This window comes from Ceratotherium simum, chromosome X (genome assembly GCF_057802395.1).
Source record: "Ceratotherium simum simum isolate JZ-2026a chromosome X, ASM5780239v1, whole genome shotgun sequence".
Classification (NCBI taxonomy): domain Eukaryota; kingdom Metazoa; phylum Chordata; class Mammalia; order Perissodactyla; family Rhinocerotidae; genus Ceratotherium; species Ceratotherium simum.
This window is the reverse complement of record NC_141940.1, coordinates 103,807,627-103,951,568: the sequence shown is the minus strand read 5'-3', so window position 1 is coordinate 103,951,568 and position 143,942 is coordinate 103,807,627. Positions and strand designations below refer to the sequence as shown.

General features: G+C 38.4%; 1 protein-coding gene across 5 annotated transcripts; it reads left to right on the top strand.

Moving 5' to 3' along the window:
* The first annotated feature begins 40,423 nt into the window (after positions 1 to 40,423).
* On the top strand, positions 40,424 to 115,568 carry GK (glycerol kinase). 5 transcript variants are annotated; one of them, XM_004435065.3, is made up of 21 exons: positions 40,424 to 40,652; positions 57,966 to 58,039; positions 60,147 to 60,253; positions 67,354 to 67,431; positions 79,799 to 79,875; positions 81,919 to 82,056; positions 83,925 to 84,034; positions 84,520 to 84,586; positions 85,965 to 85,982; positions 87,959 to 87,994; positions 88,391 to 88,458; positions 94,803 to 94,845; positions 95,323 to 95,403; positions 105,185 to 105,263; positions 106,075 to 106,171; positions 106,726 to 106,810; positions 107,324 to 107,444; positions 107,555 to 107,698; positions 110,059 to 110,139; positions 112,678 to 112,764; positions 114,585 to 115,568. In XM_004435065.3, the coding sequence occupies exons 1-21, from the start codon at positions 40,575 to 40,577 to the stop codon at positions 114,593 to 114,595; spliced, it is 1,680 nt and encodes a 559-aa protein (XP_004435122.1). In that variant the 5' UTR covers positions 40,424 to 40,574; the 3' UTR covers positions 114,596 to 115,568. The 5 variants fall into 5 exon arrangements, with proteins under 5 accessions (XP_004435122.1, XP_087282723.1, XP_004435123.1 ...); XM_087426598.1 differs by lacking the exon at positions 40,424 to 40,652 and adding an exon at positions 44,761 to 44,871; XM_087426597.1 differs by lacking the exon at positions 81,919 to 82,056.
* Positions 115,569 to 143,942: the final 28,374 nt, after the last annotated feature.

Genomic DNA, 143,942 nt, shown 5'->3' with positions numbered 1-143,942 from the left:
CTTTATGTGTACTGATAGAAAACAATCTTCAAGATGTATTGTTAAGTGAAAAAAGGACTTGCCTAATGTATGTGCAATATGCTTCTCTCTCTCTCTCCCTCTCTCTCTCTCTCTCTCTCTCTCTGTGTGTGTGTGTGTGTGTGTGTGTGTGTGTGTGTGTGTATTTTAAATGCTAGAACATCTCTGGAAGAATTCACATGAAACTGGTAATTTTTGTTACCTCCAGAGAAAGGAATTGGGTGCCTAGGGAACATTTTATCATTTTGTACTATGTGTCTATATTATCTACTCCCCAAAAAACTTAATTTTGAAAGTTGTTGCAGGCTTCTTCCAAATACTGCTTTTCAAGAGATGGCCCTTGACCTTTTCCCCATGGCAAGAACTGCCCGAAGAGCAAGAGTGACAATTATACCTAAGATTAAGCAAGCTAAAATCCAAATTTCCCCTGCAAAAGAGATTCCACTTGGGAGGTATTACAGTAATTAGGAACATGTACAGGCAAGTAAAACACATAGATAGACCCAGGAGGGACGCCAAAGAATGAGATAGTCCAGAGAATAAGAGATTTAGTGTGATGAGTGCATAATCAGTTTTAGGGATGGCATAGTGGCACAGTGAGGAATACATGTTAGTGAGGAATGATGAAGATATTTATGTAGCAGAAACCAATGGGGCTAACAGAAGAGCAGTTGGAAATGGTGTGTGTTAGGGAGGATTTGGGTCTAGGTAGACAGAGGTAATCAAAGCCCTACAACAAAAGGAGTTTGAGGATGCCACAGAGACAATGAGGGAAAACTCTTCCAAATGTTGATAATTATGTATGTGGAATACATCATATAAGAGAAGAGTTTTTTGTTTTGTTTTGTTTTTTAAGTAGTTTCTTCATAACAAAGAGAAGTGATAAGAACAGTCCTGAAACATAGACTACCATTTGGGTCAAGGATGAGAGATACTCCGCTAGCAAGTGAATTCCTAATGCTAAGGTCCAGCTACACAGATAGAGGTGGAGAAGGCATACCTCTTGGTATGCAACTTTGACAGGACCTCCAAAACCCCCTAAAATCCTGATGGTGGGCATCAGGGCATGAGCACCTAGTATAGCAATTCTCCATTCTACTTGATCCAATAACCAGATGAAATACCCCAATCCTGAATGGAATTTTGCAAAGATGCATTTCGAATTTTGTTTGAAGCACTTGAAAATGGAATAATCTCTCTTACAAGCTGCAAAGTCTGTTCTTTTTAGCAGTGTAATAACTTGTTCTACCTGACAGTTGATAAATAACTTGTTTTGGATGTCAAAAATAACAGTCTCTCATATCTATTGAGTACATTACAATTTTTAAAAGTACTTTCATAAATGCCTTTATTTGTTTTGCAAACAAACACAACTGTTTTCTTCTCAAGACAGTTCTGTGATAAATGTGGAGTATTATTACCTAATTATACCTAGTTTTGGAGGTATAAAGTGGCTTGCCCAAAAGTCAGCCTATTGGCTCATAGCTGGTTTCTGCAAGATTTGGTGGTCTTTAAATTTTCCATCACCCTGTAAAACTAGAATATACTGAACTGAAATAAATTGGAAACTGAATTAATTGGTGCATTAGTCTGGGTTCTCCAGAGAAACAGAACATACATATACATAAATAAATAAATATATACATACATACATACAGAGAGAGAGAGAGAGAGAGTGAGATTTTAAGGAATTTCCTCATATGATTGCAGGGGCTGGGAAGTCCTAAATCTACAGGGCAGGGTTACAGGCTGGAAATTCCAGCAAGAAGTTGATGTCTTGAGTCCAAAGGCAATCTGGAAGCAGAATTCCTTCCTCTTGGGTGGACCTCAGTTTTTTCTCTTAAAGACTTCAACTGATTGAATGAGTCCCACTCACATTATGGAGAGTAATCTGCTTTACTCAAAACATACTTATTTAAATGTTAATCACATCTAAAAAATACCTTCACAGCAACGTCTAGACTGATATTTGACTAAACAACTGGACACCACAGCCTAGCCAAATTGACACATAAAATTAACCATCACTGTTAGGATTTTGAATGACTGTGTGTGACCCCTATCCTAAATTAACAATAGGTTAAGCAAGATAGCTTTCAAGTAAGCGGTAAAAAGCAGCAGTCCGGGGCTGGTATAGTGACTCGACAATCAATAAGAGTCAAGGCCCATTGCAGTTTGTTGCTCCACTATCCTCAACACATATCTTCTGCCTCATGTCCCAAGATGACTGCTTCAGTCTCGACTATCACAACCTCATTCAAGTTTGCAGGAAGGGAGGAAAAGAGCATCTGCATCACTTTAAAGACACTTCCTGGAAGTTTCACATGTCTTACACACATGGTCTGGAATTTAGTTATATAGTCAAAATTAGTTACAATGGAGGCTGAGAAATATTGTCTTTATTTTGGTGGACATTTGCCTGGCTAACATTCAGGGAATCTGAACTTTAAAATTCAAGAAAGAGAAAAGAATGGATAGATACTGGGAAGAGGCCTACCATGTATAGATTACTACGCTGAAGGACTGAAGGGATGCTATTTCTGTCACGATCTACATCATAAATTATTCAGGACTACTTATACGTGAATGTGAATTAGTGAGTGCCACATATCAAGGAGCACCAATCACATCATGGTGTCTGCCATGGATTTTTCTTAATTCCTAGTATGCTCAGTGTGAAGGTAAATGATGACCACATGAAAGGAGACTTACTCCACATGTGGTTGGATGCACTGCACAGCTGAAGCGAGGCCATTCTTATTCTACTCTATTCCACAGATATTTCTAGACTCCCCATATGCTCAATATGGAGATGAGATGGCCACATAAAGAAGACTTATTCCATGTTCACTTGTGAGCACTGCACACTCAGAGGATGCCATTCACATCACAGTCTATGCCACGTTTTTTTCTGGACTACTACTATGTTCAAAATGGAAGTAAGTACCTCATAGATGCACTGCACAACTCATTTGTGTCATTTACATCACAATATATACAATTAACTTCCTGGAGTCCTCATATGGTCAATGTGGAGTTAGTGATGATCTCATATAAATAAATTTAGTCCACGTACAGGTGGGAGCATTCCACAACGTAAGAGATTCTATTCGTATGACAGTCTATGCCATGAATCTTTCTAAGTTCTCAGACTGACATAAGCAACTATCATGTGTATAAGGTGCTGCATTAATTAATGTGCTCCAGTAGCTGAGATTCCATTCTATTCAAAGGAGATGAAATTTAAGATTTAAAAAAAAAAATCATGGGGCCGGCCCCGTGGCTGAGTGGTTAAGTGTGCGCGCTCCGTTACTGGCGGCCCGGGTTCGAATCTGGGCGCGCACTGACACGCCGCTTCTCCGGCCATGCTGAGGCCGCGTCCCACATACAGCAACTAGAAGGATGTGCAACTGTGACATACAACTATCTATTGGGGCTTTGGGGAAAAAAAGGAGGAGGATTGGCAATAGATGTTAGCTCAGAGCCGGTCTTCCTTGGCCTAAAGAGGAGGATTAGCATGGATGTTAGCTCAGGGCTGATCTTCCTCACAAAAAATAAATAAATAAATAAATAAATAAAATTAAAAAAAATCATGATTGTAACCTACACTTGGATCTGTGCCTAATAAAGCAGTCAAGCGCAACTAAAGCAAAAAGAGTTTACATACCTCTGTCAGAGGGAGCTCAATTCATATCGTGAAAAGCGTATTGTTACAGAGATGAAAAGAGATGTGTCTAGAGGAAGCCACTGTAATAGGTTTGAGTTCCTGCTAGACCTGGGCCTGATATACTGAGACAGTATATCAAAACTTTTCTAAAAACACCATTATGTGAATTAACAAATAAGTCATTAAAAAGTAAAGTTAACTAAATTAAAATCTCTAGGAAAAGAAAATGAATACTCTAGAACAATGGCTCCATAGCTAAATTAGTCCAACATAATTCTTTAAGTCCTAGCTTTTAGGCCACACCAATTTGTCTATCAATGCAGTATTGAATTGCTGACAAATTAGGGAGACATGGTCTTTACCCACAAGCTTCTGTTTACAAACACCAGATGTTTCCGGAACCACTATTTTGCTAGGGAGGTTTAATTTTGCCTTGCAATTTAATAAGAAATAAGAATTGCAATAGTTGGAATGTATTCTCAAAGCTGAAGTATTCCTGAACTTATGAGACAACCAGTAACAAGTATACTTATCTTAAAAGTTGAAGTTTTCTGGATGAGCAAGTCTATAAATATTGAATGTTTTTTTTTAACCTATAAGAAGATACCACCCTTGATTGATTCTTTCAGAGGGCCTAGGTTCAATTTTAAAAATTGCAGCGTGAGGTACACCAATTGATATAAAGGTTTGGTTTTTTTTTACATTTTACTTTCACTGTGTTTCCCCATTCCTCTGTGTGTGCATGTGTATATACACACTCACCAACATCTTCTCTTAGAATAGAAATATGACTAATACCAATAAAAGAAGAGCTATTTCTGCTTTCCTTATAAAATATAATTCATTGTTCAAATAAAAGAGTAAGCAACACTATCAAAGTTTGACTTCCCCAAACCTGAAGATGTCTCCTGAGGCTTGAATTTCCATTTCCATTTCCTCTGTTCCTGAGTCTATGATATGACTACTTAGTATGAAAACATACACCTCATATTGGCTTGTAATCTGAGACAGTTTTTTATCACAATTCCTCCAGAGTTCATGTTAATAATGCAACACTTGGACTTGTTCTTCTAGCCAAGATGTGACAGTGTCCTAATTTACAGGGACAAACTTATGAAACAACAGTTTTCAAAACATTGGACATCAGGCAATGAAGCACAATAATCCTTGAGAGACAGGAAACATACTAGGTAAGCCCTATGATTGTCCCAGAAAATTCAATCCAACAATATATAAAAAGGATAATACATAATGATCAAGTGGAGTTCACCCGGGAATGCAAGGTTAGTTTAGCATTCAAAAGTGAATCAATAAAAACTCTCAACAAACTAGAAATAGAAGGGAATATCCACAATCTAATAAAAGGCATCTATGAAAAACCTACATTTAAATTCATACTTAATGGTGAATGGGTGAATGCTTTCTCTCTAAGATCAGGAACAAGGCAAGGATATCCACTCTCACCAATTATGTTCAAAATTGTATTGGAGGTTGTAGCCACTGCAAGAGGGAAAGAAAAAGAAATGAAAGGCATCTACATTGGAAGGGAAGAATAAAACTGTCTTTACTCACAAATGAAATGCTTTTTTATGTAAAAAATCCTATAGAATCACAGGAAAGGTACTAAAACTAATAAGTTTAGCAAGTTGCAGGATATAAGATCACCATACAAAAATCAATTGTATTTCTGTATACTAGCAATTACAAATTGGAAATTGAAATTATAAAAATAAAATTATTTACAGTGGCATGAAAAATATCAAATACGAATGAATCTGACAAAAGATGTGTGATACCTGTACCCTGAAAACTAACACTGCTGAGAGAAATTAAATATGACCTAAATAAAAGGAGAAATATACCATATTCATGGCTTGGAAGACTCAATATTGTAAAAATGTCAATTCAAAACAACTCAGTTGAAATCCCAGCATGATCATTTGTAAAAGTTAACAAGTTGATTCTAAAATTCATATGGAAATGCAAAGAAACTAGATACCCAAAACAACTTTCAAAAACAGAAGAAAAGTTGGAGAACTTATATTACTTGACTTCAAGACATTATAAAGTTGCAGTTGGTATTGGTGTAAAGATTCATAAATAGATCAATTGATCACAATAGGGAATCCATAAATACACCCATATCTATATAGTCAATTGATTTTTGACAAAGGTGCAATGGCAATTCAGCACAGAAAGTCTAGTTAATAAACTAGAACAACAAATTGTGCTGAAACAGTTGGATACCCATGTGCAAAAAAGCAAATGTCAATTCATACCTCACACCATATACAAAAAGTAACTAAAAATGAATCAGAGACCCAAAGGTAAAACCTGTAACTATAAAACTTCTAGCAAAACATGAAAGAAAATCTCTGTAACATTGGGTTAGGCAATGATTTCTTAGATATGACACTAAAACCATGATACATAAAAGAAATGATAAATTGGACTTCAATCAAATTAAGAGCTTCTGCTCTTCAGAAAAATACTATTAAGAGCATAAAAAGCCAAGAAACAGATTGAGAGAAAATATATGAAAATTACATATCTGATAAATAACTAGTATCCAGAATATATAAAGAACTCTCAAATCTCAATAATATGAAAACAAACAACCCAATTTTAAAAGGGGCAAAAAAAATGAATAGACACTTCACCAAAGAAGATAAATAGATGTCAAATAAGCACATAAATAGATGTTCAACATCATTAGTTCAGGGAAATGCAAATTAAAATCATAATGAGCTACTACTACACACCTATTAGAATGTTAATTCAACTAAACGACTGGCCATACCAAGTTTTGGTGAGGATGTGGGGCAACTGAAACTTTCATACATTTCTGGTAGAAATGTAAAATGGTACAATCACTTCAGAAAACAGTTTTATAGTTTATCAAATAGTTAAATATATAACAACCATATGATTCAACTATTCCACTTCTAGATATTTGCCCAATGAAAGAGGAATAAAAGCATATATCCATGCAAAGACTTGTATATAAATGTTCATAGCGGCTTTACTTGTGGTAAATATATAAATGTTCATAGCAGCTTTACTTGTGATAAACAAATCTAGAAATATCCCAAATGTCCATCAACAAGTGAATGAATTAAAAAATAGTGATGTACCATGCAATGAAATATTACTAAACAATAAAAAGAAATGGACTAGTGGTACATATAACAACATAGATGAATCTCAAAATAATTTTTTCTGTATTAAAGCCAAACAGAAATGAGTACATACTGTATGATTCCATTTATATAAAACTCTAAAATTTACAAACTAATCAATAGCAACAGAAACTACATCAGGTGTTGCCTGGGGAAATGGGATGGAGGGTGCAAGAGAGAAGGATTACAAAGGGGTATGAAGAAGCTTTGGGGAGTGAAATGTTCATTATCTTGATTGTGGTGATGATTTCATGAGTGTGTACATATGTTAAAACTCATCAAATTGTATGCTTTAAATATGGGAAGTTCATTGTATGTCAATTATAGCTCAATAAAGCTATTAGAAACAATATAAAATTTTTCTTCTGCAGTAAATTAGCTTGTTGTATTCTAAAAAGATAGATGTTCACTGTTACATTTGGTGCTTTGACATAAGTGCAAAAGGCTCAAAAGTAATAAACAGAATGAGGGACATGGTCAAAGAGCATGGGTTAAAAGAATGTAAAAATAACTTCAACCAACTGAAAAGTTAGTACAGAAAGGGGAAGCAATTTTAGAAATAAATGCTAAGCATTCCCCATTTCATAAATTATTTCTAAATATATTTTGCTAGTAACTTGTTTTATTCCTTGAAGTGTTTTTTAATTTAAAAGATACATAAACACACACATTTCAATGAGGAAGAAGATTGCGATCATTGTGGCCAGTTATTATCAGATAATGTGGCATGTTTTGTAACATAAATTAGGGCTGAAAGAAGGCAAATGTTCTCTTAAGGCAATAAAATCAGGTTGTTACTTCTCAACAAATAAAAGTCAAATACGTATTAGAGGAGAAAAATGGATTTCTCTTATAGACCTTTGTTTTTTGTCTCTTATAGACAGAGTTTTGGAAGAAAATTAATTTTTGTGAAGGCAGGAGGTGTTTGACTTTAAATTCTCTATAAGATCAGCCAGAGCCCGTTGCTCTTCATATCACTCTTCCCTATGACCCCTTTCCCGCAATAGAGATCACCAGAGTCTGAGCCTGTCTGCCTTGGGATAGTGGTAATTAGAAGGAGGAGAAAAGCGTATTGAGATTAGGAGTACCTGAAGCTACAAAATCTGCAAAGCTCCAAAAGAGACTGATGGGTGATGTGACAATTATTTCTACTGGGGAATTTGGCAAATACTTAGGGAAAGGCCTCATCTCCTGCCCCCCTCTCTATACCAAAGAGGGAAGAGAATAAAGAAATAAAAGTGATTTGGGAAGCATATCAGTCCAGGTCCAATCAGGAAAGAATAGCCACACAGAGAAAGTTTGATATAAAGAAGTATTAATGTGAAGTGACATGAGCAAGATGGCAGAATAGGAGATCCCAGCTCTCACACCAATACGTGCATCCTGGAAGTCCGAGAATGAGAAGAGAAAGAGAAAGGGGAAGAAAGCTTATTTAAAAAAAAATAATGGGTTGGCCCAGTGGTGTAGCGGTTAAGTTCGCACACTCTGCTTCGGCAGCCTAGGGTTCACAGGTTCGGATCCTGGGCATGGACTGATGCACTGCTTGTCAAGCCATGCTGTGACAGCATCTCATATAAAGTAGAGGAAGATGGGCACACAGATGTTAGCCCAGGGCCAATCTTACTCAGCAAAAAGAGGAGGATTGGCATGGATGTTAGCTCAGGGCTAATCTTCCTCACTAAATGAATGAATGAATGAATGAATGAATGAATATATAAATGCTAAAAACTTCCCAAATCTGAAGAAGAAAATGGACATCCAGATTCATGAAGCCCAAAAGATTCAAATAGGATGAACCTAAAAGGCCTACACTGATATACATTATAATTAAATTGTCAAAAGTTGAAGATAAAGAGAGAATTTTGAAAACAGCAAGAGAAAAGTGACTCCTTACATACAAGGAACCCCCATAAAACTATCAGCAGATTTCTCAGCAAAAACCTTGCAGTCCAGGAAAGAGTGGGATAATATAGTCAAAGGGCTGAAAGAAAAAAAACTGTGAACCAAGAGCACTATACCCAGAAAAACTGGCCTTTAAAAATCAAGGAGAGGGGCCAGCCTGGTGGCATAGCAGTTAAGTACATGTACTCCGCTGCTGGCGCCCCGTGTTCGGATCCCGGGCACGCACCGACACACCACTTGTCTGGCCATGCTGAGGCAGCGTCCCACATACAGCAACTAGAAGGATGTGCAACTATGACATACAATTATCTACTGGGGCTTTTGGGGGAAAAAGGGAAAAAAAGGAGGAGAATTGGCAATAGATGTTATCTCAGGGCCGGTCTTCCTCAGCAAAAAGAGGAGGATTGGCATGGATGTTAGCTCAGGGCTAATCTTCCTCACAAAAAGAAAAAAAAGGAAAAAAGAAAAGAATATATCTCAATAGAAAAAAAAAACAAAAACAGAACATACCAAAACTTATGGGATGCAACAAAAGCAGTACTAAGAGGGACGCTTACAACAATAAATGCCTACATTAAAAAACATCTCAAATAAACAATCTAACTTTACACCTCAAGGAACTAGAAAAAGAATAACAAACTAAGCCCAAAGTCAGCAGAAGAAAGGAAACAGCAAAGATCAGAGCACAGGGGCCAGCCCCATGGGGTAGGGGTTAAGTGCACATGCTCTGCTGCTGGCGGCCCGGGTTCGGATCCCGGGCATGCACCAATGAACCTCCTGTCAGGCCATGCTGTGGTGACGTCCCACATGAAGTGGAGGAAGATGGGCACGGATGTTAGCTCAGGGCCAGTCTTCCTCAGCAAAAAGAGGAGGAGTGGCAACAGATGTTAGATCAGGGCTGATCTTCCTCACAAAAAAAATTTAAAAAAAAAGAGCAGAGCAGAAATAAGTGAAAAAGAGACTAGAAAGACAATAGAAAAGATCAATGAAACTAAGGCCTGGTTTTTTAACAAGGTAAAAGCGACAAACTTTTAGCTAGACTCACTAAGAAAAATAGAAAGAACACAAATAAATAAAATCAGAAAGAAAGAGGAGACATTACAAATGATAACACAGAAATACTAAGGATCATATCAAACTACCATGAAAAATTATATGCCAACAAATTAGATAACTTAGAAGAATTGGATAAATTCCTAGAAACATACAACCTACAAAAACTGAATCATGAAAAAATAGAAAATATAAATAGACTAATTACTAGTAAGGAGATTGAATCAATAATCAAAAACCTTCCAACAAAGAAAATCCTAGGACCAAGTGGCTTCACAGGTGAATTCTACAAAATATTTAAAGAAGAACTAATACCAATCTTTCTTATACTCTTCCAAAAAAGAAAAGAAGAGGGAACACTTCCAAACTCATTTTATGAGGCCATCATTCTGATACCAAAGCCAGACAAAGACACAAAAACAGAAAACTACAAGCCAATTTCCCTGATAAACATAGATGCAAAAATCTTCAACAAAATATTAGCAAACTGAATTCAATAGCACATTAAAAGGATCATACACCATGACCAAGTGGGATGCAAGGATGGTTCAACATATGCAAATCAATCAATGTGATACACCACATGAACAGAATAAAGGATAAAAATCACATGATCATTTCAACAGATGTTGGAAAAGCATTTGACAAAATTCAACACCCTTTCATGATTAAAAAAACTCTCTCAACAAATTAGAAATAAAAGGAATTTACCTCAAAATAATAAAGGTCACGTATGAAAAGCCCACAGCTAACATCATACTCAATGGTGAAAAACTGAGAGCCTTTCCTCTAAGATCAGGAACAAGACAAGGATGCCCACTCTCACCACTTCTATTCAACATAGTAGTGGAAGTCCTAGGAAGAGCAATTAGGCAAGAAAAAGAAATAAAAGGCATCCAAATAGGAGAAAATAAGAAATAAAATTGTCTCTGTTTGCAGATGACATGATCTTATATGTAGAAAACACTAAAGACTCCACAAAAAACCTGTTAGAACTAACAAATGAATTCAGTAAAGTTGCAGGATACAAAATCAATGTACATAAATAGCTTACATTTCTATACACCAACAACAAACTATCCAAAAAGGAAATTAAGAAAACAGTCCTATTTACAATAGCATCAAAAAAACTAAAATACTTAGGGGTAAACTAAACCACGGAGGTGAAAGACTTGTACACTGAAAACCATAAAACACTCATGAAAGAAATTAAAGTAGACACAAATAAATGGAAAGTCATTTTATGTTCATGGGTTGGAAGAATAATTTTGTTAAAACATCCATAATACACAAAGTGATCTACAGAATCAATGCAATCTCTATCAAAATCCCAATGGCATTCTTAATAGAAATAGAAAAAACAATCCTAAAATTCGTATGGAACCACACAAGACCCCGAATAGCCAAAGCAATTTTGAGCAAGAAGATCAAAGCTAAAGGCATCACACTTACTGATTTCAAAATATATTACACAGCTACATTAATGAAAACAGTATGGTCATGGCATAAAAACAGACATATACATCTCACTCACATGTGGAATATAAACAAACACATGGACAGAGAAAACTGTATTGTGGTTACCAGGGGCTATGGGGGAAGGGGGTGGGCACAAAGGGTGAAGGGAGACATATATATGGTGATGGACAAACAAAAATGTACAACCCAAAATTTCACAATGTTATAAACTATTAAAACATCAATTAAAAAAAAAACAGACTTAGAGACCAATGGAACAGAATAAAGAGCCCAGAAGTAAACCTACACATATATGGTCAACTGATCTTTGACAAGGGTGCCAAGAATACACAATGGGGAAAAGATAGCCTGTTCAATAAATGGTGTTGAAAAAACTGGATATCCACCTGCAAAAGAATGAAATTGGACCCTTATCTTACACCATATCCAAAAATTAACTCAAAATGGATTAAAGACTTAAAAGTAAGACCTGAAACAGTAAGACTCCTAGAAGAAAACAAAGGGGAAAAGCTTATTGACATTGGTCTTGGCAATGACTTATTTGATATGACACCAAAAGCTCAAGCAACAAAGGCAAAAATAGACACATGGGACTACATCAAACTAAAAAGCTTCTACACAGCAAAGGAAACATTCAACAAAATGAAGAGTTAATCTATAAAATGGGAGAAAATATTTGCAAACCATATATCTGATAAAGGGTTAATATATAAAATATATAAGGAATTCCTGTAACTCAACAGCAAAAAAACCAAATAACCTGATTAAAAAATTGGCAAAGAACTGAATACACATTTCTACAAAGAAGACATACAAGTAGCCAACAAGTACGTGAAAATGTGTTCAACATCACTAATCATCAGGGAAATGAAAATCAAAACCTCAATGAGATATTACCTCATACTTGTTAGGATGGCTATTATCAAAAAAAACCCATCAAGAGATAACAAGTGTTGGTGAGGGTGTGAAGAAAAGGGAATTTAAATTGGTGCAGCCACTATGGAAAACAGAATGAAGCTTCCTCAAAAAATAAAAAATAGAATCACTGTATGATCCAGCAGTGCCGCTTCTGGGTATTTATCCAAAAAAATTAAAATCAGTATCTTGAAGAGATATCTGCACTCCCACGTACCTTGCAGGATTATTCACAACAGCCAAGATGTGAAAGTAACCTAAATGTCCATTAACGGATGAATGGATAAAAAAAAGATGTGGTATACAAACACAATGGAATATTATTCAGCCTTAAAAAGGAGGAAATATGCCATTTGCGACCACATGGATGAACCTGCAGGACATTATGTTAAGTGAAATAAGCCAGACACAGACGGACAAACACTACATGATACCACTTATATGATGAATGTAAAATAATAAACTCATAGAAGTAGAGAGTAGAATGGAGGTTGCCAAAGGCTGGGGGGAGGGGAAATGGAGAAGTATGAGTCAAAGGTTACAAAGTTTTAGTTATGCAAGATAAATCCTAGACATCTACTCTACAGCATAGTGCCTATAGTTAACAATACTGTATTGTACCTTAAGATTTGCAAAGAGGATAGATCTTATGTTAAGTGGTCTTATCACAAAATAATGATAATAATATTAAAGAGGGCAGGAGAAAACTTTTGAAGGTGATGGATTTGTTTATGGCATAGATTGTGGTGATGGTTTCATGGATGTATACTTATCTCCAGACTCATCCAGTTGTATATATTAAATATGTACAGGTTTTTGTATGTCAATCCTACCTCAATAAAGTGGTTTTTTAAAAAACGAGCAAAGGGGCCAGCACCGTGGCGTAGTGGTTAATTGCTTGCACTCTGCTACTACGCCTGGGTTCGCATCCCAGGCGTGCACCGACGCACGGCTTGTCAGGCCATGCTGTGGTGGCATCCCACATAAAGTGGAGGAAGATGGGCATGGATGTGAGCTCAGGGCCAGTCTTCCTCAGCAAAAAGAGGAGGATTGGCATGGATGTTAGCTCAGGGCTGATCTTCCTCACACACACAAAAAAAATGAGCAAAGAATAAAAATAGGCAATTCACAGAGAAAGAAATAAAAATACCTAACTAAATTTTTTAAAGAATCATTAAGTATCACAGGAAGTTGGAGTAATGAGGGATTGCTTAGTAAAAAGTAAAGAGAACTCTACAGAGTATAGGAATAGAAGATATAGAAGCAGCTGCCACCTCTAGATGCAAAATAGAGTGCCCAAGGAAGATACTCCTCCCCCAAAGACTGAGATCCAGACCTTGTTGGCAAGTCATGGTCATGACTCACAGAATGACAGAGAAGTCATGTGGTGTCATACCAGCAGAACTTGCTGGAAACCCACTCTCTTGCTGGGAAAAATCTATTCTCTAGGATTCCTCAGCAGATGTTCATAGGGAAGTGTCTCATGAGAGGCATCCTGCTATAAAACCACTCAAGATGGGTGCCAGGGGAAGCTTCTGGACATTAGATGCTGCTGGCTTCTGTGCACTGTGGAGCTGGGTACTGGAGAAGCTGCCTGCACTGGGGAATCCTAGCATCCTGAAGGAGTCTACTGAGCAAGCACATCAGACCATAATAAAAAATCACTTTCCTTTGCAGTGTCTTTCCAGCACTTTCTACTGACAAAGCTTAACGTTGTGCAGTTGGCAAAGGAAAAAGATATAAAGGGTCCATACCCATTTTCCCAAAGCAGGCAAAAAGGGTGAATTTGGACCTAAGAGTCAATGACTCAATAACTGGCACAGGAAGTGAGAAAGGAGAGGAGTCAGTGAGCAAGGTGATGAAGGCCCAGGAAATGTCCACATAGGACACCTCCCACATACCCACAAGGTTCTGAGGAACAAAGGAGCTGAGTGTACTCTTCCTCCTCAGCCCTCCACCCATAAGGTTCTTAATCAGCTACTTGCTCTTTGCAGATAAGAACGGTTCAATATTGGCTCTGGGTCCTGTGTGCATTCCCCTCAGAAAACAATAGTGTCTCAGGCAAAAAGAAGTATCCCCATCCTCCAGGGTCTTCAACTTACAATGGCTGTATTTATAAGGTGGTTTACTAGGGACCAAGGAGCATTTTCCGAAAGATGATGGCTTGAAAAGACTAACAGTACAGTCATTTCCCCGGCTTATCCTTCCCCAGCAGGCAACCAAAAAGAAAAGGAAGAGTAATGTAGGAAACATTTATTAAGTGTTCTTTACCACATACTATAGTAGGCAATTTTATATACATGTATATGTATATATTTTATATATATACATTTTACAGAAGAGGCATCTGAAAATTAGTAACTTGCCTAAATAGCAGAGCTGTGACTTCAACTCATAACTTCTAACTCCAGTTCCAGAGTTCAGTCCACTAATCCATGTGGAATACTGGCTTCCCATAAATATCACCAAGATGACTTGTTGATAAGACAAAGCTGAGTTTATTCTTACTGCAGTAAAAGAGAGCGACCTTGACAGAATCTTGGGTGGGGAGGGGGAAGTCAGGATATTTATGAGATTTTGAAGTCTAGGTTAAGGAAGGCCTTTCAATGAGGAGTCTTGGTTAGGATCAGGTAAGGATCGTGATGTAATAGTTCCGGATTGGTGGACATAGCAAGGTGAGGATTTTTAAGGCAAAGAATTCAAAGAGTCAATGGGGATAATGTGTCTTTCAGGAAATTCCCAGAATGAGCAATAAAGTTATTGGCAACTATTATCTTCTTGGGCAAAATTCTTCTGAGATAGTAAATTATGGTGATGAAGACAGTAGAGTATGGAGTAATAAAGTCACATAATGACTGTACACACTAAGCTCTGTGGATGTAGATGGTTTTGGTTGTCATCCATAAGGGGTTTTTTTTTCCTTCTTTATGATCAAACAAATTAAAGCATGATATGTGGCAAATTATTCTGTTAATGGATTGATCATTAATCAATTTCAATATTAAGACCACTTTTAGCATAATAACTAACTCTTACTTGGTACTATGTGCTCTTCATATTCTAATTCATTTAATTGTCATAACAACTTTATGAGGTAGGAGCTATTTTCAAATAATCCACATTTTATAGATGGTGAAGTGATACACAGAGAGGTTAAGTAACTTACTCCAAGTCACAATGCAGTAGGCAACTGAGCTGGGATTTGAATCCAGGCAGTCTCACTCCAGGGTCCTTTCTCAGGACCTAATTAGTATACTAATTATTCCATGTCAGGGTTTTACAGCTACCATTCCCTTAATTCATGTGCAATTCATCTAATTCGTATCAGAGAGGTGATTTGGATCAAGTCATCGCCCAAGGACATTCAGTTAATAAGTTATGGCCTTAAAACTAAGTTTTCAGACTTCCTCACCTGAGTAATTCTTTTTCCTACCCCATTTGGTCTTCTATAACTATCTCTTAATTTCCAAAGACAATTAACAAATTCATCAAGTATTGCCCAACAAAGACAAAATATACAAAAAAATCTAGTTCTTTATTAAGTTAGGGGTCTCATAAGTTAGAGCATTGACTGAACTTTGATTCCTGCTATAAAACAGAATAAGAAAAAGAAACAGAGTTTTCATGTTCTCATAGTTTTGAAGTGGCTTCACTAAATGACTTTCATTAAAAGAGGTGACTAAAAGTAATAATCTTTCTGTTTTTAAACAATGCGGTACCGTTTTTTTTTTTCCTTTCCAAAGCCCCAGTACATAGTTGTATGTATATATTCTAGTTGTAGGTCCCTCTAGTTCTTCTATGTGAGCTGCCGCCATAGCATGGCTACTGACAGACGAGTGGTGTGGTTCCACGACCAGGAACTGAACCCGGGCCGCTGAAGTGGAGCATGCCAAACTTTAACCACTAGGCCATCAGGGCTGGCTCTAAAAGTAATAATCTTTTACTTAAAACAAATATTTAATTCATAATAGAAATGTAATCAGAGCAATGATTTGTGATTTCTCATGATATTTTTCCTCGCTGAAGGCCATTTAACTGGTTTTGATCTATAGTCAGGGTAAACATAGTACAAACTTAAAATTTCCAACAATAAGGACACACAGACAAGAAAGATAAGTCATGACATAAACATTATTTGGAAAAGAGAAAATAAAGCATAGCACCATTAAATTTCTAATGCTAAAGATTTTTTCCCCATAACTCAGGAAATGAAGCTTTATAAAAGTCACTAGTGTTGACCTTTGGATTTTAACAGAGTAAAAATTCTTCTGTTTTTCAGTTGATGTGCTCTTTCTTCTGGATTCCAAAGTTGATGGGCAAGATGATATACAGTCACTCTTTGAGTGAAACGGAAAAAAAGATAGGTATGCAACTCACAGACAATTGCCAATGAAGACACCACCTTTCTTTGTTGTGCATTTCACAAGCAGATTATATAATCTTTTCAGGATATAGCAGCAGCAGCAGCAGCAACATATTTAAATAACATATGCTAACTACACAAGAGCACTTGGCTTACAGTTTGAAGTGGGCTTTGCTGCTTCCCATCTTTCTTCTTGGTGGGTAGAGAGTGAGAGGAGATGGGAGAGAGAGGCAGGGGTGACAGGAATGTGCTTGTAGGCCTGCTTGGAGAAAGGCATGTGTGTGCCCCCTAAGCATCCCCCCAACCCAACACTCTCACCTACATTGTATAAGGAGCTCCATGCAGATCAAAGAAGCTCTTTTTAGTGCCGTGAAAATGACACAGTGATTGTGTGTCTCTCAGCTGCCTTTCTCTGGATTTACAAGCCCAAAGCCATGCATAATTTCCACTCCTTATCCCACCTCAACCCGTTCTCACCCCGCACTCTCCTGACATCATTTCCTTGTGAACCAACCACTGTGGAAGCTGTCACCTGGTTTCTAATATTTTTCACCTTTAAACTTGGTTAAAAAGAATATTACACTGGAGAAGAAACCATGTCAAGCATCAAGTAAATATTTGCTGAGAGCCTGCTATGGGCCCACACCTTTACCTAATACCGGGTAGATCAAATACAGGAAGTGCCATCCCAAACAGGAAACTGTAACCCTGCCCTTTGCCAACACTGACGGATTCTCCTATTTGCGCAGCCACCTCAGCCTTGAAGTTTTGCCCATCTCTGTGAAATGCAACAAACTAGCATTTTGTTTCTACTTTAAAGAGCAAAACTTCTGGAACTGGAAGTCCAAAGACTTGCACTTAAGTTCTGGCTTAGTTCCCTCATAATCCACATCACCTCTCTAGGTAGGTCACTCTTGTCCACGATTAATCTCCTCCACTTTGATTCATATTAGCTCCGTTTCAGATGGTGATTTTTTTGTCTGACCTCATTTTCAAATTCTGAGTTGGATACTACTAATGCCACGAAATCAGAGGGGAAGATTAAGCTTGGGGGGAAATTATATAATTGTGCATGAAAATGTACACATGAGACCTTAGAAGAGAATTGATATTCCTAAACAGTATGATTTTGTTTAATTATAGAAGCAATTTCTCTTATTATCCCTAAATTAACTTTTACTCCTGAATTTTGCATGGGGTTTCTATTTCAAGTCAAATTGTATTCCCCTTTTCTTTTCCTACCCAAACCTCCAGAGTAAATTTTGTGTATGTGTGTCTGTGTGTGTGTCACATATATACCTCAAATAAGTGTTGCTAATTTATACCTTTTCTAAATGAAGAGCGATAATGATAGGTGTGTTTCAGCAGGGGCTCTGGTGGGTGGTAGAACTTTCTCAGGATGTGTGCCAAGGACAGAGTACTGTGGTGGCATATTTTCACACTAAAAATGAGATTGTGTTGACAGATGAAGGACTCCACAAAAGGGCAAAAGCACTGATGCAGATGTAGGGCCAGCAAATACATCTTAAAATAAAAAAAGAGGAGGAAAATGATAAAGGAATTAAGCAATCAGGAGTCCTATTTTCTTCCCAGGTTCAACTCAGGTACAAAACTAGCATAACATGTTTTCCTTCAGGCTACACTAGATGGAGGTACTGTCAGCGTGAGATTATAAAGTAACATTCAGCCTCTCCAGATAAATTGCTAGCATTCTGGCTCACGTTGGGGGCATCCCTGTATAGTCCCAGAAGTGGCCATTGTCCTCACATCCTGTGGTAGGCAAAATAATGCCCCCCCAAATGTCCATGTCCTAATCCTTGGAGCCTTTGAATATGTATCTTCACATGACAAAGGGGAATTAAGGTTGCGGGTTGCGGGTTGCTAATCAGCTGACCTTATAATAGGGAAATTTTCCTGGATTATTTGGTGGACCCAATGTAATCACAAAGCTCCTTAAAAATGGAAGAAGGAAAAAGTGTCGGAGTTATGCGACGTGAGAAAGACTGGACTGGCTGTTGCTGACTTTGAAGATGGCCTAAGTCAAGGGATGCGAGCAGCCTCTAAAAGCTGGAAAAAGCAAGAAAACAGATTCTCCTCTGGAGCCTCCAGAAGGGCAGCCATGACAGCACCTTGACTTAAGCCCAGTAAGATCCATTTTGGACTTCTGACCTCAGAACTGTAAGATAATAAACATGTGTTGCTTTAAGCCACTAAGTTTGGATAATTTGTTACAGCAGCAATGGAAACTAACACAGGCCCTATATGGTTTCTTAGTGATATTTTTAATGTGATTTTTTTACTTTACTAGATTTTTATTTTAAAAAAAGGGGTTTTCTGTTCTTCCTCACCAATCCTGCCCATCTAAGGTTATAAGGTAATAGTTATCCTCCAGATTTTTTTAATGAAAAATTTCACTTTGCGACTTGCTTTTTTCACATAAAATTTCATGGACATTTTTTCAGGTCAGTTCACATGGATATAACTCAATATAAAAGTTAAAATTTTTATTCTTTGTATCAGAGAAATATAAAGAAAATATACAAAAAAAGTATAAACTTGAAACAGAAAACATAAAGAAAAAAAATATTGACCCATGACTCCACAACCTACATAAATTCTGTCGACAATTTAAAAATATTAGTAATAGATGTAAATGGGTAGAAAATCCATATTGTACAGATTGCTACAAGACATTAAGTGAAAGCTTTCCTCTTTCCCTTCCTTCATATCCCTCTCTCCAAAGGCAACTACTATTTGAAGTTTCTTGTGTTTTCTTCTAGAATTCATACATATATATGTGTGTATATGTATGTCCCATACACCAGGGACAATTCATGATTGTGTACCTTGCTTTTTTTCTCTTAATAATTTATCGTATAGACCTTTCCCAATTTGACATACACAATCTCATTTTTAGTAGTTGTATGGTATTCCATCTAAAGAATATTCCCAATTTATTTAACCAGTTTCCAATTAACCGTTGCCTTAGTGATTTCTTTTTTTTCCTATACAATAATATTGTAATGAATATCCTTTTGAACACAGTTTGAAGAACTTTTGCAGGTATATCTCTAGGGTAAATTCCAAGCAGTGGCATTTCTGGATGAAAAGTGCATTTAAATGATTGGTAGCTATTGCCAAATTGCCCTCCAGAAGTCACTGCATCAATTGACACTCCCTCCAACACAATATGGCAATGTCTATTTCCCCAAATTCTCACCATCACTAGATATCATATTTTTAATTTATTCCTAATCTTATAAGTGATACATAGCATTTTATTATTTTGATTTTCATTTCTTTAATTATGAGCAAGGTTGAGGTAATAATATTTTTGACATTAAGTTTCTCTGTTTGATGAATCACATGCTCATTTGGAGGTATGACAAATCTATTTATAATAAAATAAGTAATGCCTGTATATAGTCTAAAAATTAATTTGCAATTGACAAGTTCTGTGACTTTGAGCAGTCCCTTAATCTCTCTGAGCTTCAATTCCTTCGTTCTCAAAATGAGAAGGTTGGACTAGATAATCTCTAAGAATAAATCTAGTTCCAAGTCTACAAGCTGAGCTGATAAAAGAAAAAAGTGTCAAAGGGTATCAGAATTATAGATAGTAAATGTCATAGTCCATTTCCGTTTGGGCTACTATAACAAAATACCGTAGACTGGGTGGCTTAGAAACAGCAAACATTTATTTCTCACAGTTCTGGAGGCTGGGAAGTCCAAGATCAAAGCGCCAGCAGATTGGCGCTGCCAATATTTTAAATATTAAAATATTTAAATGAGGGAGGAAAACTTCATTTAAAAATTATTTGTGGGCCGGCCCGTGGCTTAGCGGTTAAGTGCGTGCGCTCCGCTGCTGGCGGCCCGGGTTCGGATCCCAGGCGTGCACCGACGCACCGCTTCTCCGGCCATGCTGAGGCCGCATCCCACATACAGCAACTAGAAGGATGTGCAGCTGTGACATACAACTATCTACTGGGGCTTTGGGGGAAAAAAATAAATTAAAAAATAAAAATTATTTGTTATTTAGCAACAGGGTCCCTTCCAACCCTACCTTGTACTACAAATTTTACAAGGCTCCTAGCAACGTACGTACATTGTTTATTTGTTTTACTTAACATTATTTTATATATTCTTTCCACATATTTATATGGTCCTAACATTTGTCATTTCTAATGGAAATATTAATCCATTGCCCAAACATTTCCACGGTTTGCCTAGCAATTTCTCCACAGCAGTATTTCAGATACTTTCCAGTTTTGACTGGACTATGATATGCAATTGTGTCTTTGTACAAGCAGGTCTTTTTCTTTTCTTTTGAAGTATTTCCTTGATAAAGATTGCCCACATTCTATCAGCAGTGTATAGGAATATTTTTTTTTCCCCACAATCCTGTCAACAATGACCTATTCAAATTGATTTATTTTTACTAATTAAATATAATTAAGATGACACCCCATAGTTGCTCCAATTCACAAAATTTAAAATTTTTCTGGGGGCTGGCCCCGTGGTGTAGCGGTTAAGTGCACGTGCTCCACTGCTTGCGGCCCGGGGTTCAGATCCCGGGTGCACACTGACGCACCACTTGTCAAGCTATGCTGTGGCGGCGTCCCATATAAAGTGGAGGAAGATGGGCACGGATGTTAGCCCAGGGCCAGTCTTCCTCAGCAAAAAGAGGAGGATTGGCAGATGTTAGCTCAGGGCTGATCTTCCTCACACAAAAAAAAAATTCTTCTGGAAGCTTAACTTTTGAATAACATTTGGTTATTCCATATATTTCTTCTTATATAATGGTACATTCATATTCTTTGACCATGCTTCCATTAGAAAGTAGTTATTGCCTCTATAAGCCAGTATCTCTTTTGCTTACATATTTTGGGGCTAAAATTTCTGTTCCTACATGTCAATTACAAATATCTTCCTCACTCAGTTGTTTTCATTTTATTACTCATTGTTGTGGGGGAACATTTCATTTCCTTTTTTTTTTTTCCCCCAAAGCCCCAGTAGATAGTTGTATGTCATAGCTGCACATCCTTCTAGTTGCTGTATGTGGGATACGGCCTCAGCATGGCCAGAGAAGCAGTTCTTCGGTGCGCGCCCGGGATCCGAACCCGGGCCGCCAGCAGCGGAGCGCGCGCCCTTAACCGCTAAGCCACGGGGCCGGCCCTCATTTCTTATTATATCCATTTTACCACAGATATTTTTTATTACTTTAATCATCAAGAAATTATCTCTCTTCCACAACCAATTTAAGATCTATGATTCCATTTTCTTCCAGCTTTGTTTGTTGGTGGCTCTTTAATATTTAACTCTTTAACTAATTTGAAATATATTTTGGATGTGATACAAGATATTGCTGTAAATTTATTTTTCTCCATGTTCATATCCATTTTTTAACACATTTATTAATGATTTATTTTTATTACTTTATGTCATCTGATTTGCCGTATATTGACATCTTAAAATGTTATTAGTGTACTTTTCATATCTATTCTACTTCATCATTCTGTTTTCTCTACTTGAGATAGTACCAGAAAATTGTGACAATCGTTTAAAAGTTTGGCAGAGTAAATCCCATGCTGTTATCTTTTTTTTCCCAAAAATATTGCTTGGTGGCATGTTTTACCATAAAAAGTTTACTGCAGATACTTAAATTCTCTTAAGTACTCCATTGGAATTTTAATTGGTAATGTATTGAATCTGTAAATTAACTTGTGAAATACCTTCTTTTTATTTATTTTTTTTTTGTGAGGAAGATCAGACCTGAGCTAACATCCATGCCAATCCTCTTCTTTTTTTGCTGAGGAAGACCAGCTCCGAGTTAACATCTATTGCCAATCCTCCTCCTTTTCCCCCCCAAAGCCCCAGTAGATAGTTGTACATCATAGCTGCACATCCCTCTAGTTGCTGTATGTGGGACGCGGCCTCAGCATGGCCAGAGAAGCGGTGCGTCGGTGTGTGCCCGGGATCCGAACCCAGGCCGCCAGTAGCGGAACGTGTGCACTCAACCACTAAGCCACAAGGCTGGCCCTGTGAAATACCTTCTTTATTATATTGTCTTCTGAGACAAGAGCACATATATTTCTTCTCGTGTTCAGGGTTATCGTTTCTGCTGTTAAAGCTGTCGAACACTCCTTTATAAGTTACGGATGTCCCTCATTAGATAAACAGCTAATGTTCTTATTATCCTCCACATTTCTAAAACATGGATCATCCAGAATTTTTCACTATATAATCACTTAACATTTTATTGTTTACACAGCACTTTCCCATTCATTATCTCATTTGAGCCTCACCCTAACCCTGTGAGATAGGTCAAGTTCCGGGTTTGTGACTTCAGAGATGAACACATGTAAGAAGTGAGCCCAAGGTCACTCAGCCCATAACTGCTGGAAATAAGTTTCAAGCTCCAATCTAGAACCTTTTCCACCTCCTTATTGGACTGCATAAGAAAACAGTGAAATGCTAAGTTTTTCTTTGTTATTATTATTCCTTATTATCATTTTCTTCAGATCAATAAAAATTCATGAAGGGTCATGTGGTACCCTAGAAAGCACAAAAATCCTGGCATGGTCATTTATTACTCCTGTGCTAATAAGCAAGGCTTAAACTCTTTGAACTTGGTTTTCTTATCTGTAAAATCAGAATACCACCTGTCGTGTCTACTTTGCAAGGTTTCAAAGATAAAATGACATCATGTATATGAAAATCCCAAAGAAGTCTTACCTGGCAAAGTCACCAAATTTCTCTTAATCTAATTTTAATGTAGAAAATGAGGGGTGATCTCCAAGGTTTCTTCCAACACAAATATTCCATCATTCAGGGCTGTTAATTAGGGGAGCAATTTACATTTAATTTAAGGTTACAATATTCTTACTTGATAATTGTAATTTCCACCTTTTACTGAGGGTGGCAGTGCTAGCCTCTGTAGAGACAAGAATTTTTGGAGTTACAGCAATCTTATTTGTTAGATTTTATAAAACCCTGTTTCCTCTCCTAAATGTTGTATATGACATGTATTTTAAGTGGAAATGAAGTTAAACTTTGTTTTGAGTTAGAATATAGCAATATCCTATTATTAAAAAAAAAAAGGCACACCATTGGGATGTCACTGGTACCGAGATTAGAATTTCAGTCAGGTGATTTGTGCAACTCCAAGCCAATTCTTTACACTTGAGTTTATAACATTCTTGTTGGTTACCATGACTGCATCCACGTCAGTTCTCTAAGTAGGTTAGAGGTCATCCTACACCCGACCCTGCCCCCACCCCTTTTTTTTACCAATGTGAATGGCAGTGTCAACCATTGAAAGTAGAGAAGAGTCCATGGGAAGGGATTAAGACACTCTGGTTTACCTACTAGACATTGGATTTTGTACACTTTATCGAGCAGAGTTAGCTCTGGGCAAAAACTGTGAGGGTTATGTCATTTATCCTCCAACGGCTAACATTTCTCCTGTAGGCTCTCCTTGAACTTTTGCCCAGTTCTCTCCTATCAAGAGGAGCCAGATCTGAGAGGGGGAATCTAGAGGAAAGAGCATGGCTTTGGCATCAGAAAACCTATGTTGTCATCCTTACTCTGCTACTTTGAATTTGATAGACTCTAATCACTTAAACACTGAGCCTAGTTTCCTCATTTGTAAATTGGGATGAATGAGAGCTTATTGAAGGTTGCCAGAAGATATAACAAATAGGAAAGTATTTACATAATTTAAACATTTAGGTTAACTTACCAAGATCTAAACATAAATATTTAATGTATTGCTTCTTACAGCAGTTTGTGAATAACCCCAGGGTCTTTGCATGCATGTGCTGCTGGCTCTGCTGGAATGACTTCTGCCCTTTACCCTCGAGATTCTGACTCTAGAAGCTGATTAGAGTTCCCTTCTTAGAGGCTCCCATAGCGCTTATGCTTACTTTTGTTTAGTCTTGATCACATGCTACAACTCCCGTTTACCTGTCTGCATCTTCCTCTAGACCAACTAGAGTCTTTTGAAAGAAGAGATTTTGAGGACAGGCATCTCAATAGGACCAGATAAAATATAGCATGTCCAACAAATAACTAATACAGAGGGAAGAAGAAGGAAAAGATGGATAAATCAAGTACAGGTAAAATGACAATTCAAGGCAGACTAGGAGATGTACTATGAGAGTTAAAGTAGGAACAGGTCATATTCGCTTGAGGAATCCACTTCATGGAAGAGTGGAATTAGAGATAGGCTTGAAAGATGAGAATAATCTGATAGGCAAAAATTGGAATGACATGGGGCCTGCCCGGTGGCGCAAGCGGTTAAGTGCACACGCTCCACTGCGGCAGCCCGGGGTTTGCAGGTTCAGATCCCAGGCGCGCACTGACGCACTGCTTGGCAAGCCATGCTGTGGCAGCGTCCCATATAAAGTGGAGGAAGATGGGCACGGATGTTAGCCCAGGGCCAGTCTTCCTCGGCAAAAAAAGAGGAGGATTGGCAGATGTTAGCACAGGGCTGATCTCCTCACAAAAAATAAATAAATAAAATAAAATTATTAAAAAAAATTGGAAAGACAGCATCCTAGATGGAGGAAACAGCACAGTCAAAGGCATAGAATAGAGAAAAGAGCAGGATGTTTTTGAAGAATGGAAAGCACACTCATTGGCAGTAAGTAGAGTACAGATGAGGAAGTCGTGGGGGATGAGACTGGAAAGGTAAACAGGAGCTTACTCTGAATTCAGAGATGAGGAAGTTTAAAGAGTTCTCACTGCTGTATGGCCTCCGTCCATTTCTTCCCCTAAGTGCTTACAGCAAGCTCCTCCCCCATTTCTCCTAACACTTACAGTCAGGCCACAGCCCTCTTTCTGCCATTAGTAACTAGCTGCTAATGATTTACTTTTATTGCCTCTTCCTCCCACCATCAGTTTACACTTACTGGGTCTCCAGACTTCATTACCCTGATTTCTACTCCTTAAACAATCAGAATCAACTATATGGGCATGGGCCTGCTCTGAATTTTATTTTTAAAAATAGTTATATGATTTTTCACATGATCCATGCATGACAAATTAAATAAACAGGTAAAGTAGAACATGATAAATTGCCAACTGAGTCATTTAGACAGCAAGTTGTATGGTGGGTTGGGGGCGGGGGATGGTGGTTTTACAGGACAGAAAAAGCACTGTGAGGTAGCAGGATCAGTCCATGTTTTTTTTTTCCCACCAGGCCCTGAGGACCTTTCATAATCTTGCATCTCTGGCCCTAGCCAAGCCTGACCAAAGCAGACCTTCTAGACCCGAAGTAGTCTTGTCCTATTAGCCCTGGGCCAGTGCTTGCTGTCATGCTGATATCTTGTCTCTGACCTCTTCTATGTTGGCCAGATATATGACTATATATCTGTTGCTTTCCTGTTGTGCACAGCAGTTTTCTCATTTCAGGGAGGATAGCTCCACCCTGAACAACCTAGCTGGCCCCTCTCCACTGTAGGGCCATGTCACAGCCTAGAGATTGCAGCTATAGCACCATATTGGATCTCCTGGAATAGTAGTATTGATCCAGAGTAGGCCCATATCTACTGTATCCCTTTAAACTCTGTCATTTTGACTGCTGACAATCTTAGAAGCCATTCCTATAGACAAGTTAGTTCCTCTAGCCCCTGGACCCATCTCTTCCAGCTCTTCACCATTAGTCACCACCATTAACCATCTCTGCTGGTCCAAAGATGAGCATATCAAGACATGAAAAGGGGAACATGTACTAGGTTGTATTGCTATCCCTAATTCTTCAGCCCTACCTGCATGCAGATACTTGCCGTGGTCTCATCTTGGGTGGAGTGGATTTCCCTGCCCTTTGAATTGGGCTTGGTCATGTAACTTGCTTTGGTGAATGATATCTGGATGGAAGTGCCAGCGCGAAAATTTCGAGACTTAATAGGCCTTACATGTTTCCGTTCCTCCTCTTGCACTTTTACCATCACCATGAGATGAACGTGACCAAGAACAAGCTATCTCATTAATCTAAGGAAGAAGAGAACACACATGGAGCAGAGCCACCCTATCCACTATACAACCTGTAGTGAGAAAAAGGGCTACCCTAGCAGTCACAGCCTGAAATAGTGACACCCAGCTGAACCCAGCCTAGATCAACAGAACTCCAGCCAACCAGCAGATGCACAAAGTCTTCTTGCCCACCCTATCTGTCCCATGTCACCACTGCTGACCAAATCAGGGTGACCACTTGATTAAAGGGAAGCTTACTTATAGGCAATAGGCAAATGAGTTGAGCCGATCAGATCTTCTTTTTGAGGGTTTGTATTTGGAAACAGATTGTAACCAATAAAGGATGGAGTCTTCTAGACTTGGAGATTGAGGTGTCATTTGGAGCCCTGTGCAACTTGATGAATCAACAGAGAAAGCCAGTCCTCAGAGTGAAGTAGGAAAACAGAACAGATGTTCAAAGAGTTTCAAAGAAGAGTCCCAGAGAGAGAGAAAAAAAAGATGGGAAGAATAGACTCAGTTCTCAGAGGCTTTCCAGCACCAGCAAACATGAAGCCTGGCTGAGCTGCAAGTCTTGTATCTAAGAAGTTGCCTGTTTTGTCATCAAAACCATTTCTTACCTCCCACTCAGCATGTGACTATGCATACATACACACATATATACACACACAGAGTTTTGTTTTTAGCTAACTTAAAAGGATTTTGTTCCTTGTAACTAAAGAACCGGGCTAAGACATTTTCCATAACAGAAGAGGAAAGATGAGCAACCAGTTGTGTGATTGATATTCTCTCACATGATAGAAAACTGAACTGACTGGATGTGGGACTGTGCATCATGCAGCTTTTGCTGTATAACAAACCATCTTGAAATTTAGGGGCTTAGAACAACAAAATATTTTATTTAGCTCACAATTCTGTGGATTGTCTGTGATGGCTGAGATATTCATGATGGCTCTTCTGGTCTTGGCTGGCTGGGCTGAGGCTCGATGTTCTAGCATGGCCTCACTCACATGTCTGGTGATTGTCAAGCTGGTTTTTCTAGTAGGGCCTCAGTCGCAATGACTTGTGTCTGTTCCAGGGCGTCTCTCATCCTCCAACAGGCTAGCCCAGGCTTCTCTCCATGGTGGTTTGAGGATTGCCAAAGGAGCTCTAACCATATTAAGAAGCTTATTTTAAGTCTTTGCTCATGTCATAGTTACTATTGCCCCCTTAGCCAAAGAAGTCACCAGGTCAAGTGTAGACCCAGGGTGATGGGGACTAAGCAGGGGTTGGATACAGGGACGAGTGAACACACTGGAAGCCATTATTGCAATGCCATACCACAAACTAAAATGGACAAGCAGGGAGAAGGGATGCTGCTAAAGAAGGGCCTGGAAGGAAAGGCCAAAGGTCAGGGGAGTGGTATGTTTAAGGGAATGAGTCTAAGAAAACCTCCAGTTTGCTGTAACTTGACCTACATACCTTTGGAAGAGTACAAGATTTTAACTCAGGGTCTTGTGACTCTAAAGCCGTAAAAACACTGGTCTCAATAGTTGTAAAATATATGATAAGTATCTGTAGCATTTTCACTCTCATTGGAATATATAATCTGCCTTTTCTCCTTCAGAAAAAAAGAATTTCAGTAGAATCAACAGGGGGAAAAATATCAAAAGATTGAAAATAAAATCTTTCCTGAATACAATCCACATAACAAGCTCTCTTATACTTGATAGCAGAGAAAGGTCCCAAATAATAAACATAATCATAGGGGGTAAAACTATTCTGCTGCAAAACACTTCACTGGGTGCGAGGGCACAAGAAGAAGACATCACAGAAGGCACCAAACCCTTACTTGAAATGGGCTTATTCCTTTAAACTTCATAACCCCAAAGCTATGAATCATGAGTTGAAACTGGTCACTCTGTTCCCTATTCCTAAACACGTATGCCAGTCTGGGTGTCCCTATCTGTGAGACTGGCAGACTGGAGATCTCCAAATGTCGAAGCAATGTGGACTCTGTCAACTGTGAAATATGCAGGCATCCCAAAGTGTCTAGACATAGGTATTACATTAAAGCAGGTTCTCTTTAATAGGCAGAGATGTCATATCACTCCATCCAGAAGAAGAGAGAATCATGAGAGGAGAGTCATATAAACTTATGGTTTCCTCACTGTACAAATACTAATTTACAAATAGAAGTTATTTCCCCTTTAACCAGGTTCCTCTTGCTATGTTGCCTAACTGCAAACCAATGATTGTGACATCACCATCATTTCCAGACAGCAAGACACAAACTACAAAGAGAAAATTTCCATTTGTAGACTGTGGTGTCATTAACCAGGAATTAGGGGAAAAGGCGTGAAGGCGAGTGGAGAAGTTAAGGTATATTTGAAAATGTAAGTACAAAGTGTACTTGAAATTTTCCTGAAGAGCAGGGATTTGGGGACCAACTGTTTTTAAAAGGAGAAAAAAAAATCTCTCTTCTCCATGAGTTAGTAATTTCATGTTGTGCCAATATTTTACAGAATTTTAAAATAGCTTAGCTTTAAAAAATTATTAAATTCATAAGCTTATTTAAATAAAACTAAAAGGTCAGCCCCATGGCTTAGCGGTTAAGTGCGTGCGCTCCACTGCTGGCAGCCCAGGTTCGGATCCTGGGTGCGCACTGACGCACCACTTCTCCGGCCATGCTGAGGCCGCGTCCCACATACAGCAACTAGAAGGATGTGCAGCTATGACATACAGCTATCTACTGGGGCTTTGGGGAAAAATAGATAAAATTTTTAAAAATAAATAAATAAAACTAAAAAGAATTCTAATAAAATTTACTTTGTCATAAACAAGGAAATACACCAATGCAAGCAATGTGGTCAAAAGTAAAGGAGGTTGAGGGGCCCGCCCCGTGGCTTAGCGGTTAAGTGTGCACACTCCACTACTGGCGGCCCGGGGTTCAGATCCGGGCGTGCACCAACGCACCGCTTGTCCAGCCATGCTAAGGCGGCGTACCACATATAGCAACTAGAAGGATGTGCAACTATGACATACAACTATCTACTGGGGCTTTGGGGAGAAAAAGGGAAAAAAAAAAGTAAAGGAGGTTGAGACCAGAGAATCAAAATGGCAATGGGAGGGAAAGAGTGATGATTTCTCAAGCAAAGTAACGGATGCCAGTAACACGAAGTGGGCCGAGGAGGATGACTAGAGGACAGAACCATCCAAATCCATCAAAACTATCTCTACAGTTTTTTAAATAGATTTTATGTATTTAGAGTAGTTTTAGGTTCACAGCAAAATCGAGGGGAAAGGACAGAGAAATTCCCATATACTCCCTGCCCCCATACCCACAGCCTCCCCCATTATCAACATCCCCCACCAGAGTGGTACATTTGTTACAACTGATGAACCTACATTGACACATCATTATGACCCAAAGTCCATAGTTTACGTTAGAGTTCATTCTTAGGGTTTACATTCTACGGGTTTAGACAAACATATAATGACATATATCCACCATTATAGTATCAATACAGAGTAGTTTCACTGCCCTAAAAATCCTCTGTGCTCCACCTATTCATCTCCCACACACACACACACAAGCTCTGATCTTCCCCCCCCCGTTTTATTGAGAAATAATTGACATACATCACTGTATAAGTTTAAGGTGTACAGCATGATGGTGTGATTTACATATATTGTGAAATGATTACCACAATAGGTTCAGCTAACATATATCTTCTCATATAGATACAATAAAAAGAAAAACAGGGAAAAAATTCTCCTTGTGATGAGAACTCTTAGGATTTACTCTCTTAACAACTTTCCTATATATCATCCAGCAGTGTTAACTATAGTCACCATGCTGTACATTACATCCCTAGTACTTATTTATCTTATAACTGGAGGTTTGTACCTTTTGACCATCTTCCTCCAATTCCCCATCTCCCCACCCTCTGCCTCTGGTAACCACAAGTCTGATCTCTTTTTCAAGTCTGATCTCTTTTTCTAGGAGTTTGGGGGGTTTTTTGGTTTTTTTAGGTTCCACTTATAAGTAAGATCATACAGTATTTGTCTTTCTCTGTCTGACATTTAACTTAGCATAATGCCTTCAGTCTCCATCCATGGTAAGATTTCCTTGTTTTTTATGGCTGAATAATATTCCATTGTATACATGTACCACAACTTCTTTATCCATTTATCCATCAATGGACACTTAGGTTGTTTCCATGTCTTGGCTATTGTAAATAATGCTGCAATGAATATGGGGGTGCAGATATCTTTTCAAGTTAGTGTTTTTGTTTTGTTTGGATATATTCCTAGAAGTATAATTGCTAGATCGTATGGTAGTTCTATTTTTCATTTTTTGAGGATCCTCCATGCTGTTTTCCATAGTGGCTGTACCAACTTACAATCCTACCAACAGTGCACGAGGGTTCCCTTTTCTCCACATCCATGCCAGCATTTGTTGTTTCTTGTCTTTTCCGTGATGGCCATTCTAACAGGCGTGAGGTGATATGTCACTGTGGTTTTAATTTGCATTTCCCTAATAACTAGTGATGTTGAACATCTTTTCATGTACCTGTTGGCATTTCATATATCCTCTTTGAAGCGATGTCTATTCAGGTCCTTTGCTCAATTTTTAATTAGGTTCTTTTTTGCTATTGAGTTGTATGAGTTCTTTATATATTTTGGATATTAACCCCTTATCTGATACATGGTTTGCAAATATTTTCTCCCATTCTGTAGATTGCCTCTTCATTTTGTTGATTGTTTCTTTCACTGTGCAGAAGCTTTTTAGTTTGATGTAGTCCCACTTATTTATTTTTATTTTGTTGCTTGTGCTTTAGGTGCTATATGCAAAAAATCATTACCAAGACCCATGTCAAGGAGCTTTATTCCTATTTTTTCTTCTAGGAGTTTCATGGTTTCAGGTCTTATGTTTAAATTTTTAATCTATTTTGAGTTAATTTTTGTGAGTCGTGTAAGATATGGGTCCAGTTTCATTCTTTTACATGTGAATATCCAATTTTCCCAGCGCCATTTATTGAAAAGATTGTCTTTTCTCCATTGAGTATTCTTGGCTCCCTTGTCAAATATTAGTTGACCATATATTTCTGGGCTCTCAATTCTGTTCCATTGGTCTATTTCTCTGTTTTTATGCTAGTACCATACTGTTTTGATGAATATAGCTTTATAGTATAGCTAAAAATCAGATAGTGTGGTGCCTCCTGCTTTGTTCTTTCTCAGGTTTTCTTTGACTATTCGGGGTCTTTTGTGGTTCCATATAAACTTTAGGAGTGTTATTTTCTACTTCTGTAAACAATGCTATTGAAATCTTGATAGCAATTGCATTGAATCTATAGATGGCTCTTGGTAGTATTAACATTTTAAGAATTTTAATTCTTCCAATTCATGGACATGGAATACTTTTCCATTTATTTGTGTCTTCTTCGATTTCTTTCATCAATATCTTGTAGTTTTCAGAATAGAGGTCTTTCACCTCCTTAGTTAAATTTATTCATAAGTATTTTGTTTTTTGTTTTTGTTTTTTGGGGGTGGGGGGTTGGTGAGGAAGAGTCGCTCTGAGCTAACATGTGTTGCCAAACTCCCTCTTTTTTTGCTTGGGGATGATTAGCCCCGAGCCAACATCTGTGCCAATCTTCCTCCACTTTCTATGTGGGTTGCCGCCACAGCATGGCTTGATGAGTGGTGTAGGTCTGCACCTGAGATCCAAACCCGTGAACCCAGGCCACCAAAGCAGAGCATGCTGGACCCAACCACTATGCCATAGGGCCAGCCCCATAAGTATTTTGTTTTTGATGCTATTATAAATGGGATCAATTTCTTTATTTCTTTTTTAGAAAATTTGTTGTTAATGTATAGAAACACTACTGATTTCTGTATGTTAATTTTGTATCCTGCAACTTTACTGAATTCATTGATTAGGTATAACAGCTTCTGGTTGAGTCTTTAGGATTTTCTACATATAAAATCATGTCATTTGCAAATAGAGACAATTTTACTTCTTCCTTTTCAATTCTGATGCCTTTTATTTCTTTTTTTTTTTTTGCCTGATTGCTCTGGCTAGGACTTCCAGTACTATGTTGAATAGGAGTGTTGAGAGTGGACATCCTTGTCTTGTTCCTGATCTTAGAGAAAAAGCTTGCAACCTTTGAGTATGATGTTAGCTGTGGGCTTGTCATACATGGCCTTTATTATGCTATGTTCCTTCTATGCCTAATTTGTTAAGAGTTTTTATCATGAATGGATGTTGAATTTTGTCAGATGCTTTTTCTGCATCTATTGAGATGATCATATGATTCTTTTCTTTCATTCTATTAATGTGGTGTATCACATTGATTGATTTGTGTATGTTGAACCATCCTTGCACCCCAGGGATAAATACCACTTGATCATGGTGAATGATCCTTTTAGCATGCTGCTGAATTCAGTTTGCTGGCATTTTATTGAGAATTTTTGCAACTACATTCATCAAGGACATGGGCCTGTAGGTTCTTTTCTAGTAGCGTCCTTTTTTGGGTTTGGTATCAGAATAATGCTGGCCTCATAAAATGCATTTGGGAGTGTTCCCTCCTCTTTGATTTTTGGAAGAGTTTGAGAAGGATTGGTGTTAATTCTTCTTTAAGTGTTTGGTAAAATTCACCAGTGAAGCCATCTGGTCCTGGGCTTTTCTTCATTGGGAAGCACTGATCTTCTTACTCTCTCCATGGTTTTGCCTTTTCCAGAATGCCATATAGTTTGAATCATACAGTGTGTAGCCTTTTTAGATTGCCTTCTTCCACTTAGAATATACACTTAAGGTTCCTCTATGTCTTTTCATGGCTTGATAGCTCATTTCTTTTTAGCACTGAATAATATTCCATTGTCTGGATGTACCACAGTTTACTTATCCATTCACCTACTGAAGGACATCTTGGTTGCTTCCAAGTTTGGCAATTATGAATAAAGCTGCTATAAACATCTGGTGCAGGATTTTGTGTGGAATTAAGTTTTCAACTCCTTTGAGTAAATACCAAGAAGCACGATTGCTGGATCATATGATGAGAGTGTGTTTAGTTTTATAAGAAACTGCCAAAATGTCTTCCAAAGTGGCTGTACCATTTTGCATTCCCACCAGCAATGAATGAGAGTTCCCGTTGCTTCACATCCTTGCCAGCATTTGGTGTTTCTCTACAGTTTTTAATTCTTCATTCTCTAACAGAGAGAGATTGATGACAGAGATGAAGACCTAGGTTTTGTGTACAGTGGTGAGGAATGTGACCCTGGGAGAATGGAATACAAAAAATATAGTAGAAAAGCTCTCTGGAAAAAGGCCACATTTTTTTTTCAGTGATGGCTCAATTGTTTATACATGGAATGTTTATATGTTTACAATATCTTTGGGAAAATAGTACTGTTTCTTGATTCAAAAGGTTGGCTTATACTCTTGAGTTCTTTTTTTCACGAATAGTGATAAATTCATAAGACACACATGTGCATCTCACCTCTTGGTGACCAATTTCATACATTTTGAGTGACCTTGGACAAGTTACCCAGATTCTTGCCTTTATTGTCTTCAGCTCTAATAAGTGCAGTTGAGCTAGACAATCTGAAAAGTTCTTTCTAATCCTTTAATTTAAAAAATTAAGTCCATTTGTTCATTCACAAATAAGAAGTGCCCCCCAAAGTGGAATATTTCAAAAAGGAGTAGAGTTTCCCATTAAGAGGACAATGAATATAATTCAATTAAGATTATCATTCCTCTTTCCTTACTTGCCATTACTGAGTGATAAATGATACATTTTTTTCCAAATTTTTTCCTGATCAAGTTTAAATAGGGAGCCTAAAAAATAAACTGTCAAGTTACTTTTTCTTTTCAAGAGCTCACATTTTTTTAGAGAATCAGCAAATGAATGATTCTAATCTCATTGAGATTAGTAAATTCTTTTTATCCATTCAACATATATTTTGTGCCTACCTTGTGACTTGTCAGAGAAGGCACTGAATAAATTTTCTTTTCTTTGTATAATATGAATGTGTGAATGGAGCACTTGAAAAGTCAGTGCCCATGATTATAAATGTAATATGTAATTTATAATCATGAACATAATTGTGATTACTTTGGCTTCATTTTTGTCAGTATCCATATTTTCTACATCTCTATATACAGTGGCAAAAGGCAGAAAATAAAAAGGAACATACATCTTTGTCTCTCTTCTATCAGCCACTGGAGGCTTGGAGGTAGGCATATAAAAAGGGAAAGACAAAACAAACAAGCACACTAAAGAGAAAGCATGAGGAAAACAAGAGGAATGTGAGGCTGGAAAGCTAAACAAATGCTGAGGGAAGGAAATAAAAACTGCCAAAGTGACAATGGTTCCACCTTAAGCACTACCTTATCCTTAACAGACCCAACCAAGACCTCAAGGGCATTCCAGGTATCATCCCTGCCCCAGAACCTTATCAGGAACAGGTTTTCAAGTTGAAAACCTCTCAACTTGCATCAGTTGCAAGTTTTCCAAATGTGTTTAGAAAATGAGAAAACTTCTGGATGCTCATATTTTGATTTTTCCAAAAGACCCAGTGTCTTGTTTGTGACCAAATACGACCAAGAATTAAATTCTATGAGGAATAGAGATCACATCAAAATGTGCTCATTGTGTCACTTATCTATTGCTGCATAACAAACGACTCCAAAACCAAGTGGCTAAAAACAACAATCATTTATTATTTCTCATGACTCCGTGGACAAGCTAGGCTCAACTGGGTGGTTTTCCTGCTCTAGCTGATGTTGGCTAAGGTCAACTCATTCAGCAGCTGCAATCAGCTGGGAGCTCTGCTGGTGCTGAAATATCCACGATAGTTTCATTCACATATCTGGGAGTTGGTGTTGGTCAACTAGAGTGCCATTGTTCTCCTCCACATGGCTTCTCATTGGCTAGTAGGTTAGGTTGGCTTTCTTACAGCGTGGCCGCTGGGTTCTAAGAGGGAAAGGCCCACTTTTGTACAAGCACTTATTAAATCTCTGCTTGCATCATGTTTGCCAATGTCCCACTGGCCATACAAGTCACATAGCCTAAGCCCAGTCTCCTCTGTGCCTATGAAGTGGGTTGTGACTAATAAGGGTAGTTGAGGCTAGACTAGGTAGAGTAGTTACAAGGAGATAGAAAAGTGTAAGTTAATGGATGGGTTTTGTGTGCTTATCAAGGGAAATGTTACCATTTTATACCAAAGGTATTAATATGGGCAGCCTTTGACACACTATATTCCAAAAAAAAATGAGTTTACATTTTGAAATGGTTTTTATAGCTTAGACTTTGTATGTACAGCCTGTCATACTTGTGACAGTTGTAGGACTTTATTTTATATCCAGCAGCAAAACCTACAATAAAACTTTAATTGGGGGGCAGCCCAGTGGCGCAGCAGTTAAGTGCTCGCGCTCCGCTTCAGCGGCCCGAGGGTTCGCAGGATCAGATCTCAGCGGCCCAAGGGTTCGCAGGATCAGATCCCAGGCACGCACCGATGCACCACTTGTCAAGCCATGCTGTGGTGGCGTCCCATATAAAGTAGAGGAAGATGGGCATGGATGTTAGCCCAGGGCCAATCTTCCTTGGCAAAAAGAGGAGGATTGGCATTGGATGTTAGCTCAGGGCTGATCTTCCTCACAAAAAAAAAAAAAAAAAAAAAAACTTCAATTGGAAAAAATAATGTGGGAGTGTACAACACAAGGACATTATTACCAGAAGGCATGATTCATTGGGAGTCACCTATGTAACAGTTTATCACATTGATCCATTCATTCATTCAGCAATCTCTTATAGAACACCTAGGCCCCTAGGGATATAATAAAGATCAGGACAAAATCCCTGGCATCAAGGAGCCTAGCTCATGCATTTGAGGAGTTGGGGTAGGGAGAAGGTGGCAGGAATCTGCATCCTTAACAAGGGCACTGGGTGATTCTGACACAGACTAATGTTTGAGAACCTCTGCCTTAAGCCTTTATCTACCAATATTCTAACGATTACTTGATTGTTAGCAGAGAACTAAGATTTGGGAGAAAAGGGCACTAACACAAGTCATAAGACAGATTTCTCTTCCCTCACAGTTTTGCCATAGTTCTGTTAAGTCCTAGAAAAATAGAGATTCCAGCATACCCATAGCTTAGCAGTTCTTAGAGCGTGGTCCCTGTACCAGCAGTATCAGCATCACCTGCGAACTTGTTAGAAATGCAAATTCTCAGACCTCATCTACTAAACCAGAAATTCTGGGGTTGGGGCCCAGCAACCTGGGTTTTATAACAAGTCCTCTAGGTGGTCCTGATGTAGGTAAAGCTTAAGAATCATTGCTATATCCTAATTCTATTATAATCACAACATTGCATAAAGTGATACATAATTTTAGATAGTTACACTTAGATTACTAACATACATGTGAGTGGATTCTCTAGGTTGCATGAAGAGAGGAGAAGGCTCCCAATTTGGCTACTTTTATCAAGTATATTTAAATTCTTAACCTATCTTTAACTCCTTCTGCTACCTTAGGCAAATCACTATGTCTGTCTGCCTAAATCATCCTAGTCCTATAAAATAAAGAAGTGCCCATGCTATTTATTGTAATCCTTTCCAGCACTAACTTTCCATTTTATGCTTTTCATATCTATATCAATCCATATCCAGCTAATCATTAGAATAGCAATGAGAGATTAAGGAAAGGCTGGTTTTCCAAATAGACTAGACTAGAAACAAATAAGTCAGGCAAATATGAAAAGACCAAGAAGCGTTACTGGATGAAAAAAAAAAGATTCTCTAGGGAAATGTAGCCTTTCTGCTTATATAAATTCTGTGTAAATTAAAGAACAAGAAAAACTAGAGGAGGAATGAGTGAAATACCCAGAGACTCTCCAAGGAGATTTATCATTGATTTCTTGCTCTACCAGTCAGAAATCATCACAGTGAGCTTTAGATGATTCAAGCTACTTAAATCATTCGCATGAAGGACCGTGGTCTTTATCTCTGGGTTTCTTGGGTGGAAACAGACTTGTCAGTGAGACTACATTTGCCTTTCATGAACTGTGCTGCTTGTAAAGTGCTTTCACAGGTATTACATCATTTAAGTCTCACATGAACCCATCCACATCAGTGACATTTCCCCTATTTTACAAATGAGCAAAAGGAAGCCATGGAAGGAAATGAGTTACTCAAGTGAGGGAGATAAAGTGTTGAAGGGCAGGGCCAAGACCAGATCAAGGTCCTTAGCTTTCCAGTCCAGTATTTCATCCACTGCTTTGCCTTCAAATCTGGGATGAGCGGCGGGGAGATCAAGGTGGACCAGTATCCTACCTTCTTCCTTTTCATCCATTTTCCTTCCTAATTTTCCTTGGCTTCCACTCCCTCAGGCTGCTGTAAAAGGGCACTAGGCTTGATGTCAGGAGATGGAAATTCTAGTTCTCGTTCTACCACAGAAAGCTGGCGGGTCTCAGACAAGTCCCTTATGCACTCTAGGCCTCAGGTATACCATTGTTATTTCCAACTCTGTCTCAATTATAGTGTGAACAATGGAATCGGCATATCTGTTGGTTGATTTTCACATTCATATAGATTTGAGTTTGCAGACTGCGGCTGGGCTTGAAGAGATGACAAAGGGCAGGCAAATGGGAGTAATTCCAAAAGGATAAGAGAAAATTGATCTATGAGAGTCAGAGTAAATATTTAGGGTGTGGAGTTGAGATAGGCTGAGCTAGACTTTCATTTAAAACCCTTCCCTTGGGCCTTTCCAGACCTCTAAGAGAGAGCTTCGATATGTGTGACTCTTGAAAGCTCAAGTAATACCTTGGCCTTTCCATTTTGTTTTGGTGAAAGGAATGAGGATGTGGAATGCAGACTGTTGTGGGAACCACAGGATGAATACATTTAAGAATCTCTCATATACATCTAGCCTTACTTATTCTGAAATGTCTGCATTCTGATCCTACTATACTGCTAAACAAACAATTTGCTGTCCTGTTAGTATCTGAGTCAAAAATGTGTGCAAGTCCAAACATGGTCAGGGATTGTGTGTGTGTGTGTGTGTGTGTGTGTGTGTGGAAGATTGGGTCTGAGCTAACATCTGTGCCCATCTTCCTCTATTTTGTACATGGGATGTCGCCACACATGGCTTGATGAGCAGTGCATCAGTCTGCACCTGGGATTCGAACCTGTGAACCCCCAGAACCCCCGGCCCCCCAAAGCGGAGCCACAAAGTTAACCACTACACCAGCGGGCCCCTCCCCCCAATTTTTTTTTTTAATGGTTCAACATGGTAGGTTTGGTGGCTTTCTTTTACTGCCTGCTAGAGTCAAGGAAATCCTTATCTATATCATTCAATTAATGTCTTTCACTGTGTTTAGAGGCAAATTAGCCTAGTTCTTTTACATTTGCCTGTATGCCTGTCCATGTCTTCTCCTCTTCCGGGAAATTCAGAAATACTGATTATCTGCACTCCTATCCTAAAGCAAACCAGTTTATCAACCGTTACAAGTCCAGCATTTCCATAAGCAGGCCTCATCTGGAACACCAGAATCTGATTTCTAGACAGAGTATAAGAAAATTTGCTTCCAGAGCAAGTGTGGTAAAACTATAAACACAGAGATGGACAAGTAAGGTGGTGTAGAGTAAGTCAAGAGGGGAAAAAAATAGAAATGATATTCCACAACACTGAGAGATTGGGGAAAGGGGTGGAAAGAAATGAAAGAGTGGGAATAGAAGAGTTGCTTTAGAAATTGATAGAGAGCATCGTGGTTTACAAAATCAATTTAGTGATTTTTCAACCAGCATTTTAAAAAAATGATATGCAATAGAATAAAAAAATACAGAATGCGCAGCATAGAAGGATAAATACTGTTTTGGAAACATTTTTCAATATATGTAAATATATATAAAGTTTTTATACATAATATATGTAACTATAATATGTAAATTATAAATAAATGCACAAGCACACGTGCGCACGTGCCTCGGTTGTTTTGTAAACTATTTCTCACAGTGGGTCTTGGTCCAAGTTTGAAAGTCCCTGGAACATGGGATCCAAAAGGATCCTGGCAAGATAAAGTCAAGGTCTAACGAGAGAGCCCCTTTTCTCTCCCTTGGCAGTCCAGAGCAGTTAATGGAAGGAAAGGAAATGGCGTATGAGGGAGGAGAAACCAGAGTGATGTCAAGGAGCAAGGGCGCATCAGGACAGGAAAGTGCCGGGTGCTTTCTGCCGGGATAGTCAAATGAGGGACCTGGGGAGGTTGATTTTGAAAGCTTCCCTTAAATGCTAAACCGAAATTACTTCCGCGTTCCTTGTCCCTGAAAAGCCTAAAAAGGTGAGGGATTCGCATAGCTCCTAGAGGTGACACTACACGGGGTCAGTCCCTGTAGAGAGGATTATCATTATAGTGCGCGAGGAGCAGGGAAGTGGGCGGGGCGTGGGAAGCGCGGGAAGGCGAGGAGAGGTGGGTCCAAAAAGCGACTCACGCCGCGCTCCGCATACCAATCAGAAGAACAAGCAGTTCCGTCTTTGGGACTCATCCGCACCCGGGAGCCCCAGGGCGCGGGTGGGGTTGTGCCCTGGGGCTCAACCGCGGGCCAGCGGCGCTCCCTACCAATGGGTAGCACCCGCCTCCGCCCCCGACCCTGCAGCAAGTTGGCTGAGCCGCCGGGACGCCGGGCACTACGTGACCTGCCGCGCGGGACGCCGCCTCCGCCGCGCCCAGGCCCCGCCCCGTGACGTCTCACCGCCCTCTGATCGTCGGAACGTTCCGCCTCTTTCCGCGTTAACTAATTGGTTGGCCAGGCAGACAGCGCCCCACCTCCGCCACGCCCCCGGAGCCGTGGGGACCGCGGTTGGGGCGGGGCCTATGCCAGAGGGGCGGGGTGAGAAGGCTCGCGCCGGTAAAGGCGCAGCCTGGAGCGCGGTGGAGAGTTCTGCCCGGGAGCACCGCCTGGCCCTCCGGACTCGCCGCCTGCCCCTCCCCCGTCCGCCGCCGTCACCCGGGAAACGGGCCGCGATCGCCCGCCGACCCGAAGCTTGTTTCATGGCAGCCACGAAGAAAGCAGTTTTGGGGCCGCTGGTGGGGGCAGTGGACCAGGGCACGAGCTCGACGCGCTTTTTGGTGAGCCCGGGATGACATTTGAGGAGGAGCTGAGCCAAGGCGGGAGCGCGGGGACGCCGGCGCTGGGTATCGCGTCCCCATCTCGCGCCTCCCCCGGCCCCGGGCCCCTGCCGTCAGGCAAGGGAAGGAGGCCAAGGCCCCCGGAGCGGGACCTGCCACGCTGGAGCTGCTTCGCCCGGGCCTGGGGTACCTCGGCCTCTCACGACCCTGGCGGCCGAGCTGAGCATCCCCGGCCTTGGTGGTGGAGCCGGGTCACCTACTAATGGGGGGACTCCGCCCCCACAGGGAGCTAGGACTCGCCGAGCATCTGTGCAGAGCGGCCCGCCTGCAGCCAGGGACAGGTGGCCACACTGACCGCTGCTGCGGTCTTCCCCAAGAGCATTTGGCCTGCGGGGCGCAGGACGTCCTTGGATGAGGGGAAAGCTGTGTCACGGCCGTGGTAGCCTAACACAGCGTCTTTTGGAGCAGTAGAATGAATATAGTATTAGCTAATGATGCGTTGTCATTCTCTCCCACAGAAATTGCAGAAGGTAGAATGCTGGGGGGGGGTAAGGGGGGGAGGTGGCAGAACACATTAGGCAAAAGTGCTTTTTACACTGTTTTTACCAGAATCTTTATTTAATGTTGAAGACTCGCAAATTTCAGTTCTGATGCTTTGCCCATTACAAACAGATGATTGTCCTCTCCGTGCTTCACAGCGTAAAGTGACAGGGAAAGTCTGTTTCTCTTTTTATTTACCGTGTATGACAGCAGAGTTTTACCATAACGGAGTGCTATTTAAGTGACTGTTTATTAATTTGTTTCGTGCAATTAGGAAACTTGCTCTTACAGTGATCTGGTACTGAGTTCGGTAAGATAATTTAAAAGTAATTCAAAATAAATGGTAGTTGGTTAAGAGCCCATGCTTTCAATGGACAGTTGACTAACCTGGCAAGTTGATGTAAATATTTATTGATTATTTAGCTCTGTCTTCACTGCTTTACCTCAAATAATTTTTCCTGCATTTAGTATGTGTGTATGTATACATTATATGTACAGTATATATATTTTTTCAAAGTTCTGTTTAGCTGACCACTTGACTAAAACCTGCGTTTGTGCCTTCATTTTGATACTCATCTCTCTTGTCTAAAATGGAAAGCTTTCAGTCCAATTTTAGTTTGAATCTTATTTAATGACTTATTCTGGTTTGAGCTGCCAAGACATAGTTCTCCTATCTCTTACATTGTTTATCTTTTGATCACCCAGGGCAGATTTCGCTTTGTCTTATTTTCATAAGTGTTTATAAAGTAATCCTGAATCATAAGAAAGTCTGCCTAACTGGATTTGATTAATACATAAAATACACAATCATCATTGTGTATTTAAAATTAAGAAAGACCCTTAAGACGCGTGTTAACTGTGGGTTGATTTTTGAAGGCATATTCAAGAATTGGCCACACAAATGCCAGCAGGGGCCAGGCAGGTAGAGGGAGTGGGGCAGACTAGAGAGCAAATTTCAAGCCAAGGGGACAGCCTATAGCTGCCAAACAGGAACACAAGCCCAGTGTTGCCAGATCTTAATTCTTTAAGAAAAACTTGTAGTCTAGAGTTTTCAGTGAAATCTTCCTGTTCTTGAATATTGGCAACTAGTTCATAAAGCTTTGTGGGGGCCAAACCAAACATGGTGATTGTTGTCAAGTTTATGCAGCCTTTGCCCTCTACGAAAGTGGGTAAAATATTTCATAACTTTGTCAGCTGCCTTTTTAGGAGCCAGCCTTACTGTGCTTGTCTTCCTTTCAACTCTTCACAGTTTCTGTCCCTGTGGGACCATTTTCTTTATCTACTACAGGTTGTTCCTGGTCCTTCAGAGTCCGTTGCCCAAGAGGTATCTTTCTGTATTGATGGGCAAGGAATAAATCTTCATATTATCACAATTAGTTGTTCAGTGTGTGACATGAACAACATGAGCCTTCAAAAATTGGGTTCTGTTTCCTGGGCTCTGTATGACATGATCTCAATGAGTAAGCTAAGGTGCAAATTCAAAAGATTCGCATCCTGCTTATAGAATGATGTATAAAAGTTGATCAATAAAGTTTTCCGCTCTTTGAGAAACAACTATGAAAGGATGCTTCAGAGGTAGATAAAAAGACTTAGAGATCCTGTATGAAGTAGAGAAAAACTTGGGAATAGTTTAGCAAGGTATTTTTTCCTTTGGTTCTAACGAAAGAGATTGCTAAACCACTTCCTGCAAAATGCAGATAATAGATTTGCTGAATATGTGTTTCAATCACAAGGTGATTCCCAGGAGTTATTCCAGGCATATTGTGCCACGTTGTAACTATGACTCAAAAAATAGTTGCTTACCTTCTCAGGAGAGAATACAGTGAATAAGAACTGTCATAAGGAAGCTTATAAAGGTATTTAAATAATTTCCTGACCATTATTCACTAAATTTGCATATCTAATTCAACTTTCACAAGACCAATAACCTCTCTGAGCTTTCTTCTTCCTTTTTCTGTGCTAATAATATTAGCTTTCTCCCATAAAGAACACAAGATTTCTTTATTCATGCTCTTTCATCCAAAGGAAATGCCTCCTCCCCTATTCCCCATATCTGCTTCTTGAAATTCTGTTCTACCTCTAATTGTGGCTCAATTGCCATCTCTTAGTATAAGTCTTCCTCAAACTCTTAGTCAGAATTTCTCCCCCTTCCTATAGCACCTTTCTTATATCTCTATTAATAGCTTTTATCACCTACTTTGTATTATAATTGTATACCTGCTGTACTTGAGAGCAGGGACCTCCTTTTAAGCCTTATTCATCTTTGTATTCCTGAAAACATCTTGGTCAACACAACAAATGAACACATATTTTGTCTACAGGGAGCACTTGACAAATGTTTTGAATAGATTATCATTTTTCTTTAATAGGTCAACTGACTTTTAATTCTGGTTGTCTTTTTTACCTTGTCAAAAAATCTCAAAACTTTCTGACTTGGATATGTTTGATTACTTAATTTCTACTATTTTAGTAGTAAACCTGCAATTTTAGGACCTGTTCGTTTCTTCTTCCAGTTATCAGAGAATTAGTCTTGGGACCCTATGCATATGCTTTGTACTAAAGGAAAATTTCCTACTTGTCTGATAGGAAAGTGAGCTGGGGTTGGCACATGGTTACTCAGATTGCACAATAGGAACTTCTTGGAAAGAGAATTAGTGTAACAGGTTTTAATGAGGGTCCATTTCTTTATAAGACAGAAGTTTGAGTTTAAACAGTCAACTTCCTTCTTTAATTTGGTAACTTCTTTTTTTCTCCATTAAGTTGAATGTTAAAAAAAACCAAAGGCTTAGAATGTGTTGTGACTTGACATGTGTCAGGTAATGCGTTGAGGACTCTTCCAGAATTATCTCATTTAATCCTCATAACAACTGTGATGTAGGTAGTATTATTAAGCTCCTTTACACTGGTGATTAGACTGTATTGAGGATTGTGCCCAAGGTCGCAGAGTAGCTGGTGGAACTAGGATTCAAGTCCAAGTCTGTCGCACTCAGAAGCCTGTCCTCCTAACTCCTGCCTTAGGCTCCCTGGCTTCCTCAAGTACTGTAAAGGGAAGATGAGAGGCTGGAGAAGGCCACTTACCCACCTCTCAAGCGTAAGACCTGATTATAGTCACAGATGAATCTTCACCAAGAAAAAGATACTTATACATTGGTTTCACAGTCTGTAAAAAAGGTTGCCTTTGAGTAAGTACTGCTGGTTTTGATCATGTGATTCAGATTGAGCAAGTCCGGGGCAGGGCTCAGGTATAGTCACCGTGGATAATGGTTGCGTAACCATTTTGTTCCAATAGCCAGCGTCTATGAAGAATGACTACAATTGTAGTTCTGTGCTTATTTTGGCAGGAAACGTTGCCTTGGCCCCAGTTGTTTCATCATACTTAGAGATCTCATAAGGCTTAGGGATGAATTTCTGCCTTCTTTCTTTCATTTATTTATTCAACACATATTTATTAAGTACCCATTAGGGGCCAGGGACTAATGAACAGTAAATTTGGTAAAACTAATTTGGCTCATAGCTAGAATGGGGCCACTCTTGTGATAACTACAGTTGTGATTCTTTTGTGTTTTTTGTTCACACTGAGTTGGTTTGTTTTCTTGCCCAGCACATTACACAAATGGCAAGAACACAGTGTCATCGGAGAGCTGCCACCCACCCTCTTGTCCTCTTGTCTCTCACAAGCGTAAATGTTAAGAGCTTTCAATTTTGAGCTCCTTGAGGGGCAGGATGATGTCTTTTTTTTCCTCCCCAAAGCCTAACACAGCATCTGGCATGTGGCAGGTGCTTATTACGTGAATAGACGTCAGCAGAGAAGAGCCTACAGGGCTCAGATGTGTTGACTAGGATTGGAAGACTAGGAAGGTAAAACTTGGCGGGTCTTGGAAAAAGTCGAATTCAGCAACTATAGCTGTATTAGATGTATGTATATGCTATTTAATACAATTTCATTTTTTTGTGTGTGAGGAAGATCAGCCCTGAGCTAGATGCTAATCCTCCTCTTTTTGCTGAGGAAGACCGGCCCTGAGCTAACATCTGTTGACAATCCTCCTCCTTTTTTTTTCTCCCCAAAGCCCCAGTAGATAGTTGTATGTCATGGTTGCACATCCTTCTAGTTGCTGTATGTGGGACGCGGCCTCAGCATGGCCGGACAAACGGTGCGTCAACGGTGCATCGGCGCGTGCCCGGAATCCAAACCCGGGCCACCAGTAGCGGAGCACACGCACTTAACTGCTAAGCCATGAGGCCGGCCCCTACAATTTCATTTTTAAGAAAAATATAATGCCATTTGCTAAGTTTTCTTCCGTGGCTTTTTGGAAGACACCACGACACCTTTTGTGGTCAAGTTTGCAATGCAACATATTTGTAGCTAGTATTTTTATTTTAGGTCATTCAAATTTATATAGTATCTTAGTGTTCTAGAGCAGGAGTTTACATTCCTGAAAAATGTTGTATCACATAGTAAAGTTGAGTGTGGCATGAAAGAGTAGGCTAGTGGGAAATCACGTGAGGCGGGGAATGAATGTGCATGTGTATGATGGAATAGCTGAATTAGTCGTAGGAGCAGTGAAGCAAGCCTAAAGGACAGTTACTTATAAGGACAGCATTTCGTGTCTCCACTGCTCTCCTTCTTCTAAGACACAGAAGGCATGCATTGTTGCAGAAAGTCCTTTTATTGTTTTGTTTTGTTTTTTTAATTAATTAATTAATTTATTTATTTATTTATTTTTGGTGAGGAAGATCAGCCCTGAGCTAACATCTGTTGCCCTTCTTCCCCTTTTTGCTGAGGAAGATTGGCCCTGCGCTAACATCTTCCTCTATTTTGTATATGGGATGCCTGCCACAGCATGGCTTGATAAGTGGTGCATAGGTCTGTGCCCGGGATCCGAACCCGCGAACCCTGGACTCCTGAAGTGGAGCATGCAAACTTAACCATTATGCCACTGGGCCGGCCCCTGTTTTTGTTTTTAAACTTTTTTTTTTTTCCTCTCCAAAGTGCATAGTTGTATATCCTGGCTGTAAGTCCTTCTAGTTCTTTTATGTGAGCCGCGGCCACAGCAGGGCTACTGACAGGTGGGTAGTGTGGTTCCATGACTGGGAAGCAGACCCAGGCCACTGAAGCAGTGAGAGTGCAGAACTTTAACCACTAGGCCATCAGGGCTGGCTCAGAAAGTACTTTTTAAACACTTTTTTATAAAAATAATTTTCCTTGCTTCTGCAGTTTTTTAACTATCCACCTCCTCCAAATCTGGAATTGAGTCGTGATTTAGGCATAGTGGTGAATATAGAGCTGGTGACTTCTAATTCTACCGCTTATAGGTAATAGTAGTAGTAGTAGCTGTAATAAGAAGCAGCAGCAGCAGTAGTGGTAACATATTTTGGGTCTATGCTCTGTGCCTGTGCTGTGCTAAATTCTTTTCCTGCATGAACTTGTTTGTTCAGTTTTTACTTGCCCTCCCCCTAAAACAAAATCTGGATCTGAGACGTGATTTGGGCTTAGAGATTAATATAGAACTGGTGATTTCGAATCCTAGTTCTATCACCTGTCGGCAGCGGTGCTGGTGGTAGTAGTAATAGTAACAACAGTAATAAAAATAGTAGCAGTCGTAGCAACAACAGTAGTGGTAACATTTTCTGGATGCATACTATGTGCCTGCCCTGTACGAAATACTTTTCATAAATTACTTTATTTAATCCTTTTACAGATGGATTTCTGAGACAAGGCTCAGAAAAGTTCAAGTCAGATGGCTGACACAGGCCAAGCTGGGCCTTGATCCCCATCCCCAGCTCTGCGTGCCTCCCAGGCCTGTGCTCTTTGCCTCCACGTTACACCAAGTGTAAAGTTCTCATCTCCCTTTCTGGCCCACACCAAATTCTGAGAGCAGATCTCTTTCTTTTTTTATTGAAATATAATTGACGTATACCATTGTGTAAGTTTAAGGTGGGCAATGTGTTCATTTGATGCATTTATGTATTGCAGTATGATGACCACTGTAGCATTAGCTAACATCTCTATCACGTCACACAAGTATTTCTTTTTTGTGGTGGGAACAATTAAGATGTAGTCTCTTAGCAACTTTGAAGTTTATAATACAATATTGTTGACTATAATCTCTATGCTGTGCATTAGATCTCCAGGACTTATTTATCTACTAGTTCCAAGTTTGTACCCTTAACGGATCTCTTTCTTTAAGCTTATGACCTAAAATATAAGCAACTGATTGCTGGGCATCTGCACTTACGTGCCTGAGTAACACCTCAAACACACATTATCTAAAATGAAATTTGCAATCTCCTTACCTCTTTCTGTACCCCAGCTACTGTTCCTACCCTATCCTTTGTCTTGTAAACACTGCCTACCCTAACCTGTAGCCTGTCATCCTTGGGTGTTCCTCCTTTTTCTTTACTCCTCCCCATCCATGCCCTTGATGAGTCTAATTGCTTATATCTCCTAAATTAAATCTCTCTCAGCACATGCCCTTCACTCCTTTCAATCCCCACTGCTGCGCCCCCCCCCATGGAGCCCTCCAGGTATCTCAGCTGGATCACTGCAGACGCATCACAGCTGCTCTCCCTGCCTCAGCCCAGCCTCCCCCACCCATTCCTGGTCCCACACAGACTCCCTGCTATTTAACCTTTGCTCCCTCTGACTCAGCCTAGCCTCCCCCACCCATTCCTGGTCTCACACAGACTCACTGCTATTTAACTTTAAGTCTTAGTCTAGAAGTCACCTCTTCTGAATGTCCTTCTCTGACCCCCGCACATCTGGGTTAGGTGTCTTTTCTCCTCTTCATAGCACTGGCAGCCCCATGTCATAAAACTTCTTTGTATTTGCTGCCACTTAATGGATGATGAAAAACTCATAATTAGTATTAGTATGATTTCGTACTGGAAAAGCACTGAATTGGTATTTAGAATACCTAGAGTTTAGCACTGTTTGCAAGTATTATCCAGTCTCTTGGAGCTCACTTTGTAAATATGAGAGCAGTACATTCGGGCCATGGGTTTCAGTTTGTGTTGTCCTTTGTTTTTTTCCTTGGAGCTCCATGGTTAAGCTCTTGTCTGGAAGAGTTTAAATCTGGAAGCTGAAGTCAATAAAATGTGACATCTAAGGTAGGGTGTGGTTCAGAGGCTCAGCTGGAGCTCCCTGTCTCTCCTTCCCAGCTTCTGAAGGGTCCTAGCGATGTAGGGAGCACATTTTGAAAATGCTGGCCCACAGGATCTCTTAGCTCCCATAGATTCATTGTATCTTAAAATATTCCTTTTAATTAATTTTCTTAGTGAGAGTCTTCTATTCTGTGCTGTTGTGCGTCCGAAGTTTTAACTGACTTTTAAATTTGGTGAATTTCAAACTTGAAAAGGGAGAAAAAGATATGGAGCGTCTGTGATTCTGAGGTGTTTCTCCCTTGCCATCTAATGATTTTTAAACAGATGACCATGCTAGACCTTTCATAAAGCAAACTATGTAGCCACTGCCATCTTTAATTGACAATGGCTTTTGAAATCTACTTGAAAAGAACAGACTAGTGCTCTTGCTACTGGGCAGCGTGTTCCCATATGGAGTTAGTTAACCTCCAGCCAGGAGGCTTCATTACGATTCTTCACATGAACCTAGATATATGAAAAAAAGAGTACTCCAGAATTTCACTGTCCAGTATGACAGCCACTAGCCACATGTGGCTATTGATCACTTTAAATGTGGTTAGTACGAATCGAGGTGGACCATAAGTATAAAATATATACTAGATTTCAAAGACTTAGTACTACAAAAATGTAAAAGATTTCATTAATAATTTTTATATTGCTCACATGTTAAAATGATAATTTTTTAGATATGTTGGTTTAAATAAAATTTTATTGAAATTAATATCACCTGTTTCTTTTTACTATTTTTTATGAGAAAATTTCAAATTACATATGTGGTTTGCATTTGTGATTTGCATTATATTTTTATTGGATGGGGCTGCACTAAGAGAGTTGCAGATTCTAAAAATATTAAATCTAAAAAGTGTCCCACAAACTTGGGAGTGTGCACAGGGTCAAATCCTAAATGCCTAAAGGTGATGTCCATTTTCTCCTCAGATTCAGAGCTCTAAAGAAGTAGGGAGGTCCAGTCTCCATCCTGTTATGTCCAAATGCTCTGTGATCAGATGGTGTCATGCTCTAATATGGCAAATAGAATTTACCAAATCCTTCCGTTTTCGATGCCTATTCCAAAGGCCTATAAATTCATTGTTAGGGGGCCGGCCCAGTGGCGCAAGCGGTTAAGTGCACGCACTCCGCCGCAGCGGCCAGGGTTCGCTGGTTCGGAACCCCAGGCGTGCACAGACGCACCGCTTGTCAGGCCGTGCTGTGGCGATGTCCCATATGAAGTGGAGGAAGATGGGCATTGATGTTAGCCCAGAGCCAGTCTTCCTCAACAAAAAGAGGAGGATTGGCAGATGTTAGCTCAGGGCCGATCTTCCTCACAAAAAAAAAAAGAAATTCATTTTTAGTGTGAGGGTCCTTAAGTTAGCCTACTTAGAACTAGGAGGTGATAGAAGAAGGATCCCGTTCCATTCATAGCCCCATAGGTCTGCTATTGAGGTTTTTATGAATCCAGCCAGCAAAAAGGATCACCTTTTTTCTTAACCCCCAGTCCTTTGGGGATCTGAGAGAAGACCCCAGGATCAGCAGTCATATGAATGAAAATAATACAACCATGGTTTCCTATTAGAGCTTTTCTGCCACATAACCGTTTCTCATTTTATTTGATTATTTTTCTCCTGATAAGTACCTGATAGACCATATTTTTTCAGGCATTGAACATATATTTATTGAGCATCAACTCTGTCCCAGGCACCATTCTAGGCCCTAGAGATACTTCAGCGAATAAAACAGGACAAACGGAGTGGACATCCTAGAGAAATACCCCAGTGCTAAATTGTAAATTACCGGAATATTACATGGGATTCTGCCAAGCACCTTTTATTTATGATGTGTCAAGTTAGCCTTTGGCTTGTAAGATATTTTATCTCCTCAAAGGACTTGAGAATTTGTCTTCTTGCTTTCATTATGTTTCTCACTTCCTCCCAAAAAGGAGGTGTACGTGTGGTGGAGAGGGAGGGGAGCAGCAACTCACCATGTGTTTTCTTTTTTTTTTTTTTTATTGCAGTAACATTGGTTTATAACATTGCAAAAATTTCAGGTGTACATCATTGTACTTCTATTTCTGCATGGACTACATCATGTTCACCACCAAAATACTAATTACAACCCATCACCCCACACATGTACCGAATTATCCCTTTCACCCTCCTACCTCCCCCCTTCCCCTCTGGTAACCACCAATCCAATCTCTGTCCCTATGTGTTTGTTTATTGTTGTTATTATCTACTACTTAATGAAGGAAATCATACGGTATTTGACCTTCTCCCTCTGACTTATTTCACTTTGCATTATACCCTCAATGTCCATCCATGTTGTCACAAATGGCTGGATTTAAAGCTGTCTTATGGCTGAGTAGTATTCCATTGTGTATATATACCACAGCTTCTTTATCCATTCGTCCCTTGATGGGCACTTAGGTTGCTTCCAAGTCTTGGCTATTGTGAATAAGGCTGCAATGAACACAGGGGTGCATGTACCTTTGCAAATTGGTGTTTTCAAGTTCTTTGGATAAATACCCAACAGTGGAATAGCTGGATCATATGGTAGTTCTATCGTTGATTTTTTGAGGAATCTCCATACTGTTTTCCATAGTGGCTGCACCAGTTTGCACTCCCACCAGCAGTGTATGAGAGTTCCCTTCTCTCCACATCCTCTCCAACACATGTTGTTTCCTGTCTTGTTAATTATAGCCATTCTGACAGGCGTGATCACCATGTGTTTTCTTTTATGACTTTCTCTTTCTTAGTCTGCATTGAGCAGGAAATTTTCTCCTACAGGAAACTTAGGCATGGAAACACTTTCTTAACTAATTGGTGTGACTTTACTGCTGCAATTACAGTGATTTTTGGAAGTTAATTTTTTTTATTGATGCCATAATAGTTTATAACATTGTGAAATTTTAGTTGTACGTTATTGTTTGTTAGTCACCATATAAATGTGTCCCATCACTGCTTGTGCCCATCCCCCAACCCCCTTCCCCCTGGTAACCACCAAACGGTTCTCTCTGTCTGTGTGTTAGTTTATCTTCCACGTATGAGTGAAATCATGTGGTGTTTGTCTTTCTCTGTCTGGCTTATTTCACTTAACATAATACCCTCCAGGTCCATCTATGTTGTTGCAAATGGGACAATTTTGTCTTTTATGGCTGAGTAGTATTCCATTGTATATATATACCACATCTTATTGATCCAGTCATCTGTCGACAGACACTTTTTGTCGTTTCCATTTCTTGGCTATAGTGAATAATGCTGCCATGAACATAGGGATGCATAAGCCTCTTTGGATTGTTAATTTTAGGTTCTTTGGATAAATACCCAGTAATAGGATAGCTGGATCGTATGGTGTTGCTATTTTTAATTTTTTTGAGGAATCTCCATACTGTTTTCCATAGAGGCTGTACCAGTTTGCATTCCTACCAGTGGTGAGTTAGGGTTCCTGTTTCTCCACAACCTCTCCAACATTTGTTATTTTTTGTCTTGGTGATTATAGCCATTCTAATGGGTGTAAGGTGATATCTTAGTGTAGTTTTGATTTGCATTTCCCTGATGATTAGTGATGTTGAACATCTTGTCATGTGCCTATTGGCCATCTGTATGTCTTCTTTGGAAAAATGTGTGTTCATATCCTCTGCCTATTTTTTGATCGGGTTGTTTGTTTTTTTGTTGTTCAGTTTTGAGTTCTTTATATATTATGGAGATTAACCACTTGTCAGATATATGATTTGAAAATATTTTCTCAGCCGGTGGGTTGTCCTTTCATTTTGATCCCAGTTTCATTTGCCTTGCAGAAGCTCTTTAGTCTGATGAGGTCCCACATGTTTATTTTTTCTTTTGTTTCCCTTGTCTGAGTAGACATGGAATTCGAAAAGATCCCTCTATGACTGATGTCAAAGAGTGTACTGCCTATGTTTTCTTCTAGGAGTTTCATAGTTTCAGGTCTTACCTTCAAGTCTTTGATTCATTTTGAGTTAATTTTTGTATATGGTGAAATAAAATGGTCTACTTTCATTCTTTTGCCTGTGGCTGTCCAGTTGTACCAGCACCATTTATTGAAGAGACTTTCCTTTCTCCATTGTATGTTCTTGGCTCCTTTGTCGAAGATTAGCTGTCAGTAGATGTGTGGTTTTATTTCTGGGCTTTCAATTCTGTTCTGTTGGTGTGTGTGTCTGTTTTTGGACCAGTACCATGCTGTTTGGATTATTATAGCTTTGTAGCATATTTTGAAGTCAGGGATTGTGATGCCTCCAGCTTTGTTCTTTTTTCTTGGGATTACTTTAGCTATTCGAGGTCTTTTGTTGCCCCATATGAATTTTAGAATTCTTTGTTCTATTTCCGTGAAGAATGTCATTGGGATTCTGATTGGGATTGCATTGAATCTGAAGATTGCTTTAGGTAGTATGGACATTTTAACTATGTTTATTCTTCCAATCCATGTGCATGGGATATCTTTCAATTTCTTTATGTCATCATTGATTTCTTTCAATAATGTCTTATAGTTTTCATTGTATAGGTCTTTTACCTCCTTGGTTAAATTTATTCCTAGATATTTTATTCTTTTTGTTGCGATTATAAATGGGATTGTCTTCTTGAGTTCTCTTTCTGTTAGTTCGTTATTAGAGCATAGAAATGCAACTGATTTTTGTAAGTTGATTTTGTACCCTGCTACTTTGCTGTAGTCATTGATTATTTCTAACAGTTTTCCAATGGATTCTTTAGGGTTATCTATATATAAAATCGTGTCATCTGCAATCAGCGAGAGTTTCACTTCCTCATTGCCTATTTGGATTCCTGTTATTCCTTTTTCTTGCCTCATTGTTCTGGCCAGAACCTCCAGTACTATGTTGAATAAGAGTGGCAAGAGTGGATACCCTTGTCTTGTTCCTGTTCTCAGAGGGATGGCTTTCAGTTTTTCCCCGTTGAGTAAGATGTTGGCTGTGGGTTTGTCATATATGGCCTTTATTATGTTGAGGTACTTTCCTTCTATACCCATTTTGTTGAGAGTTTTTATCATAAATGGATGTTGGATCTTGTCAAATGCCTTCTCTGCATCTATTGAGATGATCATGTGGTTTTTATTCCTCGTTTTGTTAATGTGGTGTATCACATTGATTGATTTGCGGATGTTGAGCCATCCCTGTGTCCCCGGTATAAATCCTGCTTGATCATGGTGTATGATCTTTTTAGTGTATTACTGTATTTGGTTTGCCAATATTTTGTTGAGGATTTTTGCATCTATGTTCATCCGCGATATTGGCCTATAATTTTCCTTCTTTGTATTGTCCTTGTCTGGCTTTGGTATCAGGGTGACACTGGCCTTGTAGAATGTGTTAGGAAGTGTTCCATCTTCCTCTATTTTTTGGAATAGTTTGAGAAGGATAGATATTAAATCTTTGAATGTTTGGTAGAATTCTCCAGAGAAGCCATCTGGTCCTGGACTTTTATTTTTTGGGAGGTGTTTTATTACTGTTTCAGTCTCTTTACTTGTGATTGGTCTATTCAGATTCTCCGTTTCTTCTTGATTCAGTTTTGGGAGGTTGTATGAGTCTAGGAATTTATCCATTTCTTCTAGATTGTCCAATTTGTGAGCATATAGTTTTTCATAGTATTCTCTTATAATCCTTTGTATTTCTGTGGTATCCATTGTAATTTCTCCTCTTTCATTTCTAATTTTATTTATTTGAGCCTTCTCTCTTTTTTCCTTAGTGACACTGGCTAAGGGTTTGTCAATTTTGTTTATCTTCTCAAAGAACCAGCTCTTTTTCATTGATCATTTCTACTGTTTTTTTTTGGGTTTCAATGTCATTTATTTCTGCTCTAATTTTCATTATTTCTCTCCTTCTGTTGACTTTGGGCTTTGTTTGTTCTTCTTTTTCTAATTCTTTTAGGTGTAGTTTAAGGTTGCTTATTTGGGCTTTTTCTTGTTTGTTAAGGTGGGCCTGTATTGCTATGAGTTTCCCTCTCAGGACTCCTTTTCCTGCATCCCATATGAGTTGGTATGGTGTATCTTCATTTTCATTTGTCTCCAGATATTTTTTGATTTCTCCTTTAATTTCTTCAGTGATCCATTGGTTGTTCAGTAGCATGTTGTTTAATCTCCACATCTTTGTCACTTTCCCAGTTTTTTTCTTGTAGTTGTTTTCTAGTTTCATAGCATTATGGTTGGAAAAGATACTTGTTATGATTTCAGTCTTATTAAATTTATTGAGGCTTGCCTTGTTTCCCAACATACGGTCTATCCTTGAGAGTGTTCCATGTGCACTTGAGAAGAATATGTAATCTGCTGTGTTTGGATGGAGTGCTCTATATATATCTATTAAGTCCATCTCATCTAGTTTTTCATTTAAGTCCACTGTTTCCTTATTGACTTTCTGGATGATCTATCCATTGATGTAAGTGGGGTGTTAAGATCCCCTACTATTATTGTGTTGTTGTTGACATCTCCTTTTAGGTTTGTTAATAGTTGCTTTATGTACTTTGGTGCTCCTGTGTTGGGTGCATGTATATTTATAAGTGATATGTCTTCTTGGTGGAGTGTCCCTTTTATCATTATATACTGCCCCTCTTTGTCTCTCATTACCTGTTTTATCTTAAAGTCTACTTTGTCTGATATAAGTATGTCAACACCTGCTTTCTTTTGTTTTCCATTAGCTTGGAGTATAGTCTTCCATCCTTTCACTCTTGAGCCTGTGTTTGTCTTTAGAGCTGAGATGTGTTTTCTGGAGGCAGCATATTGTTGGGTCTTGTTTTTTAATCCATCCCGCCACTCTGTGTCTTTTGATTAGAGAATTCAATCCAGTTACATTTAGAGTGATTATTGATATATGAGGGCTTAATTTTGCTATTTTATCGCTCATTTTCCAGTTCTTTTGCATTTCCTTTGTTTTTCGTCCTGTGTGTTTCAGACTACCAATTCAGTTTGGCAGTTTTGTATGATGGTTTTCTTAGTTTTCTCTTTATTTATCGTATGTGTCTCTGTTCTGATTATTTGTTGAGTGGTTACCATGAGGTTTGTATAAAAAAGCTCATAGATGAGATAGTACATTTTCTGATGGCCTCTTATTTCCTTAGACTAAATCTATTCCATCCCTCTCCGCTTCCCCTTCTAAGTTATTATCGTCACAACTTATTGCATCTTGTGTTGTGAGTTTGTGTCTACGGTGATGAGGTTGTATTTATTTTTGGTGTTTTCCTTCCCTTAATCTTTGATGTTATAATTAAGTGTTTGCTAACCTATTCTTATAGAGAACTGCAATTTTCCTGATTTTGTCTGTCTATTTTTCTCCTTGCTTAAAGCTAGCTTTGTGTCCCCTTTCTCTTTTTTTTTCAGGCATGAGGGCCTTCTTGAGCATTTCTTGTAGTGGGGATCTTGTGGCAACGAACTGCCTTAGCTTTTGTTTATCTGGGCTAGTTATTATTTCTCCATCATATCTGAAAGATATCTTCGCTGGATAGAGTATTCTTGGCTGAAAGTTTTTGTCTTTCAGAATTTTGAATATATCATTCCACTCTCTCCTGGCCTGTAAAGTATCTGCCAAGAAATTGGCTGAGAGCCTGATAGGGATTCCTTTGTATGTTGTTTTTGTCTTGCTGCCCTTAATATTTTTTATCTGTGACTTTTGCCAGCTTTACTACTATATCCCTTAGAGAGAGTCTTTTCATGTTGATATATTTAAGAGATCTGTTGACTTCATTGACTTGTATTTCCAGCTTCTTCCCCAGGTTTGGGAAGTTCTCAGCTGTTAGTACTTTGAACAAGCTCTCTGCTCCTTTTTCCCTCTCTTCTCCCTCTGGAATACCTATCCTTATGTTGCGTTTCCTCATTGAGTCGGATATTTCTCAGAGAATTGCTTCATTTCTTTTTAATCTTAGTTCTTTCTCCTCCTCTATGTGGAGCATTTCTGCATCCTCTCCTGAATATTTCGAATTCTTTCCTCCATATTGTCAGCTCTGTTCTTTAAAGATTCCAGATTTTTCTTATCTCCTCCATTGTGTTTTTCATCTCCAACATTTCTGATTGGTAATTCATTATAGTTTCAATCTCTTTTGTGAAGAAGTTCCTGATTTCATTGGATTGTCCATGTGCATTTTCTTGTAATTCATTGAGCTTTTTTATGATAGCTATTTTGAATTCTCTGTCATTTAGGTTATAAATTTCTGTGCCTTCAGGGTTGATTTCTGGGTGCTTGTCATTTTCCTTCTGGCCTGGAGATTTAATTTATTTTTGCATACTACTTGAGGGCGTGGGCTTATTTTTCCTCATTCTGAAAATATCTGGTCACAACTTCCTCCTGCTGCCACAGGGTGGGAGTCAAGAGCTGTGTATTCTGTGCCCACCGCAATCTGCGGGTGCTCTGCCTGACTGGCTGTGCTGGTGCTCTGGGTGGGGGGAGGGGCTCTTTCTTTTGCCTACCTGATCCCGGGGGCTTCTCACTCTTCCCTTGCTGTCTGCTCTCCTGGGGTACTAGCTTGATGAAGACACCCCTGCAACAGTTCAGTCCCCTCCATATGGGAATTTCCCACAGGCTGTGAGGGAACTTGGAGAGCGACAGTTTTCCTACAGAGGGTCGCCCCTCCCAGCCCCACCAGGAGCCGCATGGTCCCATTCCCAGGGTCTCTGTCATTGGGGAAGGAGAGGAGTTCTCCTTACCTCCTTCCACTTCCTCCAGGGGTTCCAGCACCTCCACCTTCAGATGTAAGGCTGCATGGGTCTCTCAGATGTCTTTTGTGTTGTGTGAATGTCCTCTGTTGGTATATGAATGTCCCTTTTGTTATATCTTACGGGGGGAGAGTCTAAGGGGGAAAGCTCACTCTGCCATGATGTTGACATCACTGGAAGTTAATTTTAATTAAAATATGAATCCTTACTCTGAAAGACTAAGTATTTTGGTACTCAAGTATAGGTACTCCCAGATGAAAAACAGTATATGTGGAAAAAAGTTGCTAAGTTTTAAAAAATGTGGTTTTAGTAGTATTAAAATTGTGGAAAATTGTACATCACTTCTATGTTAGCTTTCATCCGTTGGCTTTAATGTTTTATATCAAGGGTCAGCAACTCCTGACAAGTATGTCACAGAAAGCATTGAGCTGAATGCCAGGATACACTTCTCCCCCTGCTGATGCAGCTCTTTTCACCTCTTAGAAGAGCTAGATGCATTGTTGCACTTCCCTTCAAATGGATTTACACAGTACGCTTCCCTGGCTGGGCATCCATGACTCTTTCTGCCTCCACATCCAAGATGGATATGGAATGGAGCCTTACGCCATCACTATCAGCATTTTGCCAGCTCTCTTTTATTCTTGATTTTCCTATTCTTGAAAAGAAATTCATACTATTAGCTGGTTGATGTATTAACTTTCCTACATCTGGAGCCATTCTTGTTTTTTTAAAGAATAAGGAATTGCCTCTTTAGCTTTATCTTCAATAGGTTTCTGTTTAAAGAGAAGTTATTATTTCTGAAGCTATCTCATAACTTTTATGATTCTATCTGACAAGAAAGTAGATCATCTTGTATGGCATTTCATCTAATTGGACTTTTTCTATCAGTGAATAAGAACTTCAGTTGCTGAATTACTTTAAACAACTTTGCTCTCTCCATGCATTTTCACCCTAATATTGCGATGTATTTTTCAGGTTTTCAATTCAAAAACAGCAGAACTACTTAGTCATCATCAAGTGGAAATAAAACAAGAATTTCCAAGAGAAGGGTATGTTTCCTAATTTAATATGTAAAGATACATCATGTTTATTAGTTCATCTCACCCCACCTACCCTGTGCTTTGTAAACTTGATCAAACACCCTCCTGGGAAAACTTGAGGAATAGGTATTAGTCAAGAAAAGAGGCAATAACTTGGTAGCTCAGCAAAATCATGTGGGTAATTGATGGTTTAGAAATTCAATGACAGAAAAGGAGGGGATAATAAAGTAATCAAGCAAAGAAGTATTAGATAACAGAAATTCTACATTGGCTTTGAAGTTATTTAGTTCTGTGTCTCCATCATTGCCAAACTGCTGCTTTGCTGATTTGAGCATAAAGGTTTTTTTCTTAAATAAAGATATCTGTTTTTTAAAAAGCATTCACGTATTATCTAATACTGAAATCATCCTTTTTGGGAATAATGTTCATATGTAGTAATTGTGATTAAATACAATGTTAAGTATATTATGTAAAATTTAATGATGTTTATGATACATCCACTTTGAAAAACTCTGTGGCAATTTCTTATAAAATTAACCACACATCTGCAGCATTCCACTCATAGGAATTTATCCAAGAAAAATGAAAGCATATGTCTGTAGAGAGACTTATACATGAATGTTTTAGCAGCTTCATTCATAATAGCCCCAAACTGGAAATAACCCAAATGTCTGTCATCAGTAGAATGAATAACAATGAAATACTATTCAGCAGTTTTTAAAAAGTGAACTGATACACACGATAACATGGATGAGTTTCATTGATATCATGGAAAGTGAAAAAAGCTGGACACAAAAGAGTGCGTACTGTATGGCTCCATTTATCTGAAATTCAAGAAGAGGCTAAACTAATCTAGGATGATAGAAATCAAACAAGTGTTTGCCCGTAGACTATGCAACTGACTTGAAAGGGGCATGAAAGAACTTTCTGGAATGATAGAAATATTCTGTATCTCGACTGGGGTGTTGGTTAGATGGGTATATACATTTGTTAAAACTCAACAAATTATGCACTTTGGATCTGTGCATTTCACTGTAAAGTTTACTTCAATTTAAGAAAGAGAAAAAATTGATATCTTACCAAATTTTATCATTTTCTTTCCATGACAAATGTGCTCCTATGTTTTAGAGAATTATTTTGATTAATAATAAAAGCTATTGATATGTTAGCAGCATTAGAATGCCTGTCCATGGGCCTGATCCCAGTGCAATTTGGAGAAAGGATACCTGGGTCTTGGAGGGACAATAATTCAAAATATGTGGAAGGGCACTGGGTTTTTGGAAAAAGAGAATTTAGAAACAAAATTCAAAGCTCAGGAAAGGGAAGCATTTAGCCAGGCAGGCCTGAGGCAGGCAGAGAAGAAAGGCATTTGAAATTCCCTTGCTGCTTCCGGAAGCTACAGTAGGATTCTTTTAACTTGTGTCGTTTCTACTTTTGGGTTTCCTCAAATCGCCATTCGTTTCTCCCAGGTTTCTCTTCCTTGTCATTTATTATGAGCCTTTCATCCTTCTGAGGCCCTGGCACCTTGCCAAAAGTGCACTGGGATTGAGTTTGAAAACTTGGACTAAGCACTTCTCTACATGAAATAGTTATTGAACTGAATTTAAATTTTTTCCCTAAATTCTAACAAAATATTTTAGGGGAAAATGGCAAAAGAGATTAGTATACTTTTTTGACTTTTCAAAATTCCTTTTGCTTCAGAAATAAATAAATAAAATATATGTATATATCACTCTACTTAAAAATAACTAGTGACTAGTGAAACATGCAGATAGTTTATCAAAATTCATCAAACCCACAGGATTTAAAGAATTGGGGGACTAATTTCTTATGGGTTTGAAAAAATGATTTAAAAGTAGGTAGAATAGTTTCTATTTGTAGCCTGTTGTTACTTGCCTCCTTTCAAATGATTAACTACTATATGAAGAATAATAAAAATGTAAAGGAAATGGGCTTTTCTTTAAATCATTTGTTTAGAATATTGGATATGTTTTGCTTTGCTTATCTGATTTTAATTTATGCCCCAGCCACCCTCATAAGTGAACATTTCTAGAGAAATAAATTACAGTTGTATTGCTTTCTTGTGGACTAACCAAATACATTCTTTTGTTCAAAGATGGGTGGAACAAGACCCTAAGGAAATTCTGCAGTCTGTCTATGAGTGTATAGAGAAAACGTGTGAGAAACTTGGACAGCTCAATATTGATATTTCCAACATAAAAGGTATTTTTAATAGAACATTTTACTCCATGGTGTGATTATCTCATTCAAATTCATTCCGCACGTAGAGTGCCTGTGCAGTGGCAAGCATTTCCGTGAGAACTGAGGATATAACAATAAACTGGAAGATTGAGTCCCTGTTCTCATGAAACTTTCATTTTGGTGAGGGTAAGACCAACAATAAGAGCAGACAAATACAAGCTAATCTCAGATACTGATAAGTCCAGTGCAGAAAATAAAGCCCAGTGATATGGTAGAGTGTGCCTAGATAGAGGGGCTTACTTTGAATTGGATGCTAGAGAAGGCCTCTGTGAGGAGGTGACTCTTGCTGAGGTCTCAAAGGCCAAAAGGGGCAGCCGTGCAAATATCTGGGGGAAGAGCGTTTGAGGAAAAGAAGGCAGCACGTGCAAAGGTCTTGAGGTGGGAATAATCTTGGCACATTCCTGGATCAGAAAGAAGGCCAGTATGTCAAAAGTAGTGTAAAAGAGGGGTGAGGCTGATGAGTAAGGGCTTTCAGTAGGAGTTGAAATCAGGGAAATGGATAGGGCCTTGTCAGCCATAGTTAGGAGTTGGGATGTTATTCTTAGTATCACAGGGAGCCATGAGAAGGTTTAAGCAAGGCGGCAGGAGATGACAGGATCTGACTTGCAGTTTAAAGACAACTTCCTGACTGCTGTGTGGAGAGTGGACTATAAAGGCATAAGTGTGGACACAGGGAGGCCAGTGTAGAGGCTGCTGTGGAAGTCCTGAGAGAGAGGATGGTGGCTTGACTGACAGAGGTAGCAGTGGAGGTGGGGAGAAAGGGCCAGAACTTGCTGATGGATTAGATGTCAGGGTAGCAGAGTAGTAGGGTGAGAGGAAGAGGTGAGTCAAAGATGATGTTTGGGGTTTTTGCTGGAGCTCCTGAATAGATACAGATGCCTTCTATTGAGGAGAGAAAAGACTAGAATAAGGAACAGCTGTGGATTGGGGGGGTTGTTTGAAATCAAAACACTTTGCTTGTAAAATCTCCCTGAAATAATTGTTTGAGTGTTAGATTATTATAGATCTTTCTGTTAATTTCTAATAATTTTAACAGAATATCTACCTAAGTTTGGCTTTGTATCATTCATACAGGGAGAAAAAAAAAACAGTAATCCAAAATTGATATGCTAGTGTAAAGGATGGAAGCATAATGTGGTAAACACCATCTCTTTATAGTTTAAATTTTTCAAGTTCATCATTCAAGGGCTATTTTTTTCTTCCTTAGGTAGTTTGGTTCTAGATAAGGGCAAACCGTCAATTAGTTGGTGGTGGCAGTGCCTTGAGATTCATGTCATCTTGACTCTGAGACTTACCAGTATTCCTGAGTTGAAACTTTGGGTTTTTTTTCAGACTTTCTCATATTTCTATAAATAAAACTCACTTAAAAAAAACTAAACATGATCAAAACCATTCATTCAGCAAACCCACAGAGTGCCTACTATGTGCTAGGCATGCTAGGAATACAAACAATGGGGCACAAATAGGGGTGTGCAGTTAATGGTCAAGTGGGGGAAAAAGATGTTAATCTAATACTCACAACAATCACAAATTAATGGAAAATTGTAACAATAGTATAGTTATTTCTGTTGTTGCAGATTTTTAAAAGAAGTAAACACCCACATATGATTTGATATTTGGTTAACAATTTCTTAATATCCTACCCTCATTTTATCCCTCCATCTAAGTGGAAGTGCTTCAAACTTCTTTTAGAGTTGCATTCACCAAGATTCAGATGAATTGTGCATCACAGTGATTGTTGGTTGTTTCCTTGAATTGTTCTCACAGCTTTCAGTCTAAACAGCGTAAACATGTAAGAGGCATTCAGTATCACACTCTGTTATCAAAATATCCATTACCAAAGACATGAATAATCTAGGTGGCTTAAAGCCATGTTTAGGATGTAGATTCCAGGGTGATTGACCATGATTTTGACATCATTTTACCTCCCTTACAGGTAAGGTAGGCTGCGACGTGTTGGCCTTCTGGACCCACTCGGGTGCCGTTCCTTTTTCTCTTGTTTTTGTGGTGTATGTGAAGATGACACACAACTCCTGTCCAAGTGACTTGTCTTCCAGTTGTACTAACTGGTCTGTAAGAATACTGAACACGCAGCTCTCTGCTCTACACTTCTCCGTGTCTGGCCAGTGTGAAACCCATACCTGAGCCAAAGTGACCCAGCACTTCCTTCTCAACAACTACCAGCCTATGGCCAAGGACGAGAACGTTCCACAAGCCCCTCCATACCAGGCCAGTTGTGCTAAATATTTTTTCCCAGATAATTTATTGAATTGGCACTGCCAAGGGCCAAGCTTTTGCTTGCCTATATGGAACTCTATCTATTTCACAGAATACTAATGCTGTAAAGGATCTTCCATCACCTAGACCTAGCTGCAAATGAGGGAAAGGGACTTATTGCAGGTTGTGTAGCTCTTTAGTGGTGGATAACGTTAAAGCACAGCTCCCCTGCCTCCTGGTCCAGTGCTCTTTTTCCTGAGCCACACTGATGATAACCTCACAAACCACTTCAGTTTTTAGTACAAGTGTGGCAAGTAAATGGGCTTTCCAGATGAAGAGCAATTCATTTATAGTCTTACCTGAGAATCATTAAGAGTTCATCATCTCTGGTTGTATTTCCTTTGCAAATTCCAGTTTCATTGGTTTAGTTGTCCTTATCTGTCAGAAAGGTTGTTGATTTCAGGTTCCTATGAACAATTCCTCCAAAATTAAAGTTCACTCTCCAGCTGAACAGCACACGTGAGCCCAGGACAAGTATATAGGCTGTTTCTTTCCTTCATGACTTAGAGAGTCAGGCAGCTCTGTTTGCCTGTCACTGGGCTGAAGGAACTACAAAGTATAAAGAAATACTTGATTCACTTTATTTTAAGAAAGAGTGCATATTTATGCTAATCTGTAATGTATGCCTGTAATATTATCTATGAGAAAATGATGCCAGATTAAAAATGAAATAAACTAAAATTTACATTATGTTGATATGTTCTTAACTTAGAATTTTCATATCTGAAGTAGTGTTCCTAACCATCATTAAGCCCATATGGTATGATTAAATTACGCTAGTATTTGAATCAGGGAGTCACTAATCTAGGTTATTTTAAATACTTAATTATTCTTCAGAAGAAAAAAAAAGAATTACAATACCACATACTCTCATCCTCTACCATGTGATACAAGCAAAACACAACATAAACTGTTTCAAAGATGAGAACATGAAATTCTTAGCAATTAGATTCTCTTATATCAAAAGTAGTTATCTCACAGTTAGAGAAAAGGGAAACCCCTACATCCATTCCTCCACTGCCTCACCCTCCCCAACATAGTCACATACATGTCCATCACTCCTCAGACTCATACTCGCAGGGGTCTCAGAAAGGCACCTCATTCTCCGAAATAACCTCGCAGCAGTGCCCACATCTCATTTGCAGTTGTCCTAACTTGCCTCAAGCACACATCTTCCAGAGACTGTTTTCTTAAAAAGCTTTACACCTCTTCCCACTTTTAGTAGCCCCAGAGCCTTCTTCTGGGGCTCTTATTACTGTGCTATATGTGTTTTTAGGTATTTTTTAAAAGTGTTCCAATTATAAATTATGATTTTATTTTTAAATAAAGATGCGTGTCATCCATAATTCTACAAAGACAACAGTGATACCATTTTTAAAGTATATTTTCTTATCTGTGATTATAACTTTTCACAGATAATTCGAAGCAAAATTTAACCAGAGCTTTTGAATGTAGCATTTAACTAGTCAATTTTACTAGTGACACTCAGTGTAGAGAAAAACACCCCCTGAGAAAGAGTATGTAGGTAAAGCATGAACCTGCTAGATACGAGAGGAATACATTGGGCTTTATATATGCCAATGATTATAGTATCTGTAACTAAAAGACTGCTAGGCCAGGAAATATATACTTTATGCATGTAACTTTCATATGCTCCGAAATAGTAGATGAACTAGGGTGGAGGATTACAAAAGTTGAATGTGTTATTCTGAAAAAGAGGGAATTAAAATTAGGAACTATTAAGAGAGGCACGTATGCTGGGATTAGCAGTCAGAGAATTTTTCTTTAAAAAACATAGAAGATTTTAGGGTAAAAATTATAAGAAGTTAGAACATCAAAAAAGTTCAGAGGCACTGCATAAGGCCTGTGTTCCCTCATGAGAAACCAGTAATAAAGACGTGTTTATGGCTGGAAAAGAATCTTGAGAAGCTGTTTCACTGGACTTTGATCGTCTGCAAGAAAAGCAATTGTATGAAGGAAAGGCACAAAGGAATTGAAGTAAGATAGAGGGGAAAGAAGGAGTGGTCAGGAAGGAACCTGTGACCAATGAATCAGCTACAAATAGCTCTAGATTACATTCTGAGGACAAGTTAGAAGGAACCAATAAAGAAAGGTAACATGAGGGGCATAGAATAGCGACTCAAGGATTGCAGCTAAGGGAGCAGCCAGCCTGTTTATGGAAAATTAAGGCACTGGGGAGGAACAGGAGATTTTAGTGGGCTGTGAATGCATTGGGAGCCCACATTGTAAAGTTGTCACTAAAAGTATCACATTCACAATACCCCACTTTAGCAACCCATTGCCAAGGACCCACTGAGGTCTCTGGCTTCTGCGTGCCCAGAGTGCTGCTGGGGAATTCCTTTATGTGTCCTTAGCTCAGTCCCATTCTCTGCAACTGTTACTCCACTCTGTCCTCAATAATAATGATGACAATGATTGGCAGCAATAAGTAACATTAATTGAATGGTTACTACGTTCCAGGCACTGTTTTAATATGCGTCAACTCAGGGATTCCTCATTGTAACCCTATAAGGTGGGAACTATTATTATCTTCATTTTATAGAAGATAAAACTGAGGCCCGGGGTCATACTGCTGGGAAGCAGAGGAATTGGAATTTGAAACCCAGCAGTCTGGCTTCAGAGCCTGAGCGCTATTGAATAGCACCCCAAACTCACGATCCTACTTTTGCTTGGCCCTGTATCAGCAGATAACCTTGCATGCTACTTCACAGGGAAACTTGAGACTCTGGGGCCTTAATTCTTCAACTTCCTGTTCCTGTGGTTAATGTCTGGATCTCATGCCCCCTTCTCTCCATCAGAATGGAAGCAATAGCCTTCTGCCCTACTTGAGGCTCCTCCCTTTACCTGTGTGTTAATCTCATCCCCTCCTGTCACTACAAGGATCAGGACCGTCCCATTGATTCCCAGCCCCTCTGCTCCCCACATTCTCTTTTCTCGTCTTTATTCCTACAAACGTTTGTCTTCTGTTTTTTTTAAAAACTCTCCAAAATCTCTTCCTCATACCCTATGTCTCTAAGTTTCTTTGGAGTAGAATCTCAATCATCTTCGTACCTCTAGAAAGGGTGTTAAATAAAGGAAGTAATTCTGCATTGGGTAAACATTATTTCGAACAAGGTTGCTGCTGGTTCCGCTCAGCTCTGTGTTGGTCAGAACATTCCTATCGTGTTTTATTCTGGGTGTACAATTTGAGTAATACGAACAGATAGTTGCATGTCCCTAGGAAAGGTAGTGAAGGGATTTTAAACCATGCCGTATGGAGGTGGGGGCAGTGGAAGGAAATTGGATTGTTTAGCCTAGACTGGGGAAGAGAAGACTTGAGGGACAAAATAGCAGCTTGAAGGTTGTGAAAGACTGACATGTGGAAGAAGGATTAACCTTATTCTATGTATCTCCAAAGAAGATAGCTAAGATCTATAGGTGACAGCTATAAGGAAAGGATTTTTTTTAAACCAAAGCTGTGCAATAAAGATTGGTCTGCCTTGAGAGAGGTAGTATCTTGTCACTAGATGTGCTGTCTGAATGGTCACATGAGCGATTCTAGAAGAGATTTGAGCATGAGATGTGTTGTTGATTATATTATATAGCCTTTAAAGTCTGCCATAATCTTAAATTCTGGAAAAGCTCGATCCTTTAGCCCAGTGTGCTCAACCCGAGCTGCACAGTAGAATCACCTGGGGAGTTTTAAGGAAAAATACAAATGCTCAGATCCCACCCCAGGTCACTTAAATTGGAATGTTTGGGGCAGGGCCTGGGCATTGCTTTTTGTTTGTGTGTGTATGTGTGAGGAAGACTAGCCCTGAATTAACATCTGTTGCCAATCCTCCTCTTTTTGCTGAGGAAGATTGGCCCTGGGCTAACGTCCGTGCCCATCTTCCTCTACTTTATATGTGGGACGCCTGCCACAGCATGGCTTGATAAACGGTGCGTAGGTCTGCGCTGGAGATCTGAACCTGCAAACTGCGGGCCACTGAAGCAGAGCGTGCAAACTTAACCACTACACCACTGGGCCAGCCCCTGTTGCTATTTTTTAAAAGCTCTGAAATTGATTCTAATGTACAACCAAGTCTGAGAACCTGTGATTTAGCTGAATGAAGCTGAACTGAACAAGATGGGATGGATTAGTATTTTATTATAATAACTTACTGTAACTATAGCACTGGAGTTGTATGTAGGTCAGTATAATGTAAATGCCATTGCATGTTGTATTTATGCCTGATTCAAGCTCATATGTCTTGTAACATATTATTAAAATACAGGAATAAAACTAAATTTCTAACTAACCATAATATGAGGTTGCCCAGCATGGAGGATTTTATCTGTGGCTGTTTTCTTAAAATGCAGGCACATGGAGGGAAATTTTTTGTGGCAATTAGTAAGTAAATGAATGAAGTGATTGTTGGTCTCCTCAGAATAATAAATTGGGTTTTATAAGTTTGTAAAGTTATTGTGTTAACCTTCTTATAAGGTGACTTGGGAGCCTTTCATTTGGATATTGATCTGGGTCCGTGTCATCATGTGTTGGTAGTGAAGCGGAAAGTAGTCTGTAGAAATAAAAAGAAACACTTGACATTAGGTATCCACTTTTCCTGGGGCCACTCAAAGAAAAAAAAAAACCAGCTCAATACCACTACAAACGTTCCAAATGTTTTTTCGAATTGTTATGTTTAGTTGTGCCTGTTTAAAAAAATGAGAACTATTCTCCTGAAGTCATTTTCTACTTTATTTAATTTTCTACTCCCTTCTGTTTAACTTTCTCTTTAAAGCTATTGGTGTCAGTAACCAGAGGGAAACCACTGTGGTCTGGGACAGGTTAACTGGAGAGCCTCTCTACAATGCTGTGGGTAAGCTGTCTTGCATGGATATCAAATGCAAGGCCTTTCTTCACTTGCAAATGTTGTCATACTAAAATATCTGGCTAAAAAAAACATGCAGTCATGTTTCCTATAATCTGCTGGGATGGGCACAAGAGTCCTTTAAAAAATCAGTTGCTATATATTTACCATTTTCAGATACTTATTCACATATTGAATGAACTCTTTCTCATGTTCTCCCCTTTTCCAGATTATTTGTATTATACAAATAGGAGAATGTTGCCAGAACTGTTTCATAAACCCTGATGTTTGTGACACCTAAAAGAGATCTTACTTCCTTTTCCCCTCAAAAATCAAAATCACAAATGTTCACAGTCATCTCTCTGTAAAGTACTGGTGTATTTGTTCTTCTCATCTAGGAATTTGAATTGACTCTTCCGAGATTATGAAAATAAAATCTCAAAATTTTAACTCCTTCTGTTACAAATTTGGCTATTTCAGCAGGGGTTTAAAAACTCAAAATCTCAAATATATCACCATTAACTATCACATCTTATTAAATGTAAATGACCATGGTATATTTTAGCGTCACTCTTAGTACATGACAATTGAGCACTGAATGACGCTGTCACTTGCTAAAAGGAAAATTTTGTTCTAAATCTGCAATCACTAAAAGGTGTTGTTTTGTCACAAGTAGCAAAGCACAGTTTTTTGTCAATAAAATACCAGGTTATCGGGTGGGGAATGGAGGCAGAAATTGTCAGAGATGGGCTGATTTATAGAGTGAGCTATTTTTACTTAACAGTTTCTTTGGTAATATACTTACTTTAGTATTGATTGGTAGAAAGTGATATTCAAGCAAAAAATATACTAAAAAGGTGCCTTGTAAAAGTAGCATGAATTCTTTGGAGATGCTCTTTGTAGGAAGTTAAGATATTTAATGTTGCAGTGTTATAAGAGAGCATTTCGTATGTCTTCTGTATGATAAAAAATTAAAGACTCAAAAAATTTCGAAGAATTGCAACCAAAAACCCTATTACAGGGCCGGCCCCGTGGCTTAGCGGTTAAGTGCTCACGTTCCGCTGCTGGTGGCCCGGGTTCAGATCCTGGGCGCACACTGACGCACCGCTTCTCCGGCCATGCTGAGGCCGTGTCCCACATACAGCAACTAGAAGGATGTGCAGCTATGACATGCAGCTATCTACTGGGACTTTGGGGGAAAAAAACAAATAAATAAAAAAAATAAAAAAAATTAAAAAAATTAAAAAACCCTGTTACACAAAAGTACATCTTTTAAATCTTTATTTTGTTCTCATTCTCATGAGTAGCTCATTTTGAATATGAGTAAAGCAAGATGTTACGATTTTAATGACTAGTACCTTGGAGAGTATTCTTTGACAGAGCAATGTTAGCTAACTTCTTGAACTAGTTAGGATTTTACTTTGTTTCCCTGGTGAAAGAAAGGGCCTACTCAAAGGAACCAGAAAGTTCCCCTTAAACTCTAAACTTTGAACTGTAAAAATGCAACTTTGGACTTCGAGTTGTCATTTGAAAATAATGCAACTAGGTTAGTTGAAGTTATGCTTACAGTGAAGGATTTAAGTAAATATTTTACCAGAAAAACTTTTTTTTTCTGTCATGTGCTTGTTTACTCATTTCCTTTTCTTCTACCTCTGTCCCTCTGCACCCCTCCCTCATTCTACGTACTTTGGAGTATTAATTCAAACTGTACCTATGGAATATGAAGAACTTTTTTTCTATATTTTTTTCTATACATGTGTGTTTTGAGAACCTCTTATGTGTTTGGTGCCATACTGGGTGAGTTAAAGAGGATATGAATTATTGGCTGTTTTTATAAACACTTTATAATCTAGTTTTGGAAAGAGACTAACACAAAATTAGGAAATAGTTGATAAATTGTGTGCTGCTAAGTTGAATAAGAATTAGAGCAAGTGCATGTCAGTATGGATTTTGAATTTGTGGCATACCTTTGGAAGAGGTTGAACTCTATTTTGGGCCTTGAAGAATGTGTTAGATTATATTAGGAATAGAAAAAATTGAGAAATAGTGTGAACAAACTATGAAGGTGAAAATGTGTACATATATTTCACTAGAGTGAAGAGACTGATCGAATTTGAGCATAAGATCACTTATTAGTTTTAGTAGAACTACCAGTGAAAATAATGCTCAGTAAGCGCTAACTGCTATTACCGTGTACTAGGGATTGTGCTAAACACTTTGCCTGTATTATTTAATCTCAGTGACCTGTGAAGCAGGTTTTTCAAGCCTTATTTTATAAATGAGTTATGGAAAAGCTATATAGCTTGTCCAATGTCGTATAGCTATAAGTAGAGATAAAGCCACAGTTTGAACATCAACATCTCCAACCCCAAAGTCTGCATTCCAATTTGGATAGATAGATATTGGTGAGGGTATAGAGGGCACTAAAAGCTGTGCACTGGGCAACATGGGACAAAATGGGTAATAAAGGGGAGTTTAGCTTCCCACACTAGTGGAATGGGTTATTTCAAATGTACTTGTCTGCTGATACCAGCTCAAAAAGCTGGACAAAAAAAAAAAAACAACACAACAACAAACTGTCTGAAGGACTGGAAGGCTACCAAGGCAGTGAGGAATTGTGGGACCAAGATCAAGGAGAGAAGGAAAGCCCAGAGAGTTGAGCCTGGAATTTGGTGTTGCTTATTCCCTAGAGATATCTGTAGATTCTGAAAGGAACATCTGAGAGGCTAAGCAGCACTTTCATAGGTTTATGAAGATAGAGAGGCAAAAGGTGAAGTCAGGGGCTGCCAAGGGTGGGGATGATATTGGTAAAATCCCTGCCTTTCAATTGGGACAGTGAAAGGCCAATCCTAAAAGTAGGGTCAACTGGAAATGTACTCTCACAGAAATTGAAGCCCAGATTCAAATAATTTTAAACCCTGATTGGATTAAGAAGATCTGAGATTGCTAATGCTCGTAGCCAAACTTCCTTTCAGAAACAAAAGTGAACCCTTCCTAAAGGAAAAGTATCTCTAGATTTTTTCGTATACAATATCTAGTTTTCTGTAAAAAATAATCAGGCATACAAAACAAAACATGACTAAAAACCAATAGAACGTGACATTAGAAACAGACCCATAGGAAAAAATCCTGATACTAGAATTTTTGAGAGTTTAAAATAATCATGATCAACATGTTCAAGTAATTAATTGACAGGATAGATAATCTTAGCAAAAAATTTGAAATTTAAAAATGGAAATTCTATAACTGTATTAAAAACTCAAACTCAGTGATGAGTTTTACATCAGATTAGACACAGCTGAACATGAATTAGTGAACCAGAGGAGAGATCAGAAGTAAATTTCCAGACTGAAACACAGAGAGACAAAGGTTTAGAAAATACGGAAAAGAATCTAAGAGAAATATGGAGTACCTGTAAAAAGGTCCAACATATTTGTAATTGGAGTCCCAGAAGAAAAGGAAAGAGAGATGATAAAGTTTTTGAAAACTGATGAAAGTTATCAAGCCCCAGATTCAAGAAGCAGTATGATCCTCAGGCAAGATGAATACACAGAAAGTCATACATAAACATATGCTGAGACCTGAAGATAAAAAGAAAAACTGTAAAGTAGCCAGAGGAAAAAAGATATATGACCTTCAAGAGAGCAACACAAAGACTTTTATCTGATTTCTCAATGGAAGCAAAGTAAGTCAGAATACAATGGCATGAAATCTTTAAAGTGCTAAAAGAAAATAACTTCCACCTAGAATTCTATATCCAGTGAAAACATTCTGAAGAAATGAAGGTGAAATATAAAGACAAAGACAACCAAAAATCGATAGAAATTATTATAAGCAAACCCCCACTAAAGGAAAAACTAAACAATGTTTTTCAGATAGAAGGAAAATGTTCTCAGATGGAAATTTGGCAATGCAGAAAGGAATGCAGAGCCCTAGAAAGGGTAAAAGTGTAGGTCAGTCTAAGTGAATTTTGACTGTATAAAACAATAATATATTGTGATGTTCAAAATATATTAAGAATTAAAATACATGACAACACTAGTACATGAAAGAAATTAGGGATAGATCAGGTTAAAGTGTTTTGAGGTCCTTGTATTGTCAAGGGTGCACATTGTAATGTCTAGGATAAGCACTAAAAGAGTAAAATAATGTATAATTAATTAGCTTATAAATGGGTAAAGTGGAATGAAAAGTTAAGAAAGGAATGAAAAAGGAACATGAAACAGGAAGGAGGGACAAATAGAAAGCATTTAAATCCAAATATACGAGTAATTATATGAAAAAGGACAAGATTCATTTCTCTGCAGTAAAATCTAGCAAGGGAGTTAATTGAGACTGCTAGTGAATTGATGGGATTAGTGCATTGAGATAGAGAATGGAGAGGAGAAGGCAAATTAGCGAGACCTTTCAGAGGAAAGATACAATCTCCAAGTTTGTAAATTGGATAGGGCATAAAGATGAGGGAAAAATAAAACAGGGCTGCAAGATTTTTAACCTGAGAGAACAGAAGGAAATTAAGTAATGTTTAAGGGGTACCAACCTGGGAGAAAAATGGCTTTTTTTGGACAAGGTGAGTATTGGACTTGTAATCAAAGCTAATTTCTGTGCAATTAGAAATTTGTGGCTCTATTATAAAGAGATCGTTCAAAATGTAGACATAAAAGTTGGTAACATAGAGATGATAATCTCAGTTTATTATAGATGAATTTACTGTAGGAATGAATGAATGCAAAATTAATTAATCCAACAAAAATTTAGGTGCCCATCTATGTACCAGGTTCTGGTGATGACCCCTAGGCAAATAGTGACAAATCAGCCAGGCATGGTGCTTGCCTTTGTGACACAAAAGGCTAAGGATAGGAATTTAGGAGCTAGAAGGAGAAGGAGAAATAGAAAAGGAGAAGGAGGAAGGAGTAATTAGCTAGGAAGAGAGGCCACTAAGTAATGACAAGGATGGATTCTGCCTCCAATTTTATTTCATCCAGGAAAACACTAGGGTGTCATATCTCCATGCAAGTCTTCAGTTGAGAATATCAACGTAATATTAAATCTTTAGCAGCTTTATCTTAAAACAACACAAGGTGGGATTGGTGGAAACAGAATCGGATTTTCACATATTATTTGTCTTTGAGCTTCTTTGTCTTTGTTTATATCACAGTCTGTGGGTCTTATACTTTTTCCCTCTCTCTCTATTTGTATGTTTCTTCCTTCCTTGTCCCTTTCTCTTGTAAATCTGTCACTCTAGGCCATCTTTCTCCTCTTCATTTTTTTCTCTCTCTTAGTAAATTATATAACCAATGAGCAGTATTTATTATAGACAAGCAAAGGAGAGGAGCAGTCTACATTTCTCTTTTTAAAAAATTGCCTTTTTTTGTGGCCTTCTCTTTATGGCTCAAGGGTCATTGATAAGCAGTCAGCTTGTTCACCCCCAGTACAGTGACAGAGATAGGAAGATTTCAGGATACTATTAGTGGACGTGAAATATGCTTGTTGAAGTTGAATACTGAGAAAGGCTGCTTGTTCTTGCTTGCAATAAAGGTGTGTTGGTTTACTGACATCTTTTATAACAGATACAATTACAAGCATAGGAAAAAAGTTTAAAGGATCCATTGAGGCACAGATGGCCAGTTTTAGAAGTTTCATATAGTTTTAGGATTTGTGTGTTAATTCTGTGATGAGCGAGGTAGACATTGGTGTGGTGTCTAAAGTGGAGAAGTATCATTTGCATCACTGCTTCCCAGTCACTGGGCTGTGATGCAGCCATTTACTGTGACGACCTCACAGGTGGATTGCAGGAGCTCTGTGGCCCTAGATCTGAAGCAGGCCTTTGGCTTCTCTCCCTCTTTTCAGTTATCCTGGTCCCTCTGGTACTTTTCTCTCCCTTTTAGCATTATCTTCATCAATGTTCTTTTCCAAAGAGTTTTCTCCACCCCACTCCTCGCCATTTTTCTAAGCCTTTCCCTTCCCCAAACAGATTTTATTAGTGGTCTACATTCCTTGCTGTCTTCTAAGTATTACTGAAAAAAAGGTTTGAGTTTACCAACACACCACAGACTAAACTGATAAAGAAGCACAAAACTACCCAAGTGGTTCAAATGTGGAGTAGGGGAAGGCTTGAATCAATGATATCTAGTATGTTCATATGCACATTTCACTGATGCTACCAGCGAAATGTTCTGGCCTAACTAGGATGGCCCAACTGTTTCCCCCCTTCTTGACCAGGTTTTGTCACTCACTACCGCAGTTGATTGGTGTGCATGACAAGCCTAGTGCAATATGACCTCACTCTGGTAGCTTTCTGTAGGGCATAATTCGTGATTTAATATAAAAGTATTATTCGCAGTAAGGACTAATATCCAGGGAGGCAAGAGTCACTGATTTAAGACCTTTAGTGTATATTAAAGAAAACCACCAACAAAAATCAATTGTCTCTGAATTATTTTTCCTTATTTAAATGGTATTGCAAACATTTTTTTCTAAGATGTTGGATTTAAAGTTCCCTAAGGCATATAACTCTTTGTGCAGAGTGTTGCAATTTTAAACATTGGTCATCCTCTTTGCCTTTTTTTATTTTTACATACTGGTTAACCCTGGGCCAGTGATTAAACCTGTGTAATCATTTGTTGAGATCTGAAGGTACCTTGAGCTCAATCCTTTTATCTTTTCTGGGACTGGGTTATGTTTCAAAGTATCAACATGCAAGAATTCCACAGATGGCAAACTACCTAAAATAGGCACATTTGGCCTTAAACAACAAAAGTGTGGTGTTGTTTTTATTGTTTTGCTTTGGAAGGGAGCAGATTTTTTATTTTTGTATAATCTAGGATATTCAACTTTATCAAGATCAACTTATTTTTCATTATTTCAAGTCTTTTAGTACACAGTTCTTTGAAAGCCTTACATCTCCTTAAATCTTGGGTAAAGAATACTGCCGTATTTTGTAATGATTGAGTTCTTCAACTCTGGTCAGTTTAAGTAAAAAGAAACTTAGATTTCAGCTTTGAGGTCTCCAATCTTTAGTATTTCCTCATATTCTATGTAAGACTATGAATTCATCCTGCCTATACCTACATCATAAAGTTTAATTCTGAATTCAAACTCTGGGTTCAAATCCTGGCTTTTCCACTTAGTATCCTTCTGCGCCTGTTCCCTCAACAGTTAAACTGGAGAAATAAAAGTATGAACCTCATAGGCTTGAGGTGAAGATCAGTGAGTTAATACATGTAGGGTACTTAAAACAGTGCCTGGCAGACTATAAGTCTTCAATAAGTGTTAGCCATGGCCACTGTTCTGAACCGGCCCCATAACCTTTTCAATCCAACAATGCCAGATGAAATGATTGATATATACATGGCCGGTGTTCTTAGGGGAAGTGCAGAGCTTACCTAGCGCCACACATACTCATGTCAATCATCAGCATTTTGGCATTTATACACCTAAGAGCTGAAATAGGTTTCAACCCCCACATTTGAGTATATATATATTATATTATATTACATTATATTATATTGTATAGAAATATATATTATATTTGTTTTAACTCATTTCCCTCCCCACTCAGTTTTTCTTTTGGTCCCACCTGATTTCTGAAAATGTCATCATGTGAGGGACAATCATTGATATAGTCTCTTCCCCTTTGCAAATGACCTCTTACCCAGCTTAATTAATAGCTTAACTTTTGGCAAGTGGTAACACACAACAGTTAAATCTGGTTTACTATTTTTATGTCTCTTGTGGGAGGAAGAACCCGATAACACTTTGTGTAACTGTCAGCAGTCCTTGCTTAGGGTGTGTTCCATAACCTGGAGCCTCACCTTCCTCTCACTTCCTGTCGGGCCAGGAGCTCCTCATAACAAATCGTCTCAGAGGAGATGTATTACTTGCCTTTGCTTCTAGTCAGCTGAAAATAATTTAGATTATCTCCAGTGTATTTTTTATTTTTTTCTTAGGTACTTTTGCCTTCTATTGTTATGACTAACCAAAAATAATTCAAATTTCTAAATATTCTAAAAATAATTTCTCCCTCTGTATTGTTACTACATCACTGAACTAAACCCTGGTCCATGGGCATTGAGGCAACTGCATTTCTCTTTACTCTTAAAACTGTTTTTCAGAATAAACTAAATCTACCAGACATATGTTGGACATGACTTTATTTAATACAAATGAAAGTTTCAGATCATCCAAGTTTGGTTTCTACTAACCTATTCATTTGATGGTCTGAACCATTTACATCTGATTTACTTGGTCTAAATAAGGGACATGCCTTCTGGAAGCAGGCTATATAGTGTTCTGGACTCCATAGCATCTATTTTCCTTCTTATTTTTATCCAAGTCACTTTGGAACTTAGCAGCAATTCCCTGTTCCCTCAAGACATGCTGTTCCTTTCTGTGGAGGTGGGCTTCACCTCCTGGCACCCTACTAGGGAAATGCTTTCTTGGGGCCATGGCTTCCCAAAGCAGCCCTTTCGTGTCTTCCTGCAGATGACCCCAACAGAGATTGTGGCACACTGCATAGCATTCCTCTCTGACATCCCCTAGGGATGTGCTCACTCACTGCATCATACAGCATTTCAATTCAGTGGTTGGGTGAACAATCAATAACCAACTGAGTGACTTTTCTAACTAGGACACAGATATGTGGTCAGGTAGGGAAGAGTCATCCTGAACAAGAAGTAGGTATTTACCTGGTATTGTCCAAATGGAAATACCATTGAACCGGAGACTCCGACTGGACTGCCTTTGTTCCCCTCTACTCCATGTTTCTTCCTTTTCTCTTTCTACGCTCAAATGTGTAGAAAAATGTTCATTCTGATGAACTTGCCTAAGTGATCTATCATTTCCTAAGTGGTCAACAAGAGAACACAGACCTAGAATCTGGCCATCTCTAGCATGAATTGCCATTATTTCTCCTAATGCTCCAGCTGCTCCAGTTTCTCCTGGCCCTTCAGATCCAGTTGCCGTTGTTCCTTCTGGCTCTTCAGTTCCAGCTACTGGCGCTTCCTCAGGTATTGGTGCTCTGGCTCTTGCTCACTTCCCGGCCTTCCAACTCAGACACACTGGGGGAAATTGACCACTGCTGCTGGATCTAGATCTGGCACGTCTTTTGATTGTTCTCAGAAATTAGCTCCACAAGGGGCTTAGTCTTCCAGCTTGGGGTCTTCTCTTTGGCTTTTGGTCTCTTATTCTACAAATCTAATTCTGCCATCTTAGCTTCTTTAATGAGTTTTCTAATTTTTTTTGGTTCTTAATTCAATTAATTTTGAGCATTTGTGAATTGCTTGGTAGTGTACCAACCACTGACATTTTTCTCTATGGCATTTTTACTAATTCATTCCATGTATTCTAATTGCCTTAAATTCTTGGGCTATAAAAACAAAGTAAGTATGATGCCAGCCTTCTGTGATCATGGAATAATGGAAGGAGAGGGACTTTAGAGACCATCTAGTCCGACTGCCTTATTTTATATTCAGGAAATCCAGTCCATGGAGGGTAAAATGACTTGCTTGAGTCACATAGTTTGTGGGTAGCAAAGCCAGAAGACATAGAACCTTGGTCTCTTGATTTCACATCCAGTGTTTTGACTCTTTTGGGTGAGGGGTTAATTCTGCAGATACCACTGTGGATACTTGCAAGCTTTCAAGTGAGGAGTAAAGTGCCGAGTTCCTTAAGTGATCCTTGTCAAGGAGCAATAGAGTCACAGAGCCACTGGGACTCAGAGAGCCACCTGATCATCAGTCTGTCTTGAGTTTTGCTTTTAAATAAATGATTGGAACAAATCCAGTATCCTAAAGAACATGCACTAGAAAAGAGGTTCTCAAGTTCTAGTATAATAGTCAATAACTTGGGATGCTTATAATAAAAGTAGAAAGACTCAGGCCCTCCTTGCCTAGACCAGCAACCAGAATCCTGCAAGGTAGGGCCTGAGATGTGTGATTTCAAAGTTTTCCAGGTGATTCTGGTGTGCTTTCTGGGAAAGAACCACTGCTGTGGAGTCTAGCAGTGTTTCTTAAAAGGGGGGCACCTGTTTAAAAGATGTATTTCTGGGCTTCCTCCCTAGACCTACTATCCTAGAATTTCTGGGGATGGGGTCCATGTTTGAGCTCCCTAGTGATTGTTATGCCCGTTAAAATATAGAAAACCACTGATCTAGAAGGCTTTGAGTCATTGAACAAAAAGTCCTAGAGCAATGGCTTTCATGTTCCTTGCTAAGAAATATATTTTACACCATGATTCATCAAACCTAGATAACTAAAACAAAAAAGTCAATACTTCTCTTACTGAGTTCAGTGAACTCTGATATTTTCCACTCCATCCTGTTTCATTTTGTAAAAGTAGGTAATCGAAACTCACTAGAATGATTTTAAACCCCTAGCCCAATGTCGTTTGAAAAACTGAGACTTGAGATGTGCTTGTTAAGTCTACCTATCACAGATTTAAAACTTTTCTCTCAAATTCTGCTACTTTTCCCAATTACTCTTGTTAAGCCATTAGCACCTGCTGGGGTTGCTTGCCTGTGATGAAGGTCCACTTTTGTCACAGTCATACAATACTGCCACTGTGTAAAAAGTGGACTGCCCTTGCTCCCTGGACATGGGAGATCTTGCCAGCTCCATGCTGCTGCTGCTAATGGCTTGTATCAATCACATTGCAAGTAATAGAAAACTCAACCCCAACTAAACGAAGGGGGAAAAAAAGGAATTCTTTTGCCCATGGAACCGGCGATCCAAGAGCAGCTTAGTTCAGATGCTGTTTGATACCAGACTTAGACGATATCACCTGGATCCCTCACAAGTCAGTCTTTTCTAGGATGGCTCCAGATGTAGCCAATTCAGTTGTCTCTTCCTGAGGGCGGCAGGGCCCAGCCACGCACTGCCAAGCTGAGCTGAGAAGAGGGCTCTTGCGGACTGAGCACAAATCTCAGTTGGGCTGATTAGACCACATGCTCTCTCCTGAGCCTGTTCCTGGGATCAGGACGGTGGGCTGGCAGTGGACTCGAATCTCAGGCAAACCACATGGCTGAGGATGAGGAAGGGATGATTTCCTGAAGAGCAGTTGAAGTACTGCTCCCAGAGGCAGGAGGAATGGGTACTGGGCGGCAAATGCAAATGTCGTCTATCGGCCATATATCTCCTTGGTCTTCTTTGTCCTCCTGTTTCTTTGGTTGTGATGAGCCTTTTTTTTGCTGCTTTTCACACCTGTGGAAACCAGTATAGTGTCCTGAAGTCCCCGATTTAAATCTCATGTGAAGCAGTCATTGTCAAAATCAAGCACAGATAGCCCTCAAGGGAAATGACAGTGTAAGTAATTAGAAAGAATTGATTAAAACTCGCTACAGGAAAAATAACTGGTTTTTAAATGAAGAGAAAGGAATAGTATAGTTCAGGGTGAACCAAACTAGACAGTAACTGCCAGCATTCACATGCGTAATGGGCAAGTGTGTATAATCTTCCCTGGTGCCCTTTAAATAGACTGTGGGCCTGAGTCTTTTCAGGAGGCATCTGAGCACGGTCAGTGCCTAAAAATATCGAATGACCGCTAACAGATGAAAAGTTATGAAAGTTAAGTACAAAACTTAAATCTGACAAATAAAGCTCAGCTGATCCCATTGGTTACCTTCGTAATTGCTTTATGTACGATTTAGTGCCTTCTCTTTTCTCAAGCCTTCTGTCATGAAGCAGAACAGAAGTACTTGCTACTACGGGGTCAGAAAGTGGACAATAGTTATTTAGTAAAGATAACGCTGATCTGCTAAAATGGAAATTTTTTTACAATCCAGCATGGAGAAAGAATGGTGACCTTTAAATAACTCTTTTAACTATTCTGGGTTCTAGCCTATTTTGAAAGAGTTTAATGTAAATAAGCATTTCATACATGAGAGACTGAATCTTATTTTTTTCCCTCATAATAGTATCAGATTCTCTACTTTGTCGCAAATTGCTCGTAAGTTTTCTAAGATACACGCTTTATACACGGTACGGGGATCCTGGGCTGTGCGTTCTGCACCAGCAACTAGCCTGCCTAGCGTTTAGATTTTCTCTGCACTCATGTATGCTTAGAAAATCCATATCCAAAACATTTTTTCATCATTTTCTCCTATAAAAAGGATACAAAATAAACGTCCTAAGGTTTGTATTGTTCTCCTAACTTGGTCTGTAATTTTGCATAAACGCTTTAAATTCTCCCCATAAATTTATTCTCTTCTAACAATATGCCCATTCATTTCTAATTTTCTAATTTCTGTCTTTTGAAAACTATAGCATTTTAATTGCTTATGGAAACTAATCGGTCTCCTATCCTTGACAGTGATTTCATTAAGATTTGATTTTTTTTTAAATGAAGTTTTTCATATATATTATTATATTTTGGTCTGTAGTGTGGCTTGATCTAAGAACCCAGTCTACCGTTGAGAATCTTAGTAAAAGAATTCCAGGAAATAATAACTTTGTCAAGGTAAGAGATCTCTTCAAAAGTATACTATAATGCTTGTTTAAAAAAAAAAGTTTAGAGATTTCTCCAGAAAGATTATTTGGGCCTTACATCTTATTGCACAATAGTTATTTGATGCAATTTATAGATTATTTCTCTGCAGATAACTGAGGCTGCCTCAAGTCTTTACCTTCCTGTCTTTCTTGCCCTGTGCTGGATTGGAGCAATAATACCCCAAGGTTGAAGGCTGGAGGGGATTATAACCTGACAAACGGCTTACGTGGCTTAAACCATACTTCCCAGGGAGTGCTTCCTGTAATTCAACCCTGCTTTTCAAATCCATCCCTCTTACTTTCTACTATCCATCAAACAAAGTTCTGGGTGCTTTTGAGTTTTTAGACTTCTGGATTCAGGGAAAACAGAAGACATTCCAACCCTTTATTGAGCTCCTTTTCTGCTTTCTTCATATGAAGAAAGCTAATAAAAATTGCCTAATCGTCGGCCCTTATATAGATCTCTCTTCAGACAAATGAAGGGAGAGAGAATTTTTGAAACAAGCAAGGTGTGTTTTTCTTAGCAAGGTCAAGGACAGGTTCTCCTGGTATCCAAAAGGAAGTTCTGGTTTTTGGTTTATCCCCTTAATGTTTGTCCGTGGGACTCTTATGGCATTTTATTGTGGTCTTCGTTCTGAAGCTAGTGTTCAAATCCCATTAATTGTAGCAGTTTAACAAACCCTTCCCTGCCCTCACTCACCCAAATAACTTCAGGCTAGTCCTGAATATACCCTTATCCATTTCCTATTCTGTTCTCTTTGTTACCCTGCTCAACCCTCACCCCCACCTCCAGCTGCACTTTGCTTCAAGGGATGCATGTTTTCCTCTGCAGTGCCATTTTAGGCAATTTTTACACTTTCTACCAAAGTTATGAAAATGACATATTATGTACTACCTCACTATTGGCTTTGTGGGATGACCCTTGTTCCTTCAAATCAAGGAAGAATATTCCTATATAAATTATTTCCTTTCATTATTTTTGAGCATTGATCTTTTTTTTCTAGGAAAGCTAAAAACCATGAGTTAAGATTCTTAACTTACAGGTTGCCTTAAAGTATTAAATCCTTTGGTTTGAGTTTTCTTACTAAACATATCCAGAGGAAATAAGAAGGAAAAAGGTTATCACTTTCTGTCGTTAGGTGATAAATGAGGAGGATAGAGATTGGGAAGGGGAAAGATAGTTGCATTATTTTGATGTATGTATTTTCTTAACCACTTTCATCAGCCCTTATAAATAAATTTGGTATTTAATATACTAATAAAAATAAGAGCTAGACCTGATCCATTCTCAAGGAAGATTGATAAGCCCATATATGTTTCATTTTTACCCTTTAACCTTTATTCAATCCACCCTCCCTTTGTTCAATGTATTTGCTGAATTTAGGCAACTGCTTTCTTACGTAGAGCAACTCTGTGTTGCTTTAATCTGGCGTGTCTTTGAGCTCTACTTTATTCTCCACTAATTTTATATTATGTTATTTTAATATGTATGTGTGTGTATAAATATATATATTTATTTATAATACGTATTTTTATACACATAAATATATTGTTGTTAAGTCATATGTTTTAAAACATAAAAATTTCTGGTTCTGGTTATTAGTTTATGATTTGATGTACTCTCTGATTTTCAATAGTTTAAATATCACTTTCATGGAATATAAAATAAAATGCAGAGTTTTGGACTAGATCCTGTATATAATACTAAGTCATCTCAAAAGTTAACATCTCTGTCTTCACTATCTAGATTACAGGCTGTTGAGTCATTTATTTTTCTCTTTACCTTGCTACGTGGATGTTCTTTGAACTGCAAACATATCACTCTGATCTTTGTTCATGAACATGCTTTCCTGTGCCATGAGATAGGAAAAGTATTTTTGTCCATAATACTGTGGGATTGCCTTTAGGGCCATTTAATATTTTGTGACTTGTTGAGTTTTTTGGTTTGGTGTTTTGTTTTATTTTAAACTGTCATGAATTTAATTTGCTGGCTGAATTTCACGACTGTTTTTAGTCCAAGACAGGCCTTCCACTTAGCACTTACTTCAGTGCAGTGAAACTTCGTTGGCTCCTTGACAATGTGAGAAAAGTTCAAAAGGCTGTTGAAGAAGATAGAGCTCTTTTTGGGACTATTGATTCATGGCTTATTTGGGTATGTTTAAATATAATGTGTGTACGGAGAAATTTTTTTCAGAAATTTTTTAGACTACCTTGCCTGCTATCTGTTTTCTACTAAGAGTTCAAACTTTTTAGTTGGCAGCATTGTTAAGAAAAGCCACTCAAGAAACAGCAGAACATTTCAGCCTCCATTTGAGAGGCATTTTTGCCTGCTTCCTCTTTATTTTTTCTTGCCTTACTTCAGTAAAAATGGAGGATGATTACCAAAACCATATCTCATATCTATTATCTTTAGAATAAGTAATTTAGATAATCAGTAATTAGTAATTTAGATAGCCTTTCTCTCTTGCCTACCATATACTTCTCTTCCATTAGCCATTTCTTAGAAGAAATAACTATTTAACATGAGAAAACACCTAGGCTATTTATATCATTCGCTTTCAACATTACACCACTGTCTCTTATTTAATTAAGCCATAATATGAAAAATCATAGTGGAAATATCTGATATATAATCTTTTTGCCTAAGCTGAACAATAGATGAGTAGAAACTAACATTTCAAACATTTCCCAGATATATCTTAAAAGTACAAGTTCTCTCTCTCTCTCTTTTGTTCTCTGTTATTTTTATTATTGGCATTTTCAAATATACCCAAAAGTGAGGGAATAGTATAATGAACCTCTGCAACAGTGAGCCAGCTACAGCAATCAACTATGGCCAATCTTGTTTCAACTGTACTCACATACTCTTTCTCCCCACAGATAATTTTAAAGCAAATCCCAGACATATAATTTCATTTGTAAATACTTCAGTAAGTATGTGATTATCTTTTTCAACATTCAAGAGAGCTTCAGGGGAATATTGTCCCTATTCTCACTTGCCAGATCCACACAGCAGATCTTCCAGAACCGCTATCAGGAAGCAGCGCCTTCTCCATCCCTCCCTGTGCTTGGCCAGGGCCGGCTGTGCTTTGTGCTCATGGCCAGCAGTTTTCACACATGTTAGTCACAGTTGAAATAGTTCTGACAATAGTGCTGACAATTGCCTGGAACCAGAGTAAGGCAGGATGTGGGAGCTGAGCTGCAGGAGACTCGAGGGAACACGTTTGTCTGTACCCCCAACGTGATGCCATTTCTCCATTTTTGTTCCTTTCTTACCTCTTATTGCTTCCACATAAAAGAAAGCAGCACTGCTTCCAGTTCAGGTCCGAGGGTATTAACATTAGCGAGTTTAAAACTCTGCTTTCAGGATGTGCACTTGGGTGAGCACAGGCGCAACCCGATGAATTGTTATTCCAAAAAAAACGAAACAATAGCAACAGAGGGTTCAGTCAGATCCTAAAGACGCAGACATTTCAGTGTATTTCACTTTGCCAAATTTAATAAGACTCTGCATTTTCCAAAGATAAGAGGATGAAAACAAAACTGGTTTTTTGTTTAACCATCAGTTAACTAGAACTGTGCTGTTTAATATGGTAGCCACTTAGCCACATATGACTATTGAGCACTTGAAATGTGCTAGTCTGAATCAAGATGTGCTGTAAGTATAAAACACACACCATATTTCAAAGTTACTACAAAAAAAGGTGAAATATCTCGGTAATAATTTTTTATATTGAAAGGATATTTTGGATATATTGGGTTAAATAAAGTCTATAGTATTATTAAAATTAATTTCACTGCTTCTTTATACTTTTTAAACGTAGGTACTAGAAAAATTTAAATTACATACATAGCTCACATTATAATTCTATTGGACACTGCTGAAAACTAGAAAATTAAATAATTGAAATGTTCTGCTCTCCTGCTTTATGTGCTCTACTACTGATTATGGCCCTTAAGAAAATGTAAAGTAAATTGCAAATAAGTACAAATTTAACGTGTCTGTTTTATTCTGTCTAGAGTTTGACAGGAGGAGCCAATGGAGGTGTCCATTGTACGGATGTGACAAATGCAAGTAGGACGATGCTTTTCAACATTCATTCTTTGGAATGGGATAAAGAGCTCTGCGAGTGAGTTGGGTTTTGCCCTCTAAGAATAGTTTCCAAATATGTTACCTATTTATAACCTAAATCTTACTATTTTTAGATGTCAGTGGAGCACCAAACTTTAATTGTTGATATTTCAACTACAATATGCAAGTCTATGTTGTGTGTTCTTTTAAGAGAGACTATTGTTGCATGTATAATGAACAGGCCAAATTAAGTAATTGTCTTGATTATTCTTCAAGGAAGATTAGGTTCCTTTAGAAAAGTACTTTGGTTTCTCTGTGCTTTTTATTTTTTATTGATTTGTTTGTATAAAGTTGGAATGTTAAATATCCAAGCATACAGCTATGTTCTGCTGGCTTCTTTCTTTGTTACTATTTAACTCTATACTCAAATACATCCATTTCTAATTTGTTATTTACATTTTTTGCCTTTAAATACATGTAAATGTTTCAAGATGTTTATTTAAAATAGTGTTCTATACCCAATCTTATCTTATTGTTTTTCAGATTTTTTGAAATTCCAATAAAAATTCTTCCAAATGTCCGGAGTTCTTCTGAGATCTATGGCCTAATGGTAAAAAAAAATTTTTTTTCATTTAAAAAACAAAAGCTTTATTCTTCAGAATTCAAAAGTCAATTGTGTTATGTTTTATAGTTTGGGAGTTGTGACTTTTCTGTGAATGTTGGTAGTATGTAAAATAAGAATTTAGTGTTGTTTAAATAGTTTTATAACTTAAAAATCTTAGAGCCCTTCTTACCAATTGATTTTATATTTCGTAAACTTTAATTGGCTTTTCTATGCATATTATTACTTTTAAAGTATTAATGGGATAATCTAACTACAGAGGATAGCATGGGAATGTTTGAGCCAGTTTATTCTTTTTATCCAAATAACTGTTTAGCAGTTGTGATGTCTGTTTTAGTTTATAGGAGGGACTCTTCACATTTTAGTGGTGGTCTTTTTCCTGTTGGACGTCTTGATGGCCAGACCATGTCTTTTTATTAGATTCTATGTCAGCCTGAGCAAAACTTTAGCAAAGAAACTGAAAGCAAAGAGTGTATTTCTGATTTGTGATTGCTAATTAAACTGGTTTCCACAATGGACATTTTTACTGTTGGTTTCGTTGAAACCCAAATAAAAAGTAGTTTCAGCAAAAAATGTGCTTAGCATCACTGAGTATCTTGGATTATGCATCAGGAATGAAAACCTCTAGGAGGATTTGAACTGGTGTTTGAGCACAAAAAATCTGGAATTTATGATAAAACTTAAGAATACATCTAAGATAGATTACAAAAAGTATTGTTTAGACATTTCATGACAAATATTAGAAACTACTTATAGAATTAATAATAATGAAGTTGAATACTAAGTGCTCTGGATAAAGCTTGAGCACGAATTCTCAAATGTTTCATTTATAATAAAGCCTTTTAAGACAACATGGAATTTTTTAAGGGAAGCATAGTAATAAAAGCACTTCGATGATTCCATAGCTGTCCACAAACTGACTTGGGTCAGAGAAAAAACTATTCTTAAGAAATACTTTCAGGGCCGGCCCCGTGGCTTGGCGGTTAAGTGTGCGCGCTCTGCTGCTGGAGGCCCGGGTTCGGATCCCGGGCGCGCACCAGCGCACCGCTTCTCTGGCCATGCTGAGGCCGCGTCCCACGTACAGCGACTGGAAGGATGTGCAACTATGACATACAGCTATCTGCTGGGGCTTTGAGGCAAAGAAAAGGAGGAGGATTGGCAATAGCTGTTAGCTCAGAGCTGGTCTTCCTCAGCAAAAAAAGAGGAGGATTAGCATGGATGTTAGCTCAGGGCTGATCTTCCTCAAAAAAAAAAAAAAAAGAAATACTTTCAGAGGATGGTTGAAAAAACATTTAACTGGCCTAGTTTTCTCTTACATTTAAAATATTGTGCTTCTGTCCCCCTTTTTCCCCCTTGCTGACTATAGAAAATCTCTCATAGCCTGGTGAGTAGGTTGCCCACCAATTATGCTACTCATTCATTTGGAAAAGATACAGTGCATTTCCATTTAGTTTTAGACAAGCAGAAGTCCATTTACTAAACAGATTTACCTGGAATCTCCATGACCGTCCAAATTGTTATAAGCTCTAATCAAGCTTTAGGGTTTTTTAAGACTTAATCTTATTTGTGTGTTTTTAAGTTTTCCCTAAGACTGAGAGTGATGTTTCAAACTAAAAGACTAAAGTAGTTTTATGGAATGAGGAATTCTGATGTTCCCCATTACAAAGTACAGTTGTGATGCGCTTTGGGCTTAAGCATAATATGGAAATTAGATATACCTTTTAAATGTTCTAAACGTCTATCTTAAATGATATCTTGACCAACTTTTCAGCCCAGTTAGTTGGAAATGCACTGTTACTTTTTCTGCATGCTTCACCGGAGGATGTTCCAGGAATCCTCCAGAGACCCCTCGCTGTGAAGAAAAAGGAGCGCTTTATGTGCCTGAACGCACATGGTAGATCCTGCTGGTAGTTTGATAATAACTTCAATAGTATAAGCAAAGACTTCTTTTCATCTTTAAATCTATGAAGATATACAGCCTCTAGGTTTCCTACCAATTCACTTTCAGCCCTTTATGAAATTTACCCTTCACTTATTATCCAGGTTCAGATTTTCTAAGAATATATATAGTAAATAAAAATAGAAGGTCTTGAATTAACCAGAAAGCATGAAAGAAATAAAATAATACCCGCTATCTAGGGAGTGTTTTCTATTTTGTAAAGGGTTTCGACATATATGCTATAATTTCCTTATCGTCATAGCCGTGTGAGGTGCCTTCTATTCTTACCCTCACTGTAACAGATAGGAAACCTGAAGCTCCCAGAGGCCGGGAAACTGGCTCGCAAGTGGCAGACTGAGGGATCCGTCCAAAGCTTGTGTTTGGTGCTCTTCGTAGTACATCAGGGATCACATTCTTTTCCCCTAATTCCTTAATACAAGTACAAATTGCTGTGTATTAGTGTATGTTTTTTAAAAAATTAAGTTTGGCAAAGTACACAGTCAGCCACTTAAATCTTGTTTTTCTTCCTAGAATGCTGGTCATACTTGATCAAAATAAAAACCACTATTCATGACATAATTAACTCCTGCTTATCTAAACTCGAAGAATGATGTTGGCTATGAACAAATAGTACCCAATACCTGAACATTCTTGTGTTTCTTACTTACCTTAAGAGCAGTTTGGGTTGGAAGAATAGTTGGCAAAACACAGCCTTCTAAAATAAATATGTTCCATGCTGTTTTGATAGCTATTTATTTGTTTGTTTTAAAGAATATGTTAGGGCCGGCTCCGTGGCTTAGCGGTTAAGTGCGCGCGCTCTGATGCTGGCGGCCCGGGTTCGGATCCCGGGCACGCCCCAAGGCACCACTTCTCCGTCCAACGCGAGGCCGAGTCCCACGTACAGCAACTAGAAGGATGTGAACCTATGACATACAACTGTCTACTGGGGCTTTGGGGGGAAAAAAATGAATAAATAAAATCTTTAAAAAAAAATAAAAATAAAAAAATAAAAAAATAAATAAAGAATATGTTAGTCTGTTCTTAGTAATGGCAATAATAGCAAAGAGCTAATGGACTTCAGCATTCATGTAGCCCAGGCCCCGTTTTGTAAGATAAATAAATTGAGGCGTAGAGAAGTTTCAGCAGCCTGCTCGGTGGCTTAACACTAACTAACCAGGACCACATCTCCTGACTCCCAGTCCAATGTTTCATGTCCATTCTCCAATGCCATGGCTCTTCTTGTCATTCTAGGAATACTTCTAGCATCTGTCTCTGAACCACTCATGTAGTTAAAACACTTGCTCTGTCTTGTCTGCCCACGTGCTCTGGCATGTTGCTGTTCATGTTCATTCCTGTTGCAGTTATGTTAGTAGAGCCAACAGTTTGTGATTATTCATAATTATTTTTTAAAATTTTATTAGAAAGCTGGGGCCTTGGAAGGTGTGCCAATATCTGGGGTAAGTTTCATCACCAAATATCTCCCTGCTACCTCCTCATCCCCACCCCCTTCCATGTTATGGCTTTCCTCCTATATCTTAATCAATCTGCCCCTTCCTAAACTATAGAAAACAAGTAAGAGCAGCAAAATTGGCCAATTCTTGCTCTTATGTGACACAGTGTGGGCCATCGAGAATCTTTTTAATAAATTAATTCTAACTCTCCCTTCCCATACCTATTATCTCATAGGGGTATTAACAAATGGGAAAATGGCCAAATGGAGGCAATGCAAAAAAACAGAAGACAATTCATTCCTTGATAAATAAAAAAGGAAAAATAAATCCTATGGCTTTTCTAAAAAGGAAATTAATAATATTGTCTTTGTCACTGTTCTTTATTGTCATTTATACTTTTAGTGTTTGGGAGACCAGTCTGCTGCATTGGTGGGACAAATGTGCTTCCAGGATGGACAAGCCAAAAACACGTGAGTTTAAGAAACAGTGGTGTTTGGTTTGTTTATTTTTCCCTTTGTTGCTTTGAATGAGGAAAAGCTTTTAAAGTTCATCCAAGCTGAAAATCAATAGCTTAAGAGTTCCAATACGGGTATATAAATTTTTTGCCATTTGTTTTTCTTCATCTCCTTCAAATAAAATACATTATGCATATGTAAACACACAGATAAGGCTTATGAAGACCTTAATTTATAAAATTCAAGGGGCCGGCCCCGTGGCATAGCGCTTAAGTGCAAACACTCCGCTGCTGGCGGCCTGGGTTCAGATCCTGGGCGCGCACCGATGCATCACTTGTCAGGCCGTGCTGTGGCGGCGTCCCACATAAAGTGGAGGAAGATCGGCACAGATGTTAGCTCAGGGCTGATCTTCCTCACAAAAAAAAAAATTCAATACTTTTTCCATCCAGAAACTAAATTTTGGTTTAACATATTCACGCCTTTTTTGGGGAGGTTGGTGGAGAGTGGAGGAGGGCCAAGCAGAGGTGAGGAAGAGCCATTATTTAAAACACAACTTTCAACATATTGTTCCTGCCCTAGACTTTCTCACTGTAACTGTAAAGTCATATTTTTGTGGGATTTTCAGTGTTATTTTTCTGGCACTGTGCTTTCTCCCCATTGTCTGGAGTTTCTCCTTTGACAAGAAGCAGAAGGAATGATGAAAGTCGAGATTTGGTGCATTTTCACCTAATCTCGTCTTCTTACTACTCATACATGCAGAGTCTGTCTGTAACAAGCCCCATATCTAAGAGTGGTAATGTTACTCCCACTTTAGGATGAGAAAACAGATGCTCAGAAAGGTTCAGGTAGTAAGTAAGAGAAGCAGTCTTTGCACCCAGATCCATCTGATTTGACTTAGCTGGGGCTCTTAATCTCTGTACTTTACTGTCCCCTGTGTGGTAAATAAAGATTTCCAAAAACCCAACAGGAGACTATCTACATTTAATTGTTCCTTTCTTGAGGATTTCTTAATTTTCTCATCAATTTTAACTTCGGTGGCTAAGTTCTTCTTTTGTGACTAAGGGACTGTCTAACGTTTTCAATGAATGTTCTTGTAGTCTAGTAGGGTCAGCAGTTGTCATGCAAGCGTGTGACATTATTTATGTGAGAGTTTTTTTGGGGGGGAGGGGAGATATGAAAATTCTTTGCAGCTCATGGTATCCTGAGGTTACAATCAAGAGAGCTTGAGTCAGCATGAGTCTGGAAACATATGCCTTGAATTCTGAGTTCCAGGCAGCTGAATCAGGAGTTAAGAGAAATGATAGAAATGTAGGCTATTTCCTCCCTTCTTTCCTCCTCTGCCAGGCACACTAATGCTAGTAAATCAGATGCTATCTCTATTTGTCAAGTACCTAACACAGTATAGAGCACATGGGAGGTACCCAATAAAATTGCCTCCTCTTTCGACTCCCCTCCCCCTTGAGCATTATCAGCCAAATCCTAAAATGATGAATTTAAGTTAGGGAGGGCTTGTTGAGTACCTCTGCCGCCACTGCAGGTTGGAGGAGGGAAATAGCAAATTGTAAAATCTTTGGGCTCATATTTCTCTTCTTCAGGCAAAGGAACACAAACATACGGTTAATCATATTATAAATCAGAACTTATGTGCCATAAGGAACTTTGAAGTACTGCTGTTGGATTTCAAAGGGAGGGGAGGAAAAAAATTACAAAAGATTATGTTAGTAATGAGATATTTTGAAGAATGAGTGATATTGGCGAGTACACGGAACACTGAACAAAGATGCAAATAGGGAAATGGAAGACTTTGTTTAGAGACTGTAGAGAACATTTGGGTAGGAAAGTGGGAGAAAATAAGGCTAGGATAATGTTGTGAAGCCCTAAATTTGAGACTGAGGATTTTTTTCTTGATAGGCAGTGGGACACTTCAGAAGGTTTGTGAGCTGGTGTTCAGAGATGATTGGAGCTGTCCATTAATAATATGGTAGTCCTGGGTCAATGTGAGGAGTGACTAGAGGCAAAGAGGCCATGGAGGAGGCTACTACATCATCCCAGTAACAAGAACAAGAACTGAGAAGGATGGGGACAGAGAGGGAGGCTATAGGTGGATGTCCATAGCACCGCAGAGACACAAGAGACAGGAAATAGGTATAGAGTCTAGTCACCTGGGCCCAGTGATCAGGCTTAGCCAAAGTAGAACAGGCCCAGTTTGAAGAATTTCTGTTTGGGACATGTTTGTGGTACTGGTAGGCTATATATTGCACACATTTGGAAATGTGGAGTGAGTTCAGTATAAAAGTAGAGATTTTGAATTTCTCCTATTCAGAGGTGATTTTTGAAGCAATAGGAATAAATAAAATTACCAAGAAGGAGATATTTAGGAGAAGTATAAGACACAGGGATGAAGAGTTCAGAAAAACAGAATGCAGTTATTCATTCTTGTGGAAATCCAGGGTAGAGATATTTAAGAGGGAGGCTTGGTCAACAGCGCAAAATACTACAAAAAGGTCGTGGAGGCTGAGAATGAGAACACACCATTGTACATAAAAATTAGGTCTTCAGCGGTGGTCTCCAAGAATGAAGCTTTAGTAGAAAGAATACTCAAGATGAAAGCCAGGTTGCAAATGGTCAAAAAAGATGTAGGTAGGTAGAAAATAGAGACAGCAGGACAGAATGTGCTTTGCAAAAGTGCAGCCATCCGGGAATGGTGAGCAAAATAGGTAGTTCGTTAGGTTAACAAGATCACGCCAAGTTTGGGGAATTTTGTTTGTTTGTGTTTTTAAGTTATGGCAAGGCCAGAGAATGTTTCTTTGGAGTCTGAGCAGGCAACAGATGGAAATTATAAAATAAGTGGGAGATAAGTGATGGGCAGAATGAAGTCCTAAGAGGTTAGAGAGATTGGGATTGAGAATTTAGGTAATCTCTCCAAATCTCAGCAGGGAGAAAATGACAGCTCAGAACTCAGTGGAAAGCCCATCTCTGTTTTGGGGTAGAGGAAAAGACTATGGGTGATTCTAATTTTTTATTTAGTTTATTTGTATTTTCTAATTTTTTCAGAATGAACATGGATTATTTGAACATTAAATTTTGCTTTTAAGAAAGAGAACCCAAGAGCCAGCCCTGATGGCCTAGTGGTTAAAGTTTGGTGCACTCTGCTTCAGCGGCCTGGGTTCGGTTCCCGGGTGCAGAACTACACCACTCATCTGTCAGTAGCCATGCTGTGGTGGTGGCTCACACAGAAGAACTAGAAGGACTTACAACTAGAATATACAACTATGTACTGGGGCTTTGGGGAGGAACAAAAAGGGCCAGCCCCTGTGGCTTAGTGGTTAAGTTCAGTGCACTCCGCTTAGGCAGCCCAGGTTCGGTTCCTGGGTGTGGACCTACACCACTTGTCTGTCAGTGGCCATGCTGTGGCAGTGGCTCACATACAAAAAGGGGAAGATTGGCAGCAGATGTTAGCTCAGGGCGAATCTTTCCCAGCAAAAAAAAAGGAGGAGGGGCTGGCCCGGTAGCAGAGCTGTTAAGTTCGCCCTTCCGCTTCGGCGTCCTGGGGTTCGCTGGTTCGGATCCTGGATGTGGACCTGCTTACTGCTCATCAAGCCATGCTGAGGCAGTGTCCCACATAGAGGAACTAGAAGGACCTGCTATTAGAATATACAACTATGTACTGGGGCTTTGGGGAGAAAAAAGAAAAAGAGGAAGATTGGCAACAGATGTTAGCTCAGGGCCAATCTTCCTCAAAAAAAAAGGAAAGAGAACCTGGGATAGATGCCTCCTCTCCCCAGAGGCACTGACTAAATGTAATAAAGGAGGCCTTTTACCTCCTTCACAGCTTCAGCCAGGGCCGCTCACCCTCTCCCTGTGCACCATCTTGGACACACTTCTCCATGACAGATAACAAGCAACCTTTACCTTCACAGAGGTTAGATAAAAGTCAGGCATCTTTCTGGGATGTTTGAACATAGTACAGTCTTGAGGAAGGATAGGTATACCATGTAATGCTGAAAGCTCCATATATGTTTGATAACTGGGAAGAAAAAATAATAAAATTTAAGAGGAAAATCATTGCCTGTGTACTGCTTTGAAAGCTGTGGCCTAAATGTAGCAAGGGAGTCTCTTCATACATTGATAATGCTCATTAATTACTTATTAAGTATACTAACTTAAGAATTCGGTTTTATTAAGCGCCTTGAGCCTTTGCATCAATTTTGTACTTTAAGACTTGCACACTACTGTTCTGTATACACAGTGTTTTGATGGGGGCTAAATTGGTACAGATTTCTCCTTCAAAAAACATGAGACATAATTAACTTCCATTTTGGGGGGCCGGCCCCGTGGCTTAGCGGTTAAGTGTGCGCGCTCCGCTACTGGCGGCCCGGGTTTGGATCCCGGGCGCACACCCACGCACCGCTTGCCTGGCCATGCTGAGGCAGCGTCCCACATACAGCAGCTAGAAGGATGTGCAACTATGACATACAACTATCTACTGGGGCTTTGGGGAGAAAAGGGGAAAAAAAGGAGGAGGATTGGCAATAGATGTTAGCTCAGGGCCGGTCTTCCTCAACAAAAGGAGGAGGATTGGCATGGATGTTAGTTAGCTCAGGGCTGATCTTCCTCACACACACACGCACAAAAAGACTTCCATTTTTGTGAATATTTATTAAAGGAGATTAACTTATAATAAAGCTTTTTCAGCATCACAGAAGTAAAAAGGTGTAGTGATTTATATGTTTTAATTCATAAACGTATTATTATCTGTGCCTAGTGTTATTTGACTGGTGTCTTTAAAAACTTAGATACAGTAGTCCTCCTTATCCACAGTTTCGCTTTCCACAATTTCGGTTACCCACTGTCAACCGCAGTCTGAAAATATTAATGGAAAATTCCAGAAATAAACAATTCATAAGTTTTAAATTGTGTGCTGTTCTAAGTAGTGTGATGAAGTCTCCCGCCATCCCACTCAGTTCCACCCAGGATGTGAGTCATCCCTTTGTTCAGCGTATCCACGCTGTATATACGCTACCTGCCCGTTGGTCACTTAGTAGCAGTCTTGGTTATCAGATCGACTATGATGGTATTGCAGTGCTTGTGTTCAAGTAACCCTTATTTTACTTAATAATGGCCCCAGAGCATAAGAGTAGTGATGCTGGCAGTTTGGATATTCTCTTACTGTGCCTAATTTATAAATTAAACTTTATCATAGGTATGTATGTATAGGAAAAAAGACAGTATATATGGAGTTTGGTGCTATCTGCGATTTCAGGCATCCACTGGGGGTCTTGGAGCATATCTCCCTCAGATAAGGGGGGACTACTGTATTCATTAATCCATGCTCCATGAATGCATTAGCTGTTCATCATGCAGGCCAAGAATATATTTGGGTAAGAAAGGATAGAAAGTTTTGGGCTAATTCTTATTCACAATAGCGGTGCCTAGAAAAATGTTTATCAGAAGAAATTGCCCTCAGTTTCTGTTTGCTCCACAAGACAAACGCAGCTGATGTCGCAGAGCACAGCAGCAAGGCCTGTGGGGAGGGAATCCCAAGCTCGGGCAGGACAGCGTGTGGAGAGCCAAGGGTGACAGTTGCAGCCAACTCAGTTGAAAACTGTTTCACTTTGACCCTTACTGGTATCAGTTTGGGCTGTTTATCTGCCTGGCACAGGTCAAAACTACTTACTCATGTCCAAATGCCAGACTTGTTGCAAAGTCTGAAGCTTATACTGATAAGGCTGCCACAAAATAAATTCAGTTCTTCCCTGGCAGCTGTGTACATTCTGGCTCTGACTCTCTCACCGCTGTTAGAATGCCCTATCCTGCAGGGAGAATGGGAAAGCTAGGCCTTAAATAGCCTTCCCCTCTATGCCACCCCTGTCTTCATGGTCCAGCTACATTTTCCCACACTCTGGACCTAGCTTCCTCTCTGTGCCAGAAGATAGTGGTGTTTCTCAGTTTACGACTGACTGATGATAGAGCTAAGCTGGCCAGCCGCGTTGGTGAACGGCTTAGTCACAATGCTTCACTCCACGTGGATTAGTAGCAGCGTTAACTGTGACCGAACGTAGAATTTGTTGTAATTCAGTGACATTTTATAAACACAGCCCTGGGCTACGACTGACTAAACACTAAATACCATACCTGCATTTTTCCATTAAGATTGCACTAAGTACATTTTCTTCTAGACTTATCTTTAAAACATTATTTCAAAAAGAATATGTGATGTCTGTTAGCTTTTGGAACTTTTCTAGAACTTGAATGACTTTTATTATACGAAGTAAAATGTCAGTTTATTTGTATTATTAATGTTTCATCATTTACTTTTAATAAAATTGTTATACTGTTCATTCTTCCCCCAACTATAGGTATGGAACAGGCTGTTTCTTACTATGTAATACAGGCCGTAAGGTTGGTTTTTTCAAATTAAAAGATTGATGAAAGTGTTCTTTAACTTCACATAAATAATGCTTGAGCATAATTTGCTATTAAGTTACTTTTGAGTCTGCAGCTTTTATTTAATCTTTATCAGGGTTAAATTTAGAGCTCAGTAAAAATGAGGAAAATCACTAAATTTGAATGGTTCTAGTAAGAACCATTTTAGGTTCTTTGAATTTTATATTTGTGTTTTTAATTGTGTTGCTGGGAAATCTACACTAGGACCTTGTCAGATTCTTAATGCAAATCTAACTTGGAACAAGGGGTAAACTTTTTGTTCTGTTTAAGTGTATTGTTCTTAATACTGGTAATTTTGACTGTTAAGATTAATTTTTTAAATTGGTATATTTATTGAATTATTTTGTACCTAGGTCATTTTAGCTTTAAAAAATATTCTTATGCTATCTTTTTATTTTCCTGACTACTGAAATCTTTTTCTCCTGCCTACAGTGTGTATTTTCTGAACATGGCCTTCTGACCACAGTGGCTTATAAACTCGGCAGAGACAAACCAGTATATTATGCATTGGAAGTAAGTTCTTTTCAATTAATTTGGATAATATGATGAACACTCAAAGCTGATGAAAATCACAGTGTTTTCTAACACCTTTTCTGATAAATCTTAATATACAAGACTCAAAACACTCAGTTTTCTTCTTGGCATTCAGTTAAGTAGAAGGAACCTGGGACTGAGCTGGGGTCAGGACTCCCAGGAGACCTTGATTATTTTATATTGGCTCCTCAGTTCTTTTACCAATTAATTGTGTGACGTTGGGCGTGTTACCTAACCGCTTTACAATGTAAGATTTTTTGTCTCTGAAGTTTAATGAAGGCATTGACTTGTTCTCTAACGTTTCTTTCAGCGTTTCATTATAACCACAATGCCTCAGTGTTCCAAAGAGAACCCCTGGGCACAAAAACGCAGAGCAACTCTCTTCACGTGTATCCTCATAAAAATAAATTTTGTGTCACATTTTGATGGAGGAAAGAAAGTGAGGAGATTTATGCCATTTTTCACTGGAAGCATTTGTTTCAAACATGTTTGTAAATTCTAGTAGGAATATGTCAGCCTAAGTCTATAGGGCATGGTAAGTTTGCATTAGAACCTTTATTTATAAAGTCAAAGAAGCAGTACTCTTTTTGTAAAATCAGATACATTTCTTAAAAGCATTTCTTTACAATTTGCTTTAAATGGCTCCCTTGCAATGTACTAACATACAAGTGATCTGGAAACTTATTGAGGCTTGTTTCCTGGAGTACCTGATAATAATTTGGCCACAAGTGTTAGACTTCTGTTTATAGTTAAAACATTTTGTTAGTTATGCCTTAAGCATGAGGAATTTGAGTTTATTTCAGTTTTTTCTTGCCCCCTCTCTGTATAAGCACTGGAATCTCTCCCCCAGCCCCTTTTCTATGGATAATAGAAGCATTTGTGAAACAGTTGGTCTGTGTATTAAAGGTATCCTAATACTTCTCAGAACTTAAACTCCTACAAGCCCTCTCCCTCTCTGTTTCCCCCTATAGAAAGTGCTTAGTGTAGCACTAGGCACACCAAATATGCACTTGATAAGTATTACCTATGGCAATAATAGTAAGCTGCTCTCTTTTTTCCTTATACGGGGGACAATCAGTGGTTTAGAATTATAGATGCCTTAGACCTGGAAAAGGTCTGAGAGATAAGAGTTACCTGGTCTTAACTTCCCTCCCAATATGAAAAGCCTTCTCTTCTATCCTTCACCGATAGCCTTCCAACTTCTGTTGGAAGATAGCACAGAAACTGCTTCTTAATAACACCTCTACCATCAAACCTAGGTTGGCTGTCAAGAGAATTCAAATACTAGGAGGCACCCCTCAGTTTTTCTGGGTCTTCCTACTCCAGGATAAACTTCCCCAGTGCCCTGATGTCACATGTTTTCTGGATACTTTATAGTTCTGGGCTCCCTTCATTAGATGCATTCCAATTTGTCAGTGTCTTCCAGAATGGAATAGAATATTCTATATGTAATCTGACCTGTACTCACTAGTGTCATTTATTTCTCTCTGACCATAAACACTACTTCTGCTACTCTAGCCTGAGAGTTCATTAATTTAGTCTAATAACCCCATCATATCATTGGCTCCGGGAACATATGTTAAAATATCTAGCTCTTTTTATGAATCATTGTCAAGCCGAGTCCATTCCATCTGTATTTGCACAGAAGATCTTTTGTTAATCTAAATTCAGGTCTTCATTTCTTCCTGTTAAATTGCATGACGGTGATTTCAGCCTATTCTGACACACACTGAATTCTTTTTCACTCTTCACTCTGTCACTTTTCTAGTTTTGTCTCATCTGGAGACTTAACAAACATATGCTTTTGATTTTGTTTTGATTCGTGTAATTTTTTTTAGATTTATAGAATTATAAAGCTGAGAAAGTAGCTTAGATGACAACAGGCTTCGCTACCCGTACCATCCCCTTGTTTTACACACGAGGAATCTGAGAGTAGACAAGTGAAATTGTAGTCACTTGGCCAAGGTAACTTTTGACAGCTAGTAAGTAGCCAATCCAGGATGCAAATCCAAGTTATTGGACATCAAAGTCTGCATGCCTAGGCCACCCCACTGTGTTGTCTCCTTCCTTGTAAATCTCGATATTCAGGGCTCCGGTCTCCAGAGTCCAGTGTTCTTTTCACTGCATCTTGCATATGTCACTTCCTTTGTCTACTAACCTAGCAACTCAGCCACAACACACACACACACACACACACACACACACACGCACACTCACACACTAATATGTTTACAAGAGTAAATAGGATTTTTTCCCTTTTTTTTCTTTTCCATGTATTCTAATTTTTTTTCCAACAAACATTTTTTAAAAATTAAACCAAATCTACAAAAGAGGGTGGGGAATAAGGCTAGATTGGTAAACCTTTTTCTCAGTAAAGTCATGCTAATTCCACTTAGTCACACTGCTTCCTTTTTTTTTTTTGCAAATGCTTATAAAGCATGTATTTAATACTCATTTCTTTAGTTAGACAGATTGTTGTTAGGCTTGGCAATCTGGAGTATTAAAAATTTACTTTCTACCCTTTTTAAAAACTGAAACTATAGCTACCCATCTTAGTTTTTAGTGTTCTTTCTCCCTCTGCTGATTTGGAAGCAATGTAATGCATTTCTAATTTTTTTGTTGTTGTTTCAAGTTTTTACCCTCTCTCGGGGGTGGGTATAAAATCTTAGATTAACGGTTGTTTTTCCTGCATCCCTTCTGGCCATTTTTAATACTGTTGAGACTTCTGCTGCTCTGATCTAAATGTGATTCCTTTGTAGATAATCTGGTTTATTGTCTGGGAGTTTTTAATGTTATCTCCTTATCATTGATGTTCTGCTGTTTTACTGTTATGTGCTTGGGTTGGGATTTATTTTTACTTATCCTGTTAGGTACTTGGATACAAGTCTGTCTTCAGTTCTGGAAAATTCTCAGCAATTATCTCTTCAAATACTGCTTCTCTACCATTACCTCCATCCTCTTCTGGAATTACTATTGAATAGATATTGGAAGCTTTCAACTCATCTTCCATGTCTCTTAACTTCCCTTTTATATTTTTTCAATCTCTTTGTTTCTCTGTGCTGCATCCCTGGTGAGTTTCTCAGTATCCACCTTACATTCTCTCTTTAAAACAAACAAAACAAAACAAACATTTTTTTATTGTGAAATATAAGACACGTACAGATGCATAAAATATCAATTTACAGCTTGACAAATTATTATAAAGACAGGACTCATGTAACCTCACCCAGGTCAGGAAACAGAACACTGCCAATACCAAGGAACCCCCTCTGTGCCCTCCCAATCATAGCCTCCTCCCTCTGCCCTAAGGTAACCACTGCCCTGACTTTTATTATAATCACTTCCTTACTTTTCTTTATAGTTCTAACACTTAAATATGCAACCCTAAACACCAGAGTTTAGCTTTGCATGTTTTAATACTTTATATATTAAAAATATAAAAGAGAGAGAGAGACTGAACCATACAGTATGTATTCTTTGATCTGGGTTCTTTCACTCAACGTTGTATTTGTGAGATTCATCCTTGTTGTTAGATATAGCTATTGTTTCATTCTTTTTCGTTACCATATGAAAATCCACCAGCAGTGTATGGGAACAGTAATTTACTCATCTTCTCTGTCTATTCTACAGGTTATCCCACCTATTACATTTCTTAATTTCGCTCAGTAATTTCATTTCTAGGAGTTTTAATTGGTTGTTTTTCATATCCACCTGATTTTGTTTTATTTCTATTTTCTTTTGATTCATAATTTTATGGGGTTTTTTTAATGGAAATCATGCCTCAATTTATCTCTTTGAATACTTTTAGTACATACTTATTTTAAAGTCTTTGTTAGGCTAAAGTGAATTCTATTCCAGCTGTTAAACTTTGTTGTCTGATGTCTTAATAATAGATTTCTTCATGTATTTTGAAAGTTTTACTTCCAGTCTCATCTTCCATTAAGCCGTAGCCTTAGTCACCAATTAGACAGCTGCTTGTTTTCCAGCATCCCTGCACAAGCGGGAGAGCGCCACCTAGCCCCCAACTTCAAGCACTGAAGCTGATTCTATTCCTTGTCTTACACAAAACGTTTTGGATGCCATTCCTCTGGAGGAGCCAGTTCCTGGCCACCACTCCTGCTCCCTGATACATACAGAAAAATCAATTCGAACCTGTCATGCTTGTGGCTTCAAGTCCTCTCTGTCATGCATTTATGTTTCTGTCCACATCAACATTGTTCTCTATTTCAGTCACCATGTATTGTTTTGATTTTCTCTTTTCACATTTTGCCTGTTATCCTCTGTGTTTAGAACAGAAGGGATTTTTCAAGTGCAAACTCATCATTTCTATTGATGTGGACATCTACCTCTTTTTCATCACCCAGAGAATTCTTTTGTTCTCTCCCTACACCCTGGCATGTGATTCATCTAGGCCTGACATTTTGACATCTCTAGGTTCCTATTTTCATTATCAGTAAAAAGGCATTGGAGCACATGATCCTTTAGTTGTTCTAAGACTTTAAACTCATTTAAACTGCTTAAATTTGTCCCTCTCTTTCTAGTTGGAAAATTTTTCTTAGTGAGGGAAGAGACTGAAGCAAAATAGAGCAGTCGAGGAGTTCTGCCTTCCCTCTGCCATCTGTCAGTAGTGCACTATCTTCCCGAGGCTGTGCTTCTCCCTTCGCTTGTTCATCTTCTTTATCTAAATATTATTTCACAAGACAAAATCCTTTTGGGGGTTTTTAATATGGTTATGAACTTGAGCTTACTTAGGATTTGAGACTTCCGTGTTCTGTATTCTGTCATAGATGTAAGTTCCCTGAGGCCAGGGTACTTGTATGTCTAGTTCACCACTCTCTCCCAGCAGGCTGGCATGTGGTAGACACTCAGTAAACATTGGTTACATACCAAATCCTACGTTATGCCATTTTTTTCTATTTAAATATGAGCTTCAAAGAGGGTTCCCTATATCCCCCCATTGGTTTCTTTAAACGTGCCTTCTCCCATCTCTTCTTTGGTATGATTTATGATTATAGTGTTAAGGTTTTCTTTAGAGTTTTTCATCCCTCTTGAACCAGATATTCCATTTTAGGTATAAGCCTATATATTAGTGAACTATTGCTGTATAACAATATTACCACAAATGTAAGTGGCTTAAAACCACACCCATTTGTTATCTCAGTTTCCATGGGTCAGGAGTCCAGGAACAGCTTAGCTGGGTCCTCTGTTCAGGGTGTTGCAAGGCTGCAGTCAAGGTGTTGGCTGAGGCTGCAGTCTCATCTGAGGCTCCATCTGCTTGCAGGCTTGCTTAGCTTATTGGCTGAATTCAGTTCCTTGCAGTTGTAGGACTGAGGGCTTCAGTTTCTTGCTGGCTGTCAGCCAGAGGCTGCCCTCAGCTCCTAGAGGCCACCTGTAGTTGCTTCCCATGTTAGGACTCCTAGCATGGCCCTCTGCTTCCTCAAAGCCAGAAAGGGAGGGAGAGAGTCCAGAAAACAGGTGTGAGAATCTGATAACAATGTAATCATGTTAACATCATCACGTACATCCCGTCACCTTTGACATGTACTGTTGGTTAGAAGCAAGTCATAGGCGCCACCACGTTCAAGGGGAGAGGATCATGCAAGGGCGTGAATGCCAGGAGGCGGGGAGCATGGGGGCCTTAATTAAGAATCCCTCTGCCGCGGCCTATAAACATCGTTTATGGACTTTTGTAATGTCCTTTCTTGGAAAGTATACTTTCTGAGCAATAAATGGTTTTAATTTTAGTTCCCTAACTTGTTACTGAAGTGTTAATGATATAGATTACATTTCAAAAATAATGCTCTGTGTTTCAAAAAAAACACTCTGTGTTCCTTTTCTCTTTTCTATGCAATTAAAAAAGCTATAGAGTTAGATTTTGCATTTGTAATCTTATACAAATTAAGTACGGTATAAGTATATATGTAGAGGGGCCGGCCCCCTGGCTTAGCGGTTAAGTGCACGTGCTCCACTACTGGTGGCCCGGGTTCAGATCCCAGGCGTGCACCGAGGCACCGCTTCTCTGGCCAAACTGAGGCCGCGTCCCACATACAGCAACTAGAAGGATGTGCAACTATGACGTACAACTATCTACTGGGGCTTTGGGGGAAAAAAAAGGAGGAGGATTGGCAATAGATGTTAGCTCAGAGCCGGTCTTCCTCAGCAAAAAGAGGAGGATTAGCACGGATGTTAGCTCAGGGCTGATCTTCCTCACAAAAAAAAAAAAAAAAGAAGCCCTCTCCACTGATGAGGGTCTTCTATAAAATACAAAAAAAAAGGTATATATGTAGAGATACATATTACTGTAGCATACACAAAACTGTTTACTACGCCTAATGGATGATTTTAAGCAATTTAAGGATAATCTTAATTTTACATAATTTTTCTCCACACCTGCTGATTTTAAGTGTAACTGCCTTGTAGGATATAACTCTCCTGCATCCTGAAATATCTGCTTTGTACAGATACTGTTCATGGCAGTGGCATTCATGTCAAGGAGCTTTTGAGGAAAAGTATGTTTGCCCGCTATGATGTTACATCAGATCTACTTGATTATTTTTAATCCAATCTTCCTATAACCTCTTTCTTAGCCTTTCACTTTCCAGGCTATGTGTCTAGTTTTTAAATAATTTATTCCCCTTGTCCATTTAATTCCGCATGTTACCATTTAATTTATTCTTCTTTATACCTTCTCGTTTCTATTATGTCTTTCTTAGAGTACAGCTATTAGGCTTGCAGGCACCTTTCCCCGAGGATCATGACTTAGAACAAGGGTTGGTTCTTATATGTAGATGATGTGCTTAACTATTAGATCTTTATATTTAGGATATAGTTGACAGTAATTTATTTGATAGCAAGTAGACAGTCACTTTCTGTCTATCATTTTAGGTTTCTGTTCCTGTATTCTTTTTCCTGCCCATCTTCAAAGCATTATACCATCTTCCACTTTATCTCCTGCCTCTGAATTCAGAAGACCAGATCTTTTGTGAATTTGGAGGTTTCTTTCATTTTTATTAACTTTTTAAAGGCTAACTAATACCATGTATTATGTCCTCATACCAAAATTATATACTTCTTTAGATAAGTGTTTTTAATATACCTTTTATTTTCTTATATTGAATCTGTTTCTTCACTCACAACCAAATGCTCCTGTACACTTCTGATGACCAAATTTAAAATACTTTTTTCTGGAACCTTGACAGGGGCTTCGTATTTTTTTTTCTTTTGTTTTAATTTAAGTAATGCCCTCTGGTTTTCAACCAGTTACCTTTAATTAAAACCTTGGTATTCCTTTTGCTAAAACCATATTGCTTCCTCTCAAAAAAAATATTGTCTAAGCATGTAACATCTTGCCCTTTTCAATGGAAATGAGGCACATCCGCATTTGGTTCCCCAAAGTATAAAATTCCACTAGCCACAAAACCACTCTAATAGACTTCTAGCACAGTGGCTTTTTTAAATTCATAGTTTACTCCCCTAAAACTATTGAAAATGTATACATTTCTTGGTTAGATGCCATTTAGAGCCGGTATCTTTTGAGAGCATAAGGAGAAAGGGACATCTGGTTTTTTAATTAGATCTAGAACTGTGCTGTCCAATATGGTAGCCACTAGCCACATGTGGCTATTGTGCACTTGAAATGTGGCTAGTCCAAATTGAGATGTGCTGTAAGTGTAAAATAGATACCCGATTTCAGACTTAGTACAAAAAATATATAAAATATCTCAATTTTTATATTGATTACATGTTGCAATGATAATATTTTTAATATATTGGGTTAAACAAAATATATTACAATCAATTTAACCTGTTTCTTTTTACCTGTTTAATGTGGTAACTAGAAAATTTAGATTACATATGTGGCTCACATTATATTTCTATTGGACAACGCTGGTCTAGAAAATCTTATACATTTACTAGTCTTTGGCAACTGTTGTCTCTGAATTGTTTGCTTCCAAAGGAAATTTGAAAGTAAAATTCTTAAGTCTCTCTAAGCAAAAAATTTACTTAGTTCTCCTTCATGGTCCCACTAAGTACCTAAATATATAACATATCAAAGTTAGGAAGTGTATTAAGAACTTCTTTTTTGGGGGGAGACCGTGGGTTAGAGTCCCTTGTAAGGTATTTGTTGAATTGTCTTTGGCCCATTTTTAAAGCCCAGTTATATTTGCACAGTGATGTCATATCTGTTCCTCAAATAGTTTTTTATAGCTAAAAGACCACTGTGTAAAGAGAACAATTGTGGTGGCCTGCAGCTTTCCAGTAACGTATAGTTACTTGTTCGTTAGAAGCTGTAAATAATAGAATGTATCAACATAGTCAGCATCTAGTTTGTTTACATCCTGAATACTGACAGCAAGAGAGATGATCATTTATAATCCAGTTAATTGAATTGGGGACAGAGAGGTAGGCAACAGATAAAAGACATTCTGCTTCCTACACTTAATGTCACCTGACATTTTGGTTTGGGGTGACTCGGTGGAAGTAATTTACATTAATAAGCTATATGAATGAAACATCAGAACCAAAAACTTATTTTGAAATTCCTAGTGGTTTGTGCTGATACTTTTTTTGCCCTCATGATCTTTTTATAACAGCTTTATTGAGATATAATTCAGATATCACATAATTCACTCTTTTAAAGTGTACAATTCAATGGCTTTTAGTATATTCACAGAGTTGTGCAGCCTCACTACAATCTAACTTTAGAACATTTTCATCACCCCAAGGAATAACTCCATCACCCCAACCCTAGACAACTACTAATCTACTCTTTGTCTCTAGATTGCCTATTCTGGACATTTTATATAAACAGAATCATACAATATGTGGTCTTTTGTGACTGGCTTCTTCCACTTAGCATAATGTTTTCAAGGTTCATCCATGTTGTAGCAGAACTTTGTTCCTTTTCATGGCCAAATACTATTCCACTGTGTGCGTATTCCACGTTTTATTTACCCATTCATCAGTCGGTGGAATTTGGCTGATACTTTTTTAACACTTAAAAATTAATGAATTTAGTATTTACATTCAGTAAGAATCTTCCCATATATTCTCATATTGAGCCTCATAGTCCTTTGTTTAGGTAGATGTTGTTATAGTCTCCACCATTTTATAGGTGAAGAAATGGAGGCTCAGAAAGCCTAACTAATTTACCTAAGATCACATAGCAATTAAGCACTAGAACTCAGACTCAAACCAGTTCATCTGACTCCAAATCATGTTTTCTTCCTTGTTGCCACAGCACACCCCGCCCCCCGTTCCTTGGTGATTTTGTTGTAAAGAATAATTACTTTGTAGTTAGCATCTTCGCTAACTATTTTGTTGTTGTTGCTTGATTTAATATACTGTTAGATATGGGAAATGGACTTGAAAATAACTTTTAACGTGGCCTCTCCCAATAACTTTGTGGATAAGATGGGAATGTATTCTAGGTGATAATATACTCAGTAGCTTAGCAACAGATAGAACAATTATACAAGAAGCAAACTGCTTAACACATTGATGTCCACCTACGGGGACAGATCCAAGGGTGTGCTGGAGGGCTCTCTTCTTTTCCCTGTCTCATGAAAAACTTCTATAATGACCTAGATAAAAAAATATGTTTGTATTAAAAGACCTAGTTTATGATATTTGTAGAAATCCCAAAGTTGAAATTTTTGCATTTTATCCATCTGGTAGTGTCATACACAGAGAATATGCTCAATAAAAACTTTTTATAGTGATAACATATATTCTCTCTCGGATTCCTTTTTTTCCATAGGGTTCTGTGGCTATAGCCGGTGCTGTTATTCGCTGGCTAAGAGACAATCTAGGAATTATAAAGACCTCAGAGGAAATTGGTAAGTATGTTCTAACAAACGGTTAGAATCTGAATGGTGAAAATTTTTGATATTTTACCTTTGCAATCTGTTAATACTTGTGCTTTACCACATATGTGACATTAAATTATATGGATCCCTATTATGAGTTTGATTTATACATAAAAGACTATTTTGTGAAGATTTATAAAACAACAAATCGACATAATTAGTGGTGGATTAATAAACTGGCAAGGTAGGGCATAAAAATTACCCAACTATAAAATTGAACACCAAAGATTGCCAGAATCTGCAGTAAAGTAGTCCAGTTATATTTATCTGATGGGAAAGAGCTTTAACTCTTAGAGTGAGCATTAAAACTCCAGTACCTATAATTTAAGTATTAATATGGCTATTTTCAGTCTATGGATAATTATTTTGAACTCACCTACCCACTCTGTCTTCGACTTGTTTAATTTTGCCTGAAGATGAGACAATCAGAAACACATTTCTGATTAGGGACGCATTGGAGGCCACGTCTTCGTCTCCTAGTCAGCAACCTTAAAAATAACGGAAATGAGCTAAAATACCTTAATGAAACCAATCCAATTCCTTTATTTCTTGGTCTGGGTTTCATTTTAGTGGGTGTATTCAATGTGGGGAAATTTGTTTTTGTTGCTCCTAGCATACTGCTGTAATTAGGAACATTTTGCTGTACTAATGAATAGGAAACCAAAAGCCCTGTCCTAATTTTGTTAAACAGATGTGTTTATGAACTAAAGTAAGTAGGATATGTTAAAGTAAGTAGGATATGTTAGAGTGATTTTTGTTTTTCTTTTTTTTTTAATGTTAGAAAAACTTGCTAAAGAAGTAGGTACTTCTTATGGCTGCTATTTCGTCCCAGCATTTTCAGGGTTATATGCACCTTATTGGGAGCCCAGTGCAAGAGGGTAAGAATTGAAAATAAGGTATGCTTTTGTGGGTCCTGATTTATTTACTAAATTAGCTAATAACTTATTAGTTAATAGTTTCCTATCTATTTTCAAATTATTTTAAAGTGTTGAGGAAACCTTTTCCATTTGGAAAGTATAATTTCAGAACCTTTAAATTCCAAGAAGTTATAAATCATCTGACAATAAGCCCCCATATTCATATTCGTGAATTCATATCCATATTCATATTAGTGTTGTTATCTTTTATCTTCAAGGCATCTGAAAGTTATGTATCAAAGAGATATCATCCAGATGAATACTGATTTGGTTTTATATTATTGTCATCTATTCAGATGGATCATGAACTTTTTCATATGTGGATGCAGAATTGTGGACTCGAAGGACTTTCCAAGCTACTTAGTGTTTATGTCCAGTTTTGGGGGTTTTTTTAATGTCCTTTTTATTTCTGCACATTTCTATCTACCAAATTCAACCTTTCCATATTCAGAACATTTCGGATTGATGACTCATTTATTCCACTCTAATATTGAAATCTTTGCATATATTTTTAGGATCATCTGTGGGCTCACTCAGTTCACCAATAAATGCCATATTGCTTTTGCTGCATTAGAAGCTGTTTGTTTCCAAACCCGAGAGGTAATAAATATAGGCCTGTTGTCTTGTACTTAATCCACTTTCATTGCTCTTAAATAAATTATATATTAATGCCAGAAATTTGTTAAGTAGTTTATCAAAAATTAAGCCTGCCTAAACACTAATCCAATAAATATAACTGTTCTTTGTCCAGCTGTCATTATCTTCTAAGTTCCTGTTATCTGCCAGGCTCTGGGCATTTTACATGTGGAGGGGATGCTGAGTGGTACATATTAGGCAAAGGGAATAGCACAAACATAGGCATCGAGGCAGGAAACCAGGGTGCAAATAGAGTTGTTTGGCTTGGCTGGATATAAGGGTGAGTGCAGAGGTGTAGTGAGAGAAAAGGTTGATTGTGACCAGATCAAGGAGGGCTTGGAAGACCAGAATAAGAAGTCTAAATTTTGTTCTCTAGGCTTTGGGAAGCTCTTGAGGGTTTTTGAGTAGAAGATTGCCCTTTTCAGAGATGTTCCTACGAAATAGTTTAATGATGCTCATTGCATTGGTTTATTTAAGATTTTGGATGCCATGAACCGCGACTGTGGAATTCCGCTCAGTCATTTGCAGGTAGATGGAGGAATGACCAACAACAAAATTCTCATGCAGCTACAAGCAGACATTCTGTATATTCCAGTAGGTTAGTAAGCCTTCTTTCCTTTAAACTCCTAGAGCAACATTTCTTTCAGAAGAACTAGTTTGTTAGACATAAGGAACTGCAAAGATGTTGATGTAGCTCTCTCCCCTCAGTGAAGCCCTCGATGCCTGAAACAACGGCCCTGGGCGCTGCCATGGCTGCAGGGGCTGCAGAAGGCGTTGGCGTTTGGAGTCTCAAACCCGAGGATTTGTCAGCTGTCACGATGGAACGGTTTGAACCCCAGATCAACGCTGAGGGTACATTTAATGAATGAGACCTTTAATGGTATACTGTGAAAAAGGCCTTAGTGAGAGAGAGTTTGCCTTTCTGTTTATTCATAAGTTAAGAAACTAAGTAAAATAGCAAATGCTACTGTTTCAGATTTGGCTACTAAGCATGTTGGGTCACACTGAATGAGTGTGAATGAGAGAAATAATTCCTTATTTAAAAAAAACTCCTAACTGCTTTTTTTTACCATTCACTTCTCTTGTTTACAGTCCTTTCATGTAGGAGAATAACACTGCCACAGGATCAGTTCTAGCTTGTTAGCATAGTCTTTGAGAAGGGAGATATATCACTCACCAATCCCTAATGTCTACACTGGATCGTCTTTGGTTCTAGTGGTCTGGTTTTAGGACGTGATCAGCTGGGCTAAGGAACATTCTGGTAACTTTTAAGCACAGCAGAGCTAGCCTGACAAAAGCAACAACAATTTAAGTAAATGAGCATTAAATAATCTGATTCATGGTCCTAACAAACTAAGCTAAGCCACAAGCTCTGACCAATACCTTATTAAAATACAGTGATACTTCTCTTAAATTGAAATAAATGTGAGTACAATAATCAGGTTTTATATATATAATGAATTTGGTTTTATAACTTTTTAAAAACCTATATATAAAATAGCATCAAAGTGGATTTTGAGCTATTGGGAACTAAGCTTTCAAATGCATTTTTGTTTAACTTTCTGGAAGTCTATGCCAGCACTTCTTAATTTTATTTGTTCTTTCTCATATATAAGAAAATAGATTGTAATACTGGTAATTTTATAGTCAGATAGTATACCATGTGCCTTGATGTAGAAATGTGTTTCAAAATCTGATATTCTGTCTATAAGTAATTTTTAACTTTTGCAATATTGGATAAAATATGAAGTTCAAAAAATTTTTCTACTTCTGAAAAAAAAAATCTACTTTTTTTTTTTTTTTTTTTAGATTTTATTTATTTTATTTTTTCCCCCCAAAGCCCCAGCAGATAGTTGTATGTCATAGCTGCACATCCTTCTAGTTGCGGCATGTGGGACTCGGCCTCAGGATGGACGGAGAAGTGGCGCCTCGATGCGCACCCGGGATCCGAACCCGGGCCGCCAGCATTGCAGCGCGCGCACTTAACCACCAAGCCACAGGGCCGGCCCTCTACTTTTTAAAAAGAAAATAACGTTCAGAGAAAGTATATGGTCTCGAGACACTAATCCCACTCTTAAAGCAAGGAACTTTTGTGCAAAGAGTTAAGGATTACTATTTTCTGAGGAGAGCCATCCTTGCTGTTTTTTAAGGCCTTAGCCCAGAGTTAATCAGTTATGTCAGTTGTCCTTCCCTTCACCAAACCCTCTGCTCTCCGGACAACACACACGCACGCACACACGCACACATGCACACGTGCACATGAATAGGCACCTATACGTACATAGTTCATTCTTCCAGCAAACATTTGTTTAGAGCCGACTACAGGCCAGAAACTGTCCTGACGTGAGAATATAGAGATGAATATAGAAATGAACCAAGTCTTTGCCCTTCAGGAAACTCAAGTATTTTGGGAGAGGTAGACAAAACCATGAAAATTCACTGTGGTAGTTGATATCCTGAGGTATGTGTGTGAGGCACTGTGGGGAGATGGAGGAGGGGCCAGAAGTGGGGCCCTGGAAAGCTTTCTGAAGTGAGTGATACTTGAGCAGTGTCTCATAGGTGTTGCAGGCTTTGGGTGCTGTGGAAAGGCCAAGAGGCTTGAGAGAAGGGTAGCCCCACACGTGGCTGCCTATTGTTAGGAGGAGTACACCCTGTGTGTGGATGTACCAGTGTTCATTTTTGTTTAGTCCTCCTATTGTGGATTTCCACCTTAAGGGAATCCTGTCTCACAGGAATGCCATTTGAATCTTGTGAGAAATCAATATTTGTTAAATCCTTTGGCTGACCAAAAATAATTTTCCTTCTAGTCTTTCCACATTATAGTATGCCCCTCCCCTCAGCCCAAGCTCACACACACACACATGCGTGCACACACACACACAAAGAGAACAGATCAAATGGGATTCCCCTTTCTAATTCATCACCACTCATTTGTAAATGGCCTGGTCTTACCAGGTAGCCTGTCTCCCAATCTCCCTTCACCCTGTAGACCATTCCGAATTTCCCCTCCAACTTCCAAGCAAGCTTCTCTTCCAGTCAGGGGCAGTCACTAGCAACCATACTCTCCCAAATATGAGTCCTGGGAAAGCCCCATGTCAGTTTAATACGTGTAACAATTTGTCAAGAATGCTGAGTGAACGTTAAGTATGGTGCTTAGAACATCTCAGTAAACTACCTTTCATATGTGTGTTTTTCCTACCTTCTATTTCTAGAAAGTGAAATTCGTTATTCTACGTGGAAGAAAGCTGTGATGAAGTCAATGGGTTGGGTCACAACTCAGTCTTCGGAAAGTGGTAAAAATGTTTTTATTATTATTGCCACTTTTTCTTAGTATGTTAAATATCTTATTTAAATGTCTGACCATTTATACTTAGCAAGGCTGCTCTGAAGGAAAGCATTATCATATGTCCAGAGTTTCTAACATTTTGAAAACACTTAAAAGATCTAAACACAAAATGTAAATTCTCAGGTTGATATACATCCTTAACTCTATCCTGCCGTATCTTTTCTTATTAGTTTATTCCTGGTACTTCAATTGATGACTTAGTTTTCTAAAAGTAAAATTATTTCTAGTTTCTTCTTAATGAAAAAAAATCAACTAGAGTCTTTTTTTTTTCCTCTTAATGTCTTACTTGACCTTTTTGGGGGGCTGTCTTCATGACCTGAACCAACTGAAAGCTGTATTAATTTCACGATATATTTCTACTTCCTGGGCTGATTCCAAGTTCTTAGCAAGTGTACGTTATGGGAATTCATTGGAATCAGAGAAGAAGAAATATACCATAGTAAATTAGAGGTGTCCTAATAGATTTAGAAGTGCACTTGGCAGAAAATACAGGACTATTTTTTTCAATCACTTAGGTAGGAAGGTATTTAGCTTAAGTAAACCATTTAGTTGTAAACAGTCTTAAGCTGTCTTTAATATGCCTTTGATATTTAAACAGCCTTAAACATGCCTTTAATATGGCATGATATTTTAATTCTTTGCTAAATGCAAGATATAGAACATAATGAATGGAACAATGGGCAGTAATATATTGAAGCATATACTTTAATGGAGAAGAGTTTATGAATGAAATGTAACCTGCCTTCCAACCCCAAAGTGAGCATAGAACCACTTTTAATGTATCTGGCTTTTAGGAGAAGCTTCTGGAACCATCCACTACCACAGATCACTGTGATCTGTATTTTCAGCCCTGGATGTTCCTATTTGAGGCTTTTGTTTGTTCTCCTAAATAAGCTTAGTATCCTTTTTCTTTAAATCTTTTGTTCTGAGACTCAACTTCCTTTCCAAGCTGGTGGCAAAGCTTTTCTTACTAAGACTGTTTGCAATTTTGAGACCCTCTATAATTAAACTTCTCAATCATGAGTATTTCTCTACCACAGTGCTAGTTGCTGTGCAAGATATAACAGATGTGCGCCACTTCGTCTAGTGGTTGTATTTTTTTCACTCTTGGATGTTAATTTTGAATACACTTCTTTTTTAAAGAATGTTAAATGTTCTAGATATATATTTTTAAATTCAAGAAAAGCATAAATATAAGAAATATTCTTTAAAGGAAGAGATTCGGAGAATCCAGGTTAGAAAATATCAAAACAACCATTATTCTCAGGCAATTTTTATAAGTGTAGATTAATACAATTTAGTTTTTAAGTTACAGTAATATTAATTGTTGGGTGCATTTCCTTATACACCAAATTCTATTTAAAAAAGAAAATGAAACCAGTAGGTTTTGAAATTCATTTTCAGTAGATTAATATAATTCTTCTCTGATAGCCAAAGGATCTATAATTTGAACTTTGGGGGAATTGGCTTGCTCCTGTATCTTTTGGGGAAGAATCAAGAAAGCTAAAATCAATAGCCTCCCAAAAAGTTCTCTCTTTGGCTTTGCCAGTGGAAGGCTTATGTTGGTCTATATGTGCTATGGTAGTCCCCTCTTATCTGCAGGGGACGCGTTCCAAGATCCCTGGTGGATTCCTGAAACCGCGGATAGTACTGAACCTTATGTATACTAGGTTTTTTCCTATGCATACATACCTATGATAAGGTTTAATTTATAAATTAGGCACAGTAAGAGATTAAGAATAGTAACTAATAATAGGGGCCGGCTTGGTGGCACAAGCGGTTAAGTGCGCACGCTCCACTGCGGCGGCCCGGGGTTCACAGGTTCGGATCCCGGGCATGCACCGACGCACCGCTTGTCAAGCCATGCTGTGGCAGCATCCCATATAAAATAGAGGAAGATGGGCACAGATGTTAGACCAGGGCCAATCTTCCTCGGCAAAAAGAGAAGGCTTGGCAACAGATGTTAGCTCAGGGCTGATCTTCCTCACAAAAAAAAAAAAGTGACTAATAATAAAATTGAACAATTATGTGCTGTAATAAAAGTTACATGAATGTGGTCTCTCTCTTAAAATATCTTATTGTACTAATCCTTCTTCTAATGATGTGAGATGGCACAATGCCTGCGTGATGAGGTGAAGTGAAGTGAAGTGAAGTGAATGATGTAGGCATGGTGAGGTAGCATTATTTTGGGACCGTGGTTCACCATGGGTAACGAACCACAGAAAGCCAAACCGCGGATAAGGGGGGACTGCTGTATGTTCTTGGCTACTTGTAGCATGCTATCTGTATTGTTAATTGTCATAAGCCTTCAGTATTGATTATACTTTTGATTTGAAGTAATCACTCTTTGCTAGCTGTTATGAATATACTATTTTTATAACTTATTTTGTTTTGCTGTCATGTGATTCTTAACACAAATATTGTAATTATGTGTCTCTCTTTTGGTTTGCTTGACTGGAATTCCCTTCTACTTGGATGGCCACAGGTGACCCTAGTATCTTCTGTAGTCTACCCTTGGGCTTTTTTATAGTGAGTAGCATGGTAATGTTAATCGGAGCAAGGTACATCTCAGGTCAGTTACTCTTTAAATTAGACAATTTTATTAGTTAGTGTTAATGTATTTGTGTATAACTCAGCAGAAAGTTTTCCATGTTTTTCATTCTTCCTATGCTAAGGAACCTGGAAAGTCCACTAAATGTCTAATTAGTTACCCCAATTAATCTTTTGGGGCAGTCGGAATTAAGGACTGTGACTCTGCTTAACCTCTTTCATTTGTAGTAGATGATGATTTCTTTGAGGGGCTACATTCTGCAGTCAGCTGCAGCAATAAGCAAAAGTGCCAAAATGAAAGGACTTTCCGAGTGACAGATGAAAGTTAAAGTATAATTTTTGACATTAATTAAATTGGCTTTCAAACATACATAAGTTGTTTTTCATACTTATGAAAATCTGCTATGCAGGTCTTAATATCTCAATTCTGGTAAGAGTTTCGGCCAGAGTACGTTAGCAGAGTTTCTGTAAAACTCTAAAACTGGGGAAAATTTAGAGTCACTTTTATTTTAGTTAAAAGAATGTATTTTGTGAGCTCAAGTTTTTAAAATTATTGCTTAAATAAATTGGGGTTGAAGTTAAAACTGAATTATTTTTGCACATTAACTTCTAAATATATTTTTAAAAGTAAAATTGCTCAGCATATTATGAAATACATTGCATAACCTGTGTTACGTGTTAATTTGCATGTAATAATCATTTTTGGAAGCTGTTCCTGATGATAGCTCAATTTTTCTTCAAGTTAATGGGTTAAATGGAAATGACTTGTTCCATATGTTGCCAAGAAAATGAAACATTTTTAAAATCTTCCTAATTAAGGAAAGAGTTAAATTATTTCTCTTAATTAATTAGATGATGGCCTGGGTTTTAAATATAAAATGTAAACTTTTTTGATATGGTGGAACATCTGTTTGTAGAAGTCTGACAAGCCTTAATTCATCAGTTTAGGTCTACCTATATATATGTATATATGTGTGTGTATATATATATATATATGGAATGAAAATTATTTACATCAGCAGAACATTAGATTGTCTTTTGATTAGTGATAAAATGTAGGTTACTTGCATGAGAATTTGAAACTAGATTACCTTTTTTTATATTCATATGCAGGATAAATGTGTTTAAATCTTCTGCTTCCGTAATAACAATACCTTATTTTGGTATTACTGCTTTACATCTTACAAATGGCTTCTGTGTACATAGATCTATACAGAATTAGATGATATCTATTTTCTTGCTTCTCGAGAATGTTTGGTGAAAGAATACAAATATTCCCCAGAAGAATTGTAATTTGAATTTATAAAGAAACTTATATGCTGTTTTAGGAGAAGTTCTGTTATTTTTTTATTATCCTGAGGGTTTTCTTTGGCTGCATAATGATGGTCTGGAAAAGGAAAGAAAAAAACATAGCAGCTGAATGTTTTCATTGATTTTTTTTTCCTTCTCTTTTCCCTTGGTACCATGACAGGATGAAAAAGCCTGGTCTCTATGAAAATTGAAACATGTAGCATATCTCTACACTACAGAATACATTAAGTGTGCAAATTCCTAAGCTTCCAACATGGATATGATTACCATCTTTAGGCTCTCTCTTGGTAACATATACTGAGATTTGAGAACAGTGGGGATTGCTTGCCTTGGTAAACAATTAGCAATAGTGTTAATATTTGCTAATTTTGGAATTGGCCCAGTTATTTTTGTTGCATTTTAACTGTGAAGCAATATTTAGAAATCATATGGAATTTCTAGCTCAATAAATGATTAGGTAGTCTGCATTGCTTTAACTCCTGAATTGCATGTATGTTATTATTGACATATCGTTTTTGTCCCCCATTTTAGGTATCCCATAAATAATACCAACTCATGGATTCCACAGATGCGAGCTCTTCATCTAATGAGAGAATCCAGCGGTTGTCTCTTAGTGTGATGACACTATTCATAGACTCTGATTTTATTTATAAGCCACTCGCTGCATGACCCTCCAAGTAGACCTGTGGCTTGAAATAAAGAAAATGCAGCAGAAAGAATGCTATAGAAACATTTGGTGTGTTTTTTAACATCAACAGTTAAGATTGGACCAGCCACCTTTGGGGCTGACCCTTCTTTTGCCATCCCTTCCTGCCCCATTCCCTCTAAGATCTAAGAAGAATTCAGATCCTGTCCATTGGAATCTTTCATCAAACATCTTCGAACGCTCATGGGCCAGGATTTGATTCTCTGCAGCACACACACTTGATTAAAGGTTTATTACTAACAGGCTAAAAATGAGCGACTTTTTGTTTGTTTCTTTTTAATAGACCCCCAAGAGTCCTCTTTTCTGCATATTAGGGAGACCACAGCATCTTCACTGAATGTTTAAATGGAAACCTCTACTAAATTCTTAAAATGGAAATTTAGTACTCTCGTAGCTTAGATATTTTTCTGAAAAGTATTTGCTAAAGCTGAAATTCTTTGGACATTTTATATGGTCTCACTAATTACACTGAATTGCTGTCTGGATCTTATAGGGAAGGACACTTTTTCCTTTTTTTTCCATCTCTCCTTTTTGTATTTTTTACTTTGTATGTGTAACATACATGCCTATATATTTTATATACTGAGGGTAGCCCATTTATAAATTAAGAGCACATTGTATTCAGTAGGTTTATTGGGGCTGGTCTTAAGTGGACCACTATGTGTAGAAATATTTTGGGGAAAACACTGTACACATTTTTGGACAACAGTTATGCATATTATTTACCAGGAGAAACTTTTTCTTAAAGAGCCAACATTGAAAATTTAAGTATATGTTCTCTGTCAATAAAAAAATGTACTTTATTGTGACTTCAACTATATTTTTTATATCTTACCATTTTATTTGTTTTAGCTGGATGTATGCTTTAAAAAAAACCTGTGGAATACTACAGTAAATATTGTTTTCAAACACAAGCACTAGTACATATAAAGTTATTTTCCTTTGTCATAATTTTAGACATATTTGGGATCCTTTTGAAGAGATGTCAAAAAAGTTTAAAAACTTAAGTAGAATAAAACCTTAGTAATAAAGCCAAGAATCTCTTTTTATCTAAATATGTTATCAGTTGCTGATAAGCAATTATTTCTATTTGGAATGACAGAGAATTATTTCTTCTTACTGTCATTATAACTGAAAAAAATGTTTATTATTAGAAATGAATTCCAATGAAACCAAGAATTTCTCAAAATATTTAGTATTACGTGTTATAAAAACTTACCTAATCTAGCTGCTTAATGTCAATCTAAAAAATATTTTTAAATTAATTTGTTTACTACAAATAAGAAAATAGTGCCTCCCAATTATTTTCTTCAGTCAGTGCTGAAAATGGCAAAATATTTATATATTAATATAAAAGATTTTGTTTTGTTTGGAATTAATGATAGTTTGCATTTGCAGTTCTGATTGTACTGTTTCTACATTATTGAATCTGCTGGGTTTTATTGATGCAGCTGCCAATTTAGTGAGATAAATATTATAGAAAGGTATCATGAGATTATTACTTCGTGGCAAGGGTACTTTTTAACATAATTATGTTTCTACAAAGGTAGGTTGAGTTAATTGTAAATAATTGTGAAAATCACTGTTCAAATAATTTTAAGATTAATTTTCTATAAATTGCAATATTTATAAATGTTTGAAATTGTACACATTGATATTTAATGATAAATGTACTTAAAATAAATTGACCCCTCATTCTTACTTGCATTTCTCATTTACAGACTAGAGCTTAGATCAAAGTTAAATTAAGAAAGATATTTCAGGAAACGTGATACTCAACTGTTAGCCCTTGATCAGGCACATTCTGTAGAATTAACCAACAGCTGAAGAAATAGTTTCTGGAATGATGAGCACCTTAATCATTCTATTAGAAAAGACTACACTGTGCCATCTCAGCATCCAGGAAATACCCTGGCGAGGTCAGCAGCCATTGTCATTAGGGTCTCACGTGGCTAACCGGGACCTTCTACTGGTTTCTCTCTGCCTGGATTAGTCGGTGGAGTCAAGTGCGCCGTTGTTCTCTCAACTTGATAGCCAACACCTCAATCTTTTGTTCTCCAACTAATCAGTAACATACGTAACGCATCTTTGCTTCTGTAATAATATCTTAGAATTTTTTAGCGTGTTTCTTTTGAAATGCCCAAAGCTCAATTCTTTGGTTTATGGGTATTTTGTATCATTTGGGAATGAAGAATGATAGCTATTTAGGAGAAACCACCAAACAAAAGATGTCATAGCATAGAAACTAGCAGCACTGACAATAGAATAGGTAGTATTTACCTCATAGTGTCTACCTAATAGGGAATAGAAGTACAAAAATTGCTATTTTTTTATTTTATTGAGGTCATAATAGTCTATAACATTGTGAAATTTCAGTTGTACATTATTATTTATCAATCACCGTATATATGTGCCCCTTTACCCCTTATGCCCACCCGCCAACCCCCTTCCCCTCTGGTAACCACTAATCTGTTCTCTTTGTCCATGTGTTTGTTTGTCTTCCACATATGAGTGAGATCATGTGGTGTTTGTCTTTCTCTGTCTGGCTTATTTCGCTTAACATCATACTCTCCAGGTCTATCCATGTTGTTGCAAATGGGACAATTTTGTCTTTTTTATGGCTGAGTAGTATTCCATTGTGTGTGTATATATATATATATATATATATATATATACACACACACACACACCACATCTTCTTTATGCATTCATCAGTTGATGGGCACTTGGGTTGCTTCCACATCTTGGCTATTATGAATAATGCTGGAATGAACATAGGGGTGCATAAGTCTCTTTGAATTGTTGATTTCAAGTTCTTTGGATAAATACCCAGTAGTGGGATAGCTGGGTCGTATGGTATTTCTATTCTTAAAAAATTGCTTTTTTAAATAGTTTTAATGTGGTATAATTGATATACAGAGAACTGTACATATTTAATATATACAATTTGATGAGTTTGGACATATGCATGCACCCATGATACCATCACCACAATCAAGGTAATAAACATATCCATCACCTCCCAAAGCTTCCTTGTGCCCCCTTTTTTTTTTTCAATTGGTAAGAATGCTTAACATGAGATCTACCCTCTTCAATTTTTAAGTGTACAATAGCATATTGTTAACTATAGGCACTATGTTGTACAGCAGATCTCTAGAACTTATTCATCTTGCATAGCTGAAACTACACCAGTTGTTTGTTTTTTGAAGAGCAATTTTTTGTTTCTCACTACCCCCAGCCCATGGCCACCACCCGTCTCCTTTGTGTTTCTATGAGTTTAACTATTTTAGATTCCACACATAAGTGAGATCATACAGTATTTGTCTTTCTCTGTCTGGCTTATTTCACTTAGCATAATATCTTCCAGGTCCATCAATGTTGTTATAAATGGTAGGGTTTTCTTCTATTTTAAGGCTGAAAAAACTCTCAAAAGTATTTCCTGAGATTTCCCTGTCATCAGATTTAGTGAAAATGACCCATTAAATTAAATTTGGGGACTATGAAGATAAATATCCTGAGAGGCAGAAGATAGGTTAAAAACAAGTTGCTCAACTAGACTAGTAACTTTATTTGCCAGTTTTCATCCTATTTCAAATAACTAGTTCTATCTGACAGCATAATAGTTGAGAGGATGACAATATTTTATTTTAAAAGGCAGCCTCAGGCCTTTTTCGATTTTCCTGGTTAGTGTTAAAATTAAGTAGCTGCTTTTATTCCTCATTATTAATCTTGATATTATTTATCTCATTGGTTGCTTATTATTGTATGACATTTACAAGTAGATTTCATAAATATCAAATCATTTAAATCGTCACCAGAACATTCATCAAAGGGAGACTGCTTAAATAAACTATGGTACAGCCACACAATCGAAAATGTGTAGCTTTAGAAAAGAATGAGGACACTGTCTAGAAACAGGGAAACATACCCAGAATAAGTGAAAAAGCAAGGTACAGAGGAGTGCGTAAGATGCTACCTTTCTATTTAAAAAAGAGAGAGAAAAGTAGGACGTTCGCCTGTGCTGGAAGGACACATAAGAAGCTGTTAATAGTGTTTACCTGCTGGATCAGAAAACAGTGATAATCAGGCATGTGGGAGACGGGTGGGAAAATCTTTTCACTACATGTATATTTGAACCATGTTAATTATTAGTATGTATAATATTGAACCATGTTAGTGTATTAACTATTTACAAAACTAATTTTAAATTTTCTAACTTAAATTCAGAGGTCATTGTACATGAATGTTCATGGCAGCAATATTCATAATAGCCAAAGAGAGGAAACAACCCAAATTTCTATCAGTTGATGAATGGATAAACAAAAGGTGGTATAGCCATACAGTGGAATATTATTTAACCAAAGAAAAGAATGACGTGCTGATCCATGCTACAACATGGATGAACCTTGAAAACTATGCAAAGTGAAAAAAGCCATGCACAAAAAGCCACATATTATATGAGTCAATTTATATGAAATGTCCAGAATAGACAAATCCATAGAGACAGAAAATAGATTAGTGGTTGCTAGACTCTGGGAAGGAGAGGAAATGGGAAGTGACTGCTTATGGGGACAGGGTTTCTTTTGCGGTGATGAAAATGTTTTGGAATTAGAAGGTGGTGATGGTTGTACAACTTTGTGAATATACTAAAACCCACAGAATTATACACTTTAAAGGAGGGCATTTATGATATATGAATTATATCTTAATAAAAATGTAATTTAAAAAATTCGGATGTCATCAGTTAGTGAACCACAGGCCAAATTCACCCAACAGGCTTGTTTAAAACAACAACAAAATTATTTTTTATTTGCATTTATGTAAAATAAACATATATGACCAGTCCCTGATGGCATGTGAGCTTGTAATTCCTGAAATGAGCCCTCTGAAAGAAATGAATTTTATTTACTCCTGGAAAAATGGAGGTTAATAAATTCAACTCTTGTTTATTCCACTTCCACTGTTTTTCAAGCATTTAATATTGGAAATAAGAAAAATGCTTTAGTCACTAATACATAAAAAATTATGATAAAACAGAAGATGTGGCCTTCCATTCATCTTCCCAGGGGTTTTCATCGTCTGTCCAATAGAATATACTGGTATTATTGGATGCAGCTGACTCATTTCCCCCAAAGACTTGATAAATGAGGAGGCAGTCTTCTGAAAGTATTAACCAAAATATATTAACATAATTAGCAGTAACTTGACTTTCCCCAAATTGGAAACTTTTATCTATGCCGTTTCTTAATTTCCTTAAAGGTTTAATTTCATCTGTTCATCATCCTCTTTCTCTCCAAACTCAATTTAAAGCTTCAGCCTTTAGTTAGTTTACTACCACATCTTTTTCTTTACTACAAAACTTATAGGAAGAAACAATAGGTCTGACTGTATTCTACCTCTTCAGTTAGTTATGAGTCTCATTCAAATGGCATTAATATATGCAAGTTCACACTCTACGTCACTGGTTTCTCAGCAGCCCAGGGAGCTCTTTTTAAAACGGGCATTCCTGTCCATTTTATTTTTTTGATCAGATTGTTTGGAAATAAGAGTAATAAGTGCTCTTAGAAAAATTGGAAAATAAAAGAGGTTAGAAAAAAGAGTAGAAAATCATTCATAGTCCTAAAATAATGCCTGTAAAAAATAAAAATAATGCCTGTAGTTATTTTGATTTTTTCCCAAACTTTGAGTATTTTCATAGATCTTTAATGGTCATAAACTTCATATAAAAATTTTAATATGCAAAACAATACAAGGTATCATGTATATGGACACATACAGGTGAACTAGAACTATAGAACTTGCATAGGGATGGTGGATACCAAGTTTAGGATGGTGGTTACCTCTAGAAGTGAGAGGATGGAATCAGGGAAGACTTCACTGGAAGCTGAAAAGTTGTGTTGCCTAAAAAATTAAAGGCGCTAAAGCAAATACTTCTGAGTGATGGGTACACATGTATTTACTATATTCTCTACTTTTCTGTATACTTGAAATACTTCATAATAAAAAGATAAGGCATATTACCCTCCTAATTCTATGTAGCCAAGTCCATCATTCACTGTCAATTAGTACAATTTTGTTTATCCTGACAGCCTTCCCAATTCAAAGGGTTGACATCTTATTGATCTGGCACAATTATTTCAAGCACCTCATATAAAGTATCAATATACAGAAGTAATGTGTATTAGAAATTACATTCTTGCCTAGCCAATTACTTATTATGAACTGAATTTAGAAGACTCAAAAAAAAATACCCATTTGTCTGATTTCCTATATAGTACCTTCCACAGATTTTAATAAGTAACTGCACTGCTGTAAGCCCACCACATGTATAATTACATATTAAGGCTAGAAAATTTCTGGACAGAAAAGTCAACTTGACACTTTAAAGTTCAATGTCAAGGGGAAAAATCATTGTGATCATTATATTGGATTTTTAAGTCAGGCACAAGACCTGTTTTATTGTATTCCAGGTTCTAGTTCATTACAGTTGAAAGAAAGCACTAAATAATAAAATTGGATGGACATGCGTTTAAAAGACCACAAAGACGTGGATAAAATAGAATGGTAGGGTAACAATCGAAATGACTAACACCTGCTATGGAAGGGAACCGGGCTCTGAAACGGAACAGTTACCCAGTTTCACCTGGGCTGAGGGGTTTTCCTGTTATGGCTTGGTATTTCACTTCTCTTTGCTCATACTCAGTGAGATGTTACTGCTAGTTAGTTGCTTTGTCTAATAGATTTGAAAGGAAGAGACATAACTAATGACAAACAAAACAGATTGTTCTATGGCTTTTCAATGTTACCTTTAAGTATCCATCCCACAGACTGGGTTAATTCTCTAATTCTATTTGTTAAATATGTGTTTATATGTGTATCCTGCAGGGATACACACCTACCCCCCAACACACACACATACACATGGAGTACATATTTTTGTTCAGTCTGATGACATTTGAGTTTAAGAGGGATTCTTACTTTCTATTAAGTAAGTACATTTAGAATAAACAAAACCAGAGCTATTCTTTTCTCTATGAGTTGCAGACTGGATGATAAAAATTATTGGAGGGAAATTTTGTCAGGTCTCTAGTGTGACTATGTGTTCATCAGAACCACCGGGAGCCCCTTCCCTCCCTCTCCAAGAGAGGCACACGTGTATGTCAGGCCTGGACAGGGCCATGCCTGTAACACACAGGGCTTCTTATACACTGAAGCCTGTTGCTGCTTATTACCGTTTCCTAATTAATTTGGACTACTGTGTTTGACTAACTGAACTGTACTCACTGGTAACCACATGGGTCTTCCAAAAAGAAGGCTGCCTTTCAAAACGCAAGAAAGGAAATTCTCACTGCATACTCCTCCCCAGATCCTTGGCTTGAGCCAAGTGACTGTGTAGTTCAAGCCAGGGATTTCTGTCCTACCACTGGAAGAAGGACTGGTGAAGCTACAAGTGCTAACATAGGTTTCTTTCATCTGATGATGGGAGACAGGACTGCAAATTTAATGGTTGTGAGATTTTTTTATAGAGTTATGTTTTAGATACCGTAAAGCCAATATTGATTATAACATGGACAGATGCTGAACCGTTTCGGCTAAATGTCTCAAATTTCTAATCACAATTTATCAAGTAATGTGTAGCATACAAGATTCCCCTATCTTTTCTAAGTCCATTACTTGTAGTCTAAAGTCTTTTATCCGCTTGCTATAGGCCATGTAGATACAGGATCTAGTGACTTGGTTATCTATTGAAAAGCCAGTTTCTTGTTAGAAACAAATTCAACCACTAGGTGGCGCTGCTTTCCACAGTCCGGCTGTCTGTCTACTCAGGCATCCTTCGCATCAGCGTGTACTGCAAAAGTTGCTCCAGTACTCGTTTTTGGTAATCATAGTTAAATGAAAGCATTGTGGTGACCCTGAGAGATGTCCAGCTTTCATGCCAGGCTCATAAAAACCAAAGGCATAAGTAAAGCCGTCGATCCATTTACACTTTCCTGCACTTTGCTTTTCCTTAGATTTTTCAGCTCATCATAAAAGTCATATTTAAGATAATTCTCTTCATAATCTATAATTTAACATTTAATAATTATTTAAAAACTGGAATATCTCTGCTAATTACACATTATATACTCATAAATTTATTCAATCATAAACATCTTAGTTACAGGTTATTTTCTTAAAAGCTATTTTTAAACACCTCTGTTCATAGTTCATAGTTGACTCTTGGGATGACATAGTAGAATCAACCAATTCCAAGGAGGGGCCGGCCCCGTGGCTTAGCGGTTAAGTGCTCGTGCTCTGCTGCTGGCAGCTCAGGTTCGGATCCCTGGCGCTCACTGAAGCACCGCCAGTGCTTCTCCAGCCATGCTGAGGCCGCGTCCCACATACAGCAACTAGAAGGATGTGCAGCTATGACATACAACTATTTACTGGGGCTTTGGGGAGAAAATAAATAACTAAATAAAAATTATAAAAAAAAAAACAATTCCAAGGCAAAATTGTGCCTCCATTATTTTCCCAATATCAACCAAACTATCTTTTATTCTTCATTGTTTTTTCCTTTCACCTATTTGGTTCTAGAAAATTATAATCTTTTTTTTTTAATTTATTTTTTGTGAGGAAGATCAGCCCTGAGCTAACATCCATGCCAATCCTCCTCTTTTTTTGCTGAGGAAGACTGGCCTTGGGCTAACATCCGTGCCCATGTTCCTCCACTTTATATGGGACGCTGCCACAGCATGGCTTGACAAGCGGTGAGTTGGTGCACACCCAGGATCTGAACCCGGGCCACCAGCAGCAGAGCACACGCACTTAACGGCTATGCCATGGGGCCAGCCCCCAGAAATAATCTCTTTTTAAAACAATCCACAAACATAATCAAATCAAGACAAAATTTTGTTAATGGTACTTTATGTTGATGCCATCATTATTATTGTCTCAATACCAAGCAAATCTTTTTTAACTCCATTATCATTGTCATTAGCTTTTTACATATTAAATTTACAAAGTTATTAAGAAAATATTCTTTATTACTATAATCCATCAGCATTTTGATCATGTACTAAGCACCATAGGCACTTTAGCATCCAAATATAATAAAACTTAACTAATTTTGAAAATGGTGAATAATTTAATTTATAGAATATTTTGTAGTAAAAACATTTTTCACATAGTTTTATAAGGCAAAGTGTATACTTTGAAAAAACAATAGATTCATATCAATGTTAATAAGCTACAAATAGGATTAAATTCCTTTAATCATAAAACAGTTATTGAGCTGACAATTTTAACACCCTAATTCCTTAGGCGTCTTTTGGGTAAGAGTATTTTAAATTGATTTTTTAAAAAAATTTTTTATTGCAGTAACATTGGTTTATAACGTTGTATAAATTTCAGGTGTACATCATTATACTTCTATTTCTGCATAGATTACATCATGTTCACCACCCAAATACTAATTACAACGCATCACCGCACACATGTGCCTAATTATCCCTTTCACCCTCCTCCCTCCCCCCTTCCCCTCTGGTAACCACCAATCCATTGTCTGTCTCTGTGTGTTTGTTTATTGTTGTTATTATCTACTACCTAATGAAGAAAATCAAACCGTATTTGACCTTCTCCCTCTGACTTATTTCACTTTGCATAAAACCCTCAATGTCCATCCATGTTGTCACAAATGGCTGGATTTTTTTCATATAAAATAAGACATTTTTAAAAGAAATTTCTTTGAATATACTACTCTAAAAAGAATCATAAACTACTTCTTTGGAATTGAGTAATACAAATTAATTTTTGTCTAAGAGAAGTAAAGATATTTTGCTTTGCATTGTACTATTGGTGAGAAATTTTGTTGTAAATGTATAGATGCTAAAAATACACAAGCGGGAAGGCATAGTCAAAGAGATTGTCTTGCTCCCAAAACTTTTTTTGGAGCTCTGCTATGGAAAGACATTAAAAAGGTTTTTATCCAAAACATGTGAGTAGGATGTTAACTTGAAATAACGTGAATAGCCTTAGAGTTATACTGTTCCCTTCTCTGTACTCAGGTTTCGAGGTTAAAGAATAATGAGTTTCATTTCTAAAATTGCTTTTAGTGGAGCTAATTTTAGTCTCCTTGGGGAAAGGATTGGAGAAAGGAAGGTAGAGTTTTCTTACTACGCTTCAGTGATCAATTGACTTTAGTATATCCAAGTGAACTTGGCCATTCTAACCATGTATGCTTAAAGATTTTTCTGAAATCAAAAGGAAAAAAGGATTAAAATCCAATTCTGGGCCGGCCCCGTGGCTTAGCGGTTAAGTGCACGTGCTCTGCTGCTGGCGGCCCTGGTTCAGATCCCGGGCGTGCACCGACGCACCGCTTCTCCAGCCATGCAGAGGCCGCGTCCCACATACAGCAACTAGAAGGATGTGCAGCTATGACATACAACTATCTACTGGGGCTTTGGGGGAAAAATAAATTAAAAAAAATAAAATTATAAAAATCCAATTCTGCCATCAAATACTTGGTTACTAAAGTAAAATATACTTAGATTATTAACAAACTTTATGTAAATACCTTCTCAAAATAATGAATAACAACAAATTGTGAGTGACGTTTTCAACATGAAAATTTCAGTTTAGGGTGCTTACAGTTTTTTATAGTGAGCTGGGTGTTATAGGTTATCTATTGCTGCATAAGAGACTTCCCCAAAACTTTGTAGCTTAAAACAACAATTATTTTCTTGATCGCAATTCTGTGGACCATCAATTTGGCCTGGCTCAGTGGGGCAGTTCTTCTGTTGGTCTCGCTTGGATCTACCATGGGCCTACAGTCAGATGACCAGTTGGCTGGGGGCTGGCTGGCTCGCTTGACTTCACTCACACATCTGGCAGTTAACTGAGGTTGCTGGCCAGAGCACCTAAGTTGTTTTCCATGTTGTCTATCCAGCAGGATAGCTCAGACTTCTTCACATGGTGGCTGGGTTCCAAGAGGGCAAGAGCAGAAGTTGTAAGGCCTCTTGAGGCCTTGACTTGGGAAGTCCTACAATGTCACTGCCACTGTTTTCTATTGGTCAAAGCAAATCATCAGTCAGGCCTAGATTCAACAGACGGGAAAATAGATTCCACCTCTTGATAGGAAGAGTTGCAGACAGTTTGTGGCCATATTTATCTGTCACACTAGGTTATTCAGATCAACCTTCTCACTGAAAATGTCAAAATAATACTTCAAAAGTATTGAAGAGCTAAAAAGACAGTGGTAAACTCTCAGGCCAATTTTTAATTTTTGGATGATAGCCTGTGCCCAGAGATATAAGCTGTCAGAGCACCAAAGATGAATAGGCTTCACATTTGGGATCCAGAAGTCCAGGACCAAGATGCATTGAAAATATAGCAAGTCTTGTAGGTAGGAGATTCTTCATCATTACAGAGGGACCCAAAAAGACTTATACCTCCAGGATAAGGTCTGGATCTACCCCCTCGCTCTCTAGCCCAGGAGACTACAGAGAAGGCTTCCTTGGCTTTCAGCGGAGCTAGAAAAGAAGAAAGAGAAGGAAAAGAATCCCTGAGAAGTTGTTGGCACATGCCTGCCTCATTCAAATTTGTACCCCGGGGACTCACAGCCTCAATGAGCCTGGTCCCTCAAGCCCTGAACTTGGTTGGTGCAATCTGGACTTGAAGTGCTCCCTGGTGTCTGACCTAATGAAATCACAAAGCCTCTCCATTCTAGGCCTTTGGAGGCCACCAGAAATAATTTCCCTAAGGCAATAACCAGTGTGGAGTCAAAGATAGCACTAGAAGACAAAGCATCATGAAAGAGAACCTGGTACCAGCCCTGTGGCATAGTGGTTAAGTTGGCGCACTCTGCTTTGGTGGCCCAGGGTTCAAAGTTTTGGATCCTGGGCACAGACCTACGCACTGCTTATCAAGCCATGCTGTGGCAGGCATCCCACATATAAAGTAGAGGAAGATGGGCATGGATGTTAGCCCAGGGCTAATCTTCCTCAGCAAAAAGAGGAAGGCTGGCAACAGATGTTAGCTCAGGGCTAATCTTCCTCACCAAAAAAAAAAAAAAAAAGAGCGAGAGAGAGAACCTGCTAAAATAATAGCAGGGATTTTTACAATTTTAGATGTTATCAGACAAGTTTCAAGAAATACATGACAAACTTGAAAACATCTGCAAAGCAGGTTTGAAAAAGAATCAAACCTGAAATTCTATGAATGAAAAATTCAATAACCAAAATAAAGAACGTTGTGGATGTATTGAACAACAAATTGGACACATCAGAAGAGAAAATTAGTAAACTGGAAGGTAGATCAGGACAAATTATCCAGTGTGGAGCACAGAAAGAAGAGAAGGTGGAAAATCTCTGCCAGCCCAATGGGGAGTTCTGGATTGAAGATTGCCTGTTAGAGGAGCCCCACATTGGGCAGAAATGACCAGGCCTGAGTACCACCGCCTGCTCAGTCATTGGCCAGGGGTACCCTGAGAAAATCATGAGCTCGGTTCAAAAACTAAGAAGGATCCTGGGCCGGCCCGGTGGCTTAGCGGTTAAGTGCCCACACTCCGCTACTGGTGGCCCAGGTTCAGATCCCGGGCGCACACCGATGCACCGCTTGTCTGGCCATGCTGAGGCCGTGTCCCACATACAGCAACTAGAAGGATGTGCAACTATAACATACAACTATCTACTGGGGCTTTGGGGAACAAAAAAGAAAGGAGGAGGATTGGCAATAGATGTTAGCTCAGAGCTGGTCTACCTCAGCAAAAAGAGGAGGATTAGCATGGATGTTAGCTCAGGGCTGATCTTCCTCACACACACACACAAAAACAAACTAAGAAGGATCTTGAAGGAGCCAACAGTGGGAAGCTATCAGCTAAATGCACCCCTCACAGGTGGGCAGAGCCCCTTCCATGCCTGCCACAAACATCATAAAAAAGTGAAAACACCAGTCAGAGAGTGGGAAAATATTTGCATCACACATATATGCCCAAGAACTTGTATCTAGAGTGTAAAGAAACTTCTCTAAATCGGTGAGAAAATGGCAGACAACCCAATTTAGAAAAACGGTTAGAAGAATGGAACAGGCACCTCAACAAAGAGGAAAGCCCAAAGGCTCTACTATCTTTTTTAGGGAGGCATTTATAGGTAGTAAAACTATTAAAAATGCAAGGGAGTGATTAACATTGAAGTCAGAATAGTGGTAACCTGTGGAATTCTGTAGAGGGGGTTGTGGTTGGGCAGTGTCTTAGTCAGCTCAGGCTGCTATAACAAAAATACCATAGACTATACTCCCAGGTACCCATTACCGAGCTGCAAGAATTGGTCCACGTTTTGCCAACCTTGTTCCATTGTTCCCACCGAATGCCTTTTTCTTCCTTCCTTCCTTCCTTGCTTCCTCCTTTCCTTCCTTTCTAGAATCTTTTAAGGCAAATTCCAAACATCATGTCATTGCATCCGTAACACATCAGTATGCATTTCTAACCTAAAGGTTTGTTTTTGTTTTGTTTTGTTTTTATATAATCTCCTTGCCTTTAAATTAGTTAATACTATTTCTGCTTTGACTAGATAATTTGTTGAACAATTAGAGTGTCTTTTGTTGCTGCTGTATGTTTTTTTCCTTTTAACACTTGGAGGGCTTTATGCTTGGGTGGAGGGGAAGGGATAAATGCTTCTGAGGGCAGTGAGTGAGGAAAGAAAGAAAGGAGACAGAGCCCTCAGTCCCCACTGGAGGAGAGACTCATGTTCTTCTCCCAACAGAGACTCAGGGAGGGAACTTCAGAGGCCTCTTGGGTAGGCAGGAGTGGGGAGGAGCAGATGGTGGAGTGGTGCTAAAGGAGGACGATCCTAGGACTAGAATCTCTCCCAGGAACAGACAAGCTCCCCGAATCCCTAAAGGCGCCTTAGAGAAGTTGAGTGATTTGCCCAAGGTCAAAGAGCAACAGAATTCAGACTCACCCCCAAGTGTATCAGACTCTAAAGCCAACACTCTTAACCACTCTACCAGACTTAGTTAACATCATTGACTCTCTTCTGATCATGATTAACTGTTGTCCCACCATAAGCATTTCTGGGGCCAAAAGCTGGATGATGTACACATTCAGAAATGTTACCAAAAACTGGTAGTGGGACAGTAGATGGTCAAGTGCAATTCAACCACCTCCTTGAAATTCTACTGGGTTAGCTTTTTTTGTGTGTGTGTGTGAGGAAGATCAGCCCTGAGCTAACATCCATGCCAATCCTCCTCTTTTTGCTGAGGAAGACTGGCCCTGGGCTAACGTCCGTGCTGATCTTCCTTCACATTTTTTTTTTATATGGGACGCCGCCACAGCATGGCCTGACAAGCAGTGCATTGGTGTGCCCGGGATCCGAAACCGGGCCACCAGCAGCAGAGTGCACGCACTTAACCGCTACACCACGGGGCCAGCCCCAGGGTTAGCTTTGATTCCACATTATAATCTATGACACAGGCTTGCCTCCCAGAAATGTGGCCCACTTGCACTCAACAAAGTTACCATGATGAATATTTGCTTGCAAGCCTTTATTTTCTTTCTATATTCTTTTTTTCTTTTTATTGTGGTAACATTGGTTTACAACATTGTATAAATTTCAGGTGTACATCATTGTTCTTCTAGTTCTGCATAGATTACATTATGTTCACCACCCAGATACTAATTGCAATCCAAGCCTTTATTTTCTATTCAGTAACCTCTGCCATTAATATTTATTATTAATCCATAAAGCATACATAATTGTACCTAAGTAAGTGATCCTAAATTAGCAAATTCCTATCCATCAACCACAGAAGATTTATTTGTTCTAGGAGTAATGCATTTTTTTATCACGGATTTTCTGGGGGGATTTCAGAGCTTCTTTTCATGGCCATTGCTTCTCAAATAACTGGCCAAATAGCCTGAGCAGCCTTTGCAAGTGCTAGATGTTTGATAAATGTCTAGAACTTTCATTTAAAGTTAAGGACAGAAGGTGATCCTTTCTCTGTGAATAATAGCAGAAAAGGAAAGAATGTCTTGATATACTTGAGATAAACAGAACACAGCAAGTGATACCCTTGATGACTTAGTTTAGTGAACAGATTTCTTACCCACCTGTCTGGCAGCTGACAGGTGTAGAAATAATAGACCAACTAAGATATCTTGGTAAATTTCATGAATAAAATGGATAAAAGAAAAGGCATCTCAGATAAACAACCATCATTTAGGGGAAAAAAATGGAAATATCAAAGAAAAAATTTACTGTGTCTTAAAACTTTTTAAAAACCACATTTTAGGGCCGGCCCCGTGGCCTAGCGGTTAAGTGCACGCGCTCCGCTGCTGGCGGCCCGGGTTCGCATCCCAGGCGCGCACCGACGCACCGCTTCTCCGGCCATGCTGAGGCCGCGTCCCACATACAGCAACTAGAAGGATGTGCAGCTATGACATACAACTACCTACTGGGGCTTTAAGGGGAAAAAAATAAATAAATAAAATCTTTAAAAAAAAAAAACACATTTTAAACACCAAGGGAGTGGGGGGAGAGAGAGAGAGAAAGCAAATTAAAAAACATGCAAGCAAACCAACCAGCCCAAGAACTCAGTGTTGCCATTGGGTTCAAAAGATAAGTCATTACTGGGCTGGCCTGGTGGTGTAGCAGTTAAGTTTGTGCACTCCGCTTCAGCAGCCCAGGCTTTGCAGGTTCGGATCCCAGGCGCAGATTGACACATCGCTTGTCAAGCCATGCTGTGGCAGGTGTCCCATATAAAGTAGAGGAAGATGGGCATGGATGTTAGCCCAGGGCCAGTCTTCCTCAGCAAAAAGAGGAGGACTGGCATTGGATGTTAGCTCAGGGCTGATCTTCCTCACACAAACAAAAAAAGATAAGTCATTACTGAAAAACCTTGACTAGCTAACCCTGTGGATCGAGGATGGTGAGAGACATGTGGAGCTGAACCAGATCCAGCTTAGATCAGCAGACTCCCCAGCTGCCCCACAGACATGTGAGCAAAATCAATGTTTATTGTTGTATGCCATAGGAATTTTGTATTTTGTCATTACATACGAATAGCTGACTGATACAATCATTATGTCTGTTAGAAAGAAAGAATATTTTTTAAATGGAAAGCTTACACCAAGAAATGTATAATGATCCATGAAATGCTTTGAGTCAAATACAAGATATTGGAGACCAGCAAATAATTCAAAGTTTCCTCATTAGAAGCACAAAATCCACAAAAAATGATACTGCAGTGGCTGGAGAGCCTGCTAGGAAATCAATGGGTCAAAGCCATGGTGATCCAGAAGGATATGTACATTACATCACCACAGCTAGACACTAGGTCAAGAATGCCAGGTCAAATAGTGGTTGTGCCTAGATAACGTATTGATTCTACATAAATGTAAATAAACCCCTCAGATCATAGGAAATCCTCCTACAAGTTCTGAAGTCACTCACAGTTAAAACAACGAAACCATGTGTTTCAGTAATTGTCCCCAGTTTGGTCACAGCTCCCTATATCTATGCCCTTGAGTGATCATCTTGTATGTCAACCTGCAAAAATAGAAACCGGTTTAAGAGGCAAAGTGTTTATTTGGGATCAAAGATTTGCAATTTGGGGAGCACAGATTCAGGTAGAAACAAAAATAGTGTCCCAATTATGGGAGAGGGGTTTAGGGTTTTTATGGGAAAAAGGGAGGTTGAGGTGAGTTGTATTAAAGAAGAGTTCATTGGTGCTAGATGAGGTAAGGCTAGGTCTGTACTTCATAGATTGGCCTGAGGTTTGATCATCAGGCAAAAGGCTAGACTTGTGCTTCACTGATTGGTTAGCAGTCCAGTCATCAGCAAAGTCCACTCCCTTCAGTACTTACAGGCAGGACATTCTTGTCCTTACTGACTTCTTGGAATGTTGGTGTTTGGTCCAGTTTGGGAGATAAAACAAGACGTGCAAGGCAATTTCTCTGAAATGGCTGCTCCGGCTCTATTTTAGTTATGGCTCCACCCATGTCATCTTTCACAAGTATGACGACTCTGGGCTTGACTATGTGACTTGTTTTGTCCAATGGGACCACAGTAAATGTGGTGCAAGCCAAGGCTTGAAAAGTGATAGCACTTTGGGAATAGCTTCTCTTGTTATTCTTTGGAGCCCTGAGGTCACCATGTAAAGAAGCCAGGCTCGCCTACTGGAAGATGAGATCCGGGGAACAGTCAATAAGCCATCTCAGCTGAGGGCTCTTAGTCAGCTGAACTGCCAGGTGACTGTGTTCACAAATGTGAGCCCAGAGGCTAGCAGCAGAGGAACCACCCATCTGAGCACAGCCCCAATTGCCCAGCCTCAGAGGTGTGAATGAATAAATGCTTGTTGTTTTAAGCCATTACATTTTGGGGGTGGTTTATGGCACAGTAAACACCAACTGATACACCATGGGAATGACCTCATGGGTTACCTTTGCAATTCTTATCCAAAAGAAAGTGTGCCTTCTTTCCATCCCTAACAAGTTAGTAGTGTGATATTATGATTTATAATGAGGAATATATATTTGGCCTTCATCCTTCCCTGGCACAGAGCTCCAAAAACCCTTGGAATTTCCTGTGATGAGAGGCAACAAGGTGTCTTTTGTTATGTTAATGCGATCACTTTTGGAAAGCACCTAGGGATGGGGGCTGGTTGCCAGTGGAGCCAACCATGGAATTAGTGGATAGGAACTTTCAGTCCCACCCCCAGACCTCCAGGAAGGGGAGAGGGGCTGGAGATTAAGTTCAATCACCAATGGCCAACAATTTAATCAATCATGCATGTGTAATGAAGCCTCCATAAAAACCCAAAAAAGGATGGAGTTTGGAGAGCTTCTGGGTTGGTGAACACATGGAGGTTCTGGGAGAGTGGCATGCTCTGAGAGCAAGGGAGCTCCATGTCCCTTCCCCATACCTTGCCCTGTGCATCTTTTCCATCTGGCTGTTCTGAGTTATATCCTTTTATAATATACCGGTGATCTAGTAAGTAAGTAAAATGTGTCTCTGAGCTCTGTGAGCTGCTCTAGCAAATTAATTAAACCTGAGGAGGGGGTTCATGGGAACCACTCATCTATAGCTAATGAATCAGAAGCACAGATGGTAACCTGGACTTGTGATTGGCGTCTGAATGGGGGGAGGAAGAGCAGTCTTGTAGTACTCCAGGTAGATAGTGTCAGAATTGAGTCAAATTGTAGGACACTGGGGGAGATCAAAATTTGGCCACTCTGAAATATGTCCCTTTACCTTGATTGTTTTCTCTGACGGACATTTGACCTCCCCCAAACTGCCTAAAGAATTTAACATAGAAGACCTGTTTCAGGAAGAAGTTACTATCACATGATGGCTGTAATATAATGTACAATAGATGTTACAATAGGAAAGGCACCACAAGCCCATTTTATCAAAATTTCTGTCTCTTCCTGGCCACATTCTCTAGGTGGCCCTGCAAGGAGTTGCCAGATAAACATTTACATTTATAAGGGAAATCTCCATTTGTAAAGGTATCTCCCTCTCTGTATTGGGAAGAGGGGGGAAGATGATCTTATCTGGGGAAACTCTTATCAGTACTGAAGGAGAGGACTTAAATCTGCATACCCTTGATTACTGTGATTTCTGTCTCCCTCCCCACTCCCAACATCCTCCTTTGTCTTTAGCTGAAGATGGTATTTAAGATGAGAATTGCTGCTATTGTGTTGAGAAACTCAGTTTCCCTGGTTTCTCCCATGTATACATGTTATTAAATTTGTTATTATTTTCTCCTGCTAACCTGTCTTTTAATTATTTCGCAAGCCTTAAGAACCTTAAGGGAAAGGGCAGAGGGGGATTCTCCCTCTTCTCTGACAACACCCAGCTGGTGTCAGAGAATTGCTTGGTGGTGAGGAAAAAAGCCCACACATTAGAATTGGGTGCAGAATCATAGGTAGAAACCTTACTAAAGGTGTTATTGAACCATTTTGGAACCTAGGAGCCAGCTTTGATACCTCCCTCTCCCTCAGCCTGCATATATCCATCACCAAAGTCTGTTTTTACCTCCTGTAAATCTGAACTCCAGCTCCTTTTCTCCATTTACATTGGTACCACCATAGTCCAGGCTCCCACCTGGTCAACTAAACAGGGATTCCTCCTACTCATCTCCCTGCTTCTACCTTGGCCCCACTCCAATCTGTTCTCCAACAGTAACAGTCAGAGCAATCATTGTAAAAACAAATCTGACAATGCCACCCTCCCACTTAAAATCCTTCAGTGGCTCTCATTTATCTTAAGATAAAAGCCCATATATTTGCCATGACCTACAGCCCTTCACAGCATGAGCCACCTCCCATTCCCCAACTCCAGCCTCATCTCCTCAACTTCCCACAACAGTCTTTCTCCCCCAGCCCTTCCTTCAGTTCTGCTAATGGGCAGTGTGCCTCCTGCCACAGAGCCTTTTTGTATGCTGTTGCTTTTGCCATGGATATCTCTTATTTCATTTTGTGATTGAATATACTCACGTTAGTGTGATTTTAAGATTAATGTCTGTATTCCCAACTACACTACAAACTCTAGAAAGTAAAGAATGTGGAGCTTTGCTCACCCTTGGAACCCTAATGTCTAGCATAGTGCCTGGCACATAACTGATACTCGATACATATTTGTTGATTGAACGTTTGATGTGCAGAGTTATAATTGTACATGGCATATAAAATATACTCAATACTGTAGATATTTGCTCAATGAAGAAGGAATAAATGAATAAGCCTGGTGTAGGGAGAGGATAGTAAATGAGGAAACCATATCTTACATGCATTGCATTCTTTGCACATAATAAGCTAAATACCTATTTTTGGAATGAATGAGTAATCTAATTAGAGGATTTTGAAGGGATAAATAAGAAGATGGACAAAAAGAGAACAAGAATTTGTTTCCTTTATGCTTGAAATAATCAAGTGGTCTCCTCTGTGTAGCTATGGAACTAATTTGTAAAGAAAAAAATAAATTTCAATGGGGACTTCTCTGGATGTAGATGTGTAAACGGTAGTGAGGTTCTATGGGGTAACACCTTGTGATCATCATTATCTAACATTCCCATAGTCTACAGGGGGAGTTCTCTTGGTTTTTATGACACTCAACTCTTCCCAGTAGAGAAATGAGCATAAATCGAAGTCAACTTTTCTTAAACGTAAATAGAAATCAAAACAGAACATACATATTATACGGTCTCCTGATCATCCTCCTTATTAACCTTGTTTAAAGCCTCATCATGTCTCAAAATGTACACAAATGTCAAAAACAAAAATCGCTGGGGCCATGGAAAATCCACCCACGATTTCTGAAGTAAGTCACAGATGAAATCATAAAACCCTCTGCAGTAGAGTGGTGCAGTAACGGTCCCCAATTTGTTCACACCTTCCTGTGTCCACACCTTTGACTGGTCCCCATGTGCACTGACTCAGGGCCTGGCCATGTGATTCGCCTTTGCCCACAGAGTCATGAGTAATAAAATGACTGTTTGTTTAAGCCTCTATGTTTGGGGTCATTTCTTTACACAGCAAAAACTAACTGCCCTAATCTTCCTGTTCTAACAGAGTTTTCTTTTTTTTTTTAATAATTTTATTTATTTATTTTTCCCCCAAAGCCCCAGTAGATAGTTGTATGTCATAGTTGCACATCCTTCCAGTTGCTGCTTGTGGGACACGGCCTCAGCATGGCCGGAGAAGCGGTGCGTCGGTGCGTGCCTGGGACCCAAACCCGGGCCACCAGCAGCAGAATGCGCACACCCAACCGCTAAGCCACGGGGCCAGCCCTAACAGAGTTTTCTAAACATGAACCTGGTATGTCACTCCACTACTTGAAAGCCTTCAAGATTCAGTAGTAGCCCTGAGGAAGGAACCCTCAACTCTGAGGGGTCAGGGGCTGGATGAGGAGGCCTCTCAGAAGAGAAGTGAAGTTTCATTCAGGAGTTTGGTCAGATGTGTGTGTGTGTGTGTGTGTGTGTGTGTGTGTGTGTGTGTGTGTTTGAGTGGGTCGGAGAAAGACTCAATGTCCATGAAGTTACATATGTTTCTGTAGAGTCTAATCTAGGGGCAACTTCTCAACTTATTTTGAAAATATGAGAAGTCTCTAAGATGAGGAAGCACAGATTGGGGATTTTTTGCCACCCATGATACTGACTGAGAGTTCTAAGTCTTAGGAAAGGAGAGATGTCTGCAGTCATTTCCCTCCTTGTTGAATTTCTTTTTGATGCATACTTAGCATCTTAATGCAATACTCTGGCTAGGATGCAACCCCTTCACTTCAACGTTAAACAGTGATAAATAGGTCCAGATGTTTTACTTTAAAAGGACATTTTAGTTAATGTTCCTTGAGGAGAAGCAATAGTAATCAATGTTGCCCATTTGTCTGATCTTTCTGGGCTCCAGATGGCCTCATCAATGCTTGCGGAAATAGGAATGTTTTATTGAGCCAGAAGATTAAATAATATGTGTTGAGCCATTTCTACCACTTTGGGAGGGGTTTTAAGTTTAAGCCTCTGGCATTTCTGGTAGGACACACACCAAGTGTGGCAAAGTAATCAAAACTGCTCCCTGTTGCAACAGGGTGAGTGAGCTGTTATTGTCTTTTCCACAAACAACAATTTATAGAACTGTCCTTGCCTACTAGCAGAAAAGCACTTCGAAGTATTACTGACTAAATTTACAAAGGGAGTAATTTCAGGACAAAAAATATATATATATACACAATGTGTGTCTCTGAGATCATTAAATATCCTAGCCAAAGTCCTTGAAAATGGGATTACCCTGTTAAAATGCCAGTAGGAGATTGCTTTGAAGTCACTGTCGGTTTATCAACTTCAAATATATTTCTTGTAGAGTTTGCCTGATTAGTTACATGATTGTTGTGCCAATGAGATATGATTATAAACATTATTCCATGCTAACACTTTTTAAAAATTAAAAATAGTTTCTATCAGTAGTTGATCACAAGTGATAGGAACCCAATTTGAACGATAGAAACCCAGTTTGAACTAGCTGTGGTAGATTGCAAACATGGCCACAATTCTTGTCCTCCCTTCACAAGGCGTAGTGTGTTTGTCCACTCCCTGAACCTGGGTTGATGATGTGACTTGCTTTGGCCAATGGGACACTAAAAAATGTGATACCATCAGAGGTTTGAAAAGTGCTTGCACATTGGGGCTTGCCCTCTTTTGCATCTCATGGAACCCTGTAATTGCCATGTGGAGAAGCTGGGGCTGGCCTGCTGAGGACAAGAAACCACATGGCCCAGTCACTTCCACAGCACTCAGCCAACAGCCATGCACTTGCCAGATGTATAAGTGAGGTCATCTTCTAGGTCATCCAGCTGTCAGCGTGAGTGGTACATGACTGAACTCAGGTGAGATCAACCAAGGCAGCCCAGCCCAGAATCATCCAGCCGACCCACAGTATCATGAGCTAAATGAATGCTGGCTTTTAGCCACTGAGTTTTGTAGTAGTTTGTTATGCAGTAAAAGCTAACTGCTACATAGCTTCAGCCAAAAACGAAGATTCATTGGAAGACTCCTACGTGTTTTGAGGCTGAACCAAGTGGAGGAAAGGACATGATAAACTTGGGCCTCAGGAACAACCAGTACTAAGAACTTGAACATCAACACAAAATAAAACTCACACCAACTGGGGTGAAGATATTTTTAAAGGCATATGTAGTCGTAAGTAATAAAAAACTCCAATGTTGACCCAAATAGAATGCCAAATCCACCTTTAAAAATAGTCCCTGCATGACTGGAGCAAAAGAAACAATTTGCTTTGATGGGTCCTTCAAATTTTCCCTGCCCACATTCACCAATGCATGTACTGCCTGAGGATACCAAGCAAGCGATTCCAACCTTCACCCAGGGTCCTGATGCTAGACTGGTTTTTCCTGAAAGGCAAATACATATTAGCTACAGCTATTGGCCCATCAGAATGTTTCCTTTGGATCTTCCCCATTGGTAAACACAAGTCACTTCGTGGGCCACCTAGACTTAAAACAATGTATTATTCTTTCAAGGACTGCCTCAATGCAAAAATAAAACTCACGTTCGTAATGCACACTGATGAATAAACATGTGAATATTTCAAAGAGTGTGGGCTTTTATCATTTTAATTTTTTAAATTTATTTTTATTGAGATATAATTGACATATAACATTGTGTAAATGTAAGGTTTATAATGTGTTGATTTAATACATTTATATATTACAATATGATTACCACTGTAGCGTTAGCTAACACCTCTATCGTGTCACATAATTATCATTTCTTCTTTGTGGTGGAAACAATTAAGATCTAGTCTCTTAGCAACTTTGAAGTTTATAATACAGTATTGTTGTCTATAATCACTGTGCTATGCATTCGATCTCCAGGACTTATTTATCTACTGGTTGCAAATTTGTACCCTTTGACCAACATCTCCCCAATTCCCCCACCCCCAGCCCCTGGTAACCACCTTTCTGTCACCGACTAGGGGCCTCAAGAAACTCTTGGGTGGGTTTGGAAGCAATTAACTGTTTTTCCAAGTTGTTTCTTTTCCTTTTGTATGTTAAGGAGATGTAACCACCAGCTGTCCTGAAACTGACCAAGCCTCACCACAAGAGCTATGCCCATGACCTTTGCCTTATCTTTAATGCAAAGATCTCTCCAGGAGGAGCTTGGGCCTGATTATGTGGAAACATGTTCTCCAACTGAGCCTGTGCAAGCAAATACCCGCCTCTCCCTTTTGAATATTCATTTCCCAACCAAAGAAAAGTTCCTGCTTTCCTTTATTTGGGGATGCCATGACTTTGGAAATGATTCCTCATGGCCTCCTATTTGCTGCAAATACACTGTACTTTGTGAGACAACTTCCACTGGTGTAGAGTTTTATTTCACTCACCAGGAGGAGAGCCCACTTGATTCGGTATCATTTCTACTCTCAGATTTTACAAGTTTGGCTTGTTTAGAGTCCACATATAAATGACATAATGCTGTATTTATCTTTCTCTCTCTGACTTATTTCACTTAGCATAATGCCTCAAGTTCCATCTATGTTGTTGCAAACGGCAGGATTTTTTTCTTTCTCATGGCTGAATAACATTCCACTGTATATATATACACCATATCTTCCTTACCCATTCATCCACCAGTGGACACTGAGGTTGTTTCCATATCTTGGCTATTGTGGATAATGCTGCAATGAGCACGGGAGTGCAGACATCTCTTCGAGATCCTATTTTAATTTCTTTTTTTTTAGAAAAAAATTTATTTACGTTATTTTGTTCCATTTCCAATGTTCTTCATTTTTTTTTCTATTTTTGTTTTGTGTGTGTGTGTGAGGAAGATTAGCCCTGAGCTAAAATCTGTTGCCGATCCTCCTCTTTTTGCTGAGGAAGATTGGCCCTGGGCTAACATCCGTGCCCATCTTCCTCTACTTTATATGTGGGACACCTGCCACAGCATGGCTTAATAAACAATGTGTAGGTCCATGCCTGGGATCCGAACCTGTGAACTCCAGGTTGCTGAAGCAGAGTGTGCTAACTTAACCACTACACCACCAGGCCGGCCCCCATTTTTTAATTGAATATATTTTACATATAACATTGTGTAAATTTAAAGCGTATAACATTAATTTGATACGTTTATATATTGTAATACGATTGCCATGGTAGCAATAATTAGCACCTCTATCACATTACATAATTATCCTTTATTTTTAGTGGTTGGAATAATTAAATTCTAGTCTCAGCAAGATTTTTCATTTTTTTTGGATAAATACCCCAAAGTGGAATTGCAGGATCATGTGATAGTTCTATTTTTAATTTTTTGAGGAACCTCCATACTGTGTTTCATAGTGGCTGCACCAATTTGCATTCCCACCAACAGCGCACAAGCGTTGTCTTTTCTCTACATCCTTGCGAACACTTCTCTCTTGTCTTCTTGATGATAGCCATTCTAACAGGTGTGAGGTGATACTCACTGTAGTTTTGATTTGTATTTCCCTGATGGTTGGTGATAAGGAGCATCTTTTTATGTACCTGTTGGCTATTTGTATGTCTTCTTTGGAAAAATGTCTATTAGGTTCCTCTGCCCATTTTTAAATCAGATTGGGGTTTTTTGTTACTGAGTTGTATGAATTCCTCATATATTATGGATGTTAACCCCTTATTCGATATATGGCTTGCAAATATTTTCTCCCATTCTGTAAGTGGCCTTTCATTTTTTTGATTGTTTCTTTTGCTGTGCAGAAGCTTTTTAGTTTGATGTAATCTCACTTATTGATTTTTTATTTTGTTGCTTGTGCTTTTGGTGTTATATCTAAAAAATCATTGCCAAGACCAATATCAAGGAGCTTCTTCCTTATGTTTTCTTCTATGGGTTTTACAGTGTCAGGTCTTACATTTAAGTCTTTAATCCACTTCATGCTAATTTTTGTGAGTGGTGTAAGATAGAGGTCCAATTTTATTTTTCTTCACATGGTTATTCAGTTTTCCCAACACCATTTGTTGAAGAAACTATTTTTCCCATTGAGTGTTCTTGACTCTCTTGTCTAATATTAGTTGACTGTAAATGTGAGGGTTTATTTCTGGGCTCTATTCTGTTCCATTGATCAATGTGTCTATTTTTATGCAGTACCATACTGTTTAAATTACTATAGCTTTATAGTACAGTTTGAAATCAGAAAGTGTGACGCCTCTGGCTTTGTCCTTTCTGATGATTGCTTTGGCTATTCAGGGTCTTTTGTGATTCCATACAAATTTTGGAATTGGTTTTTCTATTTCTGAGAAAAATCCCATTGGAATTTTTTGTGTATGTGTGTGAGGAAGATCAGCCCTGAGCTAACATCCATGCCAGTCCTCCTCTCTTTTTTTTTGCTGAGGAAGACCGGCTCTGAGCTAAAATCTATTGCCAATCCTCCTCCTTTTTTTCCCCCCAAAGCCCCAGTAGATAGTTGTATGTTATAGTTGCACATCCTTCTAGTTGCTGTATGTGGGACGCGGCCTCAGCATGGCCAGAGAAGCGGTGCGTCAGTGCACGCCCGGGATCTGAACCCGGGCCGCCAGTAGCAGAGTGCGCGCACTTAACCGCTAAGCCACCGGGTTGGCCCCCATTGGAATTTTGGTAGGAATTGCCTTGAATCTGTAGATGATTTTGAGTAGTATGGACATTTTAACAATATTAATATTAATTCTTCTGATCCGTGAACACGGGATTTCTTTCCATTTGTTTGTCTTTTTCAATTTCTTTCATCAAAATCTTGTAGTTTTCCTTGTACAGATCTTTCACTTACTTGGTTAAATCTATTCCTAAGTATTATCTTTGATGCTACTGTGAATAGGTTGGTTTTATTTCGTTTTCAGATGTTTTGTTGTTAGTGTATAGAAACACAACTGATTTCTGTGTGTTGATTTTATATCCTGCAACTTTACTGAATTCGTTGATTAGTTCCAATTGTTTTTTGGTTGTGTCCTTAGGGTTTTCTATTATATCATCTGTAAATAATGAAATTTTACTTCTTCCTTTTCAATTTGGATGCCTTTTATTTCCTTGTCTTGCCTAATTGCTCTAGCTAGGACTTCCAGTACTACGTTGAATAGGAATGGTGAGAGTGGGCACACTTGTTTTGTTCCTGATCTTAGAAGAAAAGCTTTCAGCTTTTCATCCTTGAGTATAGTGTTGGCTGTGGCTTTGTCATGCACAGATGGCCTTCATTATGTTGAGGTATGTTCTTTCTATACCCAATCTGTTGAGGGTTTTTATCATGAAAGGCTGTTGGAATTTGTCAAATGCTTTTTCTGCATCTATTGACATGATCATGATTTTTACCTTTCATTCTATTAATGTGGTGTATCACATTTGCATATGTTGAACAAGCCTTGCATGCCAGGAATAAATCCCACTTGGTCAAAGTGTGCAGTTTTTTTATGTGTTGTAAATTTGCTTTGCTAATATTTTGTTGAAAATTTTTGCATTTATATTTATCAGGGATATATTGGTCTATAGTTTTCTTGTAGTGTCCTTATCTGGCTTAGATAGGGTAATGCTGGCCTCATAAGATGAGTTTGGAAGTGTTCCCTCTTCTTCTGTTTTTTGGAAGAGTTTGAGAAAAATTGGTACTAATTCTTTTTTAAATGGCTGGCAGAATTCACCAGTGAAGCCATCTGGTCCTGAGGTTTTCTGTGTTGGGAGGTTTTTGATTACTGGTTCAAACTCTTTACTCATTATTGGTCTGTTCAAACTTTCTATTTCTTCATGTTTCAGTCTTGGTACATTGTATGTTTCTAGGAATTTATCCGTTTCTTCTAGGTTATCTAATTTGTTGGCATATTATTGTTCATAGTAGTCTCTTATGATCCTTTGTATTTCTATAGTACCAGTTGGAATGTCTCTTCTTTCATTTCTGATTTTGAGTCTTCTCTTTTTTCTTAGACTAGGTAAAGGTTTGTGAATTTTGTTTACCTTTTAAAAGATTCCTGGTTTCATTGATTTTTTTTTTCTATTGTTCTTCTGGTCTCTATTTCATTTATTCCCACTCTTCTCTTTGTTGTTACCTTCTTTATGCTAACTTTGAGCTTAGTTCGTTCTTCTTTTTCTGGTTCCTTGAGGTGTAAATTTGTTTATTTGAGATCTTTATATTGTCTTAATATATGCATTTACCACTATAAACTTCCGTCTTAGAACTGCTTTTGCAGCATCCCATAGGTTTTGGTGTGTTTCCGTTTTCATTTGTTTTGAGATATTTTTTGATTTCTTCTTTGACCCATAGGTTGTTCAGGAGCATGTTAATTTCCACATATTTGTAGATTTTCCAGCTTTCCTCTTGTGATTTCTAGTTTCATACCATTGTGGTTGGAAAAGATACTTGGTATGATTTCAATCTTCTTAAATTGGTAGACTTGCTTTGTGTCCTATCGTATGGTCTATCCTGGAGAATGTTCTGTGTGCGTGTGAGAAGAATGTGTATTCTGCTGCTATTGAATGGAATGTTCTATAAATGTCTGTTAGGTCCATTTGATCTAAAGTATAGTTTAAGTCCAACATTTCCATATTGATTTTCTGTCTGCATGATCTATCCATTGCTGAAAGTGGGCTATTGAAGTCCCCTACTGTTACTGTATTGTTGTCTAGTTCTCCACTCAGATCTGTTAATATTTGCTTAATGTATTTATGTGCTGTGAGGTTGGATATGTATATATTTAAGATTCTTATATTTTCTTGATGATTGACCCCTTTATCGTTATGTAATGACCTTCTTTCTTTCTTGTTACTGTTTTTGGCTTAAGGTCTATTTTGTCTGATATAAGTATAGCTACCTCTGCTCTCTTTTGGTTTCCACTTGTATGGAATATCTTTTTCCATCCCTTCACTTTGAGGCTATGTGTGTCCTTAAAGCTGAAGTGACTTTCTTGTAGGCAACATATAGTTGGCTCTTGTTTTTGTTTTTATTTTTGTTTTTGTTTTATCCACCCAGCCACTCTGTGCCCTTTGTTGAATTCAATCCACTTACATTTAGAGTTATTATTGATATGTAAGAACTTACTAATGCCATTTTATTGTTTTCTGGTTGTTTCGTATTTCCATTGTTTCTTTTTCCCTCTGTTTCTGCCTACCCTTTGTGAATTGGTGATTTTTCTGCTCTGTTTCTCCTTTCCTTATCTTTTGTGCATCTACTCTAGGCTTTTGCCTTGTGGTTACCACGAGGCTTACATAAGGTATCTCATAGATTAAAAAGTCCATTTTAAGCTGACAGCACTTAACTTCAATCGTCTACAAAAGCTTCACCCTTTTACTGCCCCCTTTTATATTTTTGATATCATTATTTGCCTCTTTTTATATTATATTACATATTGTTATATTTCATTAACAAATTGTAGTAGCTATAATTATTTTTAATACTCTTTTCCTTTGACCTTTATACTATAGTTGAGTAGTTAACACACCATCCTATAACATAATTAGAGTTTTCTAAGTTTGACTGTATATTTATCTTTACCAGTGTGTTGTATACTTTCATATGTTTTCATGTCGCTGATTAGTGTCTTTTCAGTTCAGATTAAAGAACTCCTTTCAGCATTTCTTGCAAGGCAGGACTAGTGGTGATGAACTCCCTCAGCTTTTGTTTGTCTAACAAAGTCTTTATTTATTTTTTTTTTTAAAGATTTTTATTTATTTTATTTTTCCCCCCAAAGCCCCAGTGGATAGTTGTGTGT

What these genes read in the sequence shown, in the direction of transcription:
- GK (XM_004435065.3), top strand. Translation starts at nt 40,575, where the DNA reads ATGGCAGCCACGAAGAAAGCAGTTTTGGGGCCGCTGGTGGGGGCAGTG. An exon ending in CAAGAATTTCCAAGAGAAGG is followed by an intron (nt 58,040 to 60,146) that starts GTATGTTTCCTA and finishes TTTTGTTCAAAG; the next exon opens with ATGGGTGGAACAAGACCCTA. An exon ending in GCCTCTCTACAATGCTGTGG is followed by an intron (nt 67,432 to 79,798) that starts GTAAGCTGTCTT and finishes TTTGGTCTGTAG; the next exon opens with TGTGGCTTGATCTAAGAACC.